We start from the raw sequence: 144,179 nt of genomic DNA on the forward strand, positions 1-144,179 counted from the left end.
CAGGCACATAGACACGGGCAACAGAGCATGCACAATGTCGGCACTACTACAGTGTATATCCACCTTTCGCAGCAATGCAGGCTGCTATTCTCCCATGGAGACGATCGTAGAGATGCTGGATGTAGTCCTGTGGAACGGCTTGCCATGCCATTTCCACCTGGCGCCTCAGTTGGACCAGCGTTCGTGCTGGACGTGCAGACCGCGTGAGACGACGCTTCATCCAGTCCCAAACATGCTCAATGGGGGACAGATCCGGAGATCTTGCTGGCCAGGGTAGTTGACTTACACCTTCTAGAGCACGTTGGGTGGCACGGGATACATGCGGACGTGCATTGTCCTGTTGGAACAACAAGTTCCCTTGCCGGTCTAGGAATGGTAGAACGATGGGTTCGATGACGGTTTGGATGTACCGTGCACTATTCAGTGTCCCCTCGACGATCACCAGTGGTGTACGGCCAGTGTAGGAGATCGCTCCCCACACCATGATGCCGGGTGTTGGCCCTGTGTGCCTCGGTCATATGCAGTCCTGATTGTGGCGCTCACCTGCACGGCGCCAAACACGCATACGACCATCATTGGCACCAAGGCAGAAGCGACTCTCATCGCTGAAGACGACACGTCTCCATTCGTCCCTCCATTCACGCCTGTCGCGACACCACTGGAGGCGGGCTGCACGATGTTGGGGCGTGAGCGGAAGACGGCCTAACGGTGTGCGGGACCGTAGCCCAGCTTCATGGAGACGGTTGCGAATGGTCCTCGCCGATACCCCAGGAGCAACAGTGTCCCTAATTTGCTGGGAAATGGCGGTGCGGTCCCCTACGGCACTGCGTAGGATCCTACGGTCTTGGCGTGCATTCGTGCGTCGCTGCGGTCCGGTCCCAGGTCGACGGGCACGTGCACCTTCCGCCGACCACTGGCGACAACATCGATGTACTGTGGAGACCTCACGCCCCACGTGTTGAGCAATTCGGCGGTACGTCCACCCGGCCTCCCGCATGCCCACTATACGCCCTCGCTCAAAGTCCGTCAACTGCACATACGGTTCACGTCCACGCTGTCGCGGCATGCTACCAGTGTTAAAGACTGCGATGGAGCTCCGTATGCCACGGCAAACTGGCTGACACTGACGGCGGCGGTGCACAAATGCTGCGCAGCTAGCGCCATTCGACGGCCAACACCGCGGTTCCTGGTGTGTCCGCTGTGCCGTGCGTGTGATCATTGCTTGTACAGCCCTCTCGCAGTGTTCGGAGCAAGTATGGTGGGTCTGACACACCGGTGTCAATGTGTTCTTTTTTCCATTTCCAGGAGTGTAGCACAATTCCTTAACTTCGTCTACTTCGTAATCACCAGTTTCGATGTTAAGTTCCTCGCTGTTCTCATTTCTCATTTCTGCTATAACTCATTACTTCCGTCTTTCTTTCTTCACTCTACTCTCAACCTACATTTTGCTCTCATTACACTGTTCATTACATTCAACAGATCGTGTAATTCTTCACTTTCACTGAAGATAGGAGTGTCATCAGCGAATCTTGTCACTGATATCCTTTCACTCTGAAATTTAATCCCAGTCCAGAAAGTTTATTTTTCGATACATAGAATGAAGAGCGGGGGCAAAAGGCTTCATCCCTGTCTTACTTACTTTTCAATCCGAACGCTTCGTTCTTGGTCTTTTAATCTTGCTGTTTCCTCTTGGTTCTTGTACATTGAAAGACGTATACATTGCCGGTGATGGGCGAGGCATGACAGAATCTCTGACCAGAGAGTAGTTTATCGTTAGTTGTTGCTTGTCGCGAGTCTGCGCTTGACCGCGCGAGTCGACAGTTGGATAGTAGTACTCAGTCTGGTGCAGTAGTGAGTAGCGAGTGGACGGTTGTACTGAGCTGGAGCCAGCATGCGTCGGCTGTGAGCTCTGCTTGCGACTCTGGTCACGATTCTGGAGGATGAGTATTGTTATAGAAGGTAAAGAAGCAGCATTGCGCATATTTAATAATGTATGTTAATTGTAATTAATTTGTTCAAAAAAAATGCCCCAATAATAATTTTTTTATAAAGTGAATCTTTTAAAGAAAAGTAATCATTTCAATTTAAGAATTTTTCCACTCTTTTGAAAAAAAAGCATTCATTATAATTTAAAGAATATTTCCTATGCATTCCTTCCAAGAATTTATATATATATATATATATATATATATATATATATATATATATATATATATATATATATATATATATATACTCCAGCACTGCACGAAGCTGTGTCGATAAATAAGAGCAGATATAGTTGCAGTTTTTATTAAGGTAAGAATTTTGCTTTTGTTATTCAGAATACAGGGCCGAAGGTCAGCGCTGCTGTCATAAAATTTACCAGATATTATTATTTCTGTTGAGAGGTTCCATTTGGTTCATGGTTCATTATTTAATTAATATTATTGTGGGTTTATGATCAATTTTCATTCATAAATTTTTGCTGGGAGGTTACACTTGGCTCAATTTTCTTGTTTTTCATTTAACATTTCTGCAGGGAGGTTATACTTGGCTCCATTTTCATTTATAATTTAATTAATTTGTTGTGGCGAGATTACGCTAGGCACACATTATCATTGTCTTATTATTGCTGGGAGGTTACACTTTAGAATTGAAATGATTACTTTTCTTTAGAAGATTCACTTTATAAAAAAATTATTATTGGGGCATTTTTTTGAACAAATTAATTACAATTAACATACATTATTAAATATGCGCAATGCTGCTTCTTTACCTTCTATAACAATACTCATCCTCCAGAATCGTGACCAGAGTCGCGAGCAGAGCACACAGCCGACGCATGCTGGCTCCCGCTCTGTACAACCGTCCACTCGCTACTCACTACTGCACCAGACTGAGTACTGCTATCCAACTGTCAACTCGCGCGGTCAAGCGCAGACTCGCGACAAGCAACAACTAACGATAAACTACTCTCTGGTCAGAGATTCTGTCATGCCTCGCCCATCGCCGGCAATGTATACGTCTTTCAACATATTGTGTATTGCCCGTCTTCCCCATGTCTTACTCCTCATATCACCTCATCAGACATGCCTTGCTCCTCATCGAGGCTTCAGTGTACTCTTCCACCTACCTCTTCTCCTGTGTGTCCTATCCACTCTCTTCTGTGCGTTTGACGATGGAATTCCCGTTGCAGTATTATTGTTATCGCTATCGCGATTACTTTTAATTTTTCCGAAGGACATTTTCACTTTTCTATATGTTTAGTCAGTCCTGCCGACGCTCATTTCATTTCGATTTCTTCACATTTTTCCTGCAGTCATTTCGCTTTGGCTTCACTGCACTTCCTATTTATTTCATTCAGAAATGATTTATATTATTGTATTCCTGTCTTTCCCTCAACATTTTTGTACTTCATTCTTTCACGATCAGTTGAAGTATTTCCTCTGTTATCCAGGAATTCTTCGCATTTACCTTCCTTGTACCTACGTATCTCCCTCCATCATCAGTCCCTTATAGAGATGTTCGCTCATCTTCTACTGAACTGGCTACATTGGTATTCCTTATCGCACTATCCACATCCTTACGGAACTTCAAACACATGTTATCCTTCCACAGTACTTCAGTACCCTACCTTCTTTCACTCCGATTGTTCTGAACGACTATCTTAAGTTTAAGTCTACTCTTCGTCAATACTAAATTGTAATCTGACTCTATATTTTCTCCTGGGTACGCCTTACAATCCAGTATGTGATTTACGAATATGTATCTGCCTATGATGTAATCCATTTGGAATCTTCTAGGTCTCCATGGCTTTTCTAAATAAACGACCTCCTCTTGTGATTCTTTAACTTAGTATTCGCTGTTACCACCTGAAACACGTTGCAGATCTCAATTACTTTTTCTCCTCTCTCATTCCTACTGCCGAGACCATATTTTTCCTTAAGTCTGTCTTTAATTCCTTCCTCTGTCGGATTCCAACAATTAATTATTATTAGATTTTTATTTTCCTTCATACACTGAATTAGCAGATCAATGTCCTCATACACTTTCTCTATCTCTTCATCTTCATCTTCAGCTTGCGCCGTCGGTACGTACTCCGGTACTATCGTTATCTGTGTTGGTTTGCTGTCTATTCTGATCAGAACAACCCTATCGCAGAACTGCTCACAGCAACACAATCTCTGCCCTACCTTCCTATTCATAACAAATCTTACTCCCATTATACCGCTTTCCGCTGCTGCGCCAGCCGCTGTGGTCGAGCGGCTCTAGGCGCTTCAGTCTGGAATCGCGCGACCGCTACGGTCGCAGGTTCGAATCCTGCGTCGGGCATGGATGTGTGTGATGTCCTTAGGTTAGTTAGGTTTAAGTAGTTCTAAGTTCTAGGAGACTAATGACCTCAGATAAAAAGTCCCATAGTGCTCAGAGCCATTTTTTCTGCTGCTGCCATACTCACGTGACCAGAAATCCTTTGTATCTTCCTGTTTCGCTTTACTGACAGCACTATATCTTGATAGCGCCTTTATATTTTCCTTTTCAGATTTTCTATGTTTCCTAGTATGTTCAAACTGCTGACTCCGATTTGTAGAATGTAATCACTTCGTAAGTTATTCCATCTTTTTCTCTTGGACACCTCCTCCATGGCAGTCCCCTCCCGGAGATCCGAATGGGAGGTAATCCGGAATCTTTTCCAATGGCGAGATCTTTATGACACTTTTTCAGTTACAGGCCACATATCCTGTGGATAAACATCATGTCGTTTATGCAGACGTTTCCATTGCCTTCTGCATCTTCATATCTTTGGTCACTGCTGATTCTTCCGCCTTTTACAGTGTTTCCCACCTCAAGAGCAAGAGATTACTCTGAACCTCCGTCCGCTCCTTTACCCCGTTTGACAAGACTTTTAGTAAGTTAAAAAACCCTGTGGCTCTGAAGCTCATTTTCTTCATTAATAAATTTGCCTTATTCTTTAAACCGATGTGCGAAAATTTAAAGTACTTCCAAAATATTTAAGCAACAACTTTTTGGGCTCTGTGCATTACTTCTATGTGCTGCTCTTCGCACGATTTGTATACAGAGCACAACGTTTCATTATTTCTGCGTACGTGTTCCTTAAATCGAGTAAATAAATTGCGCTATGTCCGTCCTACGTAAAACTTACTGTATAGCAAATATTTTGTTTTATATACTCTTGATCTACTGTTTATTTCTACACTGCCCAGATCTTCGGACGTAGTTTCTTTTTATAGAACTTTGTGTACGTAATACTATGTTGGCTGTTTTAGGAAAATATATTGCAATGTTTGTGATAAGTTTTATCTATATGTAAATGTTAGACAGTAGTAATTGTTAACATTCAAGCGTTTTCTATCCTACGCACAATTCAACAACACTTTTCGAGAGATAATACTCTCGTCAGGTTGTGAAACATAGCTCATGAGGTTAAACCACTAAAAAGTCTGCTAACGCATTGTTTTATTCTGTTTCATTTTATGAAGGCCGCAGATGTCTTGGAAGACATTTTAGTGTCTTAACGTCTTGAACTAAATTTCACAACATAATGACTCTGTGTTTGTGAGAGAAAACGCTTGAATGCCACCAGTTATTATTGTCTGCCTAACGCATGCATATGGATAAACCCTATCACAAAAATAGTAAGATGTTTTCCTAAAATGGTCGACATAGCATTTCCTACACATGTCTCATGAAATTAAATTAGACCCAAGCTGGTTACTGTGTTTTAACTTCGTGAAATACATTACATAGCCTGATCAGGGAATTATCTTTCGAAACGCTTAGCTGAGCTGTGTGTAGGACAGAAAACAGTAGAACGCTACAACCGCTAGCTCACATCCTTAAAAAAGGATATTATTAAAAAACGCTGAATACTTACTATTCTTGCATATTGTTTTGTTTTCTGCAAATTATTCAGTTTTGCTTTTAACTCATTTATGCGCTTTTTACGTCAGTCATTGTAAAACAATTTCCCTCTTCCACTTGCCTGGTGATTTTTGAGATCCGTTATAGACAGTTTTAAAAGTCTATTAATCGTGATACTAGTGTTAGCTGTTAAGTACTGATAGGGATAGCATGGCTTCATTCTTATGTTTACCGAGCAAGTCAGTTTGCTGTGTATTTTGAATATGTGTCCTCCACTCTTTTTAGATATGGTAAGGCCTAGAAAGTGTAAAGCTTATTTTGCAACATCTCTCAATCCAATACCTATTGGCTATCACTATCACACAATTTTGATGGAGTTAAGTGGAACAGTTTCCGACGACAGTTCTTTGGGAATCTTCAGTCTTTAGTCAAGAACAGTTTTTTTTGTCATCAGTCTTCTGACTGGTTTGATACAACCCACCACGAGTTCCTCTCCTGTACCAACCTCTTCATCTCAGAGTATCACTACTAACCTACGTCCTCAATTATTTGCTGGATGTATTAAAATCTATCTTCCTCTACACTTTTTGCCCTCTACAGCTCCCTCTAGTACTATGGAAGTGATTCCCTCATGTCTTAACAGATGTCTTATAATCCTGCCCCTTCTCCTTATCAGTGTTTTCCATATATTCCTCTCCTCTCCGATTTTGCGCAGAACATCCTCATGTCCACCTAATTTTCAACGTTCGTCTGTAGCACCACATCTCAAATGCTTCGATTCCCTTCTGTTCCGGTTTTCCCACAGTCCATGTTCCACTACCATACAATGCTGTACTCCAGACGTACATTCTAAGAAATTTCTTCCTCAAATTAAGGCCGATATTTGATGTTAGTAGACTTCTCCTGGCCAGGAATGCCCTTTTTGCCATTGCTAGTCTGTTTTTGATGTCCTCGTTGCTCCGTCCGTCATTGGTTATTTTAGTACCTAGGTAACAGAATTCCTTAACTTCATCTACTTCGCGACCATCATTCTTGATAAGTTTTTCGCTGTCTCATTTCTACCACTTCTTATTATCTTCGTCTTTCTTCGATTTACTCTGTCCACACTCTGTTCTCATTAGACTGTTCATTCCGTTCAACAGATCATGAAATCCTTCTTCGCTTTCACTCAGGATAGCAATTTCATCTGCGAATCGTATCATTGATATCCTTTCACCTTGAGTTTTAATTCCACTCCTGAACCTTTCTTTCATTTCCGTCATTGCTTCCTAGATGTAGAGATTGAACAGTAGGAGCGAAAGTCTACATCCTTGTCTTACACGCTCTTTAATACGAACACTTCGTTCTTGGTCGTCCACTCTTATTATTCCTTCTTCACTGTCGTACATATTCTTTGTGACCCGTCTCTCCCTACAGTATACCCCCACTTTTTTCAAAATTTAGAGCATCTTGCACCATTTTACATAGTCAAACGCATTTTCCCGGTCGACAAATCTTATGAACGTATCTTGATTTTTCTTTATTCTTGCTTCCATTATTAACAGCAACGTCAGAATTGCCTCTCTCGTGCCTTTACCTTTCCTAAATCCAAACTGATCGTCATCTAGTGCATCCTGAATTCTCTTTTCCATTCTTCTGTATACTATTCTTGTAAGCGACTTGGAAGCATGAGCTATTAAGCTGAATGTGCGATCATTCTCGCACTTGTCAGCTCTTGCCATCTTCGGATTTGTGTGTATGATGCTTTTCCGAAAGTCAGATGATATGTCGCCCGACTCATACATTCTACACACCAACGTGAATAGTCGTTTCGTTGCCACTTCCCCCCAATGATTTTAGAAATTCTTATGGAATGTTACCTATCCCTTCTGCCTTATTTCATCCTAAGTCCTCCAAATCTCTTTTAAATTCTGATCTAATATTGGATCCTATGTCTCCTCTAAATCGACTGATGTTTCTTCTTCTATCACATGAGATAAGTCTTCCTTCTCATAGAGCCTTTCAATGTATTCTTTCCAGCTATCAGCCTCTGCATTTAACAGTGGAATTCCAGTTCCACTCCCAGTGTTATCACCCTTGCTTTTAATGTCACCGAAGGCTGTTTAGACTTTACAGTATGCTGAGCCTATCTTTCCGACAATCATTCTTTTCGATGTCTTCACATTTTTCCTGCAGCCACTTCGTCTTAGCCTCCCTGCACTTCCTCAGTGACTTGTATTTCCCTATTCCTGAGCTTCCCGGAACATTTTTGTACTTCCTTCTTTCGTCAATCAATTGAAGTATTTCTTCTGTTACCCATGGTGTCTTCGCAGTTACCTTCTTTGTACCTATGTTTTCCTTCCCAACTTTTGTGATTGCCCTTTTTAGAGATGTCCATTCCTCTTCAACTGTACTGCCTACAGAGCTATTCCTTATTGCTGTATCTCTAGCCTTAGAGAACCTCAAACGTATCTCGTCATTCCTTAGTACTTCCGTACCCCACTTCTTTGCGTATTAATTCTTAGTGAATAATGTCTTAAACTTCAGCCAACTCTTCACCACCACTATATCTGATTTCGGAATCTCTGTCTGACCATGATCTAATGTAACTGAAATCATCCCATATCACCCGGCCTTTTCCAGGTATATCTCCTCTTGTAATTCTTGAATAGAGTATTCGCTGTTAAAAGCTGAAACTTGTTACAGAACTTAATTAGTCTTTCTCCTCTCTCATTCCTGGTCCCAAGCTCATACTCTCTTATAATCTTTTCTTCTACTCCTTCCCCTACAACTGCATTCCAGTCCCCCATGACTATTAGATTTTCATTCCCCTTTACATACTGTCTTACTCTTTCAACATTCTCATATACTTTCTCTAACTCTTCAACTTCAGCTTGTAACGAATCCTACTGCTGTTATACTATTTTCTGCTGCTATTGATATTACCATCTACTCATTTGAACAGAAATAAGGATTTTTCTTTCCACCACTCACGCCTACTATATCTAGATTGAGCCTTTGCATTTCCCTTTTCAGATTTTCTAGCTTCCCTACCACGTTCAAACTTCTGAAATTCCACGCCCCGACTCCTAGAACGTTATCCTTTTGTTGATTAGTCAATCTTTTTCTCATGGTAACCTCCATCTTGGCAGCCCCTCCCGGAGATCCGAATGGGGGACTATTCCGGAATCTTTTGCCAATGGAGAGATCACTTTGACGTTACGTTCCTTTAACGCAGTGGCTTCCATTGCCTTCTGAATCCTCATACCACTGATCATTACTGATTCTTCCACATTTATGGGCACTTTCCCACCTCTAGTACAAGAGGGTGCTCTGAATTTCTGTCCGCTCCTCCGCCCTCTTTGACAAGGCCATTGGCAGAATGATGGTGACTTCTTATGCCGTAAGTCTTCGGCCTCCAATGCTGATTATTAATCAAAATTTAAACAGCGGCGGAATTCGACGTTTTTGATTATGAATCAAAGACACTACCCCTAGACTACGAGTGTAGTACCAGTCGTTAAAACAACAATTAATGTTGTTGACACTCCATTTTCTTCCAAAGTCCCCTTCCTTTTCAGAATCAAAACGGTTCTTCATTCAGTCTCGTTCCATTTTTGACAACAGATATCGATTGGGTATTTTTAGTAGAATTTTGATCACCAAAATATGACAGTTCCGTGGCAGTAGTATTTTTAGAGTTAGTGGACTCTGGTACAATCCTTTCCTTTATGTGACACCTGGAACCAACCTCCTTTGCCATACATTTTGTTGAGTAACTGCTATAAATGTCTTTTATCTAACCTTCCTATGAGTTCCATAAGACTTTCGTTACTTCCAGCAGTTTTCTAGTTCCCCTTTCTGTAAATGCCATCTCTACCTCTCCCATTATAATTTTACGTTGTATATCTTCTTATGTCGTTCATCTACCATGTTAGACGTTTCTAAGAGATTCCTTTGGCAAAAATCTTCGACATAATCTTATTTTGTCTAAGTCTGGCATACCGAACCATTGACTGTGTATAAAATAGAGGTTGGTTCTTGCAGAGGAGCCAGCAACCAGCCACGTTTTATAATGCTACTTATGTACATAAAAAGCGCCGTTACGGGTTTCCAATCGACACGTTCACCATCAGACGGCTTGTTTAAATTAAAAACTTTTTTTCTTTACATTAGCTTTCACTTTTTATTCCTCCATATGATGGAATTTCCTTGGGGCGGTGCTGCTGTGGAAACTTCCGCGCCATTACATTCCAGTGCTGACTGTTGGTATTCGTGCAGCAGCGCCGACTATATGAAATACTTCCTTTATACATACGTATAATCATAATCTAAAGCCCACTCACACATCAGGAAGTTTTGTGACTTGGAAGTATGTACACAAAAAAAAACCAGATGCTACTCCAGGCGGGTGTAAAATTGAATGTGTGCGACGGAAAATATTGAACGCGAAAATTAAGATTTGGCCCTGTCTGACTTCTCCTTGAAGCAGATCTTAGGATCTCTTAATGGTGATATTATCTCATCCTTCTTGCTCTTTACCATATAAATTACAACATATATATAAATGAATAATTAAGGGAACTAGTAACTACAAATGGTAACTACTGTGTCTGATTATACATGTATTGTGGATTAAAGCCCCTTTATATATTACAAAATGTTTATATATCAATGTCCAATGGACATAATGAGAGACAAATGGATTTCCTAACTAATATGACTGATCAATTGCCCAAATCTGCCCCTTTTTATGACTACGCGATCTAATATAAATGACGCGAAATGACTGACATCACCTACATACCTAACACTAGAAGACACTACTTTCAAAGATGACCTACAGTGGTGTGCCACCTCAGTGGAAATAAAATTCACGTCATCACAGCTATTTACCTTTATTGCTCTAATAAGCTGAAACAATCAGCAATATCACTGTATGTACTGCGTCTGCTGCGTCGGGGTGATGGTTCTCGTACATGTCTGCGACGACGGAAGAACTCCATCCATAAAATATAAAAAAACCGTCATTCAAACACTGGGACAGCAGAAGACGGTCCTCTGACTAGTACAATCTAATACTGTCTTCTCCTCTCTGTGTTCTGCAGACGAGAAACGTAAACTCCTAGCCACAAGGATGGAGATCAGATAACATCTCAACGTGAGTATAGGCAGAAGAAGTACTTGAACGCTGCAAACTAAACAACGACTCCCTACCCGGAGGCCGTCCAGAATCGTGTAAGTTCGCAACAGTACAGTGCCTAACCGTTCTAACTACAAAATTTCCTGAGAGCAGAGACAGCAAGTCCGTGCCTCTCTACGGATTCTTCCGAACGCCGACCAACAATATTTTATTCTTGAGTTTCTCCCGGCGTATTTGATAATCAAAATATCCACGGGTGTGCTGCCGATCTATAGTGTCCAACGGGCACAATATTTCGGCGATCATACATGTCGCCATCATCAGGTGAACGTGCCGGCACGGAGATCCGTACGCTATGGCTGCTCAGAGGGAACTGGGTTCGGTCGCGGCGGCGGCCGATTTAAATACCCTCCGCCCGCGGCGCGCTCCCTCCGCCGTCGCGCCCCGCGCCACGGTCGCGCGGTGGAACAGGTTGCGACGGCGTCTGAGATGACGCCGGTATGATGGCTCTGTCCACCGTGGTCGTCACAACTATACGTTTGCTCGATTTACTCTTGATTAACCCAATCGCTGGTTCCCAAGCCTTGCTATGATTATAGCCACAGTCACGGTTTATGAGGTCGTCATTGGTGCGAATTTCGATGGCCTCTCTAACAACGCTGTTCCAGTATCTCGACGTCTGTACCAGAATCCTCGTGCGGTCATACTCCAGGGCGTGATTTTCCGACAAACAATGTTCAGCGACCGCCGACTTGCTCGGATACATCAGTCGAATGTGCCTCTGGTGTTCACGGCATCGATCCTCGACGGTACGCATCGTCTGACCAATATACGACTTGCCACATTGACACGGAATCTGGTACACGCCGGCCTTCCTCAAACCGAGGCCATCTGTGGCACTCCCCACCAGTGCACGAGTTTTTTTTTGGAGGACAAAACACAGTTCCGACTCGGTGTTTCTTCAGAATGCGGGCGATTTTCCCCGAGAGTGCGCCTGTGTATGGAATAAATGCAGTGCCTACCTCCTCCCTCGTGACTTCATCTATCTCAACAGGTTGTGCTGCAGTGGTTGGGCGGAGAGCACGTTGAATCTGCCACTCTGAGTACCCATTTTTTCGAAATACAGTTCTCAGATGTTCCAATTCCTAGGGTAGACTCTCTGCGTCAGAGATAGTGCGCGCCCTGTGTACTAGAGTTTTAAGTACCCCATTCCTCTGTGAAGGGTGGTGGCAGCTGTCTGCGTGCAGATACAGATCAGTGTGCGTTGTCTTCCGATACACCCCATGACCTAGGGTGCCGTCAGCCCTTCTCTTGACCAAGACGTCAAGGAAAGGTAATTTACCCTCCGTTTCAGTCTCCATAGTGAATTTGATGTTGGGGTGTATGGAGTTTAGATGTGTAAGGAAGTCAAGGAGTTTATCCATACCATGTGGCCAGATGACGAACGTGTCGTCCACGTAACGGAAAAAGCAAGTAGGTTTCCATACGGATGACGACAGGGCTTCCTCCTCGAAGTTCTCCATGTACAAATTCGCTACCACCGGTGAGAGTGGGCTACCCATGGCGACTCCCTCCGTTTGTTCGTAGTATTCTCCATTAAAAAGAAAATACGTGGAAGTCAAGACATGCCTAAAAAGTTCAGTGGTCTTCTCGTCAAACTTCTGACTAATCAATTCTAGTGACTCTCGCAGGGGTACCCTCGTAAACAAGGAAACGACGTCAAAACTCACCATGATATCTGACTCACCCAACCTGAAGCTATCAAGGCGTTTAACAAAATCCACGGAATTACGGATGTGATGAGGGCATTTACCCACATAAGGACTTAATATTCCCGTCAGGTATTTGGCCAACAAATATGTAGGTGCCCTGATGTTGCTGACAATGGGGCGCAATGGTACCCACTCTTTGTGAACTTTCCCCCATCTGGAATCTGTTCCACCGCGCGACCGTGGCGCGGGTCGCGGACGGCGGAGGGAGCGCGCCGCGGGCGGAGGGTATTTAAATCGGCCGCCGCCGCGACCGAACCCAGTTCCCTCTGAGCAGCCATAGCGTACGGATCTCCGTGCCGGCACGTTCACAGGAGCTCAGTCCGTCAGTTCACCTGATGATGGCGACATGTATGATCGCCGAAATATTGTGCACGTTGGACACTATAGACCGGCAGCACACCCGTGGATATTTTGATTATCAAATACGCCGGGAGAAACTCAAGAATCACATCATACACCTTTACGGGGAGGAGATGTATCGCAGCATGAAGAAATTTGAAAAGTTGCGCCTCCGTAGGTGTCGTTTGCTAAGTACTCTTGCCTTTCTAAAGAGATGTCGTTCCGAGAATGTTGTTCCAAATTTTGCCAAGGTTATGCATCACATCGATTCTGCAGCAGCTAAGAGAATCAAGAAACGAGCCAGCCTCGCATTGGTACGTGAGAGAGTGCAATTCACCCGCCGGAGCATTGAGTTTATCTCACAGGAATTACTCAAACTACATTTGCAACTGGCTAGTAAGTTCACTTCTTGTTCCTGGGATTGGATTGATGGTGTCACCTGGGTGTCAGCTGATTCCGCCCATAAGAAGGCTACGGGACGTCAAACAGCTAAGTTCTCACGTCTCCTTGACAAACCATCTCTGCAGCTTCCGTGCAAGACTGTCATCAATTTGAGTGGCATGGTGTTGAGTGATGATGCGGTCTCGGTTTTGCAGAAAGGTCTCAACTTCGCTCCCACCCCCAAGTTCACTCCGGTCGCAGAAATTGTTAGTGCTGTTGAACAGGTTGCAGCTCGACTTCCGCCAGAATCAGCCGAGGAAATACGTCGTGAAACATGTCGTGCGTTGACGAAATCCAAGCCGGTGAAGTCAAATATCAGCAGTAAAGAGAGGGCGGCCATTCGTAATCTGAGGGAGCGCTCTGAAATTGTAGTCTTACCGGCTGACAAAGGCAATGCTACAGTTGTTGTCTCCCATAAGGACTACACTGGTAAGATGCAGAGCCGGCTAAATGACGATTCCTACCGGAAGATCAGCGTTGACCCTACAAAGAAGGTGGAGAACAAGACGAGGGCGCTTCTCAAGGACGCAGATTTACCGGAGGGTGACGCTAAGAAATTTTTACCGCAAGGTCCGGTACCGCCTAGACTATATGGACTCCTGAAGGTTCACAAAGAGGGGGTACCATTACGCCCCATTGTCAGCAACATAAGGGCACCTACATATTTGTTGGCCAAATACCTGACGGGAATATTAAGTCCTTATGTGGGTAAATGCCCTCATCACATCCGTAATTCCGTGGATTTTGTTAAACGCCTTGATAGCTTCAGGTTGGGTGAGTCAGATATCATGGTGAGTTTTGACGTCGTTTCCTTGTTTACGAGGGTACCCCTGCGAGAGTCACTAGAATTGATTAGTCAGAAGTTTGACGAGAAGACCACTGAACTTTTTAGGCATGTCTTGACTTCCACGTATTTTCTTTTTAATGGAGAATACTACGAACAAACGGAGGGAGTCGCCATGGGTAGCCCACTCTCACCGGTGGTAGCGAATTTGTACATGGAGAACTTCGAGGAGGAAGCCCTGTCGTCATCCGTATGGAAACCTACTTGCTTTTTCCGTTACGTGGACGACACGTTCGTCATCTGGCCACATGGTATGGATAAACTCCTTGACTTCCTTACACATCTAAACTCCATACACCCAACATCAAATTCACTATGGAGACTGAAACGGAGGGTAAATTACCTTTCCTTGACGTCTTGGTCAAGAGAAGGGCTGACGGCACCCTAGGTCATGGGGTGTATCGGAAGACAACGCACACTGATCTGTATCTGCACGCAGACAGCTGCCACCACCCTTCACAGAGGAATGGGGTACTTAAAACTCTAGTACACAGGGCGCGCACTATCTCTGACGCAGAGAGTCTACCCCAGGAATTGGAACATCTGAGAACTGTATTTCGAAAAAATGGGTACTCAGAGTGGCAGATTCAACGTGCTCTCCGCCCAACCACTGCAACACAACCTGTTGAGATAGATGAAGTCACGAGGGAGGAGGTAGGCACTGCATTTATTCCATACACAGGCGCACTCTCGGGGAAAATCGCCCGCATTCTGAAGAAACACCGAGTCGGAACTGTGTTTTGTCCTCCAAATAAAACTCGTGCACTGGTGGGGAATGCCAAAGATGACCTCGGTTTGAGGAAGGCCGGCGTGTACCAGATTCCGTGTCAATGTGGCAAGTCGTATATTGGTCAGACGATGCGTACCGTCGAGGATCGACGCCGTGAACACCAGAGGCACACTCGACTGATGTATCCGAGGAAGTCGGCGGTCGCTGAACATTGTTTGTCGGAAAATCACGCCCAGGAGTATGACCGCACGAGGATTCTGGTACAGACGTCGAGATACTGGGACAGCGTTGTTAGAGAGGCCATCGAAATTCGCACCAATGACGACCTCATAAATCGTGACTGTGGCTATAATCTTAGCAAGGCTTGGGAACCTGCGATTGGGTTAATCAAGAGTAAATCGAGCAAACGTATAGTTGTGACAACCACGGCGGACAGAGCCATCACACCGACGTCATCTCAGACGCCGTCGCAATCTGTTCCACCGCGCGACCGTGGCGCGGGGCGCGGACGGCGGAGGGAGCGCGCCGCGGGCGGAGGGTATTTAAATCTGCCGCAACCGCGACCGAACCCAGTTCCCTCTGAGCAGCCATAGCGTACGGATCTCCGTGCCGGCACGTTCACAGGAGCTCAGTCCGTCAGTTCACCTGATGATGGCGACATGTATGATCGCCGAAATATTGTGCCCGTTGGACACTATAGACCGGCAGCACACCCGTGGATATTTTGATTAACAATATTTTAGTCTTTTGTCGTCCAACACGGAAAGTTTGTGAGAAACTACCTTTCCTCGTTAATTAAGAATACATACAATGGTATGCTTCTCAGAGTAAAAATCCTTGGAAATAACACAGCCTGCGTGATTTCCGAGGTAACCCTTTCTCGTTCCTCTCTTCTGCGTCCAATATTTTCAGAGTTTTCAAAATATTATCCAGTTATCCTTCCGCCCCATTACAATACCGGCTGGCCGCCGCTGTATTGTGTTTCAGTGCTCAGGTGTCCCGACTGTCCATCTTGGCTACTTCCTGTGTCAAGTAGGACCAACACACCTGAGCAGGCTTTTTCACCCAGGGCTTGAGTTACGCCTGCCGTTCCATTTCCACTGGCGGTCCAATCTCTGCTAGTATAGGCAATCATCCATTACGCCATTTTGATAATAAAGTCACTCCGTCACCTTTTGTGCAGTAAGCGTTAACAACTATTTACAATGTGTACGTGACAATGTCAGTCTTCTTTAAATATTCATATATACGATGTACAACCTACCAAATGACACACAGTTCTAGTTGTAAATCACGACAAAGTATGTAGATAAGTGCTTGCAAAATACGGAATTATAGCCACCTTACAATACCGTCACGTAATGAACCATTTTGTACTTGGAGGGGGTAATTCTAATAGTATTATCTCATCTAGTACAAAATATCACCATCAACTGCCTGTACAAGTGAACTATTAAGAATGCGAGCTTAGAGGAACAACTGAATCATGATATATTCTTCTACAGTCATTCTGTGTTCATTCATGGGCTTACTGCCATAGACTTATGTACCAGATGTTTATTATTTAAGCTGTCCGCTTCTCATGTTTGGAACAATTTTTCGAGACATGGCAATTAGAAAATACAACAACACACGAAATAACCCATATTATCAAAAGAAATGTAACTAACATTACACATTTTATGCTCTTTCAAAAATGGCAGTTCTCATCTTTCTGTAGATTTAAGGCCATGCTTTCTGTCATTCATCCATCCCTAAGTCATAGATTGAGGCGAGAAACATTAAAGTAGCCTAATCTTTTCATAATGGTAGTCCATTACGTGAGCTTCCTTTCAGCCATTAATATGAAAAACAAGCAGTTACGTCAATTATTCTAGAGGTTATCTACTGCTGATTATACAGTTATATTGTACTTGGTCATATTTATGCTCTTGGCTTGCATTTAAAAAAATATTATTTCAGAAACTGATTTTCCAAGTGTAGTGTTTCCCTAACGTGTATACTCTTTAAACATTTCAAAAATCGAATGTTCTAAAGCGTTATTTGACAAACTGCATTTACATTTATTGTGACAATATTTGTAACAAGAGTTGGGATCGACCACCAATGTTCTTGTTTACAGTGTATAAAAAATTTAATACATTATAACCTTAAAACTGACAGCATCATTATGAAAGAGAATGACAAACAATAATTTTACATGAATATATACACAAATGTTTTCTTAAGACTACCCTGAAAAAGTTCAAGATGTTTAAGAAATGATAAATATATCGAAAACTGTTAGTTTTCGGGTGTAACTGTTCAGTATTCATCAAATTATATACCCTTTTTTTTAATCAAGAGTCACACACTTATTCGGATTTCACAACACACTTTCATCTTCATTCGTGTACAGGGATGGAAGCTACAGTGTTGTGAAGTTTAGTAAGCAAAGATTGATTCAACACTTGTTTGAGATCAGTCATGATGGCTTTGCAAGTCAGTCTTTGGACCCTCAGCCCATTGTTGATCCCATCAGGTTACAAGTCTCTCTACGTATCCCTTCATTGCAATAACTTAATACAATACACTTTACTTTAGCCATATAAGCTCACTTTAATTCTTCCTTCTCATTCTATGTCATTTTGCCGTACTCTCCCAGAGTTAGGTGGTCTAATTTCAATTGATTGTTATTGATTCCTGTTATTATTCATTCCACCCCATCCTCGGTCATACTGTTGACGAGTTTCTCAACTGTCGCCCCACAATGTGGCATTGCTTTCTGGCTTCCATCTGCCTATATTCTCCGCCACAGTTCTTCCACCGTTTATTGCTCCCACTACAATATCTATGGTGCATATTTTGGTGAGGCAGCCGATTTACTTTGTTTTGCCATTTATGGCCTCTGTTATCCCCTACATTGTATCCCTTCTTTCACTTTGCACGTCTCTCTGCCTACGTATTTCTTGTGCCTGCTGCTCGTTGAAAGCGAACTCCAACTCTCTTGAATCCTTCTACATCACTTCCACAACGGCCGACGAGCGTTTGCTGGTAGGAAATTGGCAACTTCATGTAACACAATCTTATGACCTCAGCCGGTGTGCATGGGTCGTCCAAATAGTGATTTTTCTTGATAAAGTTTTCGAAATTCTTCACCGGACTACAGAACCCTGAAATTTCCAAGTCTCTGCTCATCATTATTTCTTGCTTGATCCTGTTCTGTATCTCCTTGAACCAGTATTTGTTTAAAAATGCGTCACGAAACTCTTCGTATGACGTGAACGTTTTTGCAACGTTTCGCATTCATTCGGCTGATGCTCCCTCGATATGTGAACATACGAAGTCCAGTTTGTACATCAGAGGCCAGTGAGGAAATAATGATAAATCAAATTGTCCAATAAAAGTTTTTGGGTGTAAAACATTACCGTCGTCTTTGTAATGCTGGAAGTTTCGTACAGAGATCAACTTCTTAAAATCAAAAATTTCATTAGAATTTCTTCCCACTCGGCCTACCACATTCTCACTTGGCACTCTTACCTTGGCTACTCTTACCTTGGGCATCCTCCCTTCTACTCCCTGTCACGTTTTCATCACTGAAAAAGTTTTCCATGGTGAACATTATAGGATAACAATTATGCATATGAAATATCTCATTGCTGTTCTCCGTAGTCGCTAATGGCGACCCAGTTGTGCCCTGTGTAGACGCAGGGGCCATATCTCTAGCGACATTTCGTTGCTCTGCAGATACGTTTTGAGTCTGTAGTTGACGAGCAACTCTTACATTCGAGCACATTCTAATATCGTCTGGGCTTGGTCAAGATCGTGCTGAGTTTGGACTGGCTCTTTCGGTTTCTGTTGTTTCCAAATCGCCTACTATTTCTTTTCTGAGACGTGATTTTTGACTAGGTTGCGACCTGACTTCCTGCAATAACTGCTTAATTTCGCTTTCTATGTTTTGTTTAAATTGGGAGAGCTCCGCAGTCAGTACCTTATTTGGCGTAATTTCTGTCTTTTGCAGCTGCGTTATTTCTACTTGTTTCATGCACCTCTGCAACTTCGTTAATGCACCTCTACCTATCTTTGTCGTGTTTTCTGACTCCTCTAATGTTTCAAGAGCAATCCGCTTTGCCCTTCACGCTAGTAATAGCGCCTCGTTCGCGGTTCTTCTGACTTCCGCGATCTCTCGTTCTAGTTTTGTTCGGAGCGTCACTACCTCATTTTTCATTTCCCTCGTTTCATGTTTTATCGACTGAATTTCGACACTATCGTTTTGAATTTTATTTCCCATTTCAGCATTAACATTTTGAATTTTACTTATCATTTCTGAGCGTACTTAATCATTCCCCTTTTTATTTGGTTTGCCAATTCACAGTTGACCTATTGAATTTTACTTCTCATTTCACTTCACAATTCAGATCTGACCTTCTGAATTTTATTCCCCATTTCACTTCCCATTCCTTTCAGGTATGCAAGGATGTCCAACACACCTGTGTTATCTAATTATCTCCGATTGTGACTTTCTCTGCCTCTACTCTTAGGTGATTTTCTGCCCTTTTCCCTTTCCACTTCTTGGTATTCAAAAAAGGCATCACCGCGCGCTCCTGATATGCTACCTCGTGACGATGTCACTGACGGCAATCTACCACGATTCCTAGTTGCTCTGGGTTCACCTAGACTCCCTACATTATAGTCCTGTATCGTTCCGATTGCCTCAGTGTGCCTCTGTTCCTCATCTTCACTATCAGATTGCCCTCCATGGGCATGACTGTGTAAATTATCCTCAAAAGGTTGCCTTCGATCGGTATTGCCCTCATTTGTGACTTGTGCTGCTAACAAAGCTAACGCTTCCTCATCCCATAGGCTTTCTTGACTACTCCGTGTATCTGCTATTTATATATTGTTACAACTAAAGATCTGTTGTGCTACTAAGTGCGCTCTCGCCCTAGTTATCGTGGAGTGATTCTTGTTAACAGTTCTCTCTTAAAAGTACACACAATTTACAATTTCCACATTTATTATGTAACGGGCATGTGACATTAAATATCTACAAAAAAAAAGCTAAACTAATGGAAATGTCATGAACGAGCAGTGTCATTACAATACAAACAAAATACAATGACAAATGGCATAACACAAATATCAATAAATTACAGCCAGCGGGCTAGAGTGCAACACCTCCGAAAAGAAATACAATAAAATACACAAATATTAAATTTCATGTTACCACATGACTTTACCACTGAAAACTGTACACGCAAGCTGGTGATCACTATCAATAACACCTAAACATTATTAATGGGAAAAAGTTTGTTTTGAAAATTTTCGACGTTTCAGACCATTTTATGGTCGCTATCAGAAGACTCTAAGTAGGATCCTGGCAGGATCACCATATTCAAGATGCTACTCCAGACGGGTGTAAAAATGAATGTGCACAATGGAAAATATTTAATGCCAAAATGAAGATTTGGTAATGTCTGACGATCCCTTGCAGCAGATCTTAGGATCTCTTAATGGTTATATATCTCCTCCTTGCTCTTTAACATATAAATTACAACATAAACATAAATCAATTATTAACAGAACTAGTGACTACAAATGATGACAGCTGTTTCTAAGCAGAAACAGCTGTCATCATTTGTAGTCACTGTGGATTAAAACCCCTTTATATATTACAAATGTTTATATATCAATGTCCAATGTACATAATGGGATACAAATGGATTTCCTAACTAATATGATTGATCAGTTGCCCAAATCTGCCCCTTTTTTAGCTATGAAATAGGACACTACTTTCAAAGATGATCTAGAGTGGTGTGAAACCTCAGTAAAAATAAAATTTACGTGATCACAGTTATTTAGCTTTATAGCCCTGATAATGGGAACCAGTCACCAATATCACTATATGCACTGCGTCCGGTGTATCGGAGTGGTGGTTCTCATACATATCTGCAACGATGGAAGAACTCCAGCCACAAAATATAAAAATAAACCTCATTCAAACACTAGGACAACAGAAGACGGTCATCTGAGTTGTATAATCTGATACTGTCTTCTCCTCTCTGTGTTCTACAGACGAGAAAGTCAAACTCCCAGCCACAAGGGCGGAGTTCAGATACCGTCTCAACGTGAGTATAGACAGAAGAAGTGCTCTCAATCACTGACCACTGCGCACTCAACGATGACTCCCTACCCGGAGGCCAAATCCAGAATCGTATAAGTTCGCAACAGTACAGTGCCGAACCGTTGTAACCATAAAATCTCCTGAGAGATCTATCTGTACCAACAAAAGCTGAAACTGAGCGACCGTCAAACATGGGCGCTCAAAATAGAAGACTACTTTCTCTCCATCATTGGCTTCCCAGCAAAGCTCGGCCCCCCTCCCTCGTAACCGCAAAAAGCTAATCATATTCTCGGATCCACGGTATATTCTCCCTCTACAGATTCTTCTGAATGCCGACCAACCATATTTTAGTTTTTTGTCGTCCACCACGGAAAGGTTGCGAGGAAATACCTATCCTTGTTAATTAAGAATACATACAATGGTATGCTTCTCAGAGAAAAAATCCTCGGAAATAACCCAGCCTGCTTTATTTTCGAGGTAACGCTTCCTCGTTCCTCTCTATTGCATCCAAGATTTTCATAGTTTCCGAAATATTATCCGGTTATCCTTCCAGCCCCACCACAATACAGGCCGGCCGCCGCTGTATTGTGCTTCTGCGCTTAGCTGCCCCGACCGTTCATCTTGGCTACTTCCTGTATCAAGCAGGACCAACACACCTGAGCGGGCTTTTCCACCCAGGGCTTGAGTTACCCCTGCCATTTCATTTCCACTGGCGTTCCAACCCCTACTAGTATAGTCAATCATTCATTACGCCGTTTTGATAATAAATACACACATCGTCACCTTTCATGCAATAATCGTTAACAACTATTTACAAGGTGTATGTGACAGTGTCAGTCTTCTTTAAATATTCACAGATATGATGTACAACCTATCAAATTATACCTAACTCCGGTTGTAAATCACGGCAAAGTATATAGATGACGGCTTGTAAGGTGCGCAATAATGGCTACCTTACACGTCTGATGATCAACCTGTCGGTTTGAAACCGGTTATGGCGCTATTTTTATGAGTAAATAGCATTATAAAAACTGGTTGGTCCTGTTCTCTTCTCCAAAAGAATGAACTTGTATTTTATATATCCTTTCTCTCATTAATTAGATATTGTGTATACATTATACCCCTTGTCATTTTCGTCTGGTCTTACCCACTCTGATCTGGAAGTATTCCTTTTTTTTAAGTCCACATGATTGACTTTTTTGTGTATTAAATCATTCTCTACTTTCTAGATTTTCGAACACTTTACACTTCTATTTTAATCAGAGAACTTCGGTTTATCCAGTTCTTTTCTAAATTGGTTGCTATTACTACAAATCAAGGATTTCATATTCTGCTCTAAGATTTTTAAGCTGATATACTTTTCTTTGGAGCCTGCTGCCATTCTGAATATTTCCTTTGGAAATTTTGTTAACAAATTGCTATTACTTTTTAAGCTTTTCTGTGTTGAATATGATTCTTGTTGTGACTACAGGGTATGTAGGATTTTCCAGTGCAGCCATTTATTTTACTTTCGTCAAGTTGCCTTTTGCATTTTAAAATCAAACTGACAAAATATTTCTAAGCTTCAGCTGACAGCCATCTCTGATCACTCCTGCTGAATCCACCTGTGAATGTGAAAGTGAAAGAATATTACTGTTCTGGGTTGCAGAAGAGAGAGACGTTTTAGTCTTCTTTGGGCACAAAATAGAACATAGTATTTCCAACAAAGTGGTATCCATTCCGTATATAAAATTACTAGACTTGGGCATCTAGGATCTGCTTGTAGCATTTGATGTAATGTCTGTACACTCTGAGTTTCCGAGGACAGGAAAGAACAAAATTCGCAAGACAAACACTGGGGTCTCGACAGGAGCTATCGTAGTTGCACGAGGACCTGCACGCATATTGTTGTTTGCAGGTGACTGATAGTGCACAATGAATGGAAAAACCAGATCGCTATCCAGGATCGACAAGAAGACTAAACGACACGGTTTTGCAAGACTCAGAGACTGACATTGGCAAATTAAGCATGACTCTGCTGGAACATCTTTTGGTAAGTGAGCTTTTAGCTTGAGAAAATAGTATTACTCAAAAGTTGCTCCAAAGAAATCGATATTTGTGACTCAAAACATGAGGCTGGTAATCTGATAGTTCACAATGTTAGCAGAATGCCGGATGCGACAGATAATATACTGCTACTGTGTGACACTTCGCTTCTGCACCTGGTGTGAGAACTGTCATCTTTGCCTTCAAGTGGAAAATCACTTCCAACTTCGGTTGAGAACATAAGCGACGAGTATTGGTCATTTCCGTTAATACGATAATCCAGCCACTGCCTACACACATGTAGCACCCACTGCTCGTGTATAATGTTGTATTGTTTATGATTCATTTCTCACGTTCGTCTGCGATTAGATGACCCATCTCTGTGTGCCCATATATATATATATATATATATATATATATATATATATATATATATATATATATATATATATAGGGTGTTACAAAAAGGTACGGCCAAACTTTCAGGAAACATTCCTCACACACAAATAAAGAAAAGATGTTATGTGGACATGTGTCCGGAAACGCTTAATTTCCATGTTAGAGCTCGTTTTAGTTTCGTCAGTATGTACTGTACTTCCTCGATTCACCGCCAGCTGGCCCAATTGAAGGAAGGTAATGTTGATTTCGGTGCTTGTGTTGAAATGCGATTCATTGCTCTACAGTACTAGCATCAAGCACATCAGTAAGTAGCATCAACAGGTTAGTGTTCATCACGAACGTGGTTTTGCAGTCAGTGCAATGTTTACAAATGCGGAGTTGGCAGATGCCCATTTGATGTATGTATTAACACGGGGCAATAGCCGTGGCGCGGTACGTTTGTATCGAGACAGATTTCCAGAACGAAGGTGTCCCGACAGGAAGACGTTCGAAGCAATTGATCGGCGTCTTAGGCAGCACGGGACATTCCAGCCTATGACTCGCGACTGGGGAAGACCTAGAACGACGAGGACACCTGTAATGGACGAGGCAATTCTTCGTGCAGTTGACGATAACCCTAATGTCAGCGTCAGAGAAGTTGCTGCTGTACAAGGTAACGTTGACCATGTCACTGTATGGAGAGCGCTACAGGAGAACCAGTTGTTTCCATACCATGTACAGCGTGCGCAGGCACTATCAGCAGCTGATTGGCCTCCACGGGTACACTTCTGCGAATGGTTCATCCAACAATGTGTCAATCCTCATTTCAGTGCAAATGTTCTCTTCACGGATGAGGCTTCTTTCCAACGTGATCAAATTGTAAATTTTCACAATCAACATGTGTGGGTTGACGAGAATCCGCACGCAATTGTGCAATCACGTCATCAACACAGATTTTCTGTAAACGTTTGGGCAGGCATTGTTGGTGATGTCTTGTTGGGCCCCATGTTCTTCCACCTACGCTCAATGGAGCATGTTATCATGATTTCATACGGAATAATCAACCTATGCTGCTAGAACATGTGCCTTTACAAGTACGACACAACATGTGGGTCATGCACGATGGAGCTCCTGCACATTTCAGTCAAAGTGTTCGTACGCTTCTCAACAACAGATTCGGTGACCGATGGATTGGTAGAGGCGGACCAATTCCATGGCCTCCACGCTCTCCTGACCTCAACCCTCTTGACTTTCATTTATCGGGGCATTTGAAAGCTCTTGTCTACGCAACCCCGGTACCAAATGTAGAGACTCTTCGTGCTCGTATTGTGGACGGCTGTGGTACAATACGCCATTCTCTAGGGCTGCATCAGCGCATCAGGGATTCCATGAGACGGAAGGTGGATGCATGTATCCTCGCTAAGGGAGGACATTTTGAACATTTCCTGTAACAAAGTGTTTGAAGTCACGCTGGTACGTTCTGTTGCTGTGTGTTTCCATTCCATGATTAATGTGATTTGAAGAGAAGTAATAAAATGAGCTCTAAAATGGAAAGTAAGCGTTTCCAGACACATTCCCACATAACATATTTTCTTTCTTTGTGTGTGAGGAATGTTTCCTGAAAGATTGGCCGTACCTTTTTGTAACACCCTGTATATACTATGTGATCAGAAGTATCCGGTCACCTGACTGATAATGAGTTAACAAGTTCATGGCGCCCTCCATCGGTATTGCTGGAATTCAATATGGTGTTGGCACACCCTTAGCCTTGATGTCAGCTTCCACTCTCGCAGGCATACGTTCAATAAGGTGCTGTAAGGTTTCTTGGGGAATGACAGCCCGTTCTTCACGGAGGCTGCACTGAGGAGAGGTATCGACGTCGGTCGGTGAGGCCTGGTACGAAGTCGACGTTCCAAAACATCCCAAAGGTGTTCTGTAGGATTAAGGTCAGGACTCTGTGCAGGCCACTCCATTAAAGGGGTGTTACTGTCGTGTAACCACTCCGTCACAGGCCGTGCGTGTTGAACGACGCAGTCGCCATCCCTGAATTGCTCTTCAACTGTGGGAAGCAAGGAGGTACTTAAAACAAAAATGTAGGCCTGTGCTATGATAGTGCCACGCGTAACAACAAATGTGCAAGCCACTCCATGAAAAACAGGACCACACCTTAACACCACCGCCTCCGAATTTTACTGTTGGCACTACACACGCACATATAACGTTCACCGGGCATTCGCCATACCCACACCCTGCCATCGGATCACCACATTGTGTACCGTGATTCGTCACTCCACGCAACGTTTTCCACTGTTCAGTCGTCCAATGTTCACGCACCTTACACCAAGCGAGACGTCGTTTGGCATTTACCGCCTTGATGTGTGGCTTATGAGCAGCCACTCAATGATGAAATCCAAGTTTTCTCACCTCCCGCCTAACTGTCATAGTACTTGCAGTGGATCCTGATACAGTTTGGAATTCCTGTGTGATAATCTGGATAGATGTCTGCCTATTACACATTACGATCTTCTCCAACAGTTGGCAGTCTGTCAGTCAACATACGAGGTCGGCCTATACGCTTTTGTGCTGTACGTCTCCCTTCATGTTTGCACTGCACTGCACTGCACTGCACTGCACTATCACATCAGAAACAGTGGACCTAGGGATGTTTAGGATTGTGGAAATCTCGCGTACAGACGTATGACACAAGTGACAGAGGCACCTGATCAGCCTCGAAGTCCGTGAGTTCTGCGGAGCGCCCCATTTTGTTCTCTCACGAAGTCTACATCTAATATGAAAGTCGTATGTTTTGGGGGTGTCCGGATACTTTTGATCATGTAGTATATTCGCGCACTCGGGCTTCGCAGGACGACTCCTCACATGCTAGCGATAAAAGAAGGTCTGTCAGAAAATTTCGTCCGGCGAGTACATCTGGCAGCAAAAGGACGTTAAAGAGTGGCTATCTGGCAACATTGCAACCACATGTATGGTAACTACCTCTGTCAGGACAGAGAACACGTGTTGTGCAATTGTCGCAATGGATAGAGTTTTGGGTTAGCATGCAGGAGCTCGATAGTTCGATCCTAGACTGAGATATATGTTTTTTATTTGGTAAGTGTAGTTCAGATGGTACGGTATCTGGCATCTTAATCGTCAACAGCGGTTGCAGTGGATCCTCTAGAAAGCATTTGCACTTACATACTACAATCGCAGATATGGAAGATTGGCTTTGAAAGAAGCCCTTTTCACCTCATGGGCGTGAATTTATTCACTCCACTCCATCTACTGGGTGCGAAACCCGTTTTCTGTGTACCCTCCTCCTGTGATCCCATAGATTAGTACCAACTATAATTCTTGCCTCGTTCAGGTCCATTACATTTCGTTAGCGCCTTGCGTTACCAGTAGGACTAATAACGTGCTTTGTGAATGATGTCCAAACTTGATTACTATTTCTATGTGTTATCACTATGGTCCCACTAACTATGCCTTCCAACATTGAGTCTGGTAACCCCATGCTGTTTAGTACATATCTCGACGCAAGATTATTATTATTACTATTCTGTCGATGGAATTGTGGAAACCGCACGTACATTATCGTTAGGGTAACAGTGTAATTCGAAATCGAACATTTCACACTTAGCGGTGCCGGGATGAATCATGCAGAACAACACCTGTCACAGGAGTAATGCAAGTTCAGTGGAACAGCGTGCTAGACGTACTGTGTTTATACTGTATGCGCTGTCCACCAGAAATGGACTAGTTGCGAGCGGAGTAATGGGCCTGTTATACTCCAATGTACATGCGTACACGTATCGAGTTTTCTCGTTGCAGCCGGCCGCGGTGGCCGAGCGGTTCTGGGCCCTTCGGTCTGGAGCCGTGCGACTGCTGCGGTCGCGGGTTCGAGTCCTGCCTCGGGCGTGGATTGTGTGATGTCCTTGGGTTGGTTGGATTTAAGTAGTTCTAAGTTCTAGGGGACTGATGACCTCAGAAGTTAAGTCCCATAGTGCTCAGAGCCATTTGAACAACTTTTTTTTCTCGTTGCAAACCTCTAAACCAGTGTGGCAGATGTGTGGCATACATTAACGATGAATATGTGGTCGGGTCCTCGGTTCATCTGATAACTATGCTTGTGTCGCCGCTCAAGAATATGCCGCTAGATATCCTCCTCGACGCCATACAGATAAAAATGTGTTTCGTCATCTGGAGCTGCACCTTCGGGAGTCAGGTTCTCTCCTTCCAACATCGCGAGACATAGGTCGTCCACGGACTTGATGTATTCTAGCTACTGAGGAAGCTATTCTGGAGGTCATATACCAAGAACCTCAGCGAAGTACACGTAGCTTAGCAAGGCAGCTGCGCGTCTCACAACACACGGTTGTTAACGTGCTGCACGATCATGGGCTGCACCCGTATCATTATGCTTCCACCCAGCACCTGCATCCTGCAGATCGCCATCAACGGATGCAATTCTGTGAATGGTTCCAACAACAGTAAGAATCTAAAGATTACTTCGTGAACATCATAATATGTTCAGATGAAGCAGCATTCATTCGTGAGTGTGTCTTTAATATCCACAATGCCCACCATTGGTGTGACGTTAAGCCGCGCGCAGTGGCCGCACGGTTTAGGGCGCCATGTTGCGGATTGCGCGGCCCCTAATGCCGGAGGTTCGACTCCTTCATCGGGCATTGTTGTGTGTGTTGTTCATGACATAAGTTAGTTTAAGAAGTGTGTAAGTCTAAGGACCGATGACCTCAGCAGTTTGGTCCCTTAGGATTTGAACACTTTTGTGAGGTTAACTCGCACGTCACCCGCGACCGTGGATATCAAGTTCGCTTTGGTATCAACGTCTGGTTCGGAATATTGGACGACAGGTGTTTGGGCCCCTACATGTTGCCTGACCGGTTGACTGCACAAAGATATCATTAATTACCCTCAAACTATCTGCCTGATGCGCTGGAAGTTGTTCCACTACATTTTCGACAGATGATATGGTTCCAACAGAATAGCGCACCTCGACACTCTGGAATTAATGTGCGACAGTATTTGGACAGAACATTTCCAGGGAAATGACTCGGATGTGGAGGTCCAGTTGTATGGCCACCACGTTCACCTGACCTAAATCCCCTAGATTTCTTCCTGTAGGAATACATGAAGGAGTACGTGTACTCTACTCTAATGAATATGGAAGAATTGGTAGCAAGTGTTCATGCTGCTCTTGTTACTGTGGATGCAGCTTTGCTGCTAAGGGTTCAGAGCTATATGATCTGGTGGGTTGCGTAATGTTTGGACGTGCATGGGGGTAGCTTTGAGCATCTGTTGTTCTGAGGACAATGTATTGTGTTGTGAAGGTCATGTGTTCATTAATTTGGACATTATTACTGCCACTGGCTGCTAATGTGTGCCATCGGAGTGCTCGTATTACATGCAGTATAAATGACAAGTACATGTTGTGTTATTATACTGTGCTGTCATCTTTATCATCTCGAAATTGATATTGTTTTTTTAGTTATTCTGTTCTATGAGAGGTCATTTGTGTCAACTGTCTGTTTCTTAGTTGTCTAACCACGTATTTGTTATGTTCAGCGGTACAAAATAATGTAAATTTAGGATACATGTGACCTAAGAAACGGCGTATGTTACAGTATGAAATATCAGAATGAAATTAGCAAATAAAAAAAAAAATACACCCCAACCCAGGAACCCAGTTGATCTCATTGCGTCGATGATGGAGCACGAGAATGCTCATCCCTTGGGTCAGGTTTGGATCCTTACTACTGTCCTGTGTCCAGTTTTTGTATCGCTCTCTTGCTGGGTCTCGACAGGTCGCTTGAATCTGCGAGCGCAGCGGCCGGACTGGTTAACTTCAATGCTAAAATGGAAACGATGCAACGTACCTGATTTGTTTCTTAACAATAATTTCCCAGCACAACCTACACTGCAAGACCCTTTCAAGCTTTCTGACCACTCTGTATATACATATATATATATATATATATATATATATATATATATATATATATATATATATATATATTATATCCCGACATATAAATGAAAGACAGAGAAGGATAGGAAGATACGAAATTTATCTTCACAGGCCGAGAAGGAATTTTGCAAAGAAATCAGAAGTATGAGCCCAGTTGTCAGTATGACGTTGCACTAGCCTGGATGCATGCACTGAGCCCAGACACTGGCTCTGGGACAAAACTGACATCAGTGCTGGTCGAACACATGTTCCATTGCAGATGGATCTAGGGATCTTGCTGGCCATACCAGCGCCTCAACATCACAGAGACAATACATAAAGACTCAAGCCATCTGTGGACGAGCAATGTCCTATAGAAAAATGGCGCCACGATATCGTCACATGATAAGACATGAGGACGCAGAACGTGTCATCAGAGTTCCCTCAGTCACTGCCAGCCGTGACCTTGATACCCAATGGCTCCCCATACGATGACGCCCGGAGTAACGCCATTGTGCCTTTCCAAAACACTGAAAGAATAGGTCACCGTAATTCCCGCCGACGATGGTCGTCTGCAGTTATATAAAACCGCCATTCCTCTCTTAACGTAACGTGACCCCATTCATCAGCAGTCCATGGTACTCTTCTTATGGCACAATTATAAACGCAACCGTTTGTGTTGTGGTGTTAATGCCAGCGCACACATGGGACAGTAATTCCCTACCCCGGCTGCTGCTAGTCTCTGATCAATGTCACGAGATACACACTGGCGAGCCAAAACATTATCATCACCTGCTTAATAACTTATTGGTCCATCTTTGGACCGCAGTATGCCACCGATTTTTCATGTCATGGATTCGACAGTTTGTTGGTAGGTTTGTGGAGGTAGGTGGCATCAGATGTCCACGCACAGGTCAGGTAATATCCTTAAACAGCGGGTCGCTGATTTGTGTATGCGGTGATGGCCGCCTGATAGCGAGACAAATGGCTCACTTCAAGCGAATTTCGTGGCCAACACACCAGCGTGAGTACTCTGTCATGCTCCTCGAACCACTCTAGCACGGTTCTGGCTCTGAGACACGAACAGTTATCCTGCTGGAAGATGACATCGCCAGCGGGGACGACATCAAGCCTGAACGGTTCCAGGTTGTTCACAGCTGTCAGCGTGTCTTCGATTACTACTACAGGTCCAATGCGAGCGCAGCAGAATGTATCCCATAGCTTAACGCATTACTGCTCTCACCAGCCTTTGTCCTTGGCGCAGTGCACATTTCGAACCGCTGTTCGCGTGGATGACGGCGATTGTGGAGACTACCGTCGACATCGTGTAGCAGAAAACGTGATTCATCTGACGACGACGATGATGATGATGTTTGGTTGTAGGGCGCTCAACTGCGCGGTCAACAGCACCCGTACAAAATACCAATTTTTACACAGTCCAATTTTTTCACAATCGAATGTAGCGACTGTCACGGATGATGATGATGATGATGATGATGAAACGAAGACAACACAAATACCCACTATCCGGGCAGAAAAATCGTCATAGGACCCCCTGATCCAGAGGCAGCAACTCTAGCCACTAGGCCACGAGCTGCGATTTTCATCTGATGAGGCATTGATCCACGGTCCAATCTCGACGATCCGATGGCCACTAGAGTAGTAACCGACGATGTCATTGGGCCAACATGTGAACACGTAGGGATCGTCTGCTGCCGAGCCCCATGTTCAACAACGTACGATGAACAGTGAGCTTTGAAACACTGGCGCGTGCAGCAACATTGTGTTCTATTGGCAGAGATGGCGCAGATCGCCGCTTATCCTGCTTTACCGAGCGGGCAAGCCTGCCAAATCCCACGTTCTGTGCAGAGTTGTGGACATCCAACCACTTATCGCCCAGTGGTAGTTTCACTTTCTTTCTCCCTCTTACCATAGACGCTCAGTACAATAGCACCTGAACATTCGACCGGCTACGAAGTTTTCGAGATACTCGTTCGTAGGCTCTGAGTAATAGTAATATCACATGTGTCAAAATCGCTTATGTCAGTAATTTTCCCTATTTCCGGTCGTGTCGTTGCTAGAATGATCCCCCATCTCTCTTTGATCCCCTTATATACCGTGTCACGTCCCCGTGACACAGTGGTGGCCAGTGGTCATAATGTTTTGGTTTGTGTCCACACAGGGGCATTCAACAACAGATTTCAGTTATTTATTACAGACAAACTATAAAAGATAGAAACAAATTGCATCAACAGGTCCCTGTTTAATGAGTCGGCAGCTTGAGCAATTCGATTTTTCAGTTCTTGAAGAGTAGATGCCGTAGGTGGTTCAAAGACTGTGTCTTTTATGTACCCTAAGGAAAAAAAAAAAAAACATGAACCATGTACCTTGCCGTTGGTGGGGAGGCTTGCGTGCCTCAGCGATACAGATGGGCGTACCGTAGGTGCAACCACAACGGAGGGGTATCTGTTGAGAGGCCAGACAAACGTGTGGTTCCTGAAGAGGGGCCTTTTCAGTAGTTGCAGGGGCAACAGTATGGATGATTGACTGATCTGGCCTTGTAACATTAACCAAAACGGCCTTGCTGTGCTGGTACTGCGAACGGCTGAAAGCAAGGGGAAACTACAGCCGTAATTTTTCCCGAGGACATGCAGCTTTACTGTATGATTAAATGATGATGGCGTCCTCTTGGGTAAAATATTCCGGAGGTAAAATAGTCCCCCATTCGGATCTCCGGAAGGGGACTACTCAAGAGGACGTCCTTATCAGGAGAAAGAAAACTGGCGTTCTACGGATCGGAGCATGGAATGTCAGATCCCTTAATCGGGCAGGTAGGTTAGAAAATTTAAAAAGGGAAATGGATAGGTTAAAGTTAGATATAGTGGGAATTAGTGAAGTTCGGTGGCAGGAGGAACAAGACTTTTGGTCAGGTGATTACAGGGTTATAAATACAAAATCAAATAGAGGTAATGCACGAGTAGGTTTAATAATGAATAAAAAAATAGGAGTGCGGGTTACCTACTACAAACAGCATAGTGAACGCATTATTGTGGCCAAGAAGACACAAAGCCCATGCCTACTACAGTAGTACAAGTTTATATGCCAACTAGCTCTGCAGATGATGAAGAAATTGATGAAATGTATGACGAGATAAAAGATATTATTCAGGTAGTGAAGGGAGACGAAAATTTAATAGTCATGGGTGACTGGAATTCGTCAGTAGGAAAAGGGAGAGAAGGAAACATAGTAGGTGAATACGGATTGGGGGGAAGAAATGAAAGAGGAAGCCGCCTTGTAGAATTTTGCACAGAGCATAACTTAATCATAGCTAACACTTGGTTCAAGAATCATAAAAGAAGGTTGTATACCTGGAAGAATCCTGGAGATACTAAAAGGTATCAGATAGATTATATAATGGTAAGACAGAGATTTAGGAACCAGGTTTTAAATTGTAAGACATTTCCAGGGGCAGATATGGATTCTGACTACAATCTCTTGGTTATGAACTGCAGATTGAAACTAAAGAAACTGCAAAAGGGTGGGAATTTAAGGAGATGGGACCTGGATAAACTGAAAGAACCAGAGGTTGTACATAGTTTCAGGGAGAGCATAAGGGAACAATTGACAGGAATGGGGGAAAGAAATACAGTAGAAGAATGGGTAGCTCTGAGGGATGAAGTAGTGAAAGCAGCAGACGATCAAGTAGGTAAAAAGACGAGGACTAATAGAAATCCTTGGGTAACAGAAGAAATATTGAATTTAATTGATGAAAGGAGAAAATATAAAAATGCAGTAAATGAAGCAGGCGAAAATGAATAAAAACGTCTCAAAAATGAGATCAATAGGAAGTGCAAAATGGCTAAGCAGGGATGGCTAGAGGACAAATGTAAGGATGTAGAGGCTTGTCTCACTAGGGGTAAGATAGATACTGCCTACAGGAAAATTAAAGAGACCTTTGGAGAGAAGAGAACCACTCGTATGAATATCAAGAGCTCAGATGGCAACCCAGTTCTAAGCAAAGAAGGGAAGGCAGAAAGGTGGAAGGAGTATATAGAGGGTTTATACAAGGGCGATGTACTTGAGGACAATATTATGGAAATGGAAGAGGATGTAGATGAAGATGAAATGGGAGATACGATACTGCGTGAAGAGTGACAGAGCACTGAAAGACCTGAGTCGAAACAAGGCCCTGGGAGTAGACAATATTCCATTAGAACTACTGACGGCCTTGGGAGAGCCAGTCCTGACAAAACTCTACCTTCTGGTGAGCAAGATGTATGAGACAGGTGAAATACCCTCAGATTTCAAGAAGAATATAATAATTCCAATCCCAAAGAAAGCAGGTGTTGACAGATGTGAAAATTACCGAACTATCAGTTTAATAAGTCACAGCTGCAAAATACTAACGCGAATTCTTTACAGACGAATGGAAAAACTGGTAGAAGCGGACCTCGGGGAAGATCAGTTTGGATTCCGTAGAAATGTTGGAACACGTGAGGCAATACTAACCTTACGACTTATCTTAGAAGAAAGATTAAGAAAAGGCAAACCTACGTTTCTAGCATTTGTAGACTTAGAGAAAGCTTTTGACAATGTTGACGGGAATACTCTGTTTCACATTCTAAAGGTGGCAGGGGTGAAATACAGGGAGCGAAAGGCTATTTACAATTTGTACAGAAACCAGATGGCAGTTATAAGAGTCGAGGGGCATGAAAGGGAAGCAGTGGTTGGGAAAGGAGTGAGACAGGGTTTTAGCCTCTCCCGGATGTTATTCAATCTGTATATTGAGCAAGCAGTAAAGGAAACAAAAGAAAAATTCGGAGTAGGTATTAAAATCCATGGAGAAGAAGTAAAAACTTTGAGCTTCGCCGATGACATTGTAATTCTGTCAGAGACAGCAAAGGACTTGGAAGAGCAGTTGACCGGAATGGACAGTGTCTTGAAAGGAGGATATAAGATGAACATCAACAAAAGCAAAACGAGGATAATGGAATGTAGTCAAATTAAATCGGGTGATGCTGAGGGAATTAGATTAGGAAATGAGACACTTAAAGTAGTAAAGGAGTTTTGCTATTTAGGCTGAAAGATAGCTGGGACGCTGTCATCCATAAAAATGAAATCATTGGAATCTTCGTGAAGTCAAGGAAAAATCCAATTATGCAGCATATCCATGTATGACGTTCTTATCATAGTTTCCTCCGCAAAAAGAGAAAGGTCCATAAACTGCACAAAACACATTCAATTTCGTTGAGTCTCTTTCATGTTCGACGACGACGCCGGGAATTTGTGACCCCCCAAGCTGTTAGATCGTCGTGGTTTACTTTACCCGATAGATGACACGTAGATTCCTTCGAAAAGATGAGTCGTTTGAAAGAAGTGTCCTCTGCCGCACCCTGGAAAACTGAAACGCAAAATTCGTACCTTCTGTTATGGTCGCTGGGACGCAACTACTAACGTAACTGCAGTTTGTAACGCTCCATATACGGGCATCGTTTCAAAACACGCCACACCGTTATTTGAGGAAGTTGAAGTTTCTATCCTGCTCGTCTTGTGTACTTCCGGGGCTCCGTGTGATCGCATCTCGGATACTCTAGACACTTTCATCAGATGTGCGTGGCCATCCAATCCCCTTCCCTTTGCACATGCGACCAACTTCCTATTTGTCATGTCAGTCATAAATATACTTGTGCAGAGGTGGCCTCTTGCTCAATCGACGACGGAATGCACGCACTTGAACGGTGGATTGACTTCACGCAAATTCCAGCACACAAAACGTTGAGGAAGTAGTGGATCTAATTGGCGAGAAATGAAATTTATGGCATAATTTGACTAAAATAAGGTATTGGTTGACAGGACATATTTTGAGGCATCAAGGAATTCAATTTTTTAGTGGAGAGCGTGGGTAAAATTTTTAGGGGGAGACCAAGTGATGAATACAGAAGCAGGATCAAAGGAATGCAACTTTTTTTCAGAGGTGATTTACCTTGCACAGGATAGACTAGCATGGGGAAATGTGTTAAGCTGTCATGTGTGTGTTCAAATGGTTCAAAAGGCTATGAGCACTATGGGACTTAACTTCTAAGGTCATCAGTCCCTAGAACTTAGAACTACTTAAACCTAACTAACCTAAGGACATCACACACATCCATGCCCGAGGCAGGATTCGAACCTGCGACCGTAGCGGTCGCGCGGCTCCAGACTGTAGCGCCTAGAACCGCTCGGCCACCCCGGCCGGCCATATGTGTGTCACGCTGGTGGTGCTGTATAGCGTTTGCTGTGCTAATTTCTTAATTCTTGCCGTGCCAGGACTACTTAAAGTTTTCTGCAATGGAGATAAGACCTGTTGAGTATTTATTTCATCAAATTTCTTTATTCCTTACTCCACGTGCGACAGTAGTTGGGTGACTGTGTGGTTAGTGGATAATTCATGCATCATGGTGGAAGAGGAAGGAAAATATCCAGAACGGCGGGAACGTTTGTTTGGTTATTTCAAATAGTTAGAATTTAGTAAAAACGTTTCCTCCAACCACGTGAGAGGGAATGTTACTTCAGAAGTGAGAAAGAGGTGCTTGCATGATGGAGATGGATAATCGCCAAACCTCAAACCAGAGAATCATTGTCGTGTTAAAATTTCTGCCTGCCACTAATTGAACGAGCCAGTTTTGGCTATGAGAGAACAGCAGGCAGGAAAGGGACAGAAAAATACATAGCCTCAAACGGCCATTCTTTACTTTATAAAAATTTTCCTCGAGTTACATTAGGTATTGCTCACATTTCCTCATCTTTCCCTAACATTATGAATCGTGTTGTTTAGGTATTGTGGCGTCTGCGTCTCCTTAGAGCTGACACGACTCGGTGGTGATGGTTGTCCCAGTCGGTATGACGTGGAACGGCGTCCGTCACTCACGACAACGCCACCCTGTAACTAGTAGAAAAACTCCTCGCGTGGTTTGGTCATATTTCAGATACCGTCTCTCGTGATTAATGTCAATATTTCGACAGAGCAGCGCGTCAGAATGTGTAAGCCGCTCTTGCTTCTTCACTGAAAAACGCGGCAATTGCACCGCTCGATGACGCTATGACTCGCTTGACCTGAAATGATGACCACCAGTTTTCTTTTGTTGTGAGTCCGCGACAGACTTTCAGCTTGCGCGAACTGGCTAACTGTAGTTCTTCTTTTTGTTATGCCCGGTTAGATGATGGATGTTGAATATTAATAATATAAAGTCTTGAATCTTCAATCCATCACCCAAGTCGTGGCCACATTATGGAATTGCGAGAATGTTAAGTTGATAAATTGTTATTCCGCCGTTAAGGCGTCGCGTGGTTAATAGTTACACAACGTAATTCCAGAGATAACATATACTTAAGCAATGTTCAGAATGCGTCGTAATTCTGGGACAAATCGATGGCTGTTCACTGTTAAATAACCATGACTTTACTTTTCACTTCATAATATTCTAATTGTCAATTAATTGTCACTAATACACGTGATAATGTCTATTCAATTACGTAGGCGACACAAAAAATTAAAGTTTGAATCCAATTTTATTGTTCTTTGTAACTAATTGTCCCTACGTTGAGTACGCACACCGATTTCTCATTCAGGGAATTGCTTCCGCTAGCATCAGTAATTCTGTCGTTGACGACAACTTCTGACAAATCGGTTCAATTGTACGCTCTTCGCGTTTGCATTTGTCTGTTACCTACTCGAGACTAATAATTGTTTTTCTGTCGGCGATCTGTTTCTTTTTTTTTTTTTTTTTTCAATGTTCTTGAATGTTCGTGCTTATTCAGTGTCACGAAGGCTAAGTCCCATCACAAATCTCTCACGATTTAATTTCGTCCCGAATTTCAGTATCCCGTTATCTTGCTAACGGTAAAGGAGACTTTGCTTTTGTGTGATTTCCGAATAATACTTCGGTCTATATCGCAAAACTTTCAAACTACCCATTAGCTTAAAGCAATCTAGTAGCGCTTACATGCATGCTACTATCGCAATAGTACTAGAGAGCGACTAGATAGCAACTGAAGCTAACATTTCCATTTCGGAGATACATTGTAGTCACAGCCAACTTCCTTTTCGATGAGGCTACAACTCTCTTCTATGGTAAATGTTATCTTTGGTCAGTGTACCATGTGGGCTTTAACTTTCGCTAGTAATTATTTTGCAATTCTTTTTTTTTTGTGTATCCTATCATATTTTTTCATTCAGTCTCTATTTCATGATTAATATTATTATGCACATGACATTCCTGTTGATCAAATTATCACAAGTGTAAATTTTGTTGTCAGTAGCAGCCGTCACTGTCAGGATGACTAATTTTCCTACTGCTTTTACAACAAAGGGTTGTTTATTAGGGTTTCTGTAATTGGGGTGTTATAGTCCCCAAAATAAAAGATGGTTTGATGTGGTTCCCCATTACCATTACTAAGCATCTATCTTCATTTCAGCATAGCGCTCCATTCTACATCACTGATAACTGCCTTGTACCTGGGCCTGCCACTGCGATTCTTTCCTTCCACCATATCTGCAGTTAGTTTTCACCAATAAATCATGTAATGCATGGCCCACCATTGTATTTCTTCGATTCATAAAGTTCCTTGTTAGACATTTTTCTTATTAACTACTTGCTGCACATCATTTTTTCAATAAACTCCTTTTTAGCCTCAAGTCTCCTTAATACTGTATTTCAAATGGTTCTAATCACTTCATATCTCTTCGCCGTTATCCTTTGATAGCCTCATAAGACCGTGCTCCAAACATAGCTGTCCATGAGTAGCTTCCCGCTCTCGTCGAATTTCTGGTTGTCAGCATATGTTTCGCTTATAGAAAGCGTTGTCGCATTCTACGATCTCCAGTGCCTTTATTGCAGGTTCCTTCTTCGGCTATTCTGCTTCCAACTGTAGCAAAATTGTTCAAGTTTAACTTTTAGCCACCTACAGCACACAACACTACTAATTTTTTTTCTGTTTTATATACGTTTTACAACCACATAGTGATATAGTCTCCATCAAATACTTCTTATATGTTCTATACTTGGGCATCCACAATGCTTAGCCCTTCATAAATATGTATTGTAATTGGATATATATATCCTAAACTTCTCCCCCCCCCCCCCTGCCTCACCCCTCTGCTCATCTCCTACCCCGCCCCTTTTTGTCCATCTCGTCTTCCTCTTCTCCTCCTGCTCTTTCTGCCCTCTTACCCCTCTCTCTGACGTGGGGCCTTGTTTGTTGTTATTACAAATGAAACCTTGGTTGGGAGCTGAGGTTGTTTAAAATGAATGGATAAATCAGTTGGGATCATAGGTTCACGGAATGTGAGCTGCTATATCTGTAAGGATAGTAGCTTCAATAACTGTATTTTGCATAGCTTTAACCTTCGAACTGGTAGGATTCCAAAGTTTCGGATGATTCATATTCCGTTGTAGTAGTCTAATCATAAGCTGAAGCTAATGAACCACAAATACAACTTTCCTGTTTTCTGGAAAACTTACGGCGAGGAATAAAACAAATCAGCACATTGTTGTTATACAATTATTGTTCGAAAATACAGTGTGTATCAAAAAGAATTACCCGAATTGTCACATATATATTTTTGAAACTAATAAACATGTACAATGATTGTTCTTTTTTGATGAACGGGAAACTCAAATAGCTTTTTTTCATACTTTTCCTAGATTTTCAATATGCCCCTCCTCGAGATGCATGGCATATACCAATGCGGTATCCAAATGGTTCCCATACAGCAGAGATCATGTCTTTAGTTACAGCTTCCACAGCTGCTGTTATGCGATGTCTCACATCATTCATTGTTGTTGGTAACGGAGGCACATAAAGAGTCTTTTATACACCCCCACCAGAAATAATCATATACGGTTAGGTATGGTGATCTTGGAGGCCAGTAATGTAAGGCTGTACCATGTGGTCCAGTGCGACCGATCTATCGTACAGTAATCCTTTGATTTAAAAATTCCCGCACTTCGAAATGGCAGTGTGGCGGTGCCCCATCCTTTAGTAAATGAAGTCGTTCGAATCAGTCTCCAACTGTTACTTCCTGTAACAGTGTTCTCAGCAAAGAAAAATGGACCATACACCTTTTCCCGAGAAACTGCACAAAACACATTAAATTTTGGAGAGTCCCTCTCATGTTGTACAACTTCATGTGGTTGTTCCGTACCCATATTCTCACATTATTACGGTTCATCTTTCCATTTGAATGGGATGTTGCCTCGTCACCAAACAGCAAGTGTGGAAGAAAACTGTTATCTTTCATCTTTCCAAGCACGAAATTACAGAATTCCACACGTTGTTCTTTGTAACCTTCATGAAGAGCTTGCAGTAGCTGAATTTTGTTTGGTTTAATGTGTAAACGTCGACGCAACACATGCCAGACGGACATCGGGGGCATGCTGAGCTGTCGAGTTGCACGTCGAACGGATTTCTGCGGATTCCTTGTCAAACTATCGCGGATGCGTTCGACGTCTGTGTCAGACAGTCGGGGGCGGCCCGGCAATTTGCCTTTACACAAACAACCTGTTTCTCAGAATTTCTCATGCCATCATGCTCTATGCTGTAGAAGGATCCACACCATACTCAGTACGAAAGTCACGCTGAACAGTTGTTACTGACCGGCACTGCACAAAACGTAGAACACAAAACGCTTTCTGTTGTCCCGACACCATTTTTACTAGAACTGAAATGGGCGCATAGCCTACTGCTGCTACCTAGCGAGAACCATGTAAAATTCGAGCAGTTTGCTATTTCCAATAGTACGTTGTTCACGCTCATATCGCAGATAACATAACAGTTATGATTCTTTTAACTCGGACGGTTTTTTTATACACCCTGTATGTTAAAGAGACCTAATGTGGAAGCAGCAGTTCGTGTAATGGTTTACATGCCCTCCAGTCGTCTGAAATTGACTGCGAGAAACAAATCTAAACTGCACAATTTCACCGCACAGCACAGCATTTTCTCCCTCATAATCGGTTTTAACAGAAACCTGTACGTAGCCGTCCAAAAAAATATAAAGCCCATGTCCGTTCGAACGTTGTTGAAGTGTATAAAAATTTGAAGCAAATTGGTCAAGAACTTTACGAGATTTTTGGTAAAAACTTTACCCATTTTTATATCACATATACGTCTATATGTTATATATATCACAAAATATACAGCCTGTCTCTGTCCGAGTGTTTAATAGAGTATCGTACAAAAATTTCAAGAAAATCGATCGAGGACTTCTACAGATTTTTGGCAATGAAGTTTTTTCTTTCTGTATAGCTTACGTCTCTCTGAATATTCATCAGAGTATAGTGTAAAAGCTTGAAGCAGATCGGTCAAGCAATTTTTGATGTTTTTTGCTAACAACCTTGAATTTCGACTTGTCTTTATATAGTAGTACAGTTTTTAAATATATATTTATATACCATATACACTAAACTGTGCAGCTTGTGTTCGTCCAGAGGTTTATCTGAGTGTCGTGTAATAATCTGGAGTAAATCAGCCAAGCGTTTTTTCCAGATTTTTGGTAAAAACAAGTAATATAGAAGTGTAGATATGGCGAACACATTGTGGTGTTCCAGGATACTACAAGTCACGTTATTACTATAATAATAAACGCTGGATATTTTATATACTGTTATTGAAATTTATCTTCGATTTATTATGAATTTATTGCTTTGTACATTTATATGAGAAATTGTTATAAAAATATGAAAACAAAGGTGGGGCCTCTCTGGTGTCAGGGAACGGTAGCCTTTTGTTCGATTCCACAGTTAGCGCGACGAGCTCATTATGGACGAACTGCAGTTGTTTTTGATGAATGGTGCAAAAAGTCACACCATAATGTGACGACACACAGTTTTCAAAAGCCGTTTGTAGCAGCAGCAAATCGTTTAAAACTGTGGAGGACGGACTGACAGAACTTCCGAGCGTGCTGAATCAAGACAGCACATAGATTTCGGGTCTAGTGCAGCAGGGGATACAACCCGTCGGCTTTGAACAATGACGTCATTCCTTAGTCATAGATCGTAAAGACTTCACTTCGAGGCATAGATAATAAAGCAGTTCTGTGTTCTAATAAGCACTATCATTAAAATAATTGAATGTAAATCTAAAAGCTTTTGCTGTTATGTTTCAGTTTCGTTTCTTTACTGATTGCTTAATGAAGTAGGATCAGTTTATTCTATCTCGTGAGATTTTTTTTTAAAGAGCCAAAAAACTCTTATTACGTACTGAAGGGAGCTAGAACACTAAGAAGAACCGCTTCTCGGCTTTTGACAAGATATTGCTTAATAAAGTAGGATCAGTTTATTCTATCTCGTGAGATTTTTTTTTTAAAAAGCCAAAAAACACTTATTAGGTACTGAAGGGAGCTGCTTAATAAAGTAGGATCAGTTTATTCTATCTCGTGAGATTTTTTTTTTAAGTCAAAAAACACTTATTACGTACTGAAGGGAGCTAGAACATTAAGAACAATCGCTTCTCGGCTTTTGACAAGATATTGCTTAATAAAGTAGGATCAGTTTATTCTATCTCGTGAGATTTTTTTTTTTTAAGTCAAAAACACTTATGCTTTTGACAAGATCAATGTTTATCTCTCTCGCATTCCTTTGTTTCTCAACATTCTCCTCAGCTCTTTCATCTCTGTAATACATGCTCTCTGCCGACTTGTGACGTCATTGTTCAAAGCCGACGGGTTGTATCCCCTGCTGCACTAGTCCCGCATTGGTGAGGCATAGAGTCAAAAGCTTTTCAGAATTCTTAAATCAACCAGTAAGTAATAAAGTTAAACATCAAACAACGTAAATGCATTTTAGGTATGAATATTCACCATTCTTGCACTATTAAATTGTCATTTGGAGGGAATAATTACATACAAAAAATGTTGTTCTTACCTTTCGCGCTGCCTGCTCCTTGTCTGTAGTCGTGTTTGCTTTGTGATGATTGAAACACATTTATTTCCTTTTCCATCATTAACTTACATGAGGTCAGCTGTTCATGATAAATCTTTTAGACAAATGACATTAGACTTCAGTCGAGTAAGAGTGTCTTTACAGAGTCAAAAGCTTCACATAGACTCACAATTGGCGCGAAATGCCCATATTTTTAATCTCTGATTTCCCGCCAAAATTTTCGGGAATCAAATTTTTTAATGAAATAACTTCCAGCATGCTGGAATATTACATATCTGTATGCGATGTGACTATCATTTTGCACATTTTTGACATGGTTTTTGCGTTTCCGGAAATACCATTATCAACTATGTTACTATGATTTGGAAATGGATCCAGTCCCTGCCCGAAACTACTCGTCGGGTAGGAAAAAAAAGCTAAATTTGCAACTTTGGCAGATTTTTCGTTGCACTGAACTTTTTTAATTGCAGATATCTTTTAATTAGCAAATTAATTTCGACAAAGGAAAACATTTTTAGAAAACTGAGAATTAGGATTACAAGAATATAGCAGGCTCTTCGTTGTTCAAATCTTACTCAGTTTTTACAAAAGAATATTTTAGTTTGCGAAAGATTTCATCATCAATAAGTTTTCAAAGATATTCCTTTTGGAAAAAGATAATTGTTCTTTCGAAAGTCGAGCAAAAGAGGTATGTCACGTTGATACAAAGAATTTTCACCTACGTATAAATTTAACGCAATTCATACTTTGTAGGTATCGTTATTAATATTTTAAATATAACTAACTACACTATTACAATTGGGTGTTTTGTAGACAACAGTTTGACGTGTGTAGAATGAAGAAGGCATGAATGCGTAACACAAGGCTAAAGTTCATACGTTGCATGGAAGGAATTTTTTTAATTCTTTCGCGCGCGGCAGCAACAGGACCCAAATTTTAGTTCTGTGGTTATGTTTATCGACGAATCGATATTTAACGAAGAAGGAATCTTCACAGCAACAATAACATTAATTCATCCAACGCTAAATCACATCAAATATACGAGCATCGCCGTCAAGAGAAGTTTAAGGTTTATGTGTTGGTGGGAACTTTAAGCAACCAAATACTAGAACCGTACGTTTTACCTGGTAATTTAAGTGGACATAATTACTCAGTCTTTATGAAGGAGGTTTTGCCAGAGCTGCGTGAAGATGTTCCTTTGGAAGTAAGAGCAAACATGCTGCTACAGCGTGATGGCTCATCACCGCGCTATGCTATCACAACAAGAAATTATTTAAACCAGGTGCATCCAGATAGACGGCTTGGGCGACAAGGACCAGTTTGCTAGCCGGCAAGATACCCGGACTTCAACCCATTGGGTTTTGTCTTTTGGAGTCGTTTGAAGGAGCTGGTTTACAGCACCCAATAGAGTCTCAAATGGACCTCGTAACTCGCATAGCCGTTGCCGCTGTGGAGATCTGAAATAGGCAGGGTATTTTAGAGCGCATGCGTGCAACTTTTGTAAATGTGATCTGTTGTAAACTAAGAAGCAACACAATATTGTCTCCGCTGTAACCAAGCAAAAGCTGTTCTTATTTTCTGTTTCTTTCGTTTAGTCCACTGTTTTTTGCTTACAGACATTATTCAGTAGAGAAAACGTAGGTCATGTACAGGAAATGGCGCATTTCGTAATTTTATACTCGCTTACTTGTGACGCAAGACGGTAGGCTCAACCGCTGCAGCTGTAGCAAGGCAATTTGTGTGGTTACGTCAAATTTTTGACATTTGTTATCCACTTTTGGGCTATTTCCCGACATTTGCAGTGCTGTGTGCCTCATATTAAATTACTTGTCTCAGTGTCATCTACATCTCTTCGGAGGTTTTTAAACGTTAATATGAACCACCCTCTATGTCGTAATATTCTATGTCTTCCTCTAAGACTCTGCGGAACCATTTCTAATTTAGCATACAGTACCGACACCAAATACGCTGTTTGACAGCTGTGCAATGCACTTTCCTCTTCTCCTTGGAATTTCTTCCAACGGAATTTCAAGAATGGAGCCATTAGTTTGAGTATCGGTGAGTCTCGCTTTTCAATGTCGGGAGTGATGGTGGGTTTGTATGGAAATTCATCCGTCTCTGTACTAAATACCAGGCTTACATTTTAAAATTTCGTTCTCAAAAATCATTCGTGTTATGTTGATCAAATCCTGGTCACTTGCATTTCACGAGTAGTTCTATATGAACTGAGCTGACCGAACACAGTCCGACCACGAAAGATGTTACAGTCACTGAATGCTTGTGGGTCTTCTGTGCCGTTTGGGTAGTGTGGACAGCAAAAACGGACAATTAGAAGTTTTCAGTGAGCCCATGATAGCTCAAATGATATATATAAAAGGAAGTGTTCCACCTGCAGTTCCAGGCCAACACACAAGTTTAAATTGCCAGACACTGTTAGGGCAGTACATACTTCGCTAAGGGATATGGTATCTGCATACAAACAGTTTTATGAGTTACGAAGCAAGGTTCTATTCTATCTACCTGCAGATTGGAGATGCTCTGATGAACAATTCCATTAGGCGGGATAAAACAGTTGTTCTTGTCACAATGCTGCTAAGCTGCGACATAACGCACACAACATTTCCTAGAAAGTAGTACGAGCAGATAATTACGGTACCGGTCGGTGCCAAGTGTAATGTGTGTGTATCGAGTTTTAACGTCGATTAGCAAGCAGTGGCGTTAAGTGACGGAAGACCATTGGGCAACATACGGGCAGCACAGCCACCTATCTGCCGGTTTCGTCAGCTCGCTTACTGATAATCAGTTTGCCTAGACTACGATATCGTTTCCTTCACCTTTGTTTTGCAATAGAAAGCTAAAACACTATCCGGGATCGACACCCATTACACGTAAGAAACTCTTCAAGAAATTGAAACAGAGGTTTTAAAATTGTACAGGGTGATTCATATGGTTCAAATGGCTCTGAGCACTATGGGACTCAACTTCTGAGGTCATTAGTCCCTAGAACTTAGAACTAATTAAACCTAATTAACCTAAGGACATCACACACATCCATGCCCGAGGCAGGATTCGAACCTGCGACCGTAGCGGTCTCGCGGTTCCAGACTGCAGCGCCTAGAACCGCACGGCCACTTCGGCCGGCGTACAGGGTGGTCCACTGATCGTGACTAGGCCAAATATCTCACGAAATAAGCGTCAAACGAAAAAAACTACAAAGAACAAAACTTGTTTAGCTTGAAGGGGGAAACCAGATGGCGCAATGGTTGGCCCGCTAGACGGCGCTGCCATAGGTCAAACGGATATCAACAACTTTTTTTTTTTAATAGGAACCCCCATTTTTATTGTATATTCGTGTAGTGCGTAAAGAAATATGAATGTTTTAGTCGGACCACTTTTCTCGCTTTGTGATAGGTGGCGCTGTGATAGTCACAAACATATGGCTCACAATTTTAGACGAACAGTTGATAACAGGTAGGTTTCTTAAATTAAAATATAGAACGTAGGTACGTTTGAACATTTTATTTCGGTTGTTCCAATGCGATACATGTACCTTTGTGAACTTATCATTTCTGAGAACGCCTGCTGTTATAGCGTGATTACCTGTAAATACCACATTAATGCAATAAATGCTCAAAATGATGTCCATCAACCTCAATGCATTTGGCAATACGTGTAAAGACATTCCTCTCAACAGCGAGTAGTTCGCCTTTCGTAATGTTCGCACATGCATTGACAATGCGCTGACGCATGTTGTCAGGCGTTGTCGGTGGATCACAATAGCAAATATCCTTCAACTTTCCCCACAGAAAGATATACGGGGACGTCAGATTCGGTGAACGTGCGGGCCATGGTATTTTGCTTCGACGACCAATCCATCTGTCATGAAATATGCTACTCAATACCGCTTCATCCGCACGCGAGCAATGTCCCGGACATCTATCATGTTGGAAGTACAATGCTATTCTGTCATGCAGTGAAACATCTTGTAGTAACATCGGTAGAACAATACGTAGGAAATCAGCATACATGGCACCATTTAGATTGCCGTCGATAAAATGGGGGCAAATTATCCTTCCTCCCAAAATGCCGCACCATACATTAACCCGTCAAGGTCGCTGATGTTCCACTTGTCGCAGACATCGTGGATTTTCCGTTGCCCAATAGTGCATATTAGGCCGATTTACGTTACCGCTGTTGGTGAATGATGCTTCGTCGCTAATTAGAACGCGTGCAAAAAATCTGTCAACGTCCCGTAATTTCTCTTGTGCCCAGTGGCAGAACTGTACATGACGTTCAAAGTCGTCGCCATGCAATTCCTGCTGCAATCGATGTTGAAGAAGCATTCTCAACACCGACGTTTTTGAGATTCCCAATTCTTGCGCGATTTCCCCGCTACTGATGTGCGGAGCAGCGGCGACAGCATCTAAAACACCTACTTGGGCATCATCATTTGTTGCAGGTCGTGGTTGACTTTTCACATGTGGCTGAACACTTCCTGTTTCCTTAAATAACGTAACTATCCCGCGAACGGTCCGGATGATTTCGTCCAGGATACGGAGCAGCATACATAGCACACGCCCGATGGTCATTTTGATCACAATAGCCATACATCAACACGATATCGACCTTTCTCGCAATTGGTAAACGGTCCATTTTAACACAGGTAATGTATCACGAAGCAAATACCGTTCGCACTGGCGGAATGTTACGTGATACCATGTACTTATACGTTTGTGACTATTACAGAGCCATCTGTCACAAAGCGAAAAAAGTGGTCCAACTAAAACATTCATTTCTTTACGTACTACACGAATATGTAACAAAAAATGGGGGTTCCAAGTAAAAAAAAAAAAAAACGTAGTTGATATCCGTTTGACCTATTGCAGCGCCATCTAGCGGGCCAACCATAGCGCCATCTGTTTTCCCCCTTCAAGCGAGACGAGTTTCGTTCTTTGTAGTTTTTTCGTTTGATGCTCATTTCGTGAGATTTTGGCCCGGTCACTATCAATGGACCACCCTGTATAAGTACGTAGATGGGCGACTAATCTGCTGTGAGGTTAATAACAGTCCTTTTTTAGCTACTACGGACGGTATAGTTTTAAGTAACATAACTCAAGTAACATAACTCTTACAGTGACATTTCTCGCAAAATGGTTGGGGAAAACCCTATAGAGGAAGCCCCACACTGTGCTGTCAGCCTGTCTCTTCAGATTTACAGCAAGAGTTTGACTATCGTATACAACATTTTTGTTGTTGTCGAACATCGTTGTGTTGCAATATAAAAGGAAACATTGTTGCTACAGTATCTCAGCAACCAAAATTTAGGTTATGAATATTAACCACATGGTATTTTTCACGGCCTAAAGTGCTACAACTTACAGAAAAATATTTGTTCCGATAACGTGAATCATTCTGAAATTTTACGACTGTCCACATTTTAGTCATACCTATGGTCTAGGGGACCAAATTTTCAAAATCAAAATATGGGATCTAAATAATAAATTGAAATGAATCGACATTTTGTAGAAACTTATATATATATATATATATATATATATATATATATATATAATAAATTGGTTTTAAACTACTTGTGTATTTAACTACTTAAACTACTTGGCTTATGCCACAAGTAAATAGATCATCGTACCATTTTCTTAAAATTCGCACTAAAAAAAGGTTTCAAAATATCATGCTTTACTAACCGAGTAAGTATTTTATGTTTTACTATTGTTCGATGCAAACACAATATATCATTTAGCGCAACCTTGTCTTTAACTAGGCTGCGAAATGTGTATTATTTTCTTAGCTACTTATTTTTCAATCTCAGCTGGCTGTAAGTTTCGCCGCAGTTTTTCTCCGATAAGTCTTTTGTTATACAGGGTGAAAAGTATTTAAACCGACAAACTCTGAGAGGTTGTAGGGGACATCAAAACAAATATTTTTCCCTAATGTCATTTTTTCCTATGAGGATTATTTAAACCGGTGGAGGCCGTATTACACTCTTCAGTTGTTAGAGGCCGTATTACGATCTTCAGTTGTTAGAGGGCGTATTACGCTCTTCAGTTGTAGACAACTGCTGTCCACCAATGTAGTAGTGCATTGTCTCTGTTTACTTACTAATGGAGCGATACACCTGGAGTGAGTACACTGATATGGTTGGTGCGTACTACGTAGCGCACCACAACGGACGAGCTGCACAGCGGGTTTATCAACAACAATATCCTAGTTGCTGTATCCCGTATCATACGACCTTTGCTGCTGTGTACCAACGTCTGCGTGAGACCGGGTCATTTAGCAGATTACCTGGACAGGGGCGCCGTCGCACGGTAAGAACGCTGCAATTTGAGGAAGCTGTCTTGCAGCATGTGGAGCGGGGTCCTTCAATCAGCACTCGTGCAATTGCACGTAACATGGGGACGAATCAGACGAATGTAAGAACAGTCTTTCGAGAGCAGTTGTTACGTCCATTTCACTTACAGCGTGTCCACAACCTGGAACCAGTTGATTATCCACCGAGCACAGTTTTCGCAGTGGTACCTGGAAGAGTGTGAAATGCATCCTACATTTACATCCTCTGTGTTGTTTACCGATGAAGCAACGTTCGGGCGTGATGGTGTCTACAACATGCACAATTCGCATGTTTGGAGTGAGGATAACCCACATGCCACAGTTACTAGCGCTCATCGAGTGCGGTTCTTCGTTAATGTGTGGCTTGTTGTTGCTGGGGACTGTTTAATTGGACCGTATCTGCTACCTAGGCCATTAAATGGCAGGCACTATTACAATTTTCTCGCCAGAGCATTGCCAGAATTGCTGGAAGACGTCCCGCTTCCTACAAGACAACGCATGTGGTTCCAACATGACGGGGCGCCGGCACATTTCAGTCGTCGTGTGCGTCGATTCCTGGACCGACGGTTCCCAGAAACGTGGATTGGCAGAGGTGGTCCTGTACCATGGCCTGCTCGATCCCCACTGCTTGAATACTGCTCAGCAGTGTGGGATCCGTACCAGATAGGGTTGATAGAAGATATAGAGAAGATCCAACGGAGAGCAGCGCGCTTCGTTACAGGATCATTTAGTAATCGCGAAAGCGTTACGGAGATGATAGATAAACTCCAGTGGAAGACTCTGCAGGAGAGACGCTCAGTAGCTCGGTACGGGCTTTTGTCAAAGTTTCGAGAACATACCTTCACCGAAGAGTCAAGCAGTATATTGCTCCCTCCTACGTATGTCTCGCGAAGAGACCATGAGGATAAAATCAGAGAGATTAGAGCCCACACTGAGGCATACCGACAATCCTTCTTTCCACGAACAATACGAGACTGGAATAGAAGGGAGAACCGATAGAGGTACTCAAGGTACCTTCCGCCACACACCGTCAGGTGGCTTGCGGAGTATGGATGTAGATGTAGATGTAGATGTCCCCTCTGGACTTTTTTGTGTGGGGAGAGATGGGCAACCTTGTTTACGCAACTCCTGTTACATCAGAAGAGGATCTGGTTGCCCGGATAGTAGCAGCAGCAGGAACAATTCAGGATACTCCTGGGATTTTTGCCCGTGTCAGACAGAACATGATCCGACGGTGTAACCTTTGTTTACGTGTCAATGGAGGCATTTTTTAAAATCTACTGTAATTGAAATTGGGTTGTGTTAATGTGTTGTCTCTTGGTCATAAAAAAATGGAAAAGTGTTTGTTTGTTTAATTAATTTGCCTCCAGAGAAATCTTCCTCTTCGGGTTTAAATACTCCCCATAGGAAAAAATGATATTAGGGAAAAATATTGGTTTTGATGTACCCTACAACCTCCCAGAGTTTGTCGGTTTAAATACTTTTCACCCTGTATTTTGCAAAAGAATGTCTATCATTCAAGACCTTGATATTTTCAAACGGAATTTCATAGAAGTCAGCACATCAAATGTCGTGAAAATAAACGTTAGTTATAACTATTTCGTTTCCGGCTTCGATACTAAACCTCTTCTGTCCATCAATTCATAACTCTTGTGCTCGAGAATTCTCTTTCTGCAGTAGAGCTAGCACAAACGCAATAAGTTCTTGGAGGAGTTTTCTTGAGATGTGGGGAAGTTGCAAAATGATAGACCTCGTCCAGTTTGGTTTAACAAAAGAGTGTGTTTTGGTTATTCTTTGGGTATGACCAAATTTGCTTTTCATTTGGTTATGGTATATGTTACTTAACCTTCACACTGCACATTTCATTTTAATTACCTTGCACCTCACCCTGGGGTCCACTGGATCCCAGTAAAATGTTGCCATATATCATGTGTTCCAAGCTCATTAATAGATACAATGGACTGTCTTATGTATATGGGACGTTGTAAATAACTATGTAGTTACATGTAGTGATTTTTTTAGTATTACAACAATGAGTAACATATGGTATTTATAAGGTGTGCATAGTATTATTAACAAATAATGTTTTGTATTTCCTTATGTTTAGCTTTCTGATATTTGAATGTGTATAATGCAACAGAATGTCTTAATTGACTTTATTTAGTTATTACAATGAGTAACATTTGGTACTTACAAATTTGGCACACGTTACATTATACTGAAAATGAGTTTATATATATATATATATATATATATATATATATATATATATATGTTATTGGTGTTTTGCCCTTAAAGAGCGCATTTGGACTAAACTACATGGCCAGTTCCTTTTGCTGCCTTCCTTGCTGCCCAAACTTCCCTCATTCGCTCGCTGTGTTTCTGTTTCCGGTCCTCTGTCCATGCTTCTTGTCGGCTTTGTGTCTTCGGCTTCATCTTGATTGCCTTTTTGGTTGCCCATATTTCTTTCATCTTCTGGCTGTGATCTTGCTCGCGTTCTTCGGTCCATTTTATGCCTGTTCGTTTGTCGCATTGTATCTCATGTAGTTTACTTTTCTTAATGATGTTTCTGAAATTTATTCTGTCGTTTATTGTGTCTGCTGTTATGTTGAGCTGGTTCAGGTCATTTTCTACCTCTGCCACCCATTTGTTGTTTCTAGTGGTTACCCAGTCAAAGATCTGTTTGGTCAGCCTGTGTGATGGCATTCTGTATAGATGTCCATAGAATTGTAGTCTGCGTTTTCTAATCTTTTCTGTGATTGTCTCCGTATGTTTGTACAGTTCCTCTGTAGGTTTCTTGATCCATATTCCATTGTTGTTAGTTGCGCCAAATATTTTCCTAAGTATTTTCCGTTCAACTTTTTCTAATTGTCTGATACGTGTATGCCCTAGGATTAGTGTGGTCTCTGCTGCATATAGTGCCTCGGGGAGCACCACCGTGTCGTAATGGCGTAATTTGGCTTTTTGTGAGATAGACTTCTTGTTGTGATGATTCCACACTACTTTGTATGCCTTGTCCAGTTTAGTCTTTCTTTCTTCGTTTGAGTCTCTGTTATGTCCACTCATTTGTAGTGTTTCACCGAGGTATTTGAAGTTTGCCGTTTTGTAAATCGTGCCATACTTTGTGTTCAGAGATGAGAGTTTCTTTGTGCTCATAAACTGTGTCTTTTCGTAAGAGATCTGTAGTCCAGTTTTGGAAGCGATTTCGTGCAGTTTTTCAATAGCGTCTTTTGTTTCCTTTATACCTTTCGTGACAATCGCCAAATCGTCTGCAAAAGCCAGGCATTTAATCTGTAGGTTTCCTAAGGTTATCCCCTGTTGTGATGTTTCGCATTCTTTTCTGACCTTATCTAACACCAGATTGAAAAGGAGAGGTGAGAGGCCATCGCCTTGTCGGACACCTGTGCGAATTTCAAAGGGCTCTGATAGTTCCCCACAGAACTTTACTTTGGAGGTCGTGTTGGTTAAAGTTTGCTCTATGATAGCCCGTGTTTTGTTGTCTGTATTCTGCTAGAATTTTGAGGAGAGTTTTCCGGTCGATATATATATATATGTATATATATATATATATATATATATATATATATATATATATATATATATGTTGTTGTGGTCTTCAGTCCTGAGACTGGTTTGATGCAGCTCTCCATGCTACTCTATCCTGTGCAAGCTTCTTCATCTCCCAGTACGTACTGCAACCTACATCCTTCTCAATCTGCTTAGTGTATTCATCTCTTGGTCTCCCTCTACGATTTTTACCCTCCACGCTGCCCTCCAATGCTAAATTTGTGATCCCTTGATGCCTCAAAACATGTCCTACCAACCGATCCCTTCTTCTAGTCAAGTTGTGCCACAAACTTCTCTTCTCCCCAATCCTATTCAATACCTCCTCATTAGTTACGTGGTCTACCCATCTTATCTTCAGCATTCTTCTGTATCACCACATTTCGAAAGCTTCTATTCTCTTCTTGTCCAAACTATTTACCGTCCATGTTTCACTTCCATACATGGCTACACACCATACAAATACTTTCAGAAACGACTTCCTGACACTTAAATCTATACTCGATGTTAACAAATTTCTCTTCTTCAGAAACGATTTCCTTGCCATTGCCAGTCTACATTTTATATCATCTCTGCTTCGACCATCATCAGTTATTTTACTCCCTAAATAGCAAAACTCCTTTACTACTTTAAGTGTCTCATTTCCTAATCTAATTCCCTCAGCATCACCCGATTTAATTTGACTACATTCTATTGTCCTCGTTTTGCTTTTGTTGATGTTCATCTTATATCCTCCTTTCAAGACACTGTCCATTCCGTTCAACTGCTCTTCCAAGTCCTTTGCTGTCTCTGACAGAATTACAATGTCATCGGCGAACCTCAAAGTTTTTACTTCTTCTCCATGAATTTTAATACCTACTCCGAATTTTTCTTTTGTTTCCTTTATTGCTTGCTCAATATACAGATTGAATAACATCGGGGAGAGGCTACAAACCTGTCTCACTCCTTTCCCAACCACTGCTTCCCTTTCATGCCCCTCGACTCTTATAACTGCCATCTGGTTTCTGTACAAATTGTAAATAGCCTTTCGCTCCCTGTATTTTACCCCTGCCACCTTCAGAATTTGAAAGAGAGTATTCCAGTTAACGTTGTCAAATGCTTTCTCTAAGTCTACAAATGCTAGAAACGTAGGTTTGCCTTTTCTTAATCTTTCTTCTAAGATAAGTCGTAAGGTTAGTATTGCCTCACATGTTCCAACATTTCTACGGAATCCAAACTGATCTTCCCCGAGGTCCGCTTCTACCAGTTTTTCCATTCGTCTGTAAAGAATTCGCGTTAGTATTTTGCAGCTGTGACTTATTAAACTGATAGTTCGGTAATTTTCACATCTGTCAACACCTGCTTTCTTTGGGATTGGAATTATTATATTCTTCTTGAAGTCTGAGGGTATTTCGCCTGTCTCATACATCTTGCTCACCAGATGGTAGAGTTTTATTAGGACTGGCTCTCCCAAGGCCATTAGTAGATCTAATGGAATGTTGTCTACTCCCGGGCCCTTGTTTCGACTCAGGTCTTTCAGTGCTCTGTCAAACTCTTCACGCAGTATCTTATCTCCAATTTTGTCTTCATCTACATCCTCTTCCATTTCCATAATACTGTCCTCAAGTACATCGCCCTTGTATAAATCCTCTATATACTCCTTCCACCTTTCTGCCTTCCCTTCTTTGCTTAGAACTCTTCTCTCCAAAGATCTCTTTAATTTTCCTGTAGGCAGTATCTATCTTACCCCTAGTGAGACAAGCCTCTACATCCTTACATTAGTCCTCTAGCCATCCCTGCTTAGCCATTTTGCACTTCATGTCAATCTCATTTTTGAGACGTTTGTATTCCTTTTGGTCTGCTTCATTTTCTCCTTTCATCAATTAAATTCAATATTTCTTCTGTTACCCAAGGATTTTTATTAGCCCTCGTCTTTTTACCTACGTGATCATCTGCTGCCTTCACTACTTCATCCCTCAGAGCTACCCATTCTTCTTCTACTGTATTTCTTTCCCCCATTCCTGTCAATTCTTCCCTTATGCTCTCCCTGAAACTCTCTACAACCTCTGGTTATTTCAGTTTATCCAGGTCCCATCTCCTTAAATTCCCACCTTTTTGCTGTTTCTTCAGTTTCAATCTGCAGTTCATAACCAATAGATTGTGGTCAGAGTCCACATGTGCCCCTGGAAATGTCTTACAATTTAAAACCTGGTTCTTAAATCTCTCTCTTACCATTATATAATCTATCTGATACCTTTCAATATCTCCAGGATTTTTCCAGGTATACAACCTTCTTTCATGATTCTTGAACCAAGTGTTAGCTATGATTAAGTTATGCTCTGTGCAAAATTCTACAAGGCGGCTTCCTCTTTCATTTCTTCCCCCAAATCCATATTCACCTACTATGTTTCCTTCTCTCCCTTTTCCTACTGACGAATTCCAGTCACCCATGACTATTAAAATTTCGTCTCCCTTCACTACCTGAATAATTTCTTTTATCTCGTCATATATTTCATCAATTTCTTCATCATCTGCAGAGCAAGTTGGCATATAAACTTGTACTACTGTAGTAGGCATGGGCTTTGTGTCTATCTTGGCCACAATAATGCGTTCACTATGCTGTTTGTAGTAGCTAACCCGCACTCCTATTTTTTTTATTCATTATTAAACCTACTCCTGCATTACCCCTATTTGATTTTGTATTTATAACCCTGTAATCACCTGACCAAAAGTCTTGTTCCTCCAGCCACCGAACGTCACTAATTCCCACTATATCTAACTTTAACCTATCCATTTCCCTTTTTAAATTTTCTAACCTACCTGCCCGATTAAGGGATCCTACATTCCACGCTCCGATCCGTAGAATGCCAGTTTTCTTTCTCCTGATAACGACGTCCTCTTGAGTAGTCCCCGCCCGGAGATCCGAATGGGGGACTATTTTACCTCCGGAATATTTTACCCAAAAGGACGCCATCATCATTTAATCATACAGTAAAGCTGTAAAATATATATATATATATATATATATATATATATATATATATATATATATATATTAAGGATATTTTGGCATAGGATGTTTATAAAATTATTATTATGGCATATTTGTGCAAAAACGCACAAGAAACATAAGAAACTAATGTACATTAGAATGAAGTGGAAAACTCTGACTAAATATATCAATTACCATTTGCATTATCAGTGAGCACACTCCGTACAAATTAGGGCTCTATGTTTACTACAGATCGCCCTTTTACAATCCTGCCAACACATTTTTGTTTTTCTGTCCCTTTTCCTTGAACATAGTGAACATCTCACTTCGCTGGTTTGAAGTTCTGGTCTGTCTGGTGCCATAGTATCTATTTCCAGTATTTCTTCTGGAGTTCTCTTCACATTCATTTGTAGTGTAGGTATATTCTTAGGTGAGGGGCAGTTAAGTTCCATGCCAGTTCATACAAGAATTTCCTTCGTGGCTTATTTACTTCAGTACTGGGAAAGGTAAACAGAACTATGGCGTTTATCCCACTTAGATCCAAAATGCCACAGAAAACCCTCACAGACCATCATTTTGTTGCACATGCAGTGGTGTAAGATTTGCACAGCTGATCAAAAGTGTCAGTACTACCTTTCGTTTTATGGTATGAAATTATCATTTCAGGTTACCCTGTTGTTTTGTCGATGTCATTTGAGTAGTGCTTGGTAAACAGTTAGAGTACAACTTTATTCTTCTTTGGGACATACGACAGTAGCGTCTTATTCACATAAAAGACAAACTATGTTTTGCCGACATTTTGAGAACGTAAAAATGATTGTGGTATTTCAGGTTTATTTTTCTTCTTGGAGTTCCCAACATTGTCAAACCAAAAATTTCAATCATTGTCTGTTAAAGAGAAACTGACAAAATCGAGTTTTCAACAGTCAGGTTCCTATTAGTGCCAGGAATGGGTTCTGATAACTTTCTCACATAACAAGATGGGACAGCTTCATTTTTTTTCTGTTACAACCTAGCCAATGTATGGAATAGCAATTAGCAATTAATAAGCCCTGGTATCAGTCAACATCAAAATCTTAATTCCATATTTGCCTGGCTTTGAAGACATGTATATTATGGGCATCTGCCACAGAAGCGAATTAGCTGCTTGTCTGTTGTACAGTCTTCGAAAGGGATGTATAGGGATTTGCTGTTATCAATAAATTTAGTCCAGATGTCGCGAATGGGTGCAAATTTGCCTTCTTGTTTTTTTTTTTGCAGGCGGGTTGCTTTGTCAACAGATCTTAGACAACTAGTCAAAACCTGAAATCGCCTTTGTGATATTGTAGTGCGAAACAAGGCTTGCCAAATTTAGGAGACCAAAGTCCTCCGAAATTTATGTGGGCAACCTTGTTTACAACACAGAGTACAAGAGACCATTGTCAGCTCTGAGCTCTACGATATTTGTAGTGTTATGGTAACTTTCCATGTTTCTGATTGAAGAACGTTTTCGAGTAAATTCGTCGTTCGTGTAAGTGACAATCATGTCCAGCATTTCATCCGTCACTAATAACTACCATGCCTCAATTGGACTAGAAATAGACCTTGCCTGACTCTTTGGTCCTGGGAGGTGAGTAACTAAATTTCTGTGCATTTATATACTGCCATCTGTTATGAGTCGTTTACTCACTGTCGTCGGAAAATAAAATAATATAGGGCTACATTGAAAGGAAACAGTTATAAGTAACCAACAATATATATTTTAATATTACATACTTATCAAGTTATTATTTTCAATCTGCATAAAAGAGCTACACGGACCGCACACTGGGGTAGTCAAGACCCCACGGACGTTCACAAATCTTTAAAACTGGACACTACCGCAACAACAATGCAAATTTTTGAGTTAACATCGCATACATGTAGGCAGTACTACCAACCTAACGTACACTAAGTTTCAATAAATTGTAGCCAACATTCTCTTTGTAATACGTAATTAAAATCAGGCACGTTGGAAGGCCTTGAAGTGGCAACCAACTATACCTGCACAGGCCCCGTAAGGCAGCCAGGCGAAATAAAAAGTTACTGGCAAGCTACATAGAAAAGGCTGACAGAAAACCATAAGACGAACCGGAATAGGAAACAGGTTAAAGATTTTGGTACAGCGGAACATGTAAATTTAAAAACATGGAACGTCAGAGGGACATCGACAAAGGAAGGAGAACTATATACAATAGCGAAGAGGGGAGTTGTGAGATAGCATTTATCACAGAAAGTGAAAAGAAAATGAAAGGAACTAAGAACATAGGAAAATATATTATGATATACAGTGGAGTAGAATAAAGCAAAAGAGCACAAGCTGGGGTTTGCCATAATAATAAATAAAAAGTGGACAAACAGATTGATAAGCTATACATGGATAAACGAGCGGATATGCAGCATAAGACGTAAGATTTCTAGAGGATATCTAACCTGTATAGCAGTGTTAATCCCAGAGGAAGGGAGAACGAAGGAAAGCGAGACGTTCTATGGAGATGAACAGTAAACACAAGATTGGGTAAATAAGAATGACTGTACTGTAATTGGCGGAGACAATCCAAGAATAGGAAGGGAAAGAATAGATACTAGTTGGCTATGCTGGAGAGACTACAGTCAGCAGCAATGGAAACATGTTAAGAGATTTTTCAACTTTCAACAACTTCAGAATATTATACTCTTTTTTTAAACACATAGACATACACAAATACACATGGTCCACCAGAGGATTTAGAACCATAATTGACTACTTCATAGCAAACCAAAAAACAGCTGTTCTGTTTCAGGATGTGGAAGTATATAGAGGGTACGACATTAACACAGGCCACTTCCTGCTACAAGGAAAATTTGCCCTAAAGCAGAGATGACATAAAACAGGTAAAAAATCCCCAGCACAGCCAAGGGAGGTATACAAAGTCTAATTACTAGAACAGGAGTAAATCAAGAATCTTTATCAAAGAAGCTTAGACACAATAATGGGCACAGTTTCAGAATCAGAGAGTACTGAAAATGAGTGGGAATAGACCAAGAACATATTAATAACTGCAGCCAGTGAAGCTTCAGGTAAAACGAAACACAGGAAGAAGGAAAAAGACCACATGATTTGGACAAAAGAATTTACGGAGGCTGCTGAAATAAAGAGAAAACTATATAAAAATATCTACAACACCCAACTCAGGAGACTAATGAAGCATGCAAAAAGCAGACAGCAGAAGTGAAAAAACTAAGCAGGAAGCTCCTTCAAGACGGTTGGGATAACTTCATTGCAAGGATCGAAAACGATGGCCATGGGGAAGAAACACTTGCATATAAAATGGTGAGACACTTGAATAACAGGGAAAGCATGTGGCAAATATCAATGTATTAAAGAACAAAGACTGTCTGCATTATTACAGTGATATGTGGACTGATGAAATGAACACAGAAAATGATGAAGATCTTGAAACAAATCCAGATCATCTTGAATTCCAAGAATTAGAACATGCTCTCACATACACAAAGAACTGAAAGGCAGTAGGAAGTGATGGCATTAACAGCGAACTAATGATACATTCTTCAGTAGCATTTAAAAAAAGGTTCCTCAGATTTTTGAATATTTGCTGGGTAACAAAGGAAAGACCAAAAGAATGGAAGATCTCACTTATAAAACCAGTACTTAAAAAAGGAGACAGATCAAAACCCGAAAATTATAGAGGCATATCACTATTAAATACAGCGTATAATATCTATGCTAGAATAATAACGGAAAGACTAAAATCCATAATGGAGTGCCTGCTGTCTGAAGAACAAAATGGATTCAGAAAGGGGAGAAGCGGTACAGGCAACATATTTATGCTACAGAAAATTATAGAAAAACATAAGGAATTCAATAAAGAAACACACATCATGTTCGGCGATAATGTAAAGGCTTTTGATGAAGTAAATAGACAGCTATTATGGGAAATTTTAATAAGAAGAGGTATACCAATACACCTTGTAAAGGTAGTTCAAAAGTTCTATGCTAATACAAAATCCAAATAATTGTGGATAATGAAGAAAGAACAAATGTTATTAATTTAGGAGTTTGACAAGGTTGCAGCTTCTCTCCTCTGCTTTCTAATATATTCATTGACGACATTATACGGCAATGGAGAATGAAACTAAAGAACCAAAAAGATTACATTATGACTTTGTTATTCGCAAATGACGAAGTGATAATTTCGAATAATGAAGTTGAACTGCAGAGAGCTGCCTACGAACTGTACCAAACATGCCAGATATACAATATGTCCATATCATTACAAAAAACAAAAGTCAGGGCTTTCTGCGGAAAAAATCCACTAAGAACAAAAATAATTATGGACAACAAGATTATAGAGCAAGTAGATAGATTCAAATTTCTAGGAACCGTGCTGTGGTACTAGGGAGACCTAGATCAAAAAGACAAAATTGAGAATTTTAACTACTTAAATGGCACTATCAGAAAACCCCTTCAATATAAAGTAAGAACAGAAACAGACCTAAATTTTTATAAAGTTACGTCAGTACCAACATTACTATATGCACGTGAATCTTGGGTACTGAAAAAGAAAGGTAAAATAAGATTACAAGCCAATGAAATGAAATTCCTTAGGTACCTAGCAGGATACACCAAGCTAGACTACAAAAATGCAGATGTCAGGAAGGAATGAAATATTTTCGATATAAACAGTAATGTTGACGACTACCGACAAAAATGGATATCCCATCTGTTACGAATGGACAACTCAGTGTGCGGTGCGTGGGTTAAAAACACGCTGTTTCAAAATATACGGAACGATTAATCAAAATCGAGACAATATATGTTCCGTGCGTATTTTGTCGGGACTGCAGGACACTTACGATAAATAACGGACGATCCCGTAAAATACAGGGCGTCTGGTCACAGTACTATGGTCGAGACGGCGTAATTAGATCTCTGACAGGTCGAAGACAATCTTTCAGCTGCGAAGCGCTAACGGCTGCGGGCGAAAACACTACCATCTACTGAACTATGACAACACTAAGGCTTTGCCATAGAGACATTTACAAGCTCGCATTACGCAATTGTTTGTGGTAGGCTTACAAAACTGCTGCACCCAGCTCGCTGCAAGTGTCAGGGATCGGCTTAAAGCCGACTCAACTGTAGACATGAATGACGATGTATGGATGTATGTGTGTGAATAAATTACCGTGGTTATAGAAGACGAGGACGAGATTCATATAAACAATTACGCGCTACTTATATATACTCTGATCGCGTAAGAAGCATGCGCAACAGGCTACCTTGTTAGACAACAATGAATTCGTCGTCAATTTATCCCGAAACGTGGAAAACCAAGCCAGTATCAATATCACTATTTTTCTGTAAAGTTGATTACGGTTACTGGGAGGTGATTTTTCGCTGCACAGAATTTGATGTGAATTGTTGGAAATGAAGTGTAGGAAAAAATTTTTCTTCCCATGGAATTTGGTTTCAAAAGCTATCAGAATACATAACTGATCGTATTTGAAGGTCAAGATATTGATAGGGCGTGTATTACTGTATTTAATAATAATTGATACTACTTATCGAGCTTAATACCGCACGGAGTGTGGTTAGGAACAACCACTGCCAAACAATTTCTGACTGGAGCAGTCAAGAAAAGTATTAGTGTATCTTACAGTTATTCGGGTGTTTTTAAATACTCTGAATGGTGAAAAGCTAATAATTGTAGCTGTACGATGAAAATCACAAGTGATAGTTTACAACAAATGTAATGGAAAACATGCCCGTAAGTTTCTGTTCTGTTTGTTGTTAATATTACTATAACCAGCTATGTTACTTCAGTATCCCTGTATTACTGTTATGGTGCGTAGGTTATCCATTAGTATGAGGATAAGAAAATAACATTCATTACCTCTGCCTTGTCAATAGCTCTGGATGCAAGCAGACGATGTAATACTGTTACCTTGGCCTATAGGCTGTATTTCTATAAATAAATGACGTTGTGTCTGAATCACGTCACTCCGATAGAAAGCTAGCGTGATGGGTGATACATTTCCTTTCAGATAAGTTCGTTTCCTTCATAAATTGCATCGTTCATGTAGGTTGACTATTTTATTGCCGCTTTAGTTTGCTAGCACAAAGATGTCTGCTACTCAGAGATAATACAATGTTACGAATAACATACACTTCCTTGAGATAACGAACGTTTCTTGTGTTGTCACCTGGAAATAGCACGTGATGAACTTCCTTTGATAAACTGACGACCTGAATTTCAAATGGAGTGGGCAGATAAGTGCCAAGACTTCAATGTCAAGCCAAAATTAATAAATGAAATGATCCGCATATTTTACCAACAAATACTGCTCCAAAATTTTGATCTAAATCGTAACTGATACTAGTTGTAAGTTATAATTTTGTACAAATATGACAACGATGTTAGATAAATATGCAAATTAATCTTGTTGCAATGACAGTGATTTAGCAAGTTAAAGCAAAGTAAATTTAATAGTACTTTATGTATTTGAAACAAACATTATGCTATTTCTGCACAAGGCAGTCCTACAGTCACTGTCTTTAGATGTTAATTTACGTCAAAATTTCGATAAAGCAATTAACCTTTCAGTTATTTATGCACATTTTCACTTTTTTTTAATACTGACGGTCGATGATATGACATGATTGTTCTTTAACAAACAGTTAGCTACCGCATCGACTCAACGGGTCTAGTGCAGCAGGGGATACAACCCGTCGGCTTTGAACAATGACGTCATTCCTTAGTCATAGATCGTAAAGACTTCACTTCGAGGCATAGATAATAAAGCAGTTCTGTGTTCTAATAAGCACTATCATTAAAATAATTGAATGTAAATCTAAAAGCTTTTGCTGTTATGTTTCAGTTTCGTTTCTTTACTGATTGCTTAATGAAGTAGGATCAGTTTATTCTATCTCGTGAGATTTTTTTTTAAAGAGCCAAAAAACTCTTATTACGTACTGAAGGGAGCTAGAACACTAAGAAGAACCGCTTCTCGGCTTTTGACAAGATATTGCTTAATAAAGTAGGATCAGTTTATTCTATCTCGTGAGATTTTTTTTTTTTTAAAGCCAAAAAACACTTATTAGGTACTGAAGGGAGCTGCTTAATAAAGTAGGATCAGTTTATTCTATCTCGTGAGATTTTTTTTTTAAGTCAAAAAACACTTATTACGTACTGAAGGGAGCTAGAACATTAAGAACAATCGCTTCTCGGCTTTTGACAAGATATTGCTTAATAAAGTAGGATCAGTTTATTCTATCTCGTGAGATTTTTTTTTTTAAGTCAAAAACACTTATGCTTTTGACAAGATCAATGTTTATCTCTCTCGCATTCCTTTGTTTCTCAACATTCTCCTCAGCTCTTTCATCTCTGTAATACATGCTCTCTGCCGACTTGTGACGTCATTGTTCAAAGCCGACGGGTTGTATCCCCTGCTGCACTAGTCCCACCAATGCTTACTAGCGAAAATTGATCATATAGTGTATCAAGCAAAAGTGGATTGAGGCTCTCATGATAGACATCACGCTGCATGTTATCTTAGATCAAGAACCATCAACAGATGTAGAAGTAACTTCAGGCATGTCTCAAGAAAGTGGTTTGGGACCCTTGTTGTATGTTAAAGATATCACAGATAATATTAATAGTAACCTAGGACGATTCCCAGATGATGCAGTTACCTATAATGAAGTACTGCACGAATATTGAGTCACATCTTCATAAGATTTCAAGGTGATGCAAAATCTGGAACTTTTCTTCAGAAGTTGTGTAGGACCTACTTCACAAGCGGAAAAACACAGTTTTATGACTACAACACCAGTGAGTTACAGTTGGAATCGATCAAATCGTACAAATGCCTATGTGTAACAATTTATAGGAAATGATCACATAGATAAAGAAGACGAAGTTTAATCTATCTATAATGGAGATCGCTTACAAAACACTTGTATGATCCATCCTGAAATATCGTTCAAGTGTGTGGGACTCTTATTTGACAGACAAGTAAGTATTGTATGTTTGCAGAAAAGGGCACCACGAATGTTTGGCCTGTGGGAAAACTTCATAGAGGCACTGAAAATCCTGAACTGGCAGACATTGAAAGATAGAAACCAACTATCCTGCAAAAGCCTTTTCACAGAGTTTGAGGAACTTGCTGCTTTCAGTGAGGAATGCAGGAATTTTCTACACTTACTTTCATATAGCTCCAGTAGGGACTGTGAAGATAAAATTAGACTACAGTGCACAGAGAAGCGTTTAAGCAATCTCTCTACATGTGCTGCATAATGTGCATAGAAAAGGAAGGGGCCTTAATAAATAAATAAAATCTTCTAGGTTTTCAAGCCATGTCAATTTGAATAAAATTCTCGAACTTTCAATGGCTAGCTCCGTTGACATTGTCCAGAATAGAACTATTAATTGCCTGAGCTGGTTTTTTTTTTCTTTTATTGTTATTTCATACCCCTGACCCATGTGGGCAGGGGTGGGTTGCCAACAGCACAATTCACCGATTTTCAGCCAAGAGATCATATAAAATAAAACGTGACACACATAAAAGATGGGGATAAAAGATGGAGTTTACACATGAGAAGGGGAAACAATGGGAGTTAAAATATTAAAAAAAGAATAAAACAGGGGAAGGGGTTGTTTCACGAGACACTTTTACATAAAATCCACATGTAATTAAAAGGACACTCAGTGAAGGATGTAGCATAAAAACTGGCAGCACAAAGAGCACAATTAAAATGGTGGTCACTGTAATGAGAGCCTCACGGGGACGACGACACTGAACACAAGCTGCACTTTTGTTACATGCATGGCGAGCACCAAAACAGGACAAAGTAACTGGATTAAGATTGAAAGGAACTGCCGAGGGAGGGGCGGTCAGAGAGGAGGGAGGGAGGAAAGAGGAGTGGGGGGTTGATGGAGGAGGGGGGTAGGAAGGGGCGAAGCAGGGTCTGGTATCACACCAAGGGGGAGGAGATGGGGAGCGTGGGGAGGGAGCAGCCCAGGAGGGAGCGCAAGGACTGGGAAAGGAGAAGTGAGAAGGAAGAGGAAAGATAGGAGTGGGGTTGGTGGAGGTGGGCGGGCAGGAAGCAGCAGTGGAGGGAGCTCGTAACACAGGAAGGGGCAGGAGATGGGGAGGGAGCAGCCCAGGAGGGAGCGCAAGGAGTGGGAATGCAGAAGTGAGAAGGTTGGGGGGAGAGTGGGAGGGAGGAAACAGCAGAGAGGGAGAGGAACGAGAGGGAGCCATAAGGGAGGAGGGGAGGGGAAGATGAGGGTTAGAGTTGGAAGGAAGGATAAGTATTGGAGTGAAGTACATCATCCAGGATGGGGAGATGATGGAAGTTCCTTTGGGAGAGGTAGTGGAGGGTGTGGAGATGGAGAGATGTCGGGACACATTGGTAAAGACGTGGCAGCAGGCGGGGAGTGGAGAGGAAAGGAGACACTAGGGGGTGAGGGGGATCAAGGCAGCGTCTGGTGTAGAGCATATGGATGTGCTCAAGGAAAAGGAGGAGAGGTGGTAACAGGATGAGGTCTCCTTTTGGGGGACAGGCGACAGATACAGAAAGTGAGGCAGATTGCATGGTGTTCAAGGATTTAGAGGGTTTTATGGAATTTAGGAGGGGTGAAGATCCAGACAATACTGGTGTAACAAAGGATGGGACAGATCAAGGATTTGTAGGTATGAAGGATGGTGGGAGAATGCAGTCCCCATGTCCAGCCAGACAAGGAGTTTCATGAGGCGGAGTCTAATGTGGACTCTGTGTTAAGATGGTAAGGAGTTGTGAGTCCAAGTGCAGTGCTACTCAAGGGAAGCCAGGTTATTTCAAGGTGGGAATAATATGGATAGGACAGTCATAGATGATGAAGTTTGGGGCTGGCACTGTTTACCACTTATATACCTACAATTATGGCTGAGGGCACCAACCAGGAGTGGCTGAAACGACAACTACACAGAAGGTGAGTTGAGCAGCTCTTAGCAGCTCTGGCCCACCATGGGACCAAGTGACATCAAGTAGCTTGAGAGGCTGTTGCGACAAGCATTAAGCATCCATTGCTGCTTCATTTCAACATCCAGAGCCTGCCCCCATGCCCTACTTAGTGTGTTGGTCTCTGCTGAATTTGTTGCTGTTCATTCTATTTTCATCCGCCTTTTTATAATGGTGTCCCAGTATGTTGATGTAAGAGCCAAGACTCTTGTGTTCCCAAACTGTATTTTGTGTCTAACAGTGCTCAGCTATGACCAACTTGTCGAACTCAATTTGCTTAATAGCCTATGTCTCTCGTACTCAGTACAGTGCTCTGCAACTCTGCGAATTGTCTGGCCTATATAGATGCTGCCGCAGCAAACACCGGGCACACAAAGATCTACGTTGTCTTCAACAGGGAGCAGCATATCTCATAACATGGGAGCGGGCTGGCACACTGGTCTGAATCCATGTCTCTGCAGTACATGCACGTCCCAATTGCCCTACAGTATGGCAGGGAAGCTGTCAGCTTGACTTCTTCTGCAGATTCACAAGGCGCCCTTCGTTGTTGACATCTGAATGTGTTTTCAATGTCTCTCTTGCTGTAACCAGTCTCCCAGAACACAAGCCTCAAGCGCTAAAATGCAGACTGTAGATGTCCATTGTCAGAAATAACTTTAGCTCTGTGTATTAATGTGTTCCGGACCACATTTTTGTGTACAGTGTGGTAAAAACTACTGGCGTTCAAATAATGACCACTGTGTGTCAGTTTCCTGTACACCGAATGACCAAGCCAGCCTCATGCCTTCCACTCAAATAAAGCATCTAAGAATGGTAATTTGCCATCTTTCTCCACCTCAATGGTCATATTAATGTTGGGATGGACACCATTCATGTGATCCACGAACTGCTGCAGTGTATTTTCATTGTGAAACCATATCAGGAGGGTGTCATCAATGTACCTACTGTAACAAGAAGGACACAACACAGCAAAGTTCAGAGCCTGTTCTTCAAAGTGCAAGGTGGTCCATGAGGAAATTCACAACTGCAAGGGACTGCTGTGAGCTGCACCTTCCGTGCACATGTCATTTCAGCCCTCCCTGATCGGTAGCAGCAGCCGTAATTGTAGGTATATAAGTGGGAAATAGCCAGCCCCGGCAGTCAGTAGTTTTACTCCTGATGCCGATGGTGGAATCAGACATCAAAAACTCAAGAATTTTATTTGAATTGATGGGGTTTGAAAACCTGAGGATTTTATACAGTGATGCTGCCATGAAAGGCTCCAAGGACAGTCCTCATAAATATTGTGTGATGGGAGAATCCTCCACCGTGCTTATGATGGTGGTTTACAGAGAGTAGATATAGTATAGATGAGAGTGAAGTGACTGGCTGTCCCTTATCCAGTAACGTTAAAGCACAGATATGGCAGTGCAATGTGGAGATACGTCACATTAGGTTTAAAAAAACTCAACAACCATTTCCAGCCATTGTTCTGGTCTTTATTGAGCTACATTGTCACAAGACCAGTTATTGTATCGCTATTATTACAGTGTTAATGTAAGTCCATGTTACTTCCGACCCCACCCAATTTCATTTACTCTACAAGCAGTAGTTAAACAGCAATTAAATATATCTGTAACTTATTTTATAATTGAAATAAATGGATGTAGCTCTGTCATGATTTGCATTAAGTAGTATCTTTTTTATTTCTTGATGGACACTTGTTTTGGACACCTATGTCCAGTTTCAAACCATCCTACAAAGAAAATTATGCTTGACATGACAGTTTGATATAATCAGGGCATACATATTTGCAGTACTATTACATTACTCTTACATTACTCTGACATACATGCATGGGCGTACCCAGCGAGGGGCAGGGAGGGGGGGGGGCAGCTGCCACCCCCCCCCCCCCCCCAGAAGATATTTTCAGTTTTTCGTTAGTTTACTGTTTTATTTAATAAGAAATGCTGCATGTTTTCTCGCATTGTACAAGTGCATTCTTGTATTTAAAATGTTTATTAAAAGCAGTTTTTCACTGGTTTACTGTTTTATTTACTAAAAAGTGCTGCATGTTGTCTCAAGTCCTTGTTTCCTGAGACTAGTATGGCATCCCCCCCCCCCCCACCCCTAGTTCAGATCCTGGGTACACCCCTGTATACATGTGTGGTACACAAAATTGTCATGGTCATTTGCTTTTATGAGTTGCCTATGCAAAAAAATTGCCCCTGCAGTGATGATCAATGTGACACTATAACTGACTCAACAACAGAAAATAGACCACATAGGGCAGACATTGGAGAACTAGGGTGCAGACACACCAGTGGCTGCCAGGTAAAACCCTGGAGGCTGCTAACAGCAGCACTCATTGAAGATAAAATTTTTGCCCATGGAACAGTACCTCCTTTTTTCTTTCATCAAACGAATATGGTCTACAAATCCTACAATATTTAAGGTTTTTTCACTAAGACCACTCATTTGTCTCGCCAAAGTGCTACGCCTAACACCATAACATGGCATCACCAGCAGAAGACACAACAGTCTCATGAGCTGTGCTCAGTAGTTATGCTGTTATGCATTACACATAATTTATATCCAGTTCCTAAAACATTACATGTCTTTCCTACAACTCAAAGCCAGAAAGTGCTGCAGCCTCTGCTCCAAAAATGATGTACCAATTTACAAGATGACCCCTAAGTGGAACATCTCAACAGCAATTCTCTTACAGAAACAGAAGTGCCTTACTTTTATCTCACACACGTGCTGAAACAGTTTTAAATACAATGAGAAAAATTTATATTTGATTGCAAGTACTTAAAACCACAAAGTGCAAGGAGAAAAGAAACCATTGACACTTTAAGTTTTTTAATTCTGTATTGGGATACTGAAAGATTGCAAGTACTTAAAACCACAAAGTGCAAGGAGAAAAGAAACCATTGACACTTTAGGTTTTTTAATTCTATATTGGGTTACTGAAAGAAAAAAGAATGTATTTGTTTAGTCAGTAAACATTTCATCTCCGATGTATGCTGCTGTCAGTGGCCTCTAGGGTTTTACCTGGTAACCACTGGTGTCTCTGCACACAAGTTCACAAATGTATGTCGTATATGGTCTGTTTACTGTTGTTGAGTAAGCCATTGTGCCACTTTGATTGTCACTGCAGGGGCAATGTTTCTACATAGGCTTTCACATGTATTGTCACAGTTATGATTCAGTATGTGACTAGTAAGGCATCTAGTAAAACTAAATGACCAAGACAAATTTGTGTATCTTATATGCATACTGGTGTAATATAACTGTACTGCAAATATGTATGCCTCGTTTGCATAAAATTTTCTTTCTTTCTATATCATATTGAGTATCAAGGGTATCGACAGTGTTGGAAATCTTTATGATCAAAATTGAATGGATGTTAAAGGGCCGTAATCTGAGTGCTTTGAGATAAGGAACTAACGGCTGGAACTAAATAGGCCTTTTCAGTTTTTTATTGACATAAACACCTTACATCTTAAAACAACAAAATAAGTTCACAACAAGTGTTTGCACAGGTGTTCAATGCCTATGTTACTACATAATCATTTGGCATAACTAAACTGAAGATTCAGAGTTATTTGGAGTCATTGCTTACCCACATTGTTCATGACAAGAGTGCAGTTTCTGCTCCACCAACACTACTACTTTTCACATTATGTTTCTCAAAAAATATTGTCCAACAGCATCTTCTCAAATTCTACTATAATTTTTTTTTTCTCAAAATCTTGGCCATCTCTTTGTAACATGAAGTTGGCTTAACCAGTTTTTTGTTAGTTTGTATCCACAGCAATAAGTTTAATCAAGTATATTTTGCAATACTTTTCTCTGGACATTTGTTTGACTTTCCTGGCCCTAAATCTTGATGTACAATATGTTAAATGCATGCTTGTAATTTCCTATGATGAACAAGGGATGAAGGAAGTTGCAAAGGTTAATGTTCCATGGACTAAAAGGTTATTTAGATACTGAGCTCAATATTTGCATAGTAAAGGATGGGGAAAGAAATCAGACATGCCCTTTACAAAGGATACATCCAGGCTTTTGTCTTGTGTGATATAGGGAAATAATGGAAAACATAAACCTGGATGGCAGGACAGAGTTTGAGCCATTATATGAGGGGCGTTTGAAAAGTCCGTGCAAAGTCCAAGAGATGGCACCACCGGAGCATGTCGAGATCATGTTTACTTAGTAGAATCTTTGGAAAGAATGCACACCAAGTTTCAGCCATATTGGTCTATTTCTTTGTGTTTGGCATTTGTGTGAATCAAGGAGGTCGAGTGAGTGTCAAAAAATGGACAAAAAAGAATTTTGTGTGGTGATTAAACATTACTTTATGAAAGGCAAAATGCCTCAGGAGACTAAAGAGAAGCCTGATAAACATTACATTACATTAAGGTGCGTGAGATTGCTAGTGCTGTGGGTATCTTGAATGAATGGGTACATAATATTTTGCATAAACATTTGGACATGAGAAAGCTATCCGCAAGATGGGTTCCGTGATTGCTCACGCTTGACCAAAAACAGAATCATGTGAAGTGTTGCAAGGATGGTTTGCAGCTGTTCAGGAAGAATCCACAAGACTTTAAGCATTGTTTCATCTCTGTGGATGAAATATGGATACATTACAATACTCCTGAGACCAAACAACAATCTAAACAATGGATTACCAAGGGAGAATGTGCACCAAAAAAGGCGAAGACCATTCCTTTGACCGGAAAGGTTATGACGACTGTCTTTTGGGATTCGCAAGGGATAATCGTCATCGACTATCTGCAAAAGGGTTAAACTATTACAGGTGAATATTACTCATTGGAATTGGACAGTTTGAAAACCAAGCTGCAAGAAAAACGCTGGCGATTGGACAGCAAAAGAGTCCTTTTCCATCACAACAATCCACCAGCACACACCTCAGTAGTTGTGGTGGCAAAATTAATGGAAATAGGATTCCAACTCATTTCACATCCCCCCTATTCTCCAGACTTGGCTCCCTCAGACAACTATCTGTTCTCCAATTTGAAGAAATGGCTGGTGGGACTTAGATTTTAGTCAAACGACGAGACGATTGCAGCAACTAATAGCTATTTTGCAGACTTGGACAATTCCTGTTATTTGTAAGGGATCAAAAAATTAGAAAAGCATTGGACAAAGTGGGTAAGTCTAAAAGGAGACTGTCAAAAAATAAATAAGGTTTACCCCAAACATGTAAGTAGTTTTTATTTATGCATGGACTTTTCAAACGCCCCTCATACTAAATGTGAGTTCACTGCACTGCCTCACACAGTTATGTAATGAGTAACTGTCCATCTTTGATCTTCAGTCATGAGCTGTAAACAATGGTTAACTTTACCAATGACACATTACAGGTGATGGTGTATTTATCTTTAAGGTAGCACCATCAGTTAAAAGTGGCAGTCATTTCTATTGCATGAAACATAGGCATATCAGTGACATGTGCTTCATGCCAATTGCTCATTCCAGTCAAAATATTATTTGAAATATGGATCTCTCAACACTGGTTCTGTATCTCAAATTAAGGCCTACTCAATTTAGGACATTCTACCATCTCTGATTTTCACCATAATGGTTGCAAATCCATTGACTGTTTATTATTTACTGTTAGTTTTAAAACATGATATCTTGACATTGTGTGCAGTTCACACTATTTCAGTGAGAGAAAATGTTACCAGCACCCATCTCTTAATGAGATAAGGATAACTATGAATTAGAGGAAGGGAAATTTTCTATACAAAACAACAAAATCTCAGGCAAACCAGCTGAAGCTGCTGCCAGATTTTTAATAAATTATATGTCTCAATAAAGAAGACAGTTTAAAAATGTATCTGAAAAGAATCTGATAAGTCCTTGGTAAGTTTCTGGAGGTACGTAGCACTAGATGTCTATGCATGGATAACACATGCCTGAATTGTGTTCTATCAGGTTCAGATCAGGAGAATTTGCAAACCAATACATCAACATAAGTTCACTACCATACTCCATAAACCATGATTCTGACCATGTGACACAGACAGTTACCCTGATGGAAAATGCCATCATCACTGGGGAATACATCAGGCATGAAGGAATGCAGGTGATCTGCAGTATTACTCATTTAGAGCACAACTGTCATGCTACCATCAGTTGCAGTATAGGTCTCACAGAAAACTGGGTGAATGTTCCCCATAGCACAATATTAACTCCACCAGCAGACATCAGTGGTGCAGTGCATGTTCCAGTTAGCGATTCATGTGGATGATTGTGTATCTGGACATGACCATCCCGGTGTAACAAGAAACGTGATTTGTCCATTCAGGTTACTCACCACTAAACCTCAATTATATCATACCCACTGATATTGTAATTGATAATGCCATTAGGTCAATGTGGGAAAATGTAAGGGTCATCTGCTGCAAAGCCCCATGTTCAACTATGTCCAATGCATAAAGTGCTGTGAAACACTTGTCCTTGCACCGACAGTGTATTCTATCAGCAGATTTGCCATATATCACCCCTCTCCTGCTTTATAGGGTGGGCAAGCTTCCATCCTCTACATTCTGCAGTGCATCTTGGACATCCACGACCTTGTTAACTGCTATTGATTTCAGTCTTTCAACCACATGCTCACAATATTTGCACAAGAAAATCTTACCACAGTCACCATTTTTGAGATCTCATTTCCAGGTACCTTGTTTTATTACTCTGCTTATTAGCAAACAAGAAAAATAATCAGGTACTGACAATATAATGTAAATGGATAAATCAAAATTCTTCTCACCAAGAAGTGGCAGGGGAACAGAAACACATGAAAGGGTTTATTTAACCTTTACAAGCTTTTGGAGCCAGTGGCTCCTTCTTCTGCCAGAAGAGTTGAAGGGGAAGGAAGTGGGGTGAAGGAAAAAGACTGGAGAAGTTTATGGAAAGTTGTATAGTTCAGAAAAGTCACTCAGAACCCCAGGTCAGAGGTCATGGGAGACTTGCTGGATGGGATGGGAAGGAAAGGCTGGTGCTGGAGACTTCACCTGATGAGATTTGCAAACTGGAGAGATTAAAAGGTGGTAGGCCATGTAATAGGTGAGACATGGATTACTAACTTACTAAAACATTGTGCATGAGTTAATAAGAGCGAAAAGCAAAATGCATTGCATGTAACAGAGATGGGATGGGGGATGGTGAAAAATAGACAGGTCAGAAAGTGAAAGATATAGAAAATTGAAATGGAGTGGTGAAGAAAGGAGTAATTAGTGTGAAGAAATGCTGAGGTGGAAGGAATTAATGTAAATTAAAGCCAGGTAAGTAGCGAGAACCAGTGTCATATTCTAATGATAGTACCCTTGGTTCTTGCCAAGAATTTGATGTGTTAAACTGATGCTTATATATGCTGTAAATACATATTAACTTGGTTTATCTGAAACTCAGATTGTACCAGTGTAATAAGAACTTTAACTAATATCATTCAATCAAATGAACACTAGCTCAAAGTAGTCCACAGAGACTCACAGCATGACATCAGCAGGTCTTCCCTTTTATCTTTAACCTTTCCCTGAATATGGTGTAAAATAGTGCATGATGAAATCAATCAATACCGGGCCCAAACTCTTTGCCTTTACAAATGTCTGCTTGTGTCTGTGTATGTGCGGATGGATATGTGTGTGTGTGTGAGTGTATACCTGTCCTTTTTTCCCCCAAGATAAGTGTTTCCCCTCCCGGGATTGGAATGACTCCTTACTTTCTCCCTTAAAACCCACATCCTTTCATCTTTCCCTCTCCTTTCCTCTTTCCCGATGAAGCAACAGTTTGTTGCGAAAGCTTGAATTTTGTGTGTACGTTTGTGTTTGTTTGTGTGTCTGTCGACCTGCCAGCACTTTTGTTCGGTAAGTCACATCATCTTTGTTTTTAGATATATTCAATCAATACTTATATTGATAACTGCTATAATATTCATGCTACAATTACTTTGAAGGTGAGAGAGTAATCAGGATGAAACAAAGCTTAGTTTGATATGTTTTAATGCAGTGAAATGTATGTTATTGATGATGACTGTCATTTTAATGACGATTCTGTAACCAAGTCATGAATTTGGCTACAAAAGTTGAAGCAAGTGGAAGCAGCACCAACATCTTCCACTGAAATCAATAGAGTTACAAAAGCTGGAAAAAAAAAGCTTGATGGAATTTCAAACACATTTCTGAAAAATTGTTCTGACTTAGGCCTAATAAGTAATGTTTTGGTAATACATGTAATGCATTACTGGCTCAGGAAATTTTCCCTGGCAGATTAAAATATACAACTGTTATACCTCTTTAAAGGAAAACTGACAAACATTTAAATGTTTACTGTCCAGTTTCCTTGCCAGCATTTTTTCCACAATATTAAAAAGAAAAAAATATTGTACTGAAGTGTAATCTTACATTTAAGTACAAGTAATGTGCTTAACATATCACAGTTTGGATTCCAGAAGGGTTGCTCAATGGAGAGTGCTATTTATATCTTCATGTACCAAATATTATAAGTCTTAACAGTACCTCTCTGCAGCATTTACATGCTACGCCCTAAATTATTTGTTGGATGCATTTCAGTCTCTGTCTTCACTACACTTTTTAACCTCTATAGATCCCTCTAGTATCATGAAGCTAGATGTGTTAACACACTCTTAACATCCTGTCATTCTTCTGTCCATAGTAAACAGTCGAGGGATTCAACCGTTGTGGTTAAAATTAGAGACGGCAGAATGTCCTAAAAGTGAATAGGCCCTATTCTTGTCAGCATTTTTCATATGTTCCTTTCTTCATCGATTCTGTGTGGAAGCTCCTCATTACCTTATCAGTCCACCTAAAGTTTATAATTATTCTGTAGTACCACATCTCCAATGCTTCAGTGCTCTTCTGTTCCAGTTTTCGCTCTGCCCATTATTTTCTACCATACAATGCTGTGCTCTACAGATATGTTTTCAGTTACTTTGTCTACAAATTAAGGTCTACGTTTGACACCAGTAGATTTCTCTTGGACAGGAAAACCTTCTATGCCTGTGGTAGTCTGCTTGTTACATCCTTCTTGCTTTGTCTGTTATAGGTTATTTTCCTTCAAGGGTAGTAGAATTCCTTAACTCTGCCTACTTCGTGATCACCAATTTTGACGTTAAGTTTCTCACTATTGTCATGTCTCCTACATCTTGTTATAAATCTTAAGTAATAAAATATTGTCAGTTGGTATTTTTTGTGATCTTGCCAAAGTGATTATTTGTGTAGATCATGTCACCCTTAGAAAAACTTATGATTTATGGAGTTGATTGCTTTGCATACAACTAGTTTCAATCTCACTTAAAAATTAGAATGCAAAGAATTGTGCTGACTCATTCAAACAATAATGGAAAAGCAGAAAATTTTAGTGATGGCTGAGAAATCACAGGTTTCAATTTTGGGTCCACTCCTATTCCTTAAAACTAATGGATTACCTTCCACTTAAGTCATCAAGCAGAATTAGTACTTTTGGCAGACAATCTGAATGTTAAAATATATCCCATAAGAGAGAAAGAAACAGAAGAGATTGCTAATGACGTTTTTCAATGAATTATTAAATGGTTCTCTAGAAATACTCTCCCAATTTTTTAGAAAACTTGTTATATCCAATTCCGTACAATAAATAGTTGTGCAAAGGTGCAGTAAATAGGATTCTTTTTTTTTGGGGGGGGGGGGGGGAGGGGGGATAAATCAGTCTTATGACTGGTTTGAAGCAGCCTGCTACCAATTCCTCTCCTTGATACGATAGTGTGCTCCAAATTTTGGTGTTGCACATATTGATGAAAACTTGAACTGGAAGAAGAATTCTACTGAGCTTCCCAAATAACTAAATTCAGCTACCTTTGCTCTTCATGTAACTGCTATTCATGCAGACAAACAAATTAACCTCCTATTTTGCATATTTCCACTCAATAATGTCTTATGAAATAAATTTCTTGGACAACTTATTGCTAGGAAAGAAAAAATTGATTGCACAAAATTTGTCACCCATGATCATCATATAAAGACCTCTTCAAGGAGTTAGGCATTTTAACTGTGTCATCACCATACATATATATTCACTAATGAATTCTGTTCTTGAGTATTGGTGTAACCTGTACAACTATCCAGTCTTGTGGTACCGATCTTTCATAGAGCGAGCAGTTGTATGTGATTGCTAAGCATGGGGCAATTGTACCAGCATACTCTGAGAGAAACGTAATTGGTTTACTGTCTTGACCAAAAGACTTGCTATATTAAGTAATTTAAGCTGCTTCACTACACAGAAGATATCTATTTCTAAGTTACTCATATTGACAGCAGCTCTTGATTCAAATTCTAGAATATTTATTTTGGCTTCTTTGGTGAAGGAATTTTGTAAAACTGTGTTTACTATCTCTGCTTTAGTGGTGCCGTCATTGGTAAAATTGCCATTGGTAATGCACAGAAAATGCGTTGATTGTATCTTGCTCCATGTGTACTTTACATGTGACTAGAATCTCTTTGGATTTCCTGCCAGATTTTGAGACAGAGTGTCATTGTGGAAACTGTTAATAGTATGTTTCCACAACCATTTCCACTTAGAGTGGTTTCCTGAACTAAATGCTCGAAATAATTTCTAGGGAAAGCATTTAGCACAATTTTAAACTATGTTCTATTCCCACTAATGGTTTTGAATATATATACCAACATATGTAGGTAGGATAGAAGTCACCAACACCTGCAACTTTGTGAGTGGTTTACCTATTTGATATGATGCTCAAGGTTTCTTTGAACTGCTGAGCAGTAGAATTATCTGAGTCAGATGCCGGTAAAAGGAATAATTATTTATTTCAGTCGTCAAGTATAACTTCTACCTGTGTTAACTCACAGGAACTATCTACTTCAGTTTTGCTACAAGATAAAAGATTTCTAACAGCAACAAACACACCACCACCAAATCTACTTAGTTTATCCATTCTGATCATCATTAGGTCCTTATTCACTATTGATTTTGAAGAGAGAGTGGTTTTTATTAATGAAACATACGAGGGAGTATATGCACTGAGATATCATTGTAAATACCTGTAGTTTCCTAAACAGATTCCGGCATGAGTGCCTTCATTGCACACCACTCATGATACATGTAACTCTCCTCTGAGCAATAAAAAGTTGTTTTGCCAAGAGCTGATTGCCCGAAAAGATAATTCTGTAAGACAAAAGTGCATGGAAATATCTGAAATAAGCAGCTCTTGTGTCCTCCTTATGTGTGTCTGATGTGATTAGGCACAAGGCAAATGTTGCAGAATGTAGTCTTTTTTCCTAGATCTAGGATATCGTTAGACCAATTAAGTTTGCAGACTATGTACACACCCAGGAACTTAGCTGAGTCGACTTGCTTTATATGTTGTCCATCACATTCTATATTTATATCCCCAGTTCTTTATGTGCCAAACTGTACATAATGAGTTTTTTTGACATTCAGAGAGAGTCCATTACAGTTAAACCACTTAAAAATGTCATCAGATGCATTGTTCGCAGATGCTTCCTTATTGTTCCCTGTTGCTTTGTCAACTAGAAGAGAAGTATCATCAGTGAATAGGGTGAACTTGTTCATTGGCATAGTGTGGTGTGGGAGGTCATTTACAAATATAAGAAACAGTAAGGGTCACTGTACCAAGCCTTGAGGCACTCCAGTGTTGACTGTGCCCCATTTGGATAAAGCTGGGATTCCACTGCTGTCAGTAATTATTACCCTTTGTTTCCTATCTGTAAGGTAGGACTTAATCCAAGTTCCCATTCTTCCACTTAACCCATAGTAGTCTGCTTTATTTAGAAGAATTTCGTGGTTGACACAGTCTAAAGCATTGGATAGGTCACATAGGATTCCAATTGGTGCCAATTTTCTGTTAAGAGATTCGAGAATTTGATCGGTGAAAGAGAAAATAGCATCATCAATTGATAAGCCTTGACAGAAACCAAAATGACATTGACTGAGAATGTTATGGCTGTTCAGGTGATTAATAGTTCTCATGTATACCAGTTTCTCAAGATCCTTTGAAAAACTTGTTAGCAGGGATGTTGGGTGGTAGTTTGTTACATTAGTTTTTTCACCTTTCTTGAAAAGTGATTTCACACAGGCATATATTAATCTAAGTGGAACAATACCTTGTTTTAGTAATTCATTAGAAATGTGACACAAGACTGCATTTATAAAGCCATGACAGTGCATGAGTATCTTAATTGAAATATTATCAACCAAAGAGTTTTTTGACTTCATCTCTGTGATTGTCTTATTGATCTCACTATTTGTTATGGGGGCTGAACTGCACAATAGCCCTGGGTTCGGTGTGGGGTAGCGGTGGGGCAAGTGGACTGCTGTATCCTGTTATGGGGTTGTACACCACTGAGGGCTCCGGCAAGGACGAAGCCTCTCCATCGTTTCTAGGTCCCCAGTTCAATATATACATACATACACACATACAGCCATAATTTTAAGGCAATCAGGGAAAATGCCCTCATCAAGGATTTTAATTGCAAAGTAGAGCAGAGGAGTTCTAATTTCCTTAATTATAGCCTTTATTATAAAGTTACTGAATCCATTGGAGTCTTCTGTTGTAGAGTTGTTCAGCTTGTTTTCAGAGTTACATTATTTATATCTGTAGCAGTTATTCTACTCCAGTTAAATCTTTTATCTGTTTTATTCTGTGATTGCAAAAGATAATTTTCTGCATCAGTTAAATGATCACCTTTTGCTACTTGGGCATTTACTGAATTTACGGAGTGTTCATTGAGAGTGTTACAATTAATTGGGTTACAGATTTCTTCCTTTCCCATATTTATCTCACTTGTAACTATGTTTCAGGCAGCTTTATATTTGTTTTTTACAATTTGAGATTTGCTTTCATTTTTGCTGCTTTAATTTCAGATTCGTATATTTTTCTTAAGTTTATATATCTATTCTTGTTTTCTTGACTGTCTTCTATTTTGTCCTTCAGTGTGAATAGAACGATTCTGATTTTATTGAGTTGTGGGTTGTACCACTTTTTTGTATGTTGTGGTTAATGCATATTCCTACATTTACATCTCTTAGTAATAAGAGGGCAGTTACTGTCTAATATATTTTTTATATTGGATATGAATGCAGAAAAGCTTTCATTTATATCTTTGTCAAGGTTAGTATTCTAGCCCATTCCATTCTACTCATTTCATTTCTCACTACTTCAATATTCTCTTCCTTGAGAGATCTATATGTAGTTAGCATCCTGGTATCATCAAGTGTCAGATTTCCAATTTTGAGCCATATGCCATCATGGTCAGATAGTCCTAATTTGATGGTATACCACTCTACTTGATTCCTACACATATTGCTAATCTTATTGTCAAGGCATGCCTCCATTTTGGTTGGTTTCTCATTTAAGCAGTTGTAATTCATTGATCTTAAGATATTTAGGATGTGTACCACAGTTTTTCTTCTTACTCTTACATCTATATTAATGTCTCCTGTGATAAATGTTTTATTTTGCTTATATATGGCAGTCAGCAAGATTAATTTGGAGAGTTTTTCTGCAAACATCTCCTCATCAGAAGTTGGTGGTTGGTAAACTGTTGCAATAGTGTTTCTGAGTGTGTATAACCAAGGCAGATGCTTCAGAAAGTCCTTCAACAGACAGACTTGTGAGGTCTATGAGTGAGTATTATAGATTCAGATTTTTATTGATATAAATGGACACTCCACCATGAGCATTGTTTGGTCTACAGTAGCTTGTGGTCAGCGAGTAGCCTAATGGTACAAATAAGCTTATTTATACACTTTTAATCCATTGTTCATTTACACAGAGAATGCCTCACTTCATTTCCTCCAGCCAGTACTATAGTTCACTGACTTTGTTTCTTAGTGACTGTACATTTATATGTACCAAAATAATTCATTTTTGCTGCAAGGTGGTACATTTCTTACATTGGACTTAGTTTTATTATATTCTTTAAGTATGTTTTTTGTATTGTGTTCTGAAGCTCTTTGCTTTGATCAAGTCTGACACATTTGTGTGTATTGAACCAGAGACCTAGAAATGATAGATAGGCTTTGTCCCGCCTTAGCCCTCAGTGGTACACAACCCCACAACAGGCCACAGCAATCCACCCACCTCACTGCTGCCCCACACCGAACCCAGGGTTATTGTGTGATTTGGGGACATCTCATACCAGACGAGTGTATCCCCAAATGTTTGCGTGGTAGAGTAATTACGGTGTATGCGTACGTGAAGACAGTGTTTGTGCAGTAATCACCGACATAGTGCAACTGAGGCAGAATAAGGGGAACCAGCACACATTCGCTGACACAGATGGAAAACCTCCTTAAAAACCATCCACAGGCTGGCCAGCACACCAGACCTCGACATTAATCTACAGGGTGGATTCGTGCCAGGTACCAGCATGCCTTCCTGTCTGGGAAGCAATATGTTAGATTGCACAGTTAGCCAGGTGGGCTACAGTTTGTTTGAGTTTCCTAGTCTTAATTTTAAAACAATCTCCTAGAACTATATTCTTCTTGGCTTCTTCAGCCCAAAGACTGGTTTCATGCCTGCTGCTCTAGCCTGTGCAAGCCTTTCCAGCTCCATATAACTACTGCAATCTGCATCACTTCGAATCTGCTTACTGTATTCTTCTCATAATCTCTCTACAATTCCCCCTCCCCCCTCCTTTTTCCAGACACACACACACACACACACACACACACACACACACATTGACGTCTCAGAATGTGTCCTACCAAACAAGTCCCTCTCCTAGTCATGTTTCACCACAAATTTCTTTTCTCCCCAATTCATTTCAGTACCACCTCATTAGTTACATGATCTATCCATCCAATGTTCAGCAAAGCCTCTTTCCTTGTTCAAACAGTTTATCATCAGTGTTTCACTTCCATACAAATACTTTCAGATATGACTCCCTGACACTTTGTGGGGATGCACTACAGTGCATGTGTGCTCACCACCTGTCTGCTTTAGCAAACAGCAGTAGCATATGATGTGGATCGGCCGTGAGTGAAGTGGATCAAAGCAGTGGAATCTCTCTCCACTATGCACTGCCTTGTGGCAGCCCTGGGGTTTCTCCAGAGAGAAGGATATGATGGAAAGAGCTCCCAGATCAGTATTTCCCATGCAGATGCCAAATGACTAAAATGCTCATCCGGTGTGATAGTGTTTTATAGTGAGAGTTTCTTTCGTGCTGTATGAACTTGAAGACAGGACTTGCCACAAGGTACAGTGATGGTATTATGGAAATGTATGGTTGTAGCCAAGACGATGCCATCTGTCTGTATTGCAAGCTTTGGCTGAGCAGTGATTGCTGGCATCTACAAAACATTCATGAGTGCTAGTGGCAGAGCATTAGAATTTTGTTCATATCAATTTGAGATTGATGGTTTTCCACATTGCCCTGGCAGATCAGTAGGCTACTTCAGCATCATGGAATTCCCAGTAACAATTGTATCACAATGGATAGTGCGTTGCATGTCACTTGATTCTGATAGTCTACCACGTGCATGCCTGCAAGTTTTCTTTTCTTATATTTACTAGGTATGGAATAGCTATGCACAATTTTTGCCAATTATGTTTCGTTACTTCCCACTTGCTTAAACCTGCAGGTCTGTGAGGCTACTTTGTGCTAATGAACTGTCCCCATCACCTGGCTTCTGTTTGGTTCTTTTGTGAATTTTTCCATGTTGCCAACAGGGCCCTGAGCTATTGCAGCTCATTCTTCATACCTGGGATGCATTTCCTTACCTGTGCCCCTTCTTTCCCATCCTCACATCTTCCCTGCTGCTCCCTCTTACCCCTCTCAGCAATCAAACTTATACCAACCTGGTTTCCTGCATTTCTTGCGGTCTTGTTTCCCTTGCCTTTTCTCATTCATCCTTTTATGTCATTTGTTGTCCCCCTTTGGGGTTTGACCTCCACTTCTAAATTTTCTGACTGCAGTATGAGCCATTTGTGGAATAACTCCCTCTATAACATCCATGGTGTGGCTTCCTGTCCTCCCTTCTTCCCTCCCCTTTTCCTTCTCCGTTGTAGCCACCCTCTACCCTGCTAGGTCACCAGCACATGTAGCTAATCCGTGTGGTGGGGCTATGGACCCATCTGGCTGAGCCTGATGACAACACAGGGATCACACTTCTGATACGTGAACTGTGGCCCCCCCGTATATGCTTAGCAGTCATTCCTGAACTCCCACCAATTGCCCCTGTGCCAGACTGCCCTTGCTGTGACTGAGTGATGCCCATCAAGAGAGCACCTGATTGGAATTGGTGGTATCAGGGCACGTGGTGCATGAATCGTATCAAGTTCCAAAAGTCTGGCCATTCTTCTACAGCCGCCTGTTGGAGTGGTAACGGATCATTGAATCTGTTTCTTATGACCCTGTGGCCTTCCTTCCCTGGCTATGCTGTGGGAGGAGGGCCAGGTTCACCAGCTTAGAGTGAAACACTTTCTCCACAACCTGGTCTGTACTAGGATCGATGGTGACACAATCACCACCATAAAGCCACTATTTTATATGGAAAATATCAGAGACAAGTTTGGCAAAGCGGAGTCTCTCAATAAGATGTGATTGGGTTTCCTATTGATCAATAGTTCTTCTATCACACAATCTGCAGTTCTTTGTGCTTGTGATCATCTTGACGATGTCTTGGTGTCTGTTACACCTTGCCAGTCTCTTAATAAGGTCCAGTGAGCCATTTTTCATCAGAACCTCATCCTCCCAAGTGATGAGGAACTCTAGGCTACACTGGAGCGATAGGGCATTCATTTTGTGCAACATGCGCAGAAAGCTCATAACAACAACTGCACTGATTCTTGAACCTTTATTCTGTCTTTTGAGGGAGATGCCCTCCCAGAGATGGTTAATGTTATTTGTTATAAGTGTGACTTGAAGCCTTATGTCCCACCACCCATGAGGCGCTTTTTGTGCTTGTGTTTCAGGCACGTCTTCCCGATGTCGGTGAACCCTCTATGTGGTAAATGTGGACACCCACTCCATGAGAGGAGACCCTGTGTTCCATCACCAATCTGTGTAAATTGTCATGACTGTTACTGTCCTTGCACACCAGATTGCCCAGCTTACAAGATTTAAAAGAAGATACAAGAGTAAGTATAAGTCCCTGAATTGTCTGTGTTACCACCTGAGGTGCATCAAAAATGTGACGGACTCCATCCTGTCTTGATAACTTTTACTTTTGCCTTGTTACATCCTTTCCCCCTCTTTCCTCATCCTTATCCCAGTCCTATCCCCCTCTCCTCTCCCCCTCTCCTGAGGATCCCACAACCTCCCCTCTGGATGCCATTCCCTCTGCCCGGCCAAAGAAGTGCCCCCCCCCCCCCCTTCCTCAGTGCCTGCCTGTGATGGGGCTCCCTCCCTGGACCCCTCTCCTCTCCTCTCCCCCCGGCATCTCTGAGGCCAGAGGCCTGCTACCACAACTCAGCCACAGGATACACAGTCTTTGACTCTTTTTCTGTGTGCTGCCCTCCACAATCTACGAAAGAGAAGCATAAGGAACATAAGTCCTAGGACAAGGCCCCCATCTGTGTCTCCATAGATGTCACCTCCTCCCTCACAAACTGAGTGTGACATCTTACTAATGGGTGGCATCCTGCTGTCGTCGGTGACAGATGGATCACCTGGTGGCATAATTGGTTCCAGCCTGTTCACCTCCCATTTCGGAACCCGCTCTGTGATTACTCAGCGGAACTGTAATGGATACTATTGTTACATCCCAGAGTTGCATCCCTTATTGCCTTTTACTCAGCTGCTTATGTTATTCCCCAGGGATATCTTTTACTGATGCTCACTCAACAACCCTTCGTTGGTTCTGTGATGTCTGCACTTTGGTCCATACAGATATTGTTGGTATGTGGATCCCACTTTGTGCCACATTGGAGTGGTTGCCATTCGGGTGCACTGGGGCTCTGCCATCATGGTTTGTAATCCATATCTCCCTCCTGACCAACCACCTACATCAACTGCCCTCCTTCAGCAACTCCCTCTTCGTTCCTCCTCCTATTGATTTTCTTGTTCTCTTCTCGCATCTCAATGACCTGGTTTCCCCACTGGGCTTTCCCTCAAGCCAATTGGCCATGTGTTCTCACCTTCTGTGTCAGGTAGTATTGATGAAGTCATTTGTGATCTGTCTGATAAGATACTCCACCCTGCTGGCATTACCATTCCCCATTGAAAGGCTCTGTTCACCGTAAAGCAGTTCTGTGATGGAGCATGGGCATTGCCACCATTGTTCGTAATTGTTGTTACACTTTGCAACATCTTAAGTGGCATCTACATCTACGTTTATACTCCGCAAGCCACCCAATGGTGTGTGGCGGAGTGCACTTTACGTGCCAATGTCATTACCTCCCTTTCCTGTTCCAGTCGCATATGGATCGCGGGAAGAACGACTGCCGGAAAGCCTCCATGCATGCTCGAATCTCTCTAATTTTGCATTTGTGATCTCCTTGGGAGGTATAAGTAGGGGGAACCAATATATTCAATACCTCATCCAGAAACACACCCTCTCGAAACCTTGACAGCAAGCTACACCGCGATGCAGAGCACCTCTTTTGCAGATTCTGCCACTTGAGTTTGCTAAGCATCTCCGTAACACAATCATGCTTACCAAATACCCTGTGACGAAACACACCACTCTTCTTTGGATCTTCTCTACTGCCTCTGTCAACCCGTCCTGGTACAGATCCCACACTGATGAGCAATACTCACATCTTCACACCAAAGCCCATCACTTTATGAGACAGAGCAAATGGGTGTGTTGGGAACACTTTGTCTCCTCTCTAGGTACTTCCACCACTTTGTCACTGGTGTAGGTATATTCCATACCTTCCAAAGTTGTCAGTGGCTGTCTTCCATTATGGACCTTGCTCTTCTAGGTGGCCTTTGTGCAGTTCCTCAGTGCTCGCAGAACACCCCATAAGACATTTTTCGAGGGCATCAATGTCAGCCTCCTTTCCAGCTGCCTTCCTCCTCAGCAGAAAGTGGGCTGAAGCTTCTAGCCTATTTTTTACCTCTTGTTGGGTGGAATCCTATAGTGAACTTTTTACTCAATGGGAGCTTCTTCTGGCCCTCTCTCTTTCCCACGACTCAGCTCATGGCCATGATTCCATCCATAACTAATTGCTTATAACACCTCAATCCTCCACAACACCAATATCTTCTCCAGGTGCTTAACCATATTTAGCTTAAAGGCATTTTTCCCTCTCAAAGGAGAGACCAGACCATCAGTCTTATAAATGTGCCCAGCAAGTTACTAGACTGGGTTGTGGCTCATCAGATTAATAGGATCCTTGGATCTTGGATGAATGGCATTCCACAGGTCTCTGTATTAAGCGTCCTTCTTTCTCTAATTGCTATTAAGGGACTCGTGGACTCTGCTGTATCATTAGTCATCTCTGCTCTGTATGTGGATGATTTATATATTTGGGTTAGCTCCCACTCAGTGGCCTCTGTAGGATGACACCACCGAGGTGCTACCCAGTGTGCTTCCACATGGGCACTCTTGCATGGTTTTTCAATTCTTTCCCCTTAAGCCGAAGGTGGTGCATTTCTGTAGCTGAGCTATGGTCCATTCTGATCTGGAGCTCCACCTTGATGCTCAATACCTGACTGTGGTCCCGCAATTCTGTTTATTTGGTCCCCTTTTTGACAACAAGCTTACTTTGTTGCCCCAGATCTGTCATCTGAAAGTTGGTTGCTTGTGTAAACTCAATGTTCTTCATTTCCTTGCCCACATCTCTTGGGGTGTGAATCATTCAACCCTTCTCCATCTTTACTGGTCTTTAGTTCTGTACTGTCTGGTCTATGGTTGTCAAGTTTATGGATCAGTTGTCCCTTCCACAGTGCTCCTCTTGGACCCAGTTCACCGTCATGGTATCCAGTTAGCCACTGGTGCCTTTCACATCAGCACTGTCCGTAATCTTCTGGCTGATTCTAGGATCACTCCCCTTTTGATTCAATGGTCCCAGGTCCTGGTTTCCTTTCCCATCATTGTCTGCTCTTCCCCTGCTCACTCTTCCAATTCTGTTCCTTTTGCATCTTCAGGCCATTACCCGCCTGCTGCCCGCCCTCAGGTGGGCTTACAGGCTTGACTCCACCTTGCTTCTCTCTGTCATGATTTCTATTTCCCCTCCTTGTCCTCTTCCTCATGTTCTCTTCCGACCACCCCACCGCCACCATTGGTTAGTTCCTAGATCAAAGATGTGGATAGATCTCTTCTGGGAAACAAAAGCCTCCATTTCTCCAATGGTGTGCTATTGTTTGTTCCAAATGCCCTTACGGGAGTTTCAGGATGCATTGTTTTTTACACTGATGGCACTAAATCTGCTTATCATATGGGATAAGCCTTCATGTCTTTCGTTGGCATGGAACACCATCTCATGCCTGCCACCTGTAGGCTGTTTACTGTGGAACTGTTGGCCATCTACTGGGCCCTCCGTTTTATTAAATGATCCTCCCTCATCTGAGTTTTGTTATATACTGACTCAATGAATGGCCTTCAGGCTATCACTCGGTATTTTTCCCACCAGTCCTTGGTCTCTGCTATCCAGTTAATATGCACTCCCACCTTCCTTGTCTCAGGTGTTAGTGGATGACCCTTGAATGGTTATGTCTGCCCTTTGTTTTCTTCACAAAAGTGGTTTGTACTCTCAGGTACAAGTCCTTGAATTTTCCTCTGTCATTTGAGTCCCTCATTTAGCGTAGGTGTTGGTTATGGAGCCCTTTACCTTACCTCCACACCGGCCATGTTCTCCCTGCCTTTTCTCTGCATTATGTCTGATGTGTTGTGCTGTTTTGTTTCCCATTTCCTTGTGGCCAAGCAAGGTGGCGCGGTGGTTAGCACACTGGACTTGCATTTGGGAGGACGATGGTTCAATCCCGTGTCTGACCATCCTGATATAGATTTTCCAAGATTTCTCTAAATCGCTCCAGGCAAAAGCCGGGATGGTTGCTTCGAAAGGGCATGGCTGACTTCCTTCCCTGTCGCTCCCTAATCCAATGAGACCGATGACCTCGCTGTTTGGTCTCTTCACCCAAACAACCCAACTCTGCCCGATCCTTTTCTTGTGTCTCCTACCCCTGGCGTTGTTCCGGGGTTGTATTGTGATAATGGTATGGTGTTGGTGTTGGAGTTGGGATGGGTCAGTGGCCGTGCTGATGCCTCACCACACATAATGTTTTTGGGGCACCATTGCAATCCCTGTTTCCATCAACCTCCCTCCTGTTGTTTCCTCTTCCTTCTGCCCTGACGTCCCTTTTCCTTCTTTGTTCACACATTATCCCTTTCTCTTGCCTGGGCTGGCACTGTTTGTGGTGTTCCTCCTTGATTGTGACGCATCACATGAGACACCTCAGGTGTCACTTGTTTTGCCCATGGGCTCTCCTTCTGAGACACCTCCTAGTGCACCTGACATGGTGGCTCTACCTACACAGCAGGTTGAGTTGTGGGTGGCAATGTGCTTGAGGTAGAGGGCCAATATGAAGAGTGGCCATATGACATCACCCATTCACCTGTGATTGGACAGGTGGCCACTCCATAATCAGGGTCTGAGCAGGCACAGGGGGGAAGGGGTTTACTAGTTATTGGGAGCTCCAGTATTAGGCCCCCCTTAAGCAGATAGTGTTCAGGGCTGGAAGGATTGCCAATGTGCACTCAAATTTTCTGCTGCGGGCATTCATCTGAGATGTGGATGCAGCCTTGCCTGCAGCTGTCAAGCAAGCAGGATGCAGTCATCTGCAAGTTGTGGCTTATTTTGGCACCAATGATGCCTGTCACATAGGATCTGAAGCCATCCTCTGTTCATACAGGTGACTAGCAGACGTGGTGAAGACTACTGGCTCACACATGGGGTGCAAGCAGAGTTCACAAATTTCAGCATTGTTCCCAGTGTCGATTGGGGTCCTTTAGTCTGGAGCTAGATGGAGGGTTTCCACCAAAGGCTTTATTGACCCTATGATGGTCTCGGCTGCAGATTTCTAGACCTGCTTTTTCATGTGGGGATTTGTAGGACTCCCCTTGACAGGTCGGGGTGCACTACACGAAGGAGCTACTTGGGTAGCATTGTACTTGTGGAGTGCACATGAGGGTCTTTTAGGTTGGGCAGTAGTTTGAGGTGCTGTGATAAACACTCACCAGTCAATATGCAACAAAGGAAGTCAAGTAGCATTCAGAAAAAAGCCACTTCAACTGTCATAATTTTATCAGTAAACTGTCAAAGTGTTTGTTATAAAGTTCCTGAATTTACTGCCCTCCAGGAAAGTTCTTGCACTCAGATTATTCTTGGGACCAAGAGCTGGCTGAAACCCAAAGTGGAAAGCTCTGAGATATTTAGTGAGTCATGGAACTTATATTGTAAAGATAGATTAGGTACCATACGAGGGAGAGTGTTTATTGTAGCTGACAAAAATATTGTCTCTATTGAGGTCAAAGCTGAGTGCGACAGTGAAGTTTTCTGGTCTCATATAACAGGTGTAGGTGAAACCAAGTTAATTGTTGGATGTTTTTTCTGGCCATCTGATTCCACTGCGACAGTTCCAGAGTCATTTAAAGTAAGTCTATAGTCAATTGCACATAAATACTCAGACCATGCAGTACTAGTTGTAGGTGACTTTAACCTACCAAATATAGACCGGGTAAGTCTAAGGATTCATTGCAGAGGGTACAGACACAGTCATGCAAAATACTTTTGAACATGTTTTCTGAAAATTGTCTTGAGCAGCTAGCTCAGGAACCCACATGCAATGGAAACATCTTAGACCTGGTAACCACAAATACACTAGACCTTGTAATCAATGTCAGTATAGAAATGATTAGCAATCATGTTATTATACCAACTATGACTATGAAAGTCAATAAATCAGTCAAGAAGACTAGGAGAGTGTTTCTGAAAGATAGAGCAGATAAGCAGTTGTTAACATCCCACTCAGACACTGAGTTGACATCACTTAGTTCCAGTAAGATGGATGTAGAGGAATTATGGGCAAAGCTTAAACAGATTGTAAATCATTGTCTGGAGAGTTATGTGCCTAGTAATTAGATAAAGCATGGAAAAACCCATTGTGGTTTAATAATGGAATTAAGAGGATTCTTAGGAAGCAGAGGCTGTTGCATTCTTCGTTCAAAAGGGAACGCAAAGGTTAGTAGAGATTTGTGTGTCTGTGAAAAGATGTATATGTGATGCATACAGATGCTACCACCACAAGACCTTAGCAAAATCTGGCAGAGAACCTGAAAAAATTCTGGTCTTATGTGAAATCACTGAGCAGGTCTAAGGCTTCCATTGAGTCCCTTATTGACCAGTCTGGTGTGGCAGTTGAAGATAGCAAAATGAAAGCCGAAGTTTTAAATTTCATGTTCAAGAAATCATTCACACAGGAGAATGATACAAACATACCATTATTTGGCTGTTGGACAGACTCCCATATGGATGACATAGTAAAAAGCTTCCCTGGCATAGAGAAATAACTGAAAGATATGAAAGCAAATAAATCACCAGGTCTGGGTGGATTCCCAGTTTGGTTTTTACAAAGAGTACTCTAGGCTTTGGCCCCTTGCCTAGGCTGCACTTATCATGTATCTCTCACTCAGCACAAAATCCCAAGAGACTGGAAAAAAGTGCACATGACTCCTGAGTATTAGAAGGGTAAAAGAATGGACCAACAAAATTACAGACCAATATCTCTAGCTTTACTACTGTATGATTAAATGTATGATTAAATGATGATGGCTTCCTCTTGGGTAAAATATTCTGGAGATAAAATAGTCCCCCATTCAGATCTCCGGGTGGGGACTACTCAAGAGGACGTCGTTATCAGGAGAAAGAAAACTGGCATTCTACGGATCGGAGCATGGAATGTCAGATCCCTTAATCGGGCAGGTAGGTTAGAAAATTTAAAAAGGGAAATGGATAGGTTAAAGTTAGATTTAGTGGGAATTAGTGAAGTTCGGTGGCAGGAGGAACAAGACTTTTGGTCAGGTGATTACAGGGTTATAAATACAAAATCAAATAGAGGTAATGCAGGAGTAGGTTTAATAATGCATAAAAAAATAGGAGTGCGGGTTAGCTACTACAAACAGCATAGTGAACGCATTATTGTGGCCAAGATAGACACAAAGCCAATGCCTACTACAGTAGTACAAGTTTATATGCCAACTAGCTCTGCAGATGATGAAGAAATTGATGAAATGTATGATGAGATAAAAGAAATTATTCAGGTAGTGAAGAGAGACGAAAATTTAATAGTCATGGGTACTGGAATTTGTCATTAGGAAAAGGGAGAGAAGGAAACATAGTAGGTGAATATGGATTGGGGGGAAGAAACGAAAGAGGAAGCCGCCTTGTAGAATTTTGCACAGTGCATAACTTAATCATAGCTAACACTTGGTTCAAGAATCATAAAAGAAGGTTGCATACCTGGAAGAATCCTGGAGATACTAAAAGGTATCAGATAGATTATATAATGGTAAGACAGAGATTTAGGAACCAGGTTTTAAATTGTAAGACATTTCCAGGGGCAGAAATGGATTCTGACCACAACCTCTTGGTTATGAACTGCTGATTGAAACTGAAGAAACTGCAAAAAGGTGGGAATTTAAGGAGATGGGACCTGGATGAACTGAAAGAATGAGAGGTTGTAGAGAGTTTCAGGGAGAGCATAAGGGAACAATTGACAGAAATGGGGGAAAGAAATACAGTAGAAGAAGAATGGGTAGCTCTGAGGGATGAAGTAGTGAAAGCAGCAGACGATCAAGTAGGTAAAAAGACGAGGGCTAATAGAAATCCTTGGGTAACAGAAGAAATATTGAATTTAATTGATGAAAGGAGAAAATATAAAAATGCAGTAAATGAAGCAAGCAAAAATGAATACAAACGTCTCAAAAATGAGATCGACAGGAAGTGCAAAATGGCTAAGCAGGGATGGCTAGAGGACAAATGTAAGGATGTAGAGGCTTGTCTCACTAGGGGTAAGATAGATACTGCCTACAGGAAAATTAAAGAGACCTTTGGAGAGAAGAGAACCACTTGTATGAATATCAAGAGCTCAGATGGCAACCCAGTTCTAAGCAAAGAAGGGAAGTCAGAAAGGTGGAAGGAGTATATAGAGGGTTTATACAAGGGCGATGTACTTCAGGACAATATTATGGAAATGGAAGAGGATGTAGATGAAGATGAAATGGGAGATACGATACTGCATGAAGAGTTTGACAGAGCACTGAAAGACCTGAGTCGAAACAAGGCCCCGGGAGTAGACAACATTCCATTAGAACTACTGATGGCCTTGGGAGAGCCAGTCCTGACAAAACTCTACCATCTGGTGAGCAAGATGTATGTGACAGGTGAAATACCCTCAGACTTCAAAAAGAATATAATAATTCCAATCCCAAAGAAAGCAGGTGTTGACAGATGTGAAAATTACCGAACTATCAGTTTAATAAGTCACAGCTGCAAAATACTAACGCGAATTCTTTACAGACGAATGGAAAAACTGGTAAAAGCGGACCTCGGTGAAGATCAGTTTGGATTCCGTAGAAATGTTGGAACACGTGAGGCAATACTAACCTTACGACTTATCTCAGAAGAAAGATTAAGAAAAGGCAAACCTACGTTTCTAGCATTTGTAGACTTAGAGAACGCTTTTGACAATGTTGACTGTAATACTCGCTTTCACATTCTAAAGGTGGCAGGGGTAAAATACAGGGAGCGAAAGGCTATTTACAAAGGGAAGCAGTGGTTGGGAAAGGAGTGAGACAGGGTTGTAGCCTCTCCCCGATGTTATTCAATCTGTATATTGAGCAAGCAGTGAAGGAAACAAAAGAAAAATTCGGAGTAGCTATTAAAATCCATGGAGAAGAAGTAAAAACTTTGAGGTTCGCTGATGACATTGTAATTCTGTCAGAGACAGCAAAGGACTTGGAAGAGCAGTTGAACGGAATGGACAGTGTCTTGAAAGGAGGATATAAGATGAACATCAACAAAAGCAAAACGAGGATAATGGAATGTAGTCAAATTAAATCGGGTGATGCTGAGGGAATTAGATTAGGAAATGAGACACTTAAAGTAGTAAAGGAGTTTTGCTATTTAGGGAGTAAAATAACTGATGATGGTCGAAGTAGAGAGGATATAAAATGTAGACTGGCAATGGCAAGGAAATCGTCTCTGAAGAAGAGAAATTTGTTAACATTGAGTATAGATTTAAGTGTCAGGAAGTCGTTTCTCAAAGTATTTGTATGGAGTGTAGCCATGTATGGAAGTGAAACATGGATGATAACTAGTATGGACAAGAAGAGAATAGAAGCTCTCAAAATGTGGTGCTGCAGAAGAATGCTGAAGATAAGGTGGGTAGATCACATAACTAATGAGGAGGTATTGAATAGGATTGGGGAGAAGAGAAGTTTGTGGCACAACTTGACTAGAAGAAGGGATCGGTTGGTAGGACATGTTTTGAGGCATCAAGGGATCACAAATTTAGCATTGGAGGGCAGCGTGGAGGGTAAAAATCGTAGAGGGAGACCAAGAGATGAATACACTAAGCAGATTCAGAAGGATGTAGGTTGCAGTAGGTACAGGGAGATGAAGAAGCTTGCACAGGATAGAGTAGCATGGAGAGCTGCATCAAACCAGTCTCAGGACTGAAGACCACAACAACAAATAATCGCTAACTTCAGTTTGCAGCAGAATTGCCGAATATATTCTTACTTTCTTGAGACTGAGAAGCTTATGTCAATGAATCAGCATGGTTTTAGAAAGTATTGCTCGTGCATAAGTCAGCTTGACCTTTTCTCACGTGATATACTGTGAACTATGGATGAAGGTGAACAGGCAGACACCTTATTTTTAGATTTCCAGAAAACATGGTACCTCATTGCAGGCTGTTAACAAAGGTATGAGCATATGGAGTAAGTTCAAGAGAGAAGTGTGATAGCACCGCTGATGTTCTCTATGTACATAAATGATTTATGTATAAAAACAAAGATTCTGTAACTTACCGAACGAGAAAGCGTTCGTATGTTGATAGAGACAATAAGAAACACACACACAAATTTCAAGATTTTGCAACCCAAGGTTGCTTCATCAGGAAAGAGGGAAGGAGAGGGAAAGATGAAAGGATGTGGGTTTTAAGGGAGAGGGTATGGAGTCATTCCAATCCCGGGAGTGGAAAGACTTACCTTATGGGGAAAAAAGGACAGGTATACACTCATGCACACACACACACACACACACACACACACACACACACACACACACACACACACACACACACACACACACATCCATCTGCACATATACAGACACAGGCAGACATATCACTCCTTAAAACCCACATCCTTTCGTCTTTCCCTCTCCTTCCCTCTTTCCTGATGAAGCAACCTTGGGTTGCGAAAGCTTGAAATTTGTGTGTGTGTTTGTGCGTTTTTTATTGTCTGTATCAACATACCTACATAAATGATTTGGTCAAGAAAGAATAGGAAGTCTGGGTTGCAAAATGGTTTAATTTGTTTAATTTGTGATGCATTTCACTGTTATAGGAGCATAATCAGACATCTGGTAGGAAAACACAAGTTTCCTCAGTACAAATTTATGAACCAGGAATCAGCTACAAAAGTACATTGTCAGTTAAATAAAGCATCTGGGAAACCACAACCTGAGTTGTGAAAAGAGAGTACGGTAACCTACGATAAACTCACTTGGTAAAAATGCTTGAGAACCACTGGCAAGTGTACAGAAAGTACTGAAATCACCAAAAATGGCACTTCATCCAATAAGACATAGAGAACACATCTACCTATGGGAATAAATAAGAATACACTTTGAGGCTAGAGCAGTAAGTGGAACAAACACAAAAAAACACATAAATAAAGTTGGAGATAAAGGAACAAATATTGAGGGCTAATAGACATTGGCTCACGGAGTATGTGCATAATATAAAGAATAAAACTGTTCAAGACTCATGAATTACTTGTGTTTCACATACTCAGTCTTAATGTAATGTAGGGCATATTTGCAACATATTCTAGGTGTATAAAGCGTCCTTATGGCTCATGTTTAGGCTACAGTTACTCCTACAGAGCTATAAATCAAAGTAACCAACACTGTAGCAGGTGGCACCACCAAACTGGAAGACACAGAATGTACTTACAGAGTAACAACATACTTAGATCCACTAAATTTGATAAAAACAAGGAAGCACCACCAAACCATACCAAAGATATGTGTACATAGACATTTATTTAAAAAGTAACATCATAGCCCCAAAGTAACCTTGATTATGAAAGATCAGTTGTTCGCTGAGCAGGCCTGGGCTCTTAAAAATAGACTCTCTTCAAAATTGCACATTCTTCGAGGATGTTCCTCTTCCTGCCTTTTTGCACAACATGCAAAACATCGAGATCATTTATGGATGGTGCGCTATGACAAGAAGTTTTAAAATGCTGCAGGAATGGAAAATATTTTTAATTTGCCCTTTTTTTGTTAAAAGATGCTCATTGAAATGGGCTGTAAAGGACCTCCACACTTGGTCGATATAGTGTGCATCACAATTTTATATATACTTAATTTTATATATTCGCGAACTGGAGAAGGGGAAAGATTTAGGTATCTGATTGTAAAGAATCAGGAACTGTGTTCCCATGTTTCTAAAGAACACAATTTGTATCTTAGTATTCCTAAATGGTTTGGACAAGTCATAACAAAAGGGGCCCAAGAAATGGGTAGCTAATGCCCATCAGCATCATCTGTTTGTGGTTGTGAACTCATAGGCCTGAGTTCCTCTCATTCCTGGAATCCATTGTATTTGACCAAAGATGTACTAAAATCATTTTTGTGTGCTCTATACAAAAGGTTGCTAATCTCTTTTTTCGATATATTCCAAGGAGAGGAGAACTTCAAGCATTCAAGCAATTTCTGACCTAAAGAAGCTTAACTCCCAAATACTGCCTTCTTGTGCTGATGTAACATGAATTACTGAACATGTAGTGGTAGGTTTCCTATAAATATCATAATACACTTTATTATTAACTAAGTAATTTAGTACACCCTGCTGATCCATGGCTTCATGGATAAAATGTAATTTAGACCCTGCTGATACATGACTTCATGAGTAAAATGCAATTTATGGTCAAGATCATTAAATTCGAGTAAAATGGCAACAACGTCCACTCCCTGGCCTTTAAAAATGAACAATATGTAATCGACATATCTTCTATGAAAACGGCTCTGGAAGTTCGAAGCAGTAACACGGGTATAATACCCATTTTTGGTACTGCTTGGGAATATATCGGTGAGAAAGCGTGAGAGACAATTCCCCATAGCTAGGTTATTGGCTTGCTTAAAAATATTAATATCAAATTAAAAATAGTTATGCAAAGTAACTAACTGAAGAAGGGATTATCTCATCCACTTCCTCACTGATAACAGATGGATTATTGAGCACGGAGTTCTGTAGGATACCAATCATTTCTATAAGAGTAACATTAGTACCAGTGTTGAGATCTTTTATATCAAGAGAAAGAAGAATGTAGCCATCAGAAAATGTACAATATTGGAGCAACTGGACTAGATGTTTCCTACTGCGCAACGAAAATGAGTCAGTAAATGTAACTCTATCTTTCAGCACATTGAATAGAAACATTGAGGCATGATATCCTGCACATCCAATTCCATTAACTATGATGCAGACATGAAGGCCAGGTTTATGAGTTTTAACTTATGCATGAACAGTAGTCTTAGGATTTATCACTTCCAACTTATATAGGTCATTCGGGTGAATTGCATATTGACAATCGTCAAGCTGCACCTTATGGGATTTATCGTATTCCAATGTGGGATCAAATCCTATTGCATGGATAAAATTTTCCACAAAAAGGTTTAATAATTTTTCAATGTTATTTATTTATTTATTTTGACTTCTCAGTTTTCCTGTGTCATCCTCTTCACCTCAGAGTGGCACTTGAAATCTACATCCTCAATTATTTGCTGGCTGTATTCCAATCTCTGTCTTCCTCTACAGTTTTTGCTCTCTACAGCTCCCTCTAATACCACATGTTATATCATCCTGTCCCTTCTGTTTGTCAGTGTTTTCCACATATTCCTTTCCTCTCAGATTCCTTACTAAAGTCAATCCATCTAATTTTCAACATTTGTCAGTAGCACCACATCTCAGATGCTTTGATTCTCTTCTGTTTTGTTTTTCCCACAGTCCATGTTTCACTGCCATACCCTGATGTGCTCCAAACATACATTCTCAGATATTTCTTCCTCAAATTAAGGCCTGTGTTAGATACTAAAAGACTTCTCTTGGCCAGAAATATCCTTTTTGTCAGTGCTAGTCTGCTTTTGAAGTCCTCCTTTCTATGTCTATCATTGGTTATTTTGCTGCCTAGGTATCAGAATTCCTTAACTTCATCTACTTTGTGACTATCAATCCTGATGTTAAGTTTATTGCTGTTTTCGTTTCTTTTGTCTTTCTTCAATTTATTCTCAATCCATATTCTGTACTCATTAGACAGTTAATTCCATTAGTCAGATCATGTACACTGAAGCACCAAAGAAGCTGGTATAGGCATGCATCTTCATTATAGAGACATATAAACAGGCAGAATACGGCGCTGCGGTTGGTAATGCCTTTATAAGAAAACAAGTGTCTGGTGCTGTCGATAGATCAGTTACTGCTGCTACAACAGCAGGTTATCAACATTTAAGTGATTGTGAACGTGGTGTTATAGTCAGTGCATGAGTGATGGGATGCAGCATCTCTGAGGTAGCAATGAAATGGAGATTTTCCCGTATGACCATTTCATGAGAGTACCATGGCTATCATAAATCTGGTAAAACATCAAATCTCTGACATCGCTGCATCTGGAAAAAGATCCTGCAAGAACGAGACCCATGACAACTGAAGAGAATCGTTCAACATGACAGAAGTGCAACCCTTCCACAAATTGCTGCAGGTTTCAGTGCTGGGCCATCAACAAATGTCAACGTGCAAGCCATTCAACAAAACATCATCAATATGGACTTTAGGAGTTGAAGGCCTACTCATGTGCCCTTGATGACTGCATGAGACAAAGCTTTACTCCTCACTTGGGCCCATCAGATGAATCTTGTTTGAAATTGCATTGAGCAGATGGACATGTACAGGTATGGAGACAACCTAATGAATCCATGGACCATGGATGTCAGCAAGGGACTGTTTGGGCTGGTGGAGGCCCTGTGATGGTGTGCAGTTACATGGATATGGAACCCCTGATACATCTAGATACCATTCTGACAGGTGACACATACATAAGCATCCTGTCAGATCACCTGCATCCATTCATGTCCATTGCACATTCCCACAGACTTGGGAAATTCCGGCAAGACAACACAACACCCAGCTCATCCAGAATCACTACAGAGTGGCTCCAGGAACACTCTTCTGAGTTCAAACACTTTCCTGGCCAACAAACTTCCCAGACTTTAACATTATTGAGCATATCTGAGATGCCTTGCAATGTGTTGTTTAGAAGAGATCTCTGCCCCTTGCACTCTTACGGATTTATGGACAGCCCTGCAGGATTTGTGCTGTCAATTCCCTTTAGCACTACTTCATATATCTGTTGCGTCCATGCCACATATGTTGCAGCACTTCTGTGTGCTTGTGGGGGGCCCTACACATTATTAAGCAGGTGTGCCTGTTTCTTTGGCTCTTTCATTCAGTATAGCAATGTCATCAGGGAATCTTATCATTAATGTCCTTTCACTTTGAATTTTAATTCCACTCTTGAACCTTTCTTTGATTTCCATAATTACTTTTTCAATGTACAAATTAAACATTAGGAGCGAAAGACTACATCCCTGTCTTACACACTACTTAATCCGAGCAGTTTGTTCTTAGTTGTCTACTCTTATTATTCCCTCATGGCTCTTGTACATATTGTTTAGATTAGATTAGATTAGATTTACTTTCATTCCAATTGATCCGTAGTGAGGAGGTCCTCCAGGATGTGGAACATGTCAGAAAAACAACACTACACGACAAATATTTACAACTAAAACAAGTAAGCTAATGTACCATTCCACAGGTCCCAAGTGGAATGATCGTCATTTTTTAATGAACACTAAGAGTCATTTTACAAATACTAATGCACTGAATTTAAAATAAAAAAGTTTTTTGTTTATTTATAAGGTAATAAACATGTAATACAACTACTGTAATACTTATTTACAATGTGTATTACCCATCTCTCCCTATAGCTTACACCTATTTTTCTCAGGATTTTGAACGTCTTGCACAATGAACATTGTTGAATAGTTTTTCTGGGTCGACAGATTCCATGCACGTGTCTAGATTTTTCTTTAGTCTTGCTTCCATTACCAACCACAGTGTTGGAATTGCCTCCTTGGTGCCTTTACCTTTCTTAAATCCACAAGGATAGTCATTTAACATGTCCTCAGTTTTCTTTGCATCCTTTTGCATATTATTCTTGTCAGCAACTTGGATGCATGAGCTGTTAAGCTGATTGTTCGGTAATTCACACATGTGTCAGCTCTTGCAGTCTATGAAGTTGTGTGGATGATATTTTTTTGAAAGTCGGATGGTACGTCACCAGTTTCATGCATTCTACAAACCAATGTGAATATTTGTTCTGTTGCCACTTCCCCCACTGATTTTAGAAATTGTGATGGAAAGTTATCTGTCCCATCTGCCTTATTTGATCTTAAGTCCTCCAAAGCTCTTGTAAATTCTGATTCTAATACTGGATCCCCTATCTCTTCTAAAGCCACTCCAGTTACCTCTTTTATAACATCAGACAAATCTTCCCCCTCATAGAGGCCTTCAGTATACTTTTTCCACCTATCCACTTTCTCCTCTGCATTTAACAATGGAATGCCTGTTGCACTCTTAATGTTACCACCCTTGCTTTTAACTTCACAGAAAGTTGTTTTGACATTCCTATATGGTGAGTCTTTCCTTCCAACAGTCATTTCTTTTTCTGTTGCTTTACATTTCTCATGCATCCATTTCATCTTAGCTTCCCTGCGCTTTCTGTTCATCTCATTCCTCAGTGACTTATATCTCTGTATTCCTGAATTTCCCTGAACATGTTTGTACTTCCTTCTTTCATTGATCAACTGAAATATTTCTTCTGTTATCCATGGTTTCTTTGCAGCTACCTACTTTGTAGTTATGTTTTTCTTTCCAACTTATGTGGTGGCCTTTTTTAGAGATGTCCATTCCTCTTCAGCTGTACTGCCTACTGAGCTATTCTTCTTTGCTGTATCTACAACCTTAGAGAACTTAAAGCATATCTTGTCATTATTTCGTACTTCTGTATCACACTTTTTTGCAAATTGATTCTTCCTGACTGATCTCTTAAACTTCAACCTACTTTTCATCACCACTAAATTGTGATCTGTGTCTGTATCTGCTCCTGGAAAAATCTTACAATCCAGATCTGATTTCTGAATCTCTCTGACCATCACGCAATGTAACTGAAATCATCTCATATCACCCAGACTTTGCCGAGTATACCTCCTCCTCTTGTGATTCTTGAACAGAGTATTCATTTGCGATTACCAGCTGAAATTTGTTACAGAACTCAATTAGTCTTTCCCCTCTCTCATTCCTTGTCCAAAGCCCATTTTCTCCTGTAACCTTCTCTACTATTCCTTCCCCTTCACCTGCATTCTAGTCTCCCATAACCCTTCCTATAGAGTAACACTCCAGTGTTTCCATTGTCTGTTGGTACTAGCTAACTGCCGGCCGAAGTGGCCGTGCGGTTAAAGGCGCTGCAGTCTGGAACCGCGAGACCGCTATGGTCGCAGGTTCGAATCCTGCCTCGGGCATGGATGTTTGTGATGTCCTTAGGTTAGTTAGGTTTAACTAGTTCTAAGTTCTAGGGGACTAATGACCTCAGCAGTTGAGTCCCATAGTGCTCAGAGCCATTTGAACCATTTACTAGCTAACAATAATAGCTTCTTCCCAATTAAGCTTTATGGCGACCAATCTAAGGACATATTGTTCAAAAGAGAGGACAGATTTATTCATTGCCTTATGTATAATACTACTAGCTTTTGCACTAAGATGAAGTTTCTCATCTTTTTCGGTGAGGGCTTTATCAACAAGCTTGAAATCAACCGAGAGGAAGGTCTCTATTTTATCATTCAACTCTGGTCGAACTTGATGCTTTGGCCTCTTATACAGAACCCTAGTTTGATGACTGTCAGACTTGTCACTAAGGTTCAGAGATGGTTCAGCAAAATGAAAGCTGGGTGAGTGGCAGCTTAGAACCTACTCTCTCATCCTTTTTATACGCTTTTCTAAGACACATTAATTAGTTGTCCTGAGCTCTCCTTGTGTGCTGGCCTGTCTCCCATATCATGTTATTAACAATGCAAATCATATTATCAAAAAGTCATTTGATAAGAAGCTTGTCAACTTGAAATAGGCTGGAAGAGCCAAGGCTTTAACACACTCTTCCTAATGCGCCATTGTTTGATTTCATTGGCAATGATTGTCATAGCGCACATAAACATGGTAGGGGAAGAACTACCAAAATTATCAACCCTCAAGTATCTAAGTACATTGACAGGTATAAGTTATCGCTTATAGAACACTTATAAAGACAGTGTGGAAACTCGCTTTCATAAATTTGAGCTTCAGATTACAAAATAAATAAGCTTCTTCTTTTACTGCCCAACTAGGCAGAGAACGATGAAAATCACACCACTCCATCTTTTGGCTCCTGAGATGTTCAAGAAAGAATAGGCGGTCTCGGTTGAAAAATAGTTTTTTATTTATTTAATTTGGGGTGTGTTTCACTCTCACATGAGCATCGTCAGACATCTGGGGGAAAAAGACGTTTACTCAGTATTAATTTATGAGTTGGGAATCAGCTGTAAAGCTACATTATCAGTTAAATAAAGAAACTTGGAAACCACAACCTGAATTGTGAAAAGAACATAATAAAAGTTTGAATTATTTGGCATGCAGGATGGGTAACAATGTGCAGTTATTTGCTGCTGATTCTGCGGTGTACAGTAACTCTTCAAAGTTGAGTGATTATAGAAGGATACAAGATGATTTAGACAAAACTTCCAGTTGGTATGACAAATGGCAGCTAGCTCTAAATGTGGAAAATTGTAAGTTAATTTGGATGACTAGGATGAACAAACCTGTAATGTTCCGATACAGTATTACTAGTGTCCTTCTTGACACAATCAAGCTGCTTAAATATCTGGGTGTAATGATGAAAAGTGATACAAAAAGGAATGACCATGTGGGAACTGTGGTAGGGGAGGCGAGTGTTCAACATCACTTTTTTTGGGAGAATTTTAGGAAAGAGTGGTTCACCTGTGAAGGACATCACATATAGGATCCTGGTGAAACCTATTCTTGAGTTCTTCCTGAATATTAGGGATCCGCACCCAGATTGAAGGAAGACATCAAAGCAATTCAGAGGTGGGCTGCTAGATTTGTTGCCAGTAAGTGAAAACAATATGTAATTGTTACAGAGATACTTCAGGAACTAAAATGGGAATCCCTGGAGAGAAGGAGACATTCTTTTTGAGAAACACTGTTGAGAAAATTGAGAGAACCAGCATTTGAAGCTGACTGTCAAATGATTCTATGCTGCCAACATATATTGCATGGAAGGACCACGAAGATATGATACCAGAAATTAGGGTTCATATTGAGGCATGTAGACAGTCATTTTTTCTCGCTAAATTTGTGAGTGGAACAGGAAAGTAAATGACTAGTAATGGTACAGGATACCTCCAGCATGCACCCTACTGTGGCTTGCAGAGTACCTTCATAGATCCCTGCCATCCTAGGTCATGGGGCTGATGACAGTGCTGTTGGGTCCTCTCAATCTCAGGCTGGAGATGCTGCTGTTGATGGTCATGTGTGCATGAGGTGTGCTTGCTTGTGTGTATGAACGATGTTTGTTTCTATTTTCCTGAAGAACGCTGTGACTGAAAGCTTTATGTAACTGTCTTTTAAATGCACCTGTCTGCAACTTAAAGTGTTTTCTTTATAGTAAGTATCAGTCTGCCTTTTCCTACGTTGTTGATATTCCTACCTGGAGTTTCCATTGTTTCAAATATTAGAGTTTTAAATCCATGAGTCCAAATATCCAGGTATATTCTAGGAGTGGCTAAAGTTTTCAATTTCCTGTTTGATGTCAACTGGTTCAATGGCAACCTGTTATTCACTTTTGCAAAAAATGTTTCAAATGGCTCCGAGCACTATGGGACTTAACTTCTGAGGTCATCAGTCCCCTAGAACTACTTAAACCTAAATAACCTAAGGACATCACACACACCCATGCCTGAGGCAGGATTCGAACCTGTGACCATAGCGGTCGCGAGGTTCCAGACGGTAGCACCTAGAACTGCTCGGCCACCCTAGCCGGCAGACTTTTGCACTAGAATATAAAATTCCATTGTGATCCATAGAGGGACATATGTCTAGATGTAACTTATTTCAATTTTTTAGAACTGTGAATGTGAATTGAATAATTCATCCTTAATTCACCATCATTTTTAATCACAAATGCCATTATGAGGTATATGTATGGGCATGTAACGGTATGAATCACTAGTTCCATGGAGAGAATTCTACGAGTTGTTTGGTTAACAACTGTACACTACATTCTAATTGTGCATTTCTCTAAACTAAACACTGTTTTCACCTTAGCTGCCATGACCCAACAAAATATGCTGCAGAAGGACTGAGTGGAAGTGTACAAAGTATGATAGCAATCTTTTGTACAGGGCAACAGAGTGAGAGATTTCAGAATGCAAAATAAGGAGAGCTGAGCTTTTTTATACATACAGTTTCACAAGCTCAGGTTATTACGCTTCTTGATACCATAATCAGGAACTTTACACAGCGAGCTTCATCCAGTGTATGACCATTGATCTCAGCTTGTGATATCTGAAAGTCATTTTTATTAGTGTGGAATTGCGTAGTACAATTTTTTGCCAGATTAAGGGGTTCGGTGTTGGCCCGCTGGACTCTGTGAACCAGTAGAACACTGATGGACTGTCCAGTTAACTAGTACACCCAAAGAAACTGAAGAATCTCAAGCCTCTAAGAAGATTACAGAATACTCAGATCATAAAGTAGTAGTCCTGCTTTTTATGATGGTGCTTCTAGCAGAACATTAAAACCTTGTGCGGTACTGACAATATTAAGCTAACCTTGTTATCAGTCAGTGACTTAGGTGTTACTAGAAAACTTCACATTTAGGTCTGTCAGGTAAAATCCTCCTTCTGCAAAGCTTGGAGATAAGTAAACCAACTGTAATTACAAACTTATTTCAGTTCTTCTAGTCTCTTCAAAAGTAGTTCAGAAAGTGGTCTACAAAAGAAAACTGACTCATTTAAAGTGACTAGGACTTGTTAAGCACATAATTTGGCTTTTGCAGAGGATTCTCCAGACACATGGCAATAACAGAATTCACAAATGAATTGACAGCAGAACTAGACAAGAAAAATTATCCTGGTGGCATGTTCTGTGACCTCGCCGAAGCTTTGGATTGTATGGACCAAAAAATTCTACTTAGCAAATGAAGTGTTGTGACATTACTAGTATCCCTGTTGCATGGGTGGAATCTTATCTATTTAAGAGAAAGGAGATGACCGCATTAAGAAACTGTATCTTGGGTGCATGAATAGCATCAGTATGGGAGAACTGAACATATTGTGTCACAGCAGTTGGTACAGGGCCCACTCTTGTTTGTGACATATATAAATGATCTATTGACTTTAAAAGCCAGTCCAAAAATGGCAATGTTTGCTGATGACACAAAAGTAACATATACAACCCAGATGATTGCTGAACAAGCCTTCAGGTAGTTCACAGCTAATAGTTTGTCTTAATCTCACAAAGACTCATAAAATGCAGTTTCAGACAAGTAACTATCCTTTTAGTACCAGAAGTAGAGATTGATGTTAATAAACTGTATAAAGCACAGTGCGTTCCTTGGGGCATAGCTGGCTAATAAGTTAAAATGAAGTCAACATGTGAATAAACTAATCAAGACACTCAGTTTAGTAAGTTATGGCCTTAGAAACATCTGTCATTGTTTTGACCTAAAGACAAGAGTATTTGCTTATCTTGAGCATTTTCACTCGCTGTTGCCTCACAGAATTACCTTACTGGGCAATGTAAAAAAGTAAATAAAGTCAAACAATGGAAAAAATCCAAGATGGAATGTAACAGTATTATGAAAAGGAAAGTTCTTACTCACCATATAGCGGAGATGCTGACTCGCAGATAGATACAACAAAAAAGACTGTCACAAATACAGCTTTCGGCCAGTAATGCCTTCATCAACAAGTGACACACAAACACACACACACACACACACACACACACACACACACACACACACACACACACCTAACACATGCAACTGCAGTCTCAGAAAACTGAAGCCACACTGGCAGTTTCAGTTGCCTGAGACTGCCATCATGTGCATGAGTTGCTTTTGTGTGTGTGTGTGTGTGTGTGTGATCTTTTATTGATGGAAGGCTTACTGGCCAAAAGCTTTATTTGTGACAGTTCTTTCGTTGTGCCTATCTGCGACTCAGCATCTCTGCTATATGGTGAGTAGCAACTTTCATTTTCATAATAAAGTAAATAAAGTGTTTGCCCAGAAGAAGCATGTAATAAAGATATTGTGTAAAGGAAATAATGGCACATCTTATAGGAACCTCTCAGGATCATAGAATTCTTACACTCACTTTACTTCTTAATGGTTTTTGCTGCTGATGTTGAAAATAAGTTTCAGTTGAACTTCGATATACTCAGTCACAATAAAAGGCACAAATATAATTTTCAGTTAGAGCTTGTCTCCATGTCCAGGATTCAGTATGGCATTATATACCCTGGTGGTAAGATATTGAATCACTTCCCATCTAAAATAAAGCATGGCATTAAGAAATTCAAGAGCCCTTCTTTCTACAGTCCATTTAAACATACACATTCATGAACTGAAAGGTTCTGTTAGCCATATGACAAGTAAGAATTCCGAAGTAAACCTGTATGACAAATATACACTATAAATAGGACTCAGTAGCTAATGCTACAGAAATATTTTTCAAAATACTTTTAGTCAGTTAACACTAATAAATATTAAGCTTTCAACAGCAGAAAAAAGTGCAGCTGTGTAGTAAAAATATGGAGGCAGTAGCTTTTTTTTTCAAATTAGCAGCTTCCATACTTATTTGCTGATCTAAATCCAGATATCATAAATGTGAATATGATTAAGCAGAATTGTATAGTACTAGATTATTGTTAAAACAGTATACAGATTAGATTTCTATAATGACCTTGTCTTACTTTACCATGCAGCTTAACTCATTCCACAGCCCTGCATCTGCTCCATCTTAATGGGATCCTCAGAACATGATAAATAAATAAATAAATTAATTAATTAAAGTACTGTTTAGACTGCTATTGAGGCAGGGATTTGTCAGTCAGAAAGGTGGCCCCATGAGTAAATACAGTAAAATATGCTTTTTGGCCTGTATAGATAGGAAGATGATTTATGACAATATAGAAAAAGGACCCAACACAGAGCCCTGCTATACCCCACAAGTTATATTGCCAGTGTTCCACCTGCACTGTTGACAAAAATCTCCTGTCTCCTGCCATTTAAATACAACTGAAGCCACATCTCACATTTTCCACTTAAGCTATAATATTCAGGTTCCTTGAGTAATTTTTGTTTTCACAGTCAGTGCTTTAGAGAGGTTGCAAAATATCTCCACTGTTGACATTTTATAATTGGTGGACTCTAAAACTGGATTTACAAAATATGAGGACACAGTCAGTTCATTTGCAATACCTTTTTGGAATACAAATTGACTTTTGTTGAGAATCCTACCACCATTAAGATGTTTTATAATCCTGTTGTACGTGAGTTTTTCAAGAACTTAATAAACATTTCTAGTGAAACTGGATGATTGTTGGATATTTCTGTTTTATCAACTTTCTTTAAAAATAATTTAGCAGCAGCATATTTAAATCTAATTTACTGAATACGTAACTCAGTACTTGAGTTATAGGTTTGTAGAAGTATTTCAGAACTTTGCTAGATGTAGTGTCTACAGGAGTGAATTGTTTGTTTTTCATTTCTCTGATTAATTTTTCTAGTTATTTTGTTGTGATTGGGGGTACAAATCTGCTCAGTTTTGTTGTTGCAGATCATTGCTCTCAGCAACTGATCCATTAGTCAATCTGATCACCTGCTGCAAAATAACATTACATTCACATTACATTAATACTTGTTCCCTAGATCATGAATATGGCATTTCGTAATGATGTGGAACATATCAGTTTAACATAAGTTTTTGCTACACTATACACACAGCCAGTACATAAAGTGGTATATACAGAAATATTTTTACAATTTAATTACACTTCTTTATCAATATTCTTAAAACTGATAATCACAACATTTAATTTAAACTATAATTTTTTAGGAAGATGATGGCAAAGTGCTGAGTGATTACAGTGCTCATCAAAACATGACATTTTATTGTATTTTTTTGTTCTGTTTCAGGTTTTGAATGCCTTTTTTGGTACATTTCTTGCTTATTATATTGAAGGTCTACATGCACACTGAATTTCACATAGTTTTTACCTAGGTCTGACTTTTGTGTACATACTGAATCCAGTATTAGTTACAAACTTTGCACAACTAAATGTATTTTTTTGTACAATTTTGCAGTGAATAACCACACTAGCGTCTTTCTTCTAGTCACAAAAGTGAATATTTTGTGTCTATGCATCATGTTGTTTAGAATTTCTGTTAGGTGTGATTTGAGCATATTGTTTTGTTTACATATGTTTGGTATTACTGAATTCACACTACTAGTGAACTTGGCACATTATTAGAGGTTAGGTCATTAATGGCCTCTTCTGGAACTACATAATTTGCAGCAGGAATATGTGAACAGAGGAACAGGAAAGTAAGATCTGTGCCCTTCATGCACATTGCGATCAAGCTACAAGAGAGCTAGTAAAGATGAAGGATGGTGGTTTGGGAACTGCAAGTTGGCAGGAAACCTAAGAAGTTGAGGATTCAGTCTGACAGTATTGTTGTGCCTACAAAAAATAGTTTCCAGCAGCTGGAGTTGAGGGGGAAGAAACCTGAAGATGGCAAAGGAGTGGGAAATGTGCAGTGGGCTCTGCCTGTGAGTAGAAAGGACAAGAAAAGTTCAAATCTTAGGAATAAATGAGTACCACTGCTAGACAGCAGTCGTAGCAGATCTACAGGTCTGAAAATACAGGAGAATTTGGGGAGGAATATCATGTCACCAGAATTTTCAGACTAAGTATTGGACGGAGTCAGGTGATTAAGGGTTTAGGTCTTATGTGTAAGGGTTTCACAACAGGTGATCAGGTAGTACTGATAGTGGGTCAGGCAGGGACAGCTTGGCTAGGGACAAGGCATACAACATGGATGGTGAGCTAAATAAGATGGCTTCCCTAAATGGTTGCACCATTGTGATAATGGTTGAGCTTTTCTAAAGTCATTGACAACCTGATCTTGGCAATGCCATTTGGCAAGTCAGTGTCAAGTGGTAGATTGTGCTGATGACTGATGACTTGGGACATATTGTACCAATGCCACTGGTGCTACACGAGGCGTGGTTGGCACCTCAATAGGACTGGGAAAGGGAGATTAGTGAAAGAATAGCAGGTGAGTGTGGGGCCACAGATGTTTCCATATCTGTTGTCATGAGCTAGAACACTAAGCCCTTTTTTAACTGTAATAAGCTCCTTTTACTTTAAAAGTATCCCAACCAGTTTAGAGATTTCTTCATCATGTATACAGAAAACACAATGTTCCACACTGGAATGCCCAAATACCATAGAAATTTGCTTGGAATTATGTATTCCACAGTCCAGCTTGAAGTCAAATTACAGTCTCTGAACAGCAGGGTGGAATATGTCCACTGGCGAAGAGATACTGAAATGCACCATACGTGCAAGGGCAAGCTGCTACTGTAGACCTATCTTAAGGGTGTGGGGTTGCGTGTTTACATCAGAGGTGGCACATGTTTTAATGCTAGAGAAGATCTTGTCACAATTAGTGTAGACCAACATTTTGAACTGGCAGCTGATGTACTAACAAAGCTAGGCATCTGTAAGAAGTGAATCATCCTGTGTGTGTACTACTTATCTAGTAGTAATGTGGATGGTGTATTTGACAAATTAATTGAAGTTCTGGGAAGAGTCTCTGCCTCCAAAACTAACATAATATTATGTGGAGACATGAAAATCAACACAGGTGACGAGAGCCAAAATATTAATGCCTTCCTAAACATTTTGAACATTTTTGTCATGGCTCAAATGGTAAACACTGCTAATAGGGTATCAAAAAGTTCATCATCTCTTTTTAGACCACGTCCTTGCAGATATCAAAAAGGGTAATTGTAAACTATTTATACACTGAAAGTATAATACTTATTTTTTCTAGTGCATTAGCAAATAAAACCTGGGATGTAATATGCGTGAAAAAGATATTGGATGATAAGTTCTCTAATTTCTGCATATTGTTTAAAACAGTTTTTGAGGAAACATGTCCAAAAGCATCAACTTCTACAGCATCAGCTAAGGAAAATAGATAGATAACAGTTGTTGTTGTTGTGGTCTTCAGTCCTGAGACTGGTTTGATGCAGCTCTCCATGCTACTCTATCCTGCGCAAGCTTCTTCATCTCCCAGTACTTACTGCAACCTACATCCTTCAGAATCTGTTTAGTGTATTCATCTCTTGGTCTCCCTCTACGATTTTTACCCTCCACACTGCCCTCCAATACTAAATTGGTGATCCCTTGATGCCTCAGAACATGTCCTACGAACCGATCCCTTCTACTGGTCAAGTTATGCCACAAGCTTCTCTTCTCCCCAATCCTATTCAACACCTCCTCATTAGTTATGTGATCAACCCATCTAATCTTCAGCATTCTTCTGTAGCACCGCATTTAGAAAGCTTCTATTCTCTTCTTGTCTAAGCTATTTATCATCCACGTTTCATTTCCATACATGGCTACACTCCATACAAATACTTTGAGAAACGACTTCCTGACACTTAAATCAATACTCGATGTTAACAAATTTCTCTTCTTAAGATACGTTTTCCTTGTCATTGCCAGTCTACATTTTATATTCTCTCTACTTCGACCATCACCAGTTATTTTGCTCCCCAAATAGCAAGTTACACAGAAGTCCCTAAAACAGATGTAGCACACGCACACACAATAACTTAATTCAGCAAGCACAGTGATAATACCCCATGAGAGAGCTTGAAGTTGGGAAGACATAGCAAGAAATCAGCAATAGTATAAATCAGGCTCCAGTACCTGTTCTGAAAGTGTGCATGGAGAGCACACAAGCCTCATCAACAAACACAATAAATGAGCCCTTTAGTTCAAGCATTTTTCCAGAAAACCTAAAGCATGTTCAAGTTGTATACTTACTAAAGATAGGTAAGGCAGAGGCAACTGAAAACTAGAAGTGAGATTCTCTCTTGCCTTCTTTCTTAAGGACTGGCTAACAAATTACCTGAACAAAACTATAAACTTTATAACATTACATTGCATTAATACTTGTTCCATAGATCATGAATATGACATTTTGTAACAATGTGGAATGTGTCAGCTTAACACAGATTTTCATTAAGTAAGTGTGTGTGTGTCTGTGTGTGTGTGTGTGTGTGTGTGTGTGTGTGTGTGTGTGTGTGTGTGTGTGTGTGTGTGCGTTTTGGCTATCTATTAGGCCTTTAATGCTATTTGACAAATGACCAAAGACTTTTGTGGCAGAATAATTCACCCCTTTCTGTGCTAAAGACATATTTAACACAGATTAGTGAAGGTCATCCTTTCTCCTAGTGTTTTAGCTGCACGCTTTGCTGTTATTTTTGTATGTAGTTTATTAATAACAAATTTAATAAGTGAATATATGTATTATGAAGGTACTGTGAAAATTCCAAGTTCCTTAAATAAAATGTCTGCAAGGTGATCTTGGGTGGGCTCCAGCTATTATTCAGCTATTATTCTGATTACATGCCTTTGTGCAATGAATACTTTTTCTCTTAATGGTGAATTATACCAAAATATGATGCCATATGAAAGCAGTGAATGAAAATAGGTATACTATGCTAATTTATTAATATATTTGTACAAAATTTGCAATGACCCTAATAGCTTAAGTAGCTGAATGTAAATGCTTCAACAGATCATCAGTGTGTTTCTTCCAATTCAATTTCTCATCAGTGCATACACACAGAAATTTTGAATATTGTCTTAGCAACAGACTTCTTTTCAAAGTCTATACTTATCAATGGTGTTATGCCATTTACTGCACAGAACTGTATATACCATGTTATCTCAAAATTTAGAGAGAGTCCATTTGCAGAGAACCACTTAATTATTTTCAGAAAGGCATTATTTAAAATTTCCTCAGCTAATTCTTGTTTGTTGAATGTGATTACTATACTTGTATCATCAGCAAAAAGAACTAGCTTTTGGTTTTCATGAATATAGAGTGCCAAGTCATTAACACATATTACAAACAATAAGGGACCCATGACTAAAGCTTCTGGGACACCATTCATGATACCTCCCCAGTTAGAGGACTCTGCAGAATTTTACAGACTATCTTCGCTGTTAATTTCAACCTTCTGCATTCTTCCAGTTAAATATGAACTAAACCATTTGTGCAATTTCCCACTCATACCACAATGCCTAAGCTTATCTAGAAGAATTTCGTGATTCGCAGAGTCAAAATTATTTGTGAGGTTGCAAAATACCCATATGGATGATGTTTTGTTATTCAGAGCATTTCATATTTGATCGGTGGAAGCCTAAACAACATTTTTTCCTGAAAAGCCTTTCTGTGAACCAAATTAACACCTTGTTAATACTTGATTTTTACAAATATGTGAAGCTGTTATTGAATACATTACTTTTCAAGAATTTTGGATCAAGCTGTCAGAAGTGAGACTGAGCGGTAGTTGTTAGCATCCTACCTATGCCTTTGCGGCGTCTCTGGTGCAGAGTGCCCTATCTTTGGCTTTGACTTCTTTGAACTGATTTGTTCTATGTCTCTCTTGGTGCACAACTTGTGTAATGCCATGTTTCGTTATTCTTGCTTCGTGTCAAATAAATGCATTTAAATGCATTTACAATACTTAAAGGGTGTTATTATCAATCAGCATTACGTGATAATCACAATGGGGACCCTAACATCATCATTGTGTGATCATGAGCTGTTTTGTGCTTGTTTTTGTCATTTACAAACTTTGTGTGCCAGCCCACATTATTTCTGCCACAATGGATTTACTAGTGTCTTTTGGTGCAAGTGTAACAGACCTAAATAACTTTGCTTACGGTCACGAGTGGACAGGTGTACCCACTTAAAACATGGTTAAAAGTGATCAGTTATTTACACACGGCCACACCGGCAGCCGCCTAACCTTACCCAGTTCAACATGGCCACTGCCTAGCATGGCAGAACAACAACAGCCACAACATGGACAGTGCACACCACCTAACGACAACATGGATGACCATCCAGTTAAGGACTTTGTGGTTTATCCTCTGGGACAGTTCCAGAACTGTGAATCGAACATTTCTATGCATGGGGTTGTTGTTGTTGTTGTTGTTGTCTTCAGTCCTGAGATTGGTTTGATGCAGCTGTCCATGCTACTCTATCCTGTGCAAGCTTCTTCATCTCCCAGTACTTACTGCAACCTACATCGTTCTGAATCTGCTTAGTGTATTCATCTCTTGGTCTCCCTCTACGATTTGCACCCTCCACGCTGCCCTCCAATGCTAAATTTGTGATCCCTTCTTGCCTCAGAACATGTCCTACCAACCAGTCCCTTCTTCTTGTAAAGTCGTGCCACAAACTCCTCTTTTCCCCAATTCTATTCAGTACCTCCTCATTAGTTATGTGATCTACCCATCTAATCTTCAGCATTCTTCTGTAGCACCACATTTCAAAAGCTTCTATTAACTTCTTGTCCAAACTATTTATCATCCATGTTTCACTTCCATACATGGCTACACTCCATACAAATACTTTGAGAAATGACTTCCTGACACTTAAATCAATACTCGATGTTAACAAATTTCTCCTCTTAAGATACATTTTCCTTGCCATTGCCAGTCTACATTTTATATCATCTCTACTTTGACCATCATCAGTTATTTTGCTCCCCAAATAGCAAAACTCCTTTACCACTTTAAGTGTCTCATTTACTAATCTAATTCCCTCAGTATCGCCTGACTTAATTTGACTACATCCCATTATCCTCGTTTTGCTTTTGTTGATGTTCATCTTATATCCTCCTTTCAAGACACTGTCTATTCCATTCAACTGGTCTTCCAGGTCCTTTGCTGTCTCTGACAGAATTACGTTATCGGTGAACCTCAACATTTTTATTTCTTCTCCATGGATTTTAATACCTACTCCGAACTTTTCTTTTGTTTCCTTTACTGCTTGCTCAGATTGAATAACATCGGGGAGAGGCTACAACCCTGTCTCACTCCCTTCCCAACCGCTGCTCCCCTTTCATATCCCTCGACTCTTATAACTGCCATCTGGTTTCTGTACAAATTGTAAATAGCCTTTCGCTCCCTGTATTTTATCCCTGCCATCTTTAGAATTTGAAAGAGAGTATTCCAGTCAACATTGTCGAAAACTTTCTCTAAGTCTACAAATGCTAGAAACGTAGGTTTGCCTTTCCTTAATCTATTTTCTAAGATAAGTCGTAGGGTCAGTATAGCCTTGCATGTTCCAACATTTCTACGGAATCCAAACTGATCTTCCCCGAGGTTGGTTTCTACCAGTTTTTCCATTTGTCTGTAAAAAATTTGTGTTAGTATTTTGCAGCCCTGGCTTATTAAAGTGATAGTTCGGTAATTTTCACTTCTGTCAACCACTGCAGTCTTTGCGATTGGAATTATTATATTCTTCTTGACGTCTGAGGGAATTTTGCCTGTCTCATACATCTTGCTCACCAGATGGTAGAGTTTTGTCAGGACTGGCTCTCCCAAGGCTACCAGTAGTTCTAATGGAATGTTGTCTACTCTCGGGGCCTTGTTTCAACTTAGGTCTTGCAATGCTTCATCAAACTCTTCACGCAGTATCATATCCCCCATTTCATCTTCATCTACATCCTCTTCCATTTCCATAATATTGTCCTTCAGAACATCGCCCTTGTATAGACCCTCTATATACTCCTTCCACCTTTCTGCTTTCCCTTCTTTGCTTAGAACTGGGTTTCCATCTGAGCTCTTGATATTCATGCAAGTGGTTCTCTTTTCTCCGAAAGTCTCTTTAATTTACCTGTAGGCAGTATCTATCTTACCCCTAGTGATACATGTCTCTACATCCTTACATTTGTCCTCTAGCCATCCCTGCTTAGCCATTTTGCACTTCCTGTCAACCTCATTTTTGAGACCTCTGTATTCCTGTTTGCCTGCTTCATTTACTACATTTTTGTATTTTATCCTTTCATCAATCAACTTCAGTATCTCTTCTGTTACCCAAGAATTTCTACTAGCCCTCGTCTTTTTACCTACTTGATCCTCTGCTGCCTTCACTATTTCATCTCTCAAAGCTACCTATTTTTCTTCTACTGTATTTCTTTCCCCCATTCTTGTTAATTGTTCCCTAATGCTCTCTCTGAAACTCTCTACAACTTCTGGTTCTATCAGTTTATCCAGGTTGCATCTCTTTAAATTCCCACCTTTTTGCAGTTTCTTTAGTTTTAATCTGCAGTTCATAACCAACAGATTGTGGTCAGAGTCCACATCTGCCCCTGGAAATGTCTTACAATTTAAAACGTGGTTCCTAAATCTCTGTCTTACCATTATATAATCTATCTGAAACCTGTCAGTATCTCCAGGCTTCTTCCATGTATACAACCTTCTTTTATGATTCTTGAACCAAGTGTTAGCTATGATTAGGTTATGCTCTGTGCAAAATTCTACCAGGCGGCTTCCTCTTTTATTCCTTACTCCCATTCCATATTCACCTACTATGTTTCCTTCTCTTCCTTTTCCCACTAACAAATTCCAGTCACCCATGACTATTAAATTTTCGTCTCCCTTCACTACCTGAATAATTTCTTTTATCCCATCATTCATTTCATCAATCTCTTCATCATGTGCGGAGCTAGTTGGCATATAAACTTGTACTACTGTGGTAGGCAAGGACTTCGTATCTATCTTGGCCATAATAATGCGTTCACTATGCTGTTTGTAGTAGCTTACCTGCATTCCTATTTTTTTATTCATTATTAAGCCTACTCCTGCATTACCCCTATTTGATTTTGTATTTATAACCCTGGGTTCACCTGACCAGAAGTCTTGTTCCTCCTGCCACCAAACTTCACTATTTCCCACTATATATAACTTTAACCTATCCATTTCCATTTTTAAATTTTCTAACCTACCTGCCCAATTAAGGGATCTGATATTCCATGCTCCGGCCCATAGAACGCCAGTTTTCTTTCTCCTGATAACGATGTCCTCCTAGTAGTCCCCTCCCAGAGATCCAAATGGGGGACTATTTCACCTCCGGAATATTTTACGCAAGAGGACGCCATCATCATTTAACTGTACAGTAAAGCTGCATGCCCTCGGGAAAAATTACGGCCGTAGTTTCCCCTTGCTTTCAGCTGTTCACAGTACCAGCACAGCAAGGCTGTTTTGGTTAGTGTTACTAGGCCAGATCAGTCAATCATCCAGACTGTCGCCCCTGCAACTACTGAAAAGGCTGCTGCCCCTCTTCAGGAACCACATGTTTGTCTGGCCTCTCAACAGATATCCCTCCGTTGTGGTTGCACCTATGGTACAGCTACCTGTATCGTTGAGGCACACCAGCCTCCCCACCAATGGCAAGGTTCATGGTTCATATTCATAAAATTCTTAATGAAATCAGTTAGGATTCCAAAAGGGTACTTCAACCAAACATGCAACTTTCTCATTTGTCAATGAACTCCTTGAATCCATAAACAATAAAACATTACCAGTTGGAATATTTTGTGATCTGTCTAAAGCCTTTGAGAGTGTAGAACACAAAATTCTACATAGGAAGTTATAGCACATTGAATTAAATGGTAAAGTAAGGACGTGGCTCAAGTCATATTTAGACAACAAAAGGCAGAAGGTAGTATTGAACAATTCTGCAATGGCACTTGATTGGGCACAGTAAAATTCGAAGTGCCAAAGGGGTCAGTGCTCGGTCCCTTATTTTCCCTTGTCTTTATCAATGATCTGCCATGCTGTATGACACAAAAAGCACACTTCACCCTGTTTGCTTATGACACAATCATTACGATTGACAAAACACCCTACCGCAGTCTAGAGAACACTGTGACGACTGTATTCAGAGGAACTCTATATTGGTTCGCTTCAAATGGGCTGCACTCAATGTTAACGAGACAGTGCATTCAGTTTTAGAAACTATTGAAATAAAATGTGGTGACAAAGAAATATTGAGAGTAGTTGACCTTCAGATTCCTGAGACTACACATATACAACAATCTAAAACGGTCAGTTCAAAATGGTTCAAATGGCTCTGAGCACTATGGGACTTAACATCTGTGGTCATCAATCCCCTAGAACTTAGAACTACCTAAACCTAACTAACCTGAGGACATCACACAACACCCAGTCATCACGAGGCAGAGAAAATCCCTGACCTTGGCGGGAATCGAACGCAGGCGCGGGAAGCGAGAACGCTACCGCACGACCATGAGCTGCGGACTGGTCAGTTCACATCAATGACCTATTGAAAGACTGAATTAAGCCGCATTTGCCATTTGCTCAATTTCATCTGTTTGTGAATTGGGAACAATGAAAGCTGCATACCTAGGATATTTCCATTCACTAATGACATCATGTTTTTGGGGAACCAGTCATGAGCAAACAAAATCTTTATTGCATGGAAAAGTCATAATTATGCCACCCCAAATGCTCTTGCAGGAACTTATTCGAACAGCCCATGATCCTCACCATGTCACCTCAGCACATTTCTTCACTAAATTGCTTTGTGGACAATAACTGCATAATTTACAAAACAAACATTAAATATCATGTTCATGATACAGGAAGTAAATATGATCTCCACAAAGACATAAAAAATATCAGCACAGAACAGACAGGAGTATATTACTCAAGCATAAAAGAACACAATAAACTTCCATTTCTCATTAAATCAGTCATTGGAGATACAACTTAATTCAAAAACAGCTGAAACTTTATCTTTTGAATAGTTCTTTCTGTTCTCTACAGGAATTTTTTGACAGTGCATAATAGAACTGACAATGTAGCATTGACACATTAATACATGACAGAATGCTTTTATATGTATCAGAGTATAAAACTTATAATTTGTTTGTTTAATCATTATTACTACTATAATCTATGTTGTGGTTTAAACACTTGAACCTCATGAGTCTGTTTACATATGATGTAGTTTGTAAGCCTAAAGATCATTTAGATATGGTTATTACTGTAATAACCTGACATGTTCTACACCCGAGTGATACACTTGCATCAAGGATCTATGGAACATGAAAAAATAAATAAATGCCAATTATGTTTCACTGTTTTCTTAATGTAACCATTGTCAAATATAAATAAATTTTAAATTAACGTCAAGTCCCCTGTACAACTTATCCCAGTGTAACTATTTTGAGCTTTTCCTAAAATTTGCAATTGTTTAATCATTAACTGAATGCACTATTTTGGAGGACTGTTTTGCGTTACTGTATGGAGCTGTGTCATATACTGCAACCATCTGTGCATCATCAGGAAGACCATTCTTAACAGGAAAATTTTTTATTTGATTAAATTTGTATTGGTGTGTAATAACATCATCTACCTGTGTGCTGCTTTCCTGTAGTACCCAAGTAGGAAAATCAATAACTGATGTCAAATTGAAAGAACCAAGTAATCCTTCAGGTCACACTTCCTATCAGACTCTATCAGAATGTATACATTCTAGTCCCCACCAACAATAATCTGCTTCCCCCTGTCTGACAGATAGTACAACAAAGAATCCAAGTTTTTCAGAAACAACTGAAAATGAGGACCTATACACAGCTACAATTATAAAAGTACATTGTTTAGTTTAAGCTTACAAGCACATGTTTCTGTGTGTTGCTCGACCCAGAATTTCGTAGTTTCTAAGTTTTACACACTATGAAAAATTTAAAGTATATGGCAAGTCCTCCTTCCTCCACAGTATCTCTGCTTACATGTGCTGAAAGCTTATATCAACCTGCATTTACCTTTTCCATGTCTGTGACTATATGATGTTGAGACAAGCATACTACATCTATTCCAGCCTCAGTTTCTAAATCTTCTAACCAAACAAGAAGCTCATCCACTTTGTTTTTTTAATCCCCTTATACTCTGATGCAATATACTACCATTATTTTTTTACTGTGCTTTTATGAGAATCTTGTGATAATTTAACGTCTCTAGTACCTGCATGTCTGAGCTTTTCATTAAACTTAATTTCATTCATTGTTGTATCATGAGATATTGATCTTAGCCTAAGAAAGAGGTGCTCCCATGAGTTTCCGTGCCCCCCTCCCTTAAAGATTTTACCATCATCCTGGCCAATTTACCCTTCCTTTTCCTACTGAGATGCAGGTCACACACTGTGAAGTACCACCTACCAATAGCATCAACAGGAACCTAACCCATGTCTGACAAATTAGCTGCCTGAAGCAGCTGATCTAACTCCATATTGACCCTCTTGACAGAGTTGTTCAATTGAGACCAATCATACCACATGAAAGAGCAAACCAAGTCAACATTTGCATTTTTCATTGCAAATGTTATTTTTACCACCTCACACTCAATACTGTAGCCACGATCCTTATCAGTACTGTTTCCTGCCCCACCCACTATCACAACATGATCCCACGTTGTGAAACCCTTGCATAATGATCCTATATCCCCCATCACTTGGCTAAGACATGCACTATCCTTGAAAAAACTTGAGACCTGGTACCTGTCACATAATTTTTCCTGCAAGATCTGGGCCACACCTTTTCAAGGAATACAAACTAACAACAGAACTTTCCTCCTACTTACTTTATTTATTTATTTATTTATTTTTTTGATACCGTTGGTTTCCTGGTGAAACTGAGTATTAACTGTACTTATATCTATCTGAGCCTATTGCTTAGTTAAATGAGCTAGGATGGCAAAGCTTCTGTTGGTGCCTATGATGAAACTGTCAGATATAGTTCTCTTTCTGCTGCCTCTGTTCCTGCTAACATTTCCCATCTGTCTTCACAGCTTACTTTCTGAAGTGGGAGAATTACAATAGCAGCCATTACAGATTTCATAAAAATGATACTTGAATTTCTTGACAAAGATGACTGTCACAAGGATTTTCATAGACATGTCTTACACTTTTGAAGCTGTTGAGCATAAAATACTATTAAACAAGCTAGAAGCACTAAGAGCAAGAAGAGTAACAAACTAGTGGCTTCTGTGTTATCTACAAAACACTGATGATAAATTTTTACTAAAAAATTGTCAGATAAGAAACATATAAACGTAGGTGTTCCTCAGGACAGTATATTGGGTCCAGTTCTGTTCTTAATCCTGTGGTACACATGTCCACTGCAGTGGACATCTGTTAATGGTCATTTATTTGAAATTTTCAATCAGTCCTGAGGCTGAAAATGTATGCAGTCTGCTCTAGTGGACACTCCCTGTACCCTACATGCATTTACAGCCTCAGGACTGATTAAAATCACCAAAGAAGCCACCATTAACATCTGTCCAGTGCAGTGGACATGTTCACAAAAGAGTTAATATATGCCAGTGAATTTCCAGATAGTGAAGCATGGAGAAACAGTTCTCTTCACAAAAGACAGCAACAGAATAGTCACACATAAAATAACAGAACTCCTATTAGAGATAGCAAATGGAACTCTCAGGGATGTTTATGATTGGGCAGTATGTAATAAATTAACATTAAATATAAAGTAAACAAACAGTAAACACTTCAGCACTAAGCATAGGTGATAAATTTATAGATGTTGGAACAATAACAAAGATTTTACGGATGTAAAGTGATTGACAACTAACATGGAATGAACATACAGAGATGCTGGCAAAAACAGTGTCACTTGCATGGTTTGCTCTTAGGCATCTATCATCTATTTGTGACAGCCAATCTCTTGTGATGGCATACTATTGTTATATACAGTCAGTTTCAGCTATGGGATTCTTTTCTGGGGATCAAAGGCACAAAACAGGAATACAGTTTTCAAACTGTAGTAGAAGGTTATAAGAATAATAACTATCACTGACAGTCAGACTCATTGTAAAGAACTATTTGAAAAACTGAGTATGCTTACTACAGATAATCTGTTGTGCATATTAGGGACAAGATTACCAAGTATTTCATTAGTGGTTTTTTCCATAAATAATCTTGGAACATAGCCAGTTTGAACTTACCAAAAAGAAAAAAAACTCTAAACAACATTTTCTATTGGGAATAAAATTTTATAATAAATTGCTAAAGTTCATAAAGATTACTAAATACATCTGTTTAAAGAGGCAGGTAAAACATTATTTGTAGGTAATACCTACTACACAATCAAAGTTTACTTAGGGATTTAGAGTAGCTGTTAGTAACAAGAGGGGATAACAATACCATCTTACCACACTACAATACTGTAATGATTTTACAAGAAAATCATGTGCCAAGATCTATAATTTGTGACCGTAATGTCTTGTCATTCTCCTGAATTCAACATCTCGCTCACCATAGGAGAGATGGTGAATAGTGGCATGTTTACCGGCCAGGAGATAGTGCAGGGACTATAGCAGAAAGTTTGTGATTCTGGAGTCATCAGTATGCAGTGATGAAGAGTAAAACTAAATTTGTATCAAAGAACATTGTACAATAGAAACCAACTGAATGTGTCAGTGCAGTTGTTAATATGTTGAGCTCATTTGGAAGGATGGAGCTTGCTCTAACTGGACTTACTTATTTAGATTTTCTGTGGTCTTCCTAAGTCACTTTAGGCAAATGGCATGATGGTTCCTTTATTTAGGCCACAGCCAACCAACTGTCCTATTTTCTTAAAGCATGCTAAATTAATGAATACATAAATAAAATAAATATTTGTTACACTGTAGAATGGATATCTAGGCATAAATCTAAACCGTAATTGAATTATAGGCCAAGGACCAAGAATATTTTGTAACTTTATCAAACAATTATGATCATGTTATTTTGTGTGTGTTTCCAGTATTTGTCAGTCTGTGTCAGCATACTGAAACCAGTTTATCTATGATATTGTCATGGTGTGTATTCTCTCCAGCATCGAACTACTTCTACATCTACATCTACATTTATACTCCGCAAGCCACTCAACGGTGTGTGGCGGAGGGCACTTTACGTGCCACTGTCATTACCTCCCTTTCCTGTTCCAGTCGCGTATGGTTCGTGGGAAGAACGACTGTCTGAAAGCCTCCGTGCGCGCTCTAATCTTTCTAATTTTACATTCGTGATCTCCTCGGGAGGTATAAGTAGGGGGAAGCAATATATTTGATACCTCATCCAGAAACGCACCCTCTTGAAACCTGGCGAGCAAGCTACACCACGATGCGGAGCGCCTCTCTTGCAGAGTCTGCCACTTGAGTTTATGAAACATCTCCGTAATGCTATCACGGTTACCAAATAACCCTGTGACGAAACGCACCGCTCTTCTTTGGATCTTCTCTATCTCCTCCGTCAACCCGATCTGGTACGGAGCCCACACTGATGAGCAATACTCAAGTATAGGTCGAACGAGTGTTTTGTAAGCCACCTCCTTTGTTGATGGACTACATTTTCTAAGCACTCTCCCAATGAATCTCAACCTGGTACCCGCCTTACCAACAATTAATTTTATATGATCATTCCACTTCAAATCGTTCCGCACGCATACTCCCAGATATTTTACAGAGGTAACAGCTACCAGTGTTTGTTCCGCTATCATATAATGATACTTAAGTTGCTTCTGACAAAAAGTAATACTGGATGTGTTTCTAAGGATTTTTTTTTGTCTGAGTCAGCATACCGTATATGTGCTTCTGGAAAAAGCCCAAGTACATCATCTTCAGGTACTCGTTAGTGACTGTACCGCACAGCTTCAATATGCGAAAACTTGATGTGTCTCCTGCATAACAGATCATATGATCTGTACAGTGTGTGTAATGAGACTAATAAATCACATTTTACACATTTTACATTTTACATGTTATTCTCTTGCAGACATGGCAAGTGTATTCGTTCTGGTTTAATTGATTTAATTTGGAATCAGTGTTAAAACATAACAGTTTTATTGATTTAAATTTTTACATCTCTAGTTGATCCCACAATTGTTCTTTCATTTTATCATGATCACAGAGGAGTTTGATAAACACAGATAAAAGTAAAAGTGACATGCTACCAAGCTTTCAGAAGTAATAGTTCTTAATGTTAAGAAGAAGAGAGAGATAAGAAGAGGATGGTTAGAAATGAAGGGTAGCACTAGACACCAGGTGTCATGGTGCACATTGAGCAGTTTTGTGTCATCTGCAAAATATACAACTAAAGGCAAATCATTAGCTGCAGCACTGAAAAGAAATGGAACAAAGTCTGAGCCTTGTGGCACATTAGTATATTTACTTATAATTGTTTAGTCAATTTTACATCTAAGTACACTTCTCTTAATGATTCAGACTGAAGATTTGCTTAGATAACTAACAAATTTTAGCCACAATACTTTAATGTAAATTTACATAATAGATACACAATTTTAGGTACAGTAAGCCAAACAGAATTTTTGATACATATATATTCTATGTATGTAAATGAAAGAAAATTTAATTGCAATAATTCTTTACCACAGTTACATAATTTTAATTATAAGGATAAGACAGTCACATATGCCATATATATTCTAGCTGTAGTTTTGTTTACATTAATAAAAAAATTTAAAAACAACAACACTGAACGAAAGTTACAACATTTAGATATAATAATGCTGTTAAGAAGGTACCTCATTTTACTTTTCCACTTTCTCTCTTCCTGTTTATGTTTTTTTTTATAGTCTGCTTGTTTACTTCACTAATTTTCATGTGAAAGAAAATCTCTGAGTGAATGCTAAGGGGATTTTAATAACAGCTGTTTGGTGAAATGCTTAAATTTAATTTCTGATTTGACATTAGTCATATGTGGTGGTAAACAGCTGTACAACTTTACTCCCATGTGACCACTGCCCCTTTCATGTTGAGTGTGTTAAGCTGTGGAATTCTTCATTTTATTCAGTTTCTAGTAAGGGGGTGGTGCATATCTTTATTTTTTTGGACCTATCTTTCCAATTCCAAGCAAGGAGCAGAATTTTGTACACATATAAACTGTAGAATGTTACAGTCTTATATGTTATTGATTGATGCTTGCAACTGTCTCTTCTTATTATTTTTCCTATTATGCTGATTTATCTCTTTTGTAATTTGAATATTTTAATTGTATCAGATGAGTGCTCCAGATTTCTATACTACAGCTCATTATAGCACTGAAGTATAAAGAAATACAACATGCACAGATCATCTCCTTTTATTAGTGGCTTAATTTGTCTGAAGGCAAAAACAACGCTGCTAAGCTTATTGCTTATGTTGGCAATGTGATCTCTCCATCCTAAATAAATGTGTACAGTGATCCCTAAAAAATTTGTACTTTCAAATATTCTTACATCTAGCTCTTGCAGTTTGGTCAGGTTTTTTTTTTTTTTTTTTTTTTCCTTCTGTTGTTTCTAAACAGCAGCACATTAGTTTTCTCATAATTGAGAATTATCCTATTTACTTCAAGCCAGTGAGTGATCATTTCAAATGTTTGATTACTTTTAGTTATGGCCTCCTCTAAGCTTGGTCTTAGAGTAATCTACAAAGAATATCATTTCACTTTTTGTGTTAGAAGGGAAAATAATTTACAAGTTGTGACATAGTCATGAAAAAGTTTTCAGTGACCCATGAAAAGATTTGATTTATTATTATTGCAGTCTTTTAATCACAATGTTTATCTGTAACCACATAATTAATTTTGACCAGTTGTGACCGTCTTCAGACCTAAGTAGAAACATATTGTATTATACATATCACATCAATACAGTGAGGGTGCAGTAAGAATTTCAGGTTTGTCAAACAAATAAAGTTGTATGTAAAGTGCACCATTGAAGCATATATAATGCACATGGTTATGCTGTGTAACTGTCTCTCTTCATGTGCAGTATGTATGCTTCAATGGTGCTCCTTACATATAGCACAATCATATTTGTTAGACGATGCTGAAATGGCTAATGATTTTGACTGCACCATCATGTTTCTGCTCAGGGCTGAAGACGGTCATTACCAACAAATAAATTTTGTGATCCACAAATGGTATTATAATGAAGCAAAGTAACCATTTACATACATAAAAAAAGGTAGGGGGCTTAGAATGCTGCCCTATGACACACCACATTCTATGTCTTGTAGTTCTGATAGGTCTCTCCCTTGTTCATGTGACTCTTCTACAGTTAGTTTTCTGTTAGTTTCCTGACTTTACGATACTGAGGGCTGTCTCTCCAATTCTGTAGTGATATAGCTTCAGTATTAAAATTTTGGGTTGGCAAGTTCAAAGGCTTTAGATAAGTGGCAAGAAGCACCAACAGGGATTTGGCATTGGTCTAGGCGTGTTGAGATTGTATTGATAAGCAATGGACATTTTATAGATTTGCCCCCCCCCCCCCCCCCCGCCCCCCGGAACCCAAACTGCCTACAGTTTATGATATAGTTTTTATCAAAAAATGCCGTTAACCTAACAAATGTTATTCTTTCTAGGATCTTTGTCAAAATGGGTGTGAGGCTAACTGGTCTGAAAATATCCAGGAACATGGGATAACCTTTTTTTGAAGAGTGGTAGTAGTCTGACAATCTTCATTCTCTCTGGGAAGATTCCTTTTTCCAAACATTAATTGACTAAGTGACAGAGGAATTTAGCAATTTCCTTAGTGGTTAGCTCCAAAATTTTATTTGAGATACCGGTCTTGTAAATGGAGCTTTATTTTTTAGTTCCATTATTATTTTTATTATCTCTTGTTCAGTTGCAGCATACAGGTACCATGAGTTTCTGGATGACTTTTGTTTATTCTTGAGCAGTTTTTGAGCTTGTGCAGAATCACTGTTATTACCTGGTGTGAGCTTTTGGCAGATGCTAGTAAAATATTGGTTGAAAGTGTTGATAATGACCACTGGATCTTCTGTTACAACATTGTTGACTTTTAGGTTTAAGATTTTATTGTTATTTTCTGGTTACTTTCCTATTTCTCTGTTTATTATCTTCCATGTGCTTCTGTCATTATTGAGAGCTTGTGCAATAACATTTGCAGCTGTTAAAGTTTTTACTGTAAATCTTTTTTATGGACTCCACAATATCCAACAACATGACAGGGTTATCTGGAGCTTTCAAAATTGTATGAAGAATTTTCAGCTCTTCACAAGACACTAATAGTCCTTTTGTTAGCCATGCAGGTTTCCTCCATTTTTCTTCCCTTTTTTCCTTAATTGTTCAGTTTTGCTTCACACTCTTCAATGACTCTAACACAGATATCTAGGAAATTGTTATCTTTATTGTTAACTCTATCAAATAGATACATTAATGGCCAATTTTTATTTTATAGTTTTATTTTTAGATCTGTTATGTTAGAACTGCTAATATCTCAGTAAATGATAAGGCTTATAGTACCTAATTTCTGTACTTTTTATTATTTCTGTCTTTTACAAGACATTCATATCTACTAGACTGTATATCTGTAATTATGTAATCAGTGGCACTTTGAGTGTTAATGCATATTCTAATATAATTCTAAATTGTGCTACGTGAACCATATGTTGTGAGTAAGCTTTTTAGTTGTATTTTATGTTTTGATTCAGATAGGGAGTCAATGTTAAGTCTCCACATAAAATCAACTAGTTCTTACGAAATTATGACAAAAGCCAGTTAAGGTTTTTTTTTTCACTTCAGTTTTTATACCAATACACTCAAAATGTTTTTCAATTGCATACCTTTCCATTGGAATTTCAGTTATAGGACAGGTGATGCTCGATGCTTTCTATAACAAACATGCACCTACCACCATTATTCTTTCTGCAGAAGTATGATTTCATTGTCTTTGAGCCACTGTTCAGTTACACTTAACAAAAGTAGATCTTAATTCTATCCCACTGCTTTGTATAGCTACTTGTTAAGTTTATGAGCTTATTGTTAATGAACTGTAGGTTTTGATGTGTAATTATTTGCAAATTAAGTGAGTTATACCTCCTGTACTTCACTTTTTGTCCTTTTTCTGGCTCCCATCTGAAAAAAGTCACTTAAATGAGGCTGGAGCTACTATCTTTCTCTTCAGTAAATGAACCATAGGTAGCTCGTTTGATGCTGAGCACTTAACATTTGGTAAGGCTGTAATCTTCCCTCTCTGCACTGGAACCACTATCTTCCTCCTCTTTTGCTGGTCATTAGATGATGATTTTGATGTTGTCTTCTTCCTGTCCTGCAGAAGATTTTTTGGTGTTTCCAATGACAGGTTTGCATCTGCTGTATTGTGTTCTAGTTCTTTTGTTTTCTCCAATGAAGAACAATTTTTTAGTTTTGGTTTGGTGTCTGTTAAGTTTTCCTGTCTGTCTGAATTGAGAGGGTAATGCCAACAAAGGGTCAATTTTTTGTCACAGGATGTGTTCTGCCTTTCTGACAAAATATTGGCTATTTGTTCAGCTATCACCTGTTTTCTGAAATTGTAGACAATGGACAATATGAAATCTTCAACCCGTATTGCTAATTTCTATAGTCTGTACATTTATGAAGTGCTTAGAAGCACCCAAGAGACATTTATTTGTCTCACAATTTCTTTGTTCACTCAGAGTATGTCATACCTATGTGGCATATTGCATACTGCCACACATATGTGTGATTAAGTTGACTTGAGCACCTTTTCAGATTGTGTAGGGCCTTTTGAGTTTAATTTTTACAGAAGTGATTTGACTGTCCTAACAACACAACAAAATCATTTTGATTAATATCGGTACAATTGGCAGACTGTACTAGGTTTTCGACTTCTGATAATGGGGCATTTGGTTTAGTAACACTTACTTTTAGTTGTGTTGACTGACTGAAAATTTCCCCTAGCCCATGACCATGGCTTCCTAAAAATAGTATTATTTTACTGCTGCTGTTTACCCTTTCTTCCTCCAACACCAAGTTCTGTGTTTTGCTTACACTGATTAACTGATGTATTTTGTAGGTTGAAGCACTCATCTTGTACATCAGCCATGTTTTGGTGTTTCTGTTGCAATAACAACCCAATAACTTTAAAGCATGTATCTCTTCAACTACTGCTGATATAATTTCAGATCTGTCATCTGTGTTTTGGGCCTAAATCTTCATCATCACATTCACAGCAAATTCAGATTTTTTTGATTAGGCTCCATATTCAAGCAACTTTAGTGGTACCCTCTTACTATGCCTCTATGCAGTAGCACACTGTTTTTACATTTGTCGAGTTTCTTATTATTTATTTCACTTAACTTTGAGACTCTATCACATGCTACACACTTTTCTGCACTACAGACATACAGATTTCCATGGAACTGTAAAACAGACAACTTACACTAGTCTAAACTTTCTTCAGTAAAGATAATGTATTCCACCTTGCAGTACAATAACTACCAGATCCTTATTTTTAAATACCTGGTTACTGATTCCAGTAATAACAGTAATAGTATTTGTACCATGTTTGATTACAAACTTCCTGTTGGAGAGTAGATAGTGACGTGTGAAATAGTTATTTAGCTTTTTGTACATAAGACACTTGAAAACTTTGTAGAAAACTCGAATACTAGAAACTGGATGGTAGTTTTGAAATTCATGCTTACCTTCCTTTTTGAAGACAGCTTCAGCAGTTTTGAGTGCATTGGGGAAAACTCCAGATTCGAACATTTATTAATAATGAAAGTAAATAATTTACTGATAAACATGTTTCTAATTACATAATTTGAGGCATAATAATAATTCTTATTTCTCAGGTTAGAAATCTTTGGCATAAATTTCAATGTCCTTGAAAGTGATAACATTCCATGAACAGAATCCCACAAATCTGGCTCAGCACAAACAGGTCTAATGCATATGCACCATTCTGATTGTTTTTTTTTTTTTTTTTTTTTTTAATTTGCTTACTGAGGTTAGGTAGTAATAATTCACTTCTTCTGAATCCACTGGGATGTCTTGTATGTGGATTTTGTAATTTTCTTTGTTAAACCCCCTTTCTGCTTTGCAGTTATTGGTAGAAAGGTCTGTGTACTGTTCACAAGCAAGTTTTTTGTTGGGATCAGTATTTATTTATAGGTTTTGTACTTTTTAAATATATTCTATAAGTAATCCATTCAACATGGGCCCTTGTTTACAAGATAAGCATGTCCTCCATAATTCAAGCCAGCTCACCCATATACCATTTTAAACATTTTTATGCTTAGAGCTACTTTTGGTTAATTTAGTCTCATAACTCAGTTCCTTAAAATAAAAAATAAGAAAAAGTAAGTATCAGAGTAAGTATATTAATATAATCATCTTTCTGCCCTCTTATCTATGTAGCACTAGGCTTTGTGTGGATTGCTAAGCATGACTCTGATCATTGTTAACAATGGAATGTTAAAGACAAGGTTCATGATCTGCAAGACTTTCACCAGTATGTGTGACATCATATATACACCTTGAAAAATTAAGTAAATATCATCTAAGCAAGCACTGTTTTGCTAGGGGCAGCTGTTCATGTACTATAAATTGAGGGAGGACTTGAATAATATTGGCAGGATCCTACAGCTTGTGGTGCATCCCTCATCTCAGCCTCCATAAGAAACTATTTTATATATCCTTAATGGTCAAATTTCTATTCTCATAGTCCTTTCTATCACTCAAATCCATTAAATTCTGGTCTTCCTCTATGCCCCGTGTTTTTTGGTCTATATTTAAATATATAGTTATGAATATAATAGAGGGAAACATTCCACATGGGAAAAATATATCTAAAAACACAGATGATGTGACTTACCGAACAAAAGTGCTGGCAGGTCGATAGATACACAAACAAACACAAACATACACACGAAATTCAAGCTTTCGCAACAAACTGTTGCCTCATCAGGATAGAGGCTGCTTGTGTCTGTGTATGTGCGGATGGATGTGTGTGTGTGTGTGTGTGTGTGTGTGTGTGTGTGTGTGTGTGTATGTGTGTGTGTGTGTGTGTGTGTGTGTGTGTGTGCGGGTGTATGCCTGTCTTTTTTTCCCCCTAGGGTGGGTCTTTCCGCTCCCGGGATTGAAATGACTCCTTACCCTCTCCCTTAAAACCCACATCCTTTCGTCTTTCCCTCTCCATCCCTCTTTCCTGATGAGGCAACAGTTTGTTGCGAAACTTGAATTTCGTGTGTATGTTTGTGTTTGTTTGTGTGTCTATCGACTTGCCAGCACTTTCGTTCGGTAAGTCACATCATCTGTGTTTTTAGATAACTATATAGTTAGGTATTTTTTCTCGCCTCCCCATACAGGAGGTATCTTCTTAATTAGCTGCAACCACTATCTGGTCACCTGCAGAAAAAAGGACGTATACAATGCGGTGGTGTAACTGAATTCCAATTTTATTGCATTTATTTTCCCAGTTCTACAAGGGGGTGTGTAGATATACTCAAATTTTGAGTAATGTTGGAGATAAACAGCAACCTTGTTTCAGTTCTTCATTTATTTGAAAATATTTAGAGGTGATAGATCTCACCCTTATTCTTCTGTGTACATCTTTACATTCAACAGGTCAGTGCCATATAGTTCCAGTGGTTTGAACTGGTTGTCAGTGGGACATGGTCATTTGCTTTTATAATTTATGAATGCTAAATGTGTTTCCAAATTTCTTTCAGCTTTTTCTCTGTCTACTGTCATAGGGAATATATATTACCAATATATTATCAATCTGCTCTAAATCCACTCTGTTAGTATATATCTACAATTTCTGCTTTGATTATGTTTCTCAAAACACAACCATACAACAATCTTCACAAGCTGGTTACACTGATGACTCTATAATTATCACAGTCCTGTTTGTTTACTTTTTTGTAAATGGAACATATTATACAAATATTAAATTTCTCTGATAGCATTTTATCATTCCTCATCAGTTTATTAACAAAGCATGCCAGTATTTCTCTTAAAATACTTGGTCCGTATTTCACTAAATCAATAGGAATGTCTCTCAGTCCAGCAGATTTATTATGTTTCATCCACTTCACAGTCTTTTCTACTTCATTTTACATCACTGGTTCCACATCCACATTATGTATATCTTTCAGCTGATACACTAGCTGTTCATGCTGATTTCCAATCTCAATAGTGTTCTGTAATGCTCCTCTCACTCCTGTACTCTTCAGATGTTTCTACTCTACCTGCTGTAAGTTTTTTTTTTGTTTTTTTTTGTTTTTTCCCCCGGCATTTTTTAGTTGTTACCACATATATACCTATTGATCTCCTCGCACCTTTTGTCCCAGATCACCTGTTTTGTTCTTGAAATTTCTTTTTTTAACCTTTCTGTTGCATCTCACATAGTACTTGCTATCCTGATTGTCCTGTGTTCTTAACTATTTCTGGTACAGTTGTTTTTTCTGTTCCACAATTTGCTCAATACCCTATGTCCACCATTCCAGAATTGTATTCCTAGAACTATCCTATGTTGTTAAGGCCTTTCTTGTTGCACTATGAATGCACTCTTTCATCTCACTGTACTGCATTGGTGCCATTGATTCAATGATGTCTCTAATGTTACTTAATTTGTAGGTCAATCTTTTCTTGTAAATGAATTTCACGGTCTTGTAAACTTCCCAGATTATATCTAGATGCTTCAGCTACTTTGTTCTCTTCATTCTTACCATGGGTGCTGATTTTCTCAAAGTTTACTACAACTTTTGCTTTTATTATAAAATTGGCTAAACCATATTCTGCTTCTCTGTGGACTCTAACGTCTAGCATTTTTAATGCTAAATTTTGCAGCTGTATCATCTAATCTATTACAGGACTTTAATTCCTTGCAGGTTGCATCCAGGTATATTTATATATTACTTTATGAGGAAATTCTGAAAAGGATACATTGCTACCATATAGTGGAGATGCTGAGTTGCAAATAGGCACAACAAAACAACTGTCAAACAAATAACCTTTCAGCCAAAAAGGCCTTTGTCATAACTAAACACGCAGGCACATACACACATGCACACACACACAAAACCCTCTCTCAAATGCAATTTGCACACATATTGCATTTGTGTGAGTTGTATGTGTATGTTGTCCAATTCTGATGAAGACCTTTTTGGCCATAAGCTTGTTTGTTTGATGGTATTTTTGTTGTGCTTATCTGCAGCTCATTATCTCCATTATATGCAGAGTAGCAATGAATACTTTTCATAATGTTATCATTATTCCAGCCTGGATTTTCCTTCATTATATTTGTGAGGGAAGTAACTTCCTGTTTTCTCAATGAGTGTACCTCACAAAAATTGACCACTGTATTCACTTTTCTTTTGTTTCCTTTCCCAATTTTCCATAATCTCACTTTTTTAGTCTTTTCTGTCCAGGCATTAAAGCCTTCCACAAGGTTTATCTCTTTCCCTGTATTAATGTCACTTACAACATTCTTCAAGTCCTCATAAAAGCATTTTTGACTATGTTACCAGAATCACCAATTGGTACATGCACTCCAACCGTTACAGACTCGAGTCCATTCTTTTTCAGTTCAAAGGACATGACCCACTTATTTACTTCTTACCATTTCTTTATGCTACCTGTGGTGTCATCGACTACTGACATTGACAGCAACTAGTACAAATATGTGTTAAGAATCTAACAAGTACAGGGGCAAAATTGGCTGTAGTCATTATGAAGGTATGGAACTTTCAATGTTAATTACCTCATAAGTTAATTAATTTAAGATAATTTGCAAAATGTTCTGAGAAAGAGTGGAATAATTGCTTTTGAAGGAATGGTAGCAACACCTCAGACTCAGCCAATTAGCTAACATGTTTTTCCACTAGATGTTGTCATAACTTAACCCTTAACTACTCTAGTGAAATGCTCATACACTAATACTCTAGTGGGGTCTCGGAGTACCCCAATAAGTTAACTGAAACTGTAATTTAAAGAAATTTTATTTTGAAATTCACTTTTGTCTCTGAATAATATAAACATTTTTACGCATTTCAGATATAATTACAAACAATTTTGGCACAAAGGAAATCTGTGGTCAGGACAAACATGTTTTGAGCATTTTTCACACAGTATTTCGGTTTTCTTGTCCACATTTCTTGCACACATGTAGCAGCTTGCTTTCCTCATGTGTTCTGGCTCTGGAGATGTTGAGGCAAGAGGAATACCACCAAGTTTAACAACAACGTCCCTCAGTTCACGAGAAAGGGGTAGGACATCTCGATGTTGTATATGGGGCTTTACTAAATCCATTCCAAGCCTCTGTCGCAATTCTCTTCTTTTTAAATCATCAGTTTGATCAAGTTGTTTAGTGCACTGACATCAGAGTTGACTCCTACTATGTTTAAAATTGCATAAAATACAGACATCGGCCATCTGCATGTTCACCATGATATCAGATAGTTGGCCCACATTTGGTCCAGTGCATCCACTCCTCCTTTTGTGGCATTGCAATCAATGATCATTTCAGGTTTTCTCTTTTGAGTACTTATTTTCTGATCATGGTGCATAGATGAAAGCAACACAATAGCTCGACCTTTCCGAGGAACATAAGAACAAATCGTCTTTCCTTCATTATCCCCAGATAATGCAGATTCTACTGTGCACTTTCTGTTTGATTTGAATTCTTCTGGGATCTGTGGTTTATTTAGCTTTAGAGTGCCTAAAACAGTCAACTTTTTGGCTTCCAGTTGATCACAGCTTCAAGTGACATGAACCAATTGTCTACTGTCACATTTCCATTGCTTCCCTCAATTGGTGTTATCAATTTCAAAACATCCTGTGTTGGAACTGATAATATACTTTTATTTGTACCTTTGCCTTTGTAGACAAATTTACTGCATAAATAGAATGTTCTAATGTTCTTGAATCACAAAGGCACATAACTTTGAGGCCATATTTGGCTGGCTTCTTTGGCATATACATGCGAAATTTGCACCTACCATGAAAAGGTACCAACATTTCATCAATTGTCACATTCACTCCTGGTGTACAGTACTTTGGAAATTTGTGTATAAAGAGTTCCCAGACATCTCTAATAGCTGCAAGTCTGTCATCAACCATCCTAGCATCTCTTGTAGTAGCACAATTGAAATGCAAATAATCTATGAACACTCGTAGTGGCTCAAAACACATCGCTACCAGTTCCTTCATTAGCAAGAAGTCCAACAACATTTTTGTGATTAGATTTCATTACTCCAGATAAATAAAGCAGACCTAAAAATGCTCTCAGTTCTATTATATCTAGTGGCTTTATAAATATTGGTTGAGGAGCTCTGTATTTGTTTGACATGTCATGTATCTTGACGTTTGTATTGGTGAGTATTAGTTGTAATAAATCTTCAGTAATGAACAATTCCCAAGCAGATAATATGTCAGATGCAATTATCATTTTTGCTTCATGTCTAGTGCTTGGAAGGCAACTAACTATATTGTGAGCATGGATACGAGTTGTAGGCGGAGCTTCTTTTGACCACTTGTAGCACTGCTTTCTTCCAAAAACATATTTGTCAGTGGAAGGTCTCTTCATCTGATTCTTCACAACTAGTTTCTTATGTAACTTCAGAGGTGGAATCATGATCACTTAGTATAAATTCATCCTCATCTGCTGTGCTCTCCTCATCAGATTGCACAAATGCAGGATCATTCATTATTCTTTCCAACTTGTCAAGTGATGCATACATACGCACATGACCTTAAAAATAGATGTTATCATTTAAATTTTGCTCTTTTTGAAGTACTCTTAACACTTCAGTTGCATAAAACGCTAATTGAGATAATGAAAAGCAACTTATGTTAATACTCTGGTGGGGTATTCTATTTATCTCACAAAATATTACTGGAAACACAGCATCCAACACTCCGTGTTAGCCAGCATGACTTCGCTGAGGACTACCAAGAACACAGGTACCATCTGTTGTTCCGTTCACATACTATGTATTTTAATCATATTGCCTGGGATTCTCCAGGACCCCACTAGAGAAGTTAAGGGTTAAATTAGCTAATCTTTTAATTAATGATGTTTTACTGAAAACTATGTGACTTAATGGAATCTGAATATTCAGATTAATCATCTGGATAGTAAATTTAAGTGGAACTTGTAATGTGATATCCTTCTCTAGCATTACTTTTCCTCAATAGTAGTTGTCAATACCAGTATTATTTTTCAAATTTTGGACAGGTTGGTATTATCTCAGCTGCTTTTCTGAAAACTTTCATGTAATTTTATACATAATATATTGTATTTCAAGCTAAATTTATGAAAAGGACTTACTTTATTTTTTATGTTACAATTGATAAGTACAGTTAATTTTTTTTTGAAACATTTGAAATTACAAATTATTTGGCACACTTAAAATTTCTATTATTAATTATGCACTCTATTACTGTTTACTATGTTTGTTTCTGTATTCATTTATAAAATAATAGAAACTAGCATAATAGAAATTCATTTGTCAAGAACATTTGTAAATCCTTTGGAACATTGTTATTTCCACTGAGTGAGGGAGAGTAGTAAGCATGCCTCTGATGTGATCGGACATATTTACGTATTTTTGGCAAACAATGTACTTTTGGCTTTGTTAATGTGAAAATTCAAAAAACTGTATGATATACTAAAATGTGACAAAATATATTAACATAATAACAAAAATTCTGCAACTACAAACTTAAGATTTATTTATTTAGTTGGAGAGATAAAAAAAATACTCATCAAGTGGTGGTTGAACACACACATAAGACTGTTGTAATTGGCATGCTTTTGGAACCAGTGGCTCCTTCTTCAGGCAGAAAGGTTGAAGGCGAAGGAGAAGGGTGAAGGAAAAGGACTGGAGAGGTCTAGGAAAAGGGGTAGATTTTGGGAAAGTCATCCAGAGCCACAGGTCAGAGGAGACTTTCCATTTGGGAAGAGAAGGAAGGAGGAGCCACTGGCTCCAATAGCTTGCCAATTACAACAGTCATTTATGTGTTTGTTCTGGTGCTGTTTGGTGAGTAGATTTTTTATCTGTCCAATTAAATAATTTTGTCATTATTTGATTGCTTCTGTTGTGAAAACTTGTTTAGATCAATTCAACCATGAGGACCTAAAATGTGAGAATCTCAGCTTCAAGAATGAGACTTGATGATAAGAAGAACTGGAGCCAACTCTACACGAAAAGCTAAGTGAACTAGAAAGTTTATTGTAATCTTTACTCCTCAAATTTTTCATAAAAGACTTCGCTTATAGTGGAGAACAGCAGGAATCAGGAATGGGCGGGGGGTTTGCAAGTGGGGGCGTCATCCATGATTAATTGACTAATAATGAAGGTTTGTCTGTTGCAGAAACTGCTTTATTTAGTTGATTTTTGAAATTTAATCATGAATAAATTTTCGATCACATGACGCAAAAATTGATGGCTGCCCAATGTAGGATCCTTACACTGACAGTGACGATTTACTACCAATAATGATGGACCAGGGACATCAAAAAGGAAAGATAAGTAAAACTATTTGTGAAGTTAATTTGTTTGTGGACTCATATGCTTGTTAACAAAATGAATAGGGACAAAATCAAAGGTGAGATAGAAATGAAAGCTGCTGGATCCAGTCAGGATGTGTTTGAGCCAAGTGAAATTGTAGTCAGTAGAGAAACAGTTAATTTTGGCAAAACTAAAGGAAATGAAGACAGACAACAACAGGAAATTTTGGCCAGTTAATGATCAGTTAACTGAAATAAGACCTGAAAACAATAGCAAAATGGATAGAGTACAAGATCAGATAGATCAACTTAGTAATCAAGTTTCAGAGTTAAAAAATGGATTTTCAGAATGGTTAAAAAGTGTGAATGAAAAAGTTGATGTTTTAAAAAATAAATTTATTGTTTTGGAAAAAGATTTTGTAGTTGAGTCAGCAGAACAATCAAAGAATTTTGATGACATCAAAGCTGAACAGAAGGCCACAGTGGGGAAAAAAAACAACAAAATATTGCCAGTTTAAACCAAAAAAAATTTTTGTAGAAAATATTATCCAAACTAATGTAAATGTTTTAGATAAAAAATTTCAGCAGTTTAGGAAATTTGCATTCACAAAAAATCTTTGTGCAAACAATGGTATTGCATGTTACAACACAGCTATCAAAAGTTTTCAAAAAAATGTGTGTGAATTCCCAAGGGGCCAAACTGCTGAGGTCATCAGTCCATAGACTTACACACTACTTAAACTAACTTATGCTAAGAACAACACACACACACACACACACACACACACACACACACACACACACACACACACACACACACACACACGCGCGCGCCAGAGAGAGGACTCAAACTTCCGACGGGAGGGGCCATACTATCTGTGACACAGCGCCTTAAACTGCTCCGCCACTCCGCGTGGCCCAAAAGATTTCCATTAGCTAGTTTACATCCAGTGGATGTTCTGCACCAGTGCAGAGATAGCTTCATGTCACACATGAATGAAAATCAAAAAATTAAATTTTTTAAAAGATTTCTTGAAGATGAAGCTCTGTCTTGGATAAATGTAAATTTAAGTCAGTGGGGAATGTACCAAAGTTTCGAAAAAAGTTTTTAAAATAAATTTTGGTCAGAAGCAGATCAGGTTAGAATCAAAAGTGAATTTTTGAATGGTCCCAATTATTGAAATAGGCATGGCACTTTGAAAGAAGTTTGTTAGAACCAACTTAAAAAATTAGCATGTCTTGACAAACCATTTGATGATATGACCTTGATTGATGCACTTAAAAGGAGATTACCAGAAAGATTGCAGTGGGATTTAGTACATAGACCTGATGATTGTCTTGACCAGTTTTCACTATATGTTGACATGCTGGATAGAGCAGTAGAAAGAAGTATGTACTATAATACATATATCAAAAAGATTTTTGCGTCACCTCAGTTCCGAGAGTTCCAGAACCAGTACAGAAAATTGGAATAGAGATCAACATAAATGTCATTTCCACCCTTCTTGTTGCTCACAAAAACCACACATTGCATGTTTTACCACCATACAGTGAGACCTTCAGAGGTGGTAGTCCAGATTTCTGTACACACTGGTACCGCTAATACCCTGTAGCACATCCTCTTGCACTCATGCGTGCCTGTCTTCATCATGCCGTACTATCTACAAGTTGATCAAGACACTGTTTGTCCAGACTATCCCATTCCTCAATGGTGATTCAGCTTAGATCCCTAAGAGTAGTTGGTGGGTCTCATCATCCATAAACAGCTCTTTTCAATCTATTCCAGGCATGTTCAATAGGGTTCATGTCTGGAGAACATTCTGGCCACTCTGGTCAAGTGATGTCATTATCCTGAAGGAAGTCATTCACAAGACATGCATGATGGGGGCTCAAATTGTCATCCATGAAGCCTCACCAATATTCTGCCAATATGGTTGCACTATCGGTCGGAGGATGGCATTCACGTATCGTACAGCCGTTACGGCCCCTTCCATGACCACCAGTGGGGTACATCGGCTACACATAATGCCATCCCAAGACAGCAGGGAACCTCCACCTTGCTGCACTCGCTGGACAGTGTATCTAAGGCATTCAGCCTGATCGTGTTGCCTCCAAACGTGTCTCCGACGATTGTCTGGTTGAAGGCATATGTAGCACTCATTGGTGAAGAGAATGTAATGCCAATTCTAAGGGTCTATTTGGCATGTTGTTGAGCCCAGCTATACCATGCTGCATGGTGTCATTGTTGCAAAGATGGATCACACCATGGACATCAGGAGTGAAGTTGCGCATCATGCAGCCTATTGCGCACAGTTTGAGTCGTAACATGACATCGTGTGGCTGCTTGAAAAGCATTATTCAACATGGAGTCATTGCTGTCAGGGTTCCTCTGAGATATAATTAGTAGGTAGTGGTCATCTGCTGCAATAGTAGCCCTTGGGTGGCCTGACCATGGAATGTCATCAACAGTTCCTGTCTCTCTGTATCCCGTACATGTCTGAACAACATCGCTTTGGTTCACTCCGAGACTCCCGGACACTTGCCTTGTTGAGAGCCTTTCCTGGCACAAAGTAATAGTGTGGACATCATCAAACCATGGTATTGACTGTCTAGGCGTGGTTGAACTACAGACACCACGAGCCATGTACCCCCTTCCTAGTGGAATGACTGGAATTGATCCATTGTCGGACCTCCTCCGTCTAATAATCGCTGCTCGTGCATGGTTGTTTACATCTTTTTTCAGGTTTAGTGACATCTCTGTACAGTCAAAGGGACTTTGTCTGTGATACAATAGCCACAGTCAATGTCTGTCTTTAGGAGTTCTGGGAACTAAGGTCATGCAAAACTTTTTTTGATGTGTGTTTTTGGAATGATAGAAATCGCGATGGTAGTAATCGCTGAAACAGAGATAATGGTATTTTCTATCAGGATCAAAATGTCCATAGAGAGAGAAATTCTGAACATCAGCAGGATAGGAATAATGGGGACAATCATGGGCATTTTAATAGAAGAAACAATCACAGAAGTAACTACTCAGGAAATGACAGTTTGCCTCAATAAACGTCCACAGTTTTGGGATGAGGAAACGTAATAAGTACAGGACCCCCAAGTTCCACTTGCAATTAGACAATAATAACAGTGTTAATGATATGGCACACATTTCAGAAATTGAACAAAGAAAATATCAGATTTCTCATTTATGTTTTGATCAAAAGTTTTGGGATACTATGTTTAATTATGGTAATGTAACTTCTAATCACAAACCAGAATGTGATGTACTATGTGCTAATGATTTCTTCTCTTGGGTAGAAAACAGTGTTATAGATGTATGTAAATCAGGTGATGACTGTGTTGGATCTCAAGTAGGTGGTATTTTTTTATGTAGATGTGAATGAGAGCTGTGAAGTAATAGAGGTTTGTAAGTCAGAGACTGGTGGATTTAGGTGAGGTAAGTGTCTTTGATGAAGATGATACTTGTATTGTCAGTGATGTTGTTGATGAAGTAATTTTCGAGAAATAGGATGATAATGAGTATCAGGTATTTGTGAAGTTTAAGAATAATGAAGTTTCAGAGTTATTTGTAAATGATGTTGACAATACAGGTGAGATAAATGATGTATGAGATGTTGTAAGTGAGGGTCATGGAATACAAGCCCAGTCAAAACAGTTTTTCCTTAATGTCATGCAGAGTAAAGGTCCAAACAGTAAAGGTGAGGTATTTGTGAGCCTGGGGAATAAAGGGGAAAACTTTTTGAAGTTTGTTTGGGAGCAGATTGATGATAACATAGATAAAGGTGCAGTCTGGAATAACTTAGCTGCAGTTAGTCAGAATTTGTATCCCATTGGTGGAATGAAGTTGAAAGGTGATCTAAGCAGGAAGTGTAATGTTGACAGTAATGTGTTTTGTGTTCCTTCTGTAACTAGTGATGTTAGTTGTGCCATGAGAATCTATTCATTGTGTTCAGTCTTTACCTGACAACATGAGTAGTCAAACTAAGATTATTATACCTGTAAAGTGGATGAAACCTTGTGAAAACAGCATGGATGTCGCAGTTGACGAAATTGAAAGTGATCTTTTGCTTGAAGTGTCTGACAACAGAGAGGATGATTCAGATTTTGGGTGTCATTAGATTAAAATTAATATTGATCAGTGAGAAGACAACTCTTTGATTGATATAGGTAGTCCAATTTGTAGTATATCTGAACAATTTAGAGACAAAATAAAAGATAGCAAAAATTTTGTGGAAATGTCCATTGTAAGTGGGGAGATAAGAGGAGCTTCAGGTAAGCAAAGCAGATTGGTAAAATCTCAGCTATTTTTAACTTTTGTATAGAAGACAAGACCTTTGAACATGGATGCTTAGTGACCCCTAGTCTGGAAGAGAATATATGCTATATCTGCAGGTTCATACAACAGTATTACATAGATGTGAATGAGGCTGTGAAGTAACTGAGGTTGGTAAGTCTGAGACTGGTGGCTTATTGCAGATGGATGTAGGTGAGGTAAGTGACTTTGATGGAGATGAGACTTGTATTGTCAGTGATGTTGATAAAGTAAAAATTTGAGACATATATGTCATGTGACCAAATGGGTAGATCCTTTTACAGTTCTGAAATGGGACAATGCCATTAAATATCTAGTAATAAATTTCTTATTTTAGAGTACTGTTAGTGTTAAATATTATTATTATTATTGTTATTATTATTATCATTAGTATTATGGCATGGGCCACACATCATTGCATGAATTCAGGAGAGGCCTTTGAATGATAGGATACTGATTGCTAGTAAGAAAGGTAACAGATAAACATAGAGAAACAAATACAAATGGCAAAATTAAGTACAGTGTTCCATGTTTTTGTCATACATTTTAAGTGAGCTATCAGTTAACATTTATATAATACTGCATTTTAATACAATGAAAGTAACTTTTGACAATTTTTTTACACATATTAGTTTCTGTTATTTTGTTAATGTCACATAATTACTTTGGGAACATGTAAACTTTGATACATGCATTGCTTATAAAGATGGATAATAGCAGTTCTTTTAATATTCTGAACACTGATTTACATATTTTGGGTGATAAACAAACATTAGCAATGTGGTATAATGTTAATTAAAAGAGAATGATAATTTCAGATGTTCATACCAATTGATATGATGGTACTTCAAAACCATTTACCTTCTACATTATCCACTAGGTGGAGGTTACTACTTTGTTCACATTTCTAACATTGTGATTATCTTGGTCTTGATCTAATTTGGAATGGTTCGTGTGATGTAGTTAGTGTACTAGTCTAATATAAAAAGAGATCCATTATATTCTTGTAAAAGTTTTGGAATTTGGGCAGTGGCTAGCCGTCAGTGAAGTAAGAGTTATGGTAATGACCTGTTTAGTTTGCTTTCCACTCTTATCTTCTCATTTCATCACGATCCCAGGAAGGCATAACATAAAGTCTCCCAAACCCTCAGTTCAATTACAGTCAGTCAAGTATCACTCAGATCTCAGCAACCTCTGAGTCTACCATAACCTTTTCTAATGTGGCATAGTATATATTTGGAGACAAACTGCATGTTTGAAGAAAAATGAGATGAGCATAAACAAGAAACAGAACTGCACCAGGCCACCACATTGGCAAGAGAAGAACACTGTCTCTAAACTGGCCATGGCATGGAATGTGAATGAACGAAGATACTACAATAAACTTCTTCATTCTGGGTTGTGTGATTAAATAAGACACAGAAATCTGGCTCAGTCACAACTCGATAAATACATAAATGGATTCTGTCTTAGCAAGACTTATGATCCGTCACTCAGCATATTGGGAACAGAACTTGAGACGGGATGTGAACCCAGTGTTGAAAGGGCAGCAGCTTAGTTACAAGAACGCCCCTTTCTACTTCTCTTCACTCACTTCTGCCTTGGTGATCACTGCTGGGGAGTGGGGTGACACACCAATGGAGTAACCATTCACTCATCAGCTGTCACCTAAAGATGGCACCAAGACTTGTCAGTTCTTGAGGATCTCCTCAGCATGAACCAATGGAACAAAAATTTTATGAGTGCATTGTGGTGGGAATGTGGGTCTCATGAGAGGCATGCCAGAGATACGTCCCTCCAGTCACACCATCCTCTGTGTCCTTGGTGGCTCAGATGGATGGAGCATCTACCATGTAAGCAGGAGATCCTGGGTTCGTGTCCTGGTCAGTGCACATATTTTCAACTGTTCCCGCCTGTATGTAGCTAAGGGTATTCATTTAATTGTATTGATTTAATTGTAATTTCATTGTGGTGGGATTATGTCACAGGAGACAGCAGTGATTTTGTCTTATTTATTTATTAATAAGATGGTCTACATTCCATTTTTATTTATTTTTATTACATTCTGATGAAATAGACCATCATTCAATTTAAATTTGAAGTTGGCCTATTTTGGCCAAAATTTGTATTGTTCACAAAATAAAAAAGCTGTAACTGTCTATCTGTTGACCACTTGTTACAATGCTTTTGGCATAAAAAATTTTAATGGCAGATCATGAAGGCAACTTTTGTATTGTAAATCATTTGTATTATTCTAGAACTTGGCTTTCTTGCTTGGAACAATTTGCAGAATCGGTCAAAATATTTAATGCATTCGGTCAGAAAATGCTCAATAAATATTTGACATACAGGAAACACATGTGACAGAAAGTGTCATTTATGTATCTAGAATAGATGAAACTTACATTATATTTAATTTTGATCTTCTGGCTCCATGTTGAGCTGTGAAGACAAGTGGTTTTATAAACGTGGGCAGCTGTTTAGGATGCTAATTTGTATTAGGATATGAGAGATTGAATCAAATATAGTTCCAGAAAATGTCTGGACTACTAGCATAAAAAATTTTCTGTATTGATCAATGTTATGATAGACAAGTTTGAAACAAAATGGTTTGACAGTCATTGCAAATACTGAATTTTGTGGAGAATATGCTGAAGGAAAGCAACTAAGGAGCAGGTTCCTCCTATGCTCTTTAAGAGGTAAGGAACAAGAATTGTTACCCATGCAGATCTGTGTGGTTTCACAGAATGCCTCTCACTGGATGGAGTCGGGCACAGTTCTATGGATGAGCTCTGGGGATTATAACTTCTTACTGTGTCCTCCCTGTCTCCCAAATATAATTTTGCCACCCCAATTTTTAAAGTACTGTGGTTTACTAGGGTTTAATAACAGTAATAATTTTATAAAATGCTTTAATAACTTGCTTATGTTGAAACTTTGTGCATCACTTTAGCATAACTGGAGCTGCTGCTTCTCAGACAAGTAGCTCCTCAATAGACCCACAAGGACTGATTGCACCTTCCTTGCCAACAGTACTCAGCAGTCCAGATGGTTTCTCATCCAAATGTCCAATTGCTAGCCGAGCCCGACAGCACTTAACATCAGTGATCTGATGGGAACTGGTGTTAACACTGTGGAAAGGTGTTTGTCTGTATGGATTAAAACAGAGGCTACATTGCTGGAACAAGTGTTTCAAGAGTGTTTTGGTAAAGTTTGATTTTGAAGAAAGCAAGGATGACCAACACTTGTTTTGTGAGACTACATACACACTCAAGTTGTTTGTGACTGAATATGTAGATAAAGGCTTAGTAGGTAGGTTTGTGCATGGCATAGTGTGAACTTTCAATATAATTGCTGAACCAGTTGAATATGTTTCTAAGTGAGCACTTTTAATATCAAGGTGAGTCAGTAGGCTATTCATAAATTCAGAACATTCAGTAGAAGACTTTTTGGAAATATTCTACAGGGAAAATAAAAACATAGTTTGCAGTCCAATTGGGAAATGTGCATGGGAAGGAGAAGTTGAAAAAACTCAGTTATCTAGAAAATCATATTAAAAGGCTGTCTAATGGTTTGAATGTAATTACTATTCTGAACTGTGCAGATTAGATTAGATTAGATTAGATTAGTACTTATTCCATAGATCATGAATATGACACTTCGTAATGATGTGGAACATGTCAGGTTAATAAAAGGTGTCTATACAAGGTATTACATTACACAAAATATTACATGACACTTTTTTTGGTGGGGGTTGGGGAAATTACCCACTTATTATGTCCAAAAATTCATCGTATGAGTAGAAGGAGTTGCCATTAAGAAATTCTTTTAATTTCCTTTTGAATGCTATATGGCTATCTGTCAGACTTTTGATGCTATTAGGTAAGTGACCAAACACTTTTGTGGCAGCATAATTTACCCCCTTCTGTGCTAAAGTTAGATTTAACCTTGAGTAGTGATGATCATCATTTCTCCTAGTGTTGTAGCCATGTACACTGCTATTACTTTTGAATTCGTTTGGATTGTTAATAATAAATTTCATAAGTGAATACATATATTGTGAGGCTACAGTGAAGATCTCTAGCTCTTTAAATAAATGTCTGCAGGATGATCGTGGATGAGCTCCAGTAATTATTCTGCTTACATGCTTTTGTGCAATTAACACTCTTTTACTCAATGATGAGTTACCCCAAAATATGATGCCATACAAAAGCAGAGAATGAAAATAGGCATGGTAAGCTAATTTACTGAGATGTATATCACCAAAATTTGCAATGACCCTAATAGCATAAGTAGCTGAATTCAAACGTTTCAGCAGATCTTCAGTGTATTTTTTCCAGTTCAACCCCTCATCAATGCATACACCTAGAAATTTTGAATATTCTACCTTAGCTACCAATTTCTGATCGAAGTCTATATTTATTAATAGTGTCATTCCATTTACTGTGTGGAAATGTATGTACAGTGTTTTGTCAAACTTGAATGAGAGCCCATTTGCAGAGAACCACTTAATGATCTTCTGAAAAACATCATTTACAATTTCACCAGTTACTTCGTGTCTGTTGTGTGTGCAGTGAATTACCCATCTCATTTCCAGAAAAATCATGAGAGAGGCATAGGAAGATAATGTCTCACATTTAAGAGTACCTAACAGGTTCAGCACTGTTGTATATTTTATATAAATCTAATTTCAGCAATTTGGTGATGCTAACCTTGTTTAAGAACCTATATCAAAATCAATCATCAATGTAGAGTGAAGCAGCAGTTACATGGATCAGGAAGTGTCAGGGAGGTCTACTGCTCCTCATTCGTGGCTATACATTCTGTAGCAGTGATGAAGCTGCTAAGGAAGTAGTTCAGTTTTTAAGAGTATTTGTAATAGAGTAAGGGTGGGATTATCCTCCTTGTTCTTTTACCTTTCCTGACTTGAATAATACTCCAGTCCTTTTATGATCCTACTTCATTAATAATAGATATACAGTAGTTACTTGAAATATCCAACTTATTATTCAAGCAGGGATTAATAACACTTTAATTTGAAAGTCCAAAAAATTTTGAGACTCAAAAAGTAGACAAAAGGTATGATTGTGGTTCTACTGAGTTTCCTGCACTTGAATAAAATGTGCAGAACATTGATCCAGCCCTGTGAAACTATCCGAAAAGTCTTTCTTTGGGATGTAGTTCAAACTGTGCATCACACTGACCTGAATATCTGTTATGTCATAAAAGAATTGACTCTTCACATGAATTACAGTACAAGGCCATTTCATAGTAGGTTTGTATCAATAACACAGTTCATCACCTGTGATGATTTTTTTTCCAGATATGAGCTACTTCTTAATAACGTTCTGGACAATGCTCTGAACTGCTGCTTTAGAGATAATGGTTCATTGCAATTTGTAACAAAGCATTGACACACTATGGTTGTCCATTACTTAATACTACCTGCTCACAACTGAGAGGTTGAATGCACATGTCACCTACATTTGTTGATTCAAGCTTCCACCATACTTACTGTATTGATGTCATTTATACACCAAGAATAAAATCAATGTTGGAATTTTTTGGATGGATGATGTATTTTTTATTCATTGTGTAATTTCTG

The sequence above is a fragment of the Schistocerca serialis genome, chromosome 4 (assembly GCF_023864345.2).
Source record: "Schistocerca serialis cubense isolate TAMUIC-IGC-003099 chromosome 4, iqSchSeri2.2, whole genome shotgun sequence".
In the NCBI taxonomy this organism is placed as follows: domain Eukaryota; kingdom Metazoa; phylum Arthropoda; class Insecta; order Orthoptera; family Acrididae; genus Schistocerca; species Schistocerca serialis.